The sequence below is a fragment of the Talpa occidentalis genome, unplaced genomic scaffold, assembly GCF_014898055.3.
Source record: "Talpa occidentalis isolate TD23 unplaced genomic scaffold, MPIMG_talOcc4v2.1 talOcc4.2, whole genome shotgun sequence".
Lineage (NCBI taxonomy): Eukaryota > Metazoa > Chordata > Mammalia > Eulipotyphla > Talpidae > Talpa > Talpa occidentalis.
Window position 1 is genome coordinate 17,702,654 of NW_023602073.1, and position 141,574 is coordinate 17,844,227.

Below are 141,574 nucleotides of genomic sequence, written 5' to 3' on the forward strand. Positions count from 1 at the left end.
TTACATCTCCAACTCTCCCTTTATCTCCAGAGCAACAACTAGTGGACACCACAAATGTATCAGGCCCCAAGCATAACTCTGGATTCCCTTTGGTGAATTCCACTTTATTTTCCCCATCTCCATGGCTCTAGTTTTCACCCCCTTTTCTCAAGCCAAAAACTAGAGGGAAGGCCTAATTATTCTGTTCATCATGCTGCCCACTTCCAACCCATTTGTAAATTCTGTCAACCCGTCTTCAAAATAGATTCTGAATAGGATCACCTCTCTCCACCTCCCCCACAAACTGTTGGCCTAAGTCATCATCATTTTTACCTGAAATAGAACCTGCTTCAACTCTTACCTCTATAACCAACTGTCCGTCCAATTGTCAGGGCAAGGTTCATAAAGACAAAAGAGATTATACCATTAAAGTCTGCCAGTGATTTCCCATTCAGTCAGGATAAAACTTAGGTCCAATTCACACCACCCTTGACATAAATACCCCTCGGCTACTTCCGCAGTCTAAATTCTTCCTCATTCACCTCCAGACAAAAAGGGCTTCTGTTGCTCCCTCATGCTCACCTTAATCCCTCCTTCTCACCTCAATGCTTTGTCCTTGCTGGGCCCACTGCCTGTTTCCCGGCTATCTGTTAAGTGTCACTCTGAGCTTCACTGGAGTTTCTGCTTAAACACCTTCCCTAATCATTTACCCTCTGAAACACTCCCAACCCTGCTTCACCACTTTCTGACCCTTCATTCAATGTTCCTTCAAAGGACTTACCACTACTTAAAATGACAAGCTTGTTTTCTTTATCATCTGTCTTCTTCAGAGAGGTGAGTATCCATGAAAGCAGAGCTTTTGTTGTGCTGGCAAACAAAGAAAAGTGTTCAGTACATATTAATTGTTCCATAAATAACAACTGAGGGATTAAGTTAAAAATATGCTCCAGACTGAAGGAAGTTTGGACTGACTTGGAGGCCAGGGCAGACAGGGTCCACTCACAGCAGAGAGATGACTGTGGACGTTTTCCAGACACTTGTGGGAATAGATAAAGACCCCTTGCAGTTGGGTCTTTACTATCTCAGCCTTTTTGAGAGTAGGTCAAATGAACTTTAGTAAATAAAATATGTCCATATGAAAATAAAAAATAAGAAAATAAAGTAGCATGAGAACTCCTGCAAAAAATATAATCAAAAAATAATAAAATGTGTCCATATGAGACAGACTTTGTAATAAGAAAGTTATAAACTATCCACTGTTTATCTGAACTTCTAATTTATCTTGATGTCCTGTATTTTATCTGGCCTGCTCCCTTTTATTCTCTCACTGAGGAAAATATTGAAAGTTCACCAGAAAACAGCTTAATTCAAATGAATATTTACTTCCTTCCCTCTTCTAAACCAAACTCATGTTTAACCATATATATGTTTGACAATAATACTTCCCTATTTAAATAAAGTTATACACTTAATATTTTAGTATATATATATATCCATTTTCATGTGGTACAAATAATATCTTTCTTTTTCTGTCTCACTATTGTTTGGTAAATTCATTCATGGAAGATCAAATTTATGAATGAAGAGTTAAAAAAAAAAGTACTGTACTTCTTGGTCAATGAATCTCCTCAAGAAACTTCCTTTTCTTCCTGCTCTTGGAATTTTCATTTTTTCCTTTCTGGTGTAAATGATCTAGTTTAGTCTTTGGTTTTATTCCATGATGACATTGGGTGTTGCTGGGCCTCCAGAGCCCAGAAAGATTATCTGCACCCTTGGTAGATGTTTTTCTTCACAAAATCCTTACCTACAGCTTTCTTTAATAATCACATTTTAATATTTTCCATAGACTATTTCACCTAATTTCTCAGGAAACTTGGGCTCCAGCATTTCTAGCACCAAGGGGACACCACCCCTTGCTGGTGACTATATCCAGTGATTCACATTCAGACACCTTAGTGTGTGTGGGCATGCATGAGAATCCACTGTAAGCTGTGATTTTGACTGCTCTGTTCCATATGGTTTTTTAAATATGTTTTATAAATATGGTGATTTATAAATATGGGACCTGTATCATACAGGCCTGAACACTTTTTGAATGTATCTGCAACTTATCTTAAAAAAAAAAAAGATTCAGCCTTTTTCTAAAGCTAAACTTTAAAGGAATGGTTTCAAGCCAGGGCACAGGTAGGCACAGGTAAGAATCACCTCGGGATTAATCACCTAGGGTAGAAGGGAAGTCTTAATACATACGATTCCCAGGTGGAACTCCCAGATGAGTATTTTAATTCAATTGGTCTGGGGTAGGGAAGATTTTGTTACATATTTTTAAATCTCTCACAGGGAAACCCCTGTCCTAGAGAATTAGAAAAGTCATTATCTATATGCCTTCACATTTTACCTCCTGCTAATGTCAGTTTCTGTTAAGAATTACAGGGATGCTGTACTTGAAGCTTGTCAAACAGAGGATGCTGGACTCAAGCCCCAGATATCTGATTCGGTGGGTCTGGGTGGGACTGAGAATTTGTCCCTAACTAGTTCCCTGGGAATTTGATGCTTCATTAAAGGCGTGACACCGAGTGCTCCTTGAACTGAACTCACCATGAAACTAGAGGGTGCAGATGAAAGCTGTCTCTCAGAGCCCAGCTTGTCTAACACCTCCGGGCTGGGGACTAACCCCATTTCTGTTTGAAACTCCAGCTCAGTCAGGTGATACTCCGACCTCAGAATCCTGACTGCTAACCCTTGCTAACAAGGGTCACCTCTGACCTTTATGTAAGTTGAGAAAAGGTGTTGCCACCGAGGCCTGCTCGCCAGTGCCCTGCACGGAGATTAATGGGATGGAAGCTACTGGCCCTTTTTGCAGAGTAGCATCCGTAGCAGTGCCCGGCTAGACAAACTGAGCCACAGGAGCGTGCGGGGACCCCTTCCACGCCACCCGGGGGTCACGGCCAGCGCGGGAAATTTATACCAGAAAGGAAAGAGGCGGGCAGGGAGCGCGCGCCCGGGGCTGGGCCTCGGCCAGCCATCAGCGGGAAGGAGCTGAAAGCTGGAAGCAGCAAGGCAGGAGTGGCATCGTGACAGCCATTATTTTAACTAAGAACTATTTCCGTCGACCTTGGGGAAGCGCCCTGATTCTCGAGCAATCAGCCCTGGGCCGCTCCTCTACCGGGGAGCCTGGAATCGAATCCGAGTTTACATTGCAGACGCCCCGCTGCACCCCGCACCCCCGCCCTGTTCTGCGCTTCCTCTCACGGTGCGTCTCCGGCGACTCTGGCGGAGAAGGTTTCACTTTTTAACCGAAGGATTCCCACATCCTGACGAGCAAAGAATAAAGTGGAACAGCGCTGGGAAACGGACATAAATGAGTTTTGAGGAAGCGCTTTTCGTGCAAGTCAGGATGGCCGAGCGGTCTAAGGCGCTGCGTTCAGGTCGCAGTCTCCCCTGGAGGCGTGGGTTCGAATCCCACTCCTGACAGCGCTTCTTTTGATAAAGATTAAATTTAGTCCCACCTATCTTTTCCCATATACCCATGGAGAAATGATCAGTAAAAAAATAAAAGTCTGAGCTTAGAAGACAATTTAAGATCTTCTAATTTTAATCTGTCTCATCTAGTCTGTCTCACTGCTGTGCACAAGACCTCCCATATTTTGGTGGATTCCTTTTTAATTTCCTTTCCTCAATCTCATTTCCTATCTCCACTGCTATAAGCAATTACTCGAAAGAACATCCTTTTCTTTCCTTTTATATGCTGTTAGAACATGTAATTTTCTTTTTAAAGATTTATTTATTTATGCATACCAGAGCTGGGGTAAAGGCCAGAGATGCAGGGGGTGAGAGGATCCACCAGAGACAGAGTGGGGAACAGAATAGGCAGACTGACTGAAATACACTGCTGAGGGGAGCAGCAGGGTGAAACAGGAGAGGTCTGCTGCACCATGTGGGTTGCTCCCTGGCCGGCAAGGGATCCAACTTGTGCTGCTGAGGCTGTGGATTGCTTAATAGTGCGGTGCTGAACCCCTTGCGCCACCAGGGAGGCCCAGAACATGTAATTTTTGAGTGCATGTATTTTTTAATTTACAAAAATAGCTTTATGGCATTTTTATTTTATCCATTTTATACCATGGTTTTGAGATTTAACTGTGTTGTGTGAGCATCTAGACCAATGACTTTTAATTGTTGCATAAAGGATGACTTCCAGATTGTGCCCAGTGTTGTGTATGAATTGGTATGTTTTGGAGAGATTTTCATCAACAAGACTACAAAAGAGCAAATGAGGTTTCCCAATATTGCCCCGAGGCTACATATTCAGTCCATTTGTGCCCAGCTCAAGATCCTCCTTGGCCCCTGACAACACAAGGGAAAGGAGGAAATGGTAAATGGTGCACCCCCTAATGTAACAAGAAAAGCACTTAGAGGCTCTGGAAGGATCCAACTGTTGAGCCCCCTGCTGTTTAGGCTACCTCCCCACTCTGCCACTTGCTAGCTGTATCACCTTCCAGGAAAGTAACTTTGTGCCTTGGCGCCTTCCTTTTCAAAATGGAGGAAACAATGGATAGGTGGGACCTTATCTCAAAGTACGTTGGGAAGATGTGTGAATCAGTATATATAAAATGCTTGGCCAGTAAAAACACCTGATAAATGCCTGGCAAATAATCCATGCCTACTAAGTGGTAATTTTTGTTATATTTAAGCACCTGCTGGTGGCAAATAGCCAGGGTCTGTGCTGGACTCTGGAGATGCAGCAGTGAACAAAACTGATACAGTGTCTAACGTGAGGAGCAGACAGGTGGTAGCAAAAACAGTTCGAGGTGTTATCCAAGATGAAACAGGACCCGGCTTCTCTTGTGGCTCCACCTCCCATAGGAGAATCTAGCAGCGCAATCAAGAGTCCAGTTAATCCACATCTTGTAAATTTAAGCTTTGGGTAACTCATGGTTTTGCTTGTTTGTTTGTTTCTAAAGAAGACTTTTAGATGTTTGGGGTGAGATGATGAAACAGTGTAATACTCTATATCTTCAGTAACCAGTACTGCTACCTCAGTGGTATCGGTCATGCAATCTGTGGAGAGCCACTTTTCTGGAAGCTTCCCTGTAATGGTATAAAAGGAGACTGATGGAGCAGGGCTGTGCAGGTTAAGGCAGATTTGGTAACAGGATGAAGTAGTGGTCTAGTCTGCACAGACCCAGCCTTCCTTGACATTTGAAAGAAATCTGTACTCTAGACCCAGAAAAAAGACATTCTTGAGCAGAAGAGTGAAAAACAAGGTCCAACTTTCCATACTTGCTTGATGTCTAAAGTGGAAACTTAAAAAGTGGGGGTTAAACTGCAGAATGGGTGGAGAAAATCCCCCCAAAAGTCAAGTTGCTTCCTGAACTAATCTTTAAAGCACTGAGACATTTTGTTTCCACAGATAAGCCAGGAGATCATCTTTCAACCTTGACCATGTACATAAAGAATGTGCTCTGAAGGTTAAAAATAAAATGTTCTGTATTGGATGGTTGGGAGCTAGGCCTTGGATAATGACAGGGCTGGGAATAGTTATAAGAATTTTCATGTCGCTGGTCTTGTATTTCTATGTAAAGGGGTCTAGCTAGGAGTCAAACTCTAGAAACTTCTTTCCTCCCTCCTGGAGATATCAGGAGAGGGCATTCCAGCCCTTCCTGAACTTCATCCTTCAGTCTGGATGCTGCCAGCTTCAAGACAATGTTAGTGGGTTTTCCAGTCTGCGATAAGCAGTCAGATAGAAGCTTCTTCCTGCCAGTTTTTCTGAACTCAAGGTGAAAATCATTGTTTTTGCTTTGTTTATCCTTCCAAAAAACTCAACACAAGTCCACCCTTTTAAATAGTTAATTATAGCTCATGTTATATGGTTGGATTTTAATGGCTGCTAAGAGTTGAGATGCTGTGGCCTTCTCAACAGCACATTTATCCATTATTCCAGACTGTGACCTTTCTAAAACCATTGCCTGTAGGTAGTGAGAATACATCCATTTGGGACTTCCCCAGGAAAGAATATTGAAAGACCAGAGACTGTAACATTGCTTGTACTTTAAATTGAGAGACTTTGCCTTCCACGCTCCCTGGTTTCTTTTATATATATTTTTTAAATATTGCATATGGAATTAAAATGTAAGAACATCAAGTAAAAAATAGGCCTTCTGAAAGAAAAGCAAATTCGTCTTTAGTTCCTTTTGTAGACAATAAGAGTCCTAATCCTCAGAACCATATAAAACACTCGTGAAACTTCATGGTGGAAATTCACCCCTAAGACCACCTATCCTCTTAGATGAGGGCGGGGGTGGGGGGCAAAATAAAAAAAAAATCACAAAAGGCCCCGCTGGGATTCGAACCCAGGATCTCCTGTTTACTAGACAGGCGCTTTAACCAGCTAAGCCACGGAGCCAGCACACAAGCTGGCATGGGATTCAACTAGGAAAAGGAATGATCTTTGCTTTTGCTCCATGCAATTTTTTTTTTTTTATTTTCTCTTTACTGAGGGTCAGAAATAGCCTGACTGTTTCTCTTGTCTCTGATAATGTACCTCAACTTCGCCCCCCACAAAGACAAAAAGAAAAACAAAACCCCGCTACCTTTGAGCGAGAGTGGAGTGAGGGAAATGTGGCGTCAATGGGAACCCCGGAGGCGTCTTCCCGAAAATCTGCACGGAAGGGCAGGAATTAAGCAGCTCTTGGTCTGATGTGATCTGGCGCCGGAGGAGAGAGACTGGGCAGGAAGGAACCGGCCACATTTACACAAGAAAATCTCCCAGGATCGTGTAACCAAAACACTTCCAGTCCCCAGGACTGGTCCCTGTGAAACCCGGCCAACACTGGCCCAGTACATGCAGGGTTAATCTGTGTACATCTCTCAATCATCTCCGCTTATCTTAGCCTATTTCTCTATTTACAGACCGAGGAACTTACAGCTGCAAGATAAGGACAAAGTGTTTTGCAGGAATCTAGCAAACTTTGCCCCTGACCATGGCTCCCTCCAGACATACATCTCTTTCACAACCCCTTCCCCAAATCACATACATCATTTCCCTGCTTTCTACAAGTAAAATTCCCTATAAAAGAGCCCTTAGTTCCTCCAGGAGGGTGGTGTATTTGACTATTATTACCTCCCACCGTCCTGGCGGGTGGTCTTCCAGATAGTAAATATTTTCTCTGTTTCAAACACTTGCAGTTTAGAGTTGGAATATATTGTAAAAGTTTCTGGAGGACACCCCCCTCTCCACACCCCCAATAGTAAGAGAACAAAACAACCTACAAGCTCTGCAAAATCTAATGCCTACCAGTAAAGCCAGCCTTTCACCCCCACTGATGACCAAGGAGCCAGATAAAAGATTTAATGGGCACCCTTTGCATTCCTTCAGTGCATCTTTAGAAAGGAAGAGGCCAAAAAATCCTGCACTGCCTTATCAGCTAGAGTTCAGGACAACTTAAAACTAGAAGCCTCTCCCATCAAGGTTACATTCTTAAAGTTAATGACTCATTGTCCTTACCAATATAAACTAAATTCAAACTTGTCTGTATAGGAACAGCTCTCACAGAGTAAAACATTGGGCGGCTTCATGGATTGGAATTCTCACTTTAACTTTCTAACAAACCTTTTGTCTAAGTAGCATTGAGACATTTTTCCAGTTAATAGCTGTTTGATTTCTGCTGGGCACCAAGTGTAGGAGCCTGCTATTGCCAGCAACACCTGCAGGAAGCAAGTTCTCTGTTGTTTATTTCAGGACTGTTCATTAAAATTCCAGTTATACTTCACCCCAATTCTTCCCATAAAATCGTGTTCCACCTGCCTACTTCTGCTTAGAACATTAACTTTCAAAGTTAACATTATAATGTTAACATTCCAGAGCTGTACCTTAAAACCAGACTTCATAATTAACAACTTGATTTTGGAAAGGGATAAAGGATCATCTCCCTCTCTTCTGCAGTTCCTTTTGGAGAGAAGCGTATGAGCTCACTTGCTCCCTTCCTCCCTCTCTTTCTTTTTCACCTTTACCAGTTTATCAAAGGATGTGATAAAGGACACGAATAAACAGTCAGATGAAGAGATACATAGATTGAGGTTGGGAATGTCCCCATGGCAGGTGTTTCCATCCTGGTGGAGCTGGGGTGCATGCCCTTCCCAGTGTGAACATGGAAACTCTCTGAATCCCCTAAGATGGAGTTTTATGGAGGTTTCTTCATATAGATACGATCAGTTATATAACTGATTATAATAGATTATAATCTATTCCTAGACCCCTTCTGGAGGATGGGAGAAAGGGCTGGAAAATTCTAGTCATGGAATGGCCTTTTTGGGGACCAGCCCTCTGCCACCAGGAGCTAACCTAGCTGTCATTTTAAGGGAACTAAAGATGTTGAGGGTCCTTTTAAGTTAGGAATATGCAAGGGTTTTAAGAGCTTTGTGTCAGGGGCCAGGTGAAAGATCAATATTAGAAACATTTGCTCCTAGTGTCCATATCACTTAGGAAATTATAAAGGTTTCAGGAACTCTGTGCCAGGAACCAGGTACAATTACATCAAAGACCAGTGTATATTTTCTAGGATCTCACTGCCTTTAAAATGGGGATTCATCAACTTAGAGTCCACAAATATGATCAGAGGCTGCCAGGTGCTAGGCTAGATACTAGGAACAGAGTGATGGAAAGAAAACAGATATAGTTTCTGCCATTGATGGAGCTGACATTGTATTGGCAGAGAGGGGCATTATACAAAGATAATGATAGGAATCAAGGAAAAAGCTAACAAAAATAATAAAAACAATAATACATAATAAATAAATAGACCCAGTAATGAGGAAAGATGCTTGGTACCATCAGCCTCCAGGGAAATGCAAACCAAAACCACAAGGAGGTAATGCTCACACCTACCAGGATGGCTCCTGTCAAAGGACGGACAATAACAAGAGTTTGAAATCCTTGCACACCGCTGGTGGGAATGTAAAGTGGTGCAGCCACTTTGGAAAACAGCCTGGCAGTTCTTCAAACATTCTAACATGAGTTACCATAAAACGTAGCAAGTCCATTTCCAGGTTTATACTGTCCCTAAACAATGGGGATATATTTTGAGAAATGTGTCCTTAGGTGAATTTGTCATCTAAATATAATAGGCTGTGATTACACAAACCTGTTCTAGATGGATATCCAGCTACACACTGAGGCTTTGTGGGATAGTGCCGTGGACCAGCACAGCAGTGAACGATGAGGCTGTCTCAGGGTTGAGAGACTGCGCAGGGTGGTCAGGGATTCAGCGAAAGAAATGACAAAGACACACTTCAAGAGTGTAAATCTGAGTGTAATTTTCTTTGAGTTGGTGACCAGTATATATATGTTTTCTAAAAGCATAGGAATGGCGAACATCATTGAAGAAATCAGCTTGCTTATAGGTTTAGCTTATCATTGACAGAGCAGTGATTTACATCTGGACCCAGGCACATTCCTAAGTAGTTAGGCTATTAATTTTTCTTTTTATTTTATGTGATTACTTTTTGTTTAAACTACTCACTACCACTAAATTACTATTAATTAGCACGGGTGAATTTTACTTTTCACAATGTAATATTTTTATCATTAAGATTAATACTAACAAGGCTAAGCATACAACAGAGAAATTATTAAGCTAACAGTTCTATTAATACACAGAGTTTAGTAACGTTTCATTTGAATTAGCCTAGTTATTAGATTTCGTATGTTCTTTTTTAATCAGCAAACCAATGACCTTTTTAGACAGAGAAAGAGAAAAGATTTTAGAAAGAGAAAAGATTTTAGAGAGACAGTTGTATTAGAATAAAGTTTGTGGGCCTTGAGAAGGTGAGATAAGGTTCCATGTGGTCAGCATTCCTGTAGTGGCTCCTGGTGGTCGTTATCTTTCAACAGGCTTCCGTCTTATCTATATCTTCAGGGAGTTTGCTGTTCTCCCCTTGCTTCAGGGAGTTTTGCTGTTCTCCCCCTGCATGCTGGTTCCTTGCCTAGCCGGACCTAGGGACCGTGGCGAAAGCCATTAGCCCTAAGGGTCACTGCAGGGGGAGGTGCTGCAGGATAGCCCACAGAGGCCACCATCATATGTATGGGCCTCTGGTATCTGAAACATTGTTAGGTGATTCTATATAAGAGAAATGAAAATATATGTCCACACAAAATTGTGCACATAAATATCCACAGCAGCTTTATTCACAATAGCTAAAACAACCCACATGTCCATCAGATAACTGGCTTTTCACTTGGCATAATGTTTCTAAGGTTTATCCACGCCGTAGCATGTGTCAGTACTTCATTTCTTTTCCATGCTGAATAATTTTCCATTGAATGGATGTACCACATCTCTTTATCCATTCATCTATCAATGAATATTTGGTTTTTCTCTACTTTTTGGCAATTATGAACAACACTTGTGTGAACATTTGTGTACAGGTCTTTGTGTGAATGTCTGTTTTCAGTTCTCCAGGAATGGATCTGCTGGGTTATAAGGCATCTCCATGTTTTCTGGGAACCTCCAAACTATTTTCCAAATCATGCATCACTTCATATTTGTGCTGGTAATGGGCAAAGTTTCCAATTTTTGCCAAATTTATTGTCTTTTTGATTTTGCCTATTCCAGTGAGTTTGAAATAAAACAATCCTTTTTAAAATTAAACGAGGATCCCTTACTAGTGCAAAGCCCTGCCATGGCTCCTGGGTACCTAAGGTCAGATGGTCCAGAGCCTGGTGGGACTTGGGGCCCCTGCAGAACTTCCTGCCCAGACCACCCTACACCCCACCAGAGAGCAGCACCACTATTAGAGGAGATTTCCACCTCACATGGTAATTACACAATAATTTATGATTTCATTTTGTTTCATATTTTTTTATGTTCTGTTTTCTGTGAGGACAGGGATCTTTGCCTTGGTTACTGCTGCATCGCAGCATTTAACATATAGTAGAGGCTTAATAAATACTTATTTAATAGAGCCTGGCTTGACTTACTCAAAGAATTTCTGTCTCACGCTACAGGACACATCAGGTAAAGTGTAAGGAGGAGTTTAGAGACAGGAATCTGCTGGAAAGATGCCAGACTGGTGGGGAATAGCTATGCTGTGGTCTGCCACCAGCCAAGATGAAGAACTTGGGCTTCCTCCAGAACCCACTGGGGAGCCATAGAAGGATTTAGAACAGGGGAGAGAGACTTTTGGAAGATCCCTCTAGCTACTATTTGGAGCATGGCCAAGAGGGTTAGCGCTAGGGTAAGAGACCAGGCAGATTGGGGTCTGGGTAAGGACGGTGACACTGCAGCGAACAACATTCATGAGGATGGGGAGAAGCCTGGCTCTCTGATGGTGAGTCCTGGAGGAAAGCAGGTGTGGGGCCTGATGCTGAGGGTGGTTTGGATGCAGTAAGGTGGAAAAGGAGCAGGGGTATAATGGACAATGAGAGAAGATTTCTTATCCTAACATTTATTCCATGGATCTGTTTTGATGACATGTCAAATTGAGAGTCATCACAAGAATTTCTATAATGTCATGGGAACGTCTGTATTTGTAAGTGTTCCCAACTTCTTTTGTTTTCTGTAAAAGAAACCTGTCCTTGGGAATATAATTCAAACAAAGGATTTTTGTGAAACTCTGAAGACTTTACAAATTATTACCTTAACAGCAAAAGTAACTTCCTCAATGAAACCTACATTTATGATTGGCTCTCTTACTTGAAATCTGTTGTCATGGTAATAACAATGCTAAAAGTCAACATTTCAGTCTTTCTAAATTGTATCAATATCTGAAGGATTCTCTGTCACATAGTAAGACAGTCATTGGCATTTATTTACATCCTATGACAGACATGATAAAAGTCTATGACTTTGCTAGTTTTCTTATTTTTATAAAAAGATTAAAAGCCTATGAACTTGTATAATTCAACTGAAATTCCACGAAATAAGTGCCTGTTTATTTAATATAAGATTAACCATCATGTTATTAGTGCGATTAGAATCAATATAATCTTGAACAGCACAGTCACACCTAGTATGACTTTGACCAAACTATGGCAGACATTCCACAAGATAACTGTTTTGTTTTTTCCTTTGGCTCTCTGCTGTCAAAATTTGCACAGAAATTCTGGAAAGTCAAAGATGTTCTTAGCTAGTTTCTTAATTACTGCTACTTCCCAGTGCCTAAAACAGAGCCTTCCTAGTGGTAGTTGTTAAAAATATTTGTGTTAGATAATAACATTCTGACTCCCAAAAAGTAGTATCCATAGGGCTTAGTGATTGATTGGACATATAGATTAAGGAGAAGGCGAAAACTGAGACAAGTCTTAGAAGATTTGTCTCAGGTGACAGTAGAAAGCTGGAGCAATCATTTCCAGAAATCTGGGTGTGAACCCTATCTTCTACTCAATTGCCAGGTTTTGTGTTGGCAACACTGCACTGACAAACAGGAGTTGTGGAATGGGCTGCACAAGTAGGATGCTGCTCAGTGAGCAAGAGCCTGGCCGTTTTATTGATGGAGTAATCATACAGCATCAGTTACATGTGATAGAAGGACAAAGAGAAAAAGGATGGCTGAAACTGAAAATGTTCTTATGTCATCTAGGACTTCAGGGGTGTGAGTCTGCTCCCCAGGTATTTCTTATCTGCTTGAGGACCAGGTGTTGTCATCAGAACCATCCCCCAGACCCCTGGCCATGGTTCCAATTTCATCCACTGATCAGTCTCTGGGGTGCACAGTCACACTTTAGTCAACGCTCCCCCCAAACCCCCCAGGGTGTTCCTGGTCATACCTCATGATGTATAGCCATTATCACAGGGTGATCAAGCGTCTTGCTCTTTCTTAATTTGAAAGGAGCCTTGTAAGGTCTGGTATATTACATTCTTTTAAGTCATATAACTGACCGGGCTGTTCTTGACCTTGTATTGGAGGGCAGACTGCACTTAACCAAAATGGTGGCTGAGCAGGCCATTTAAGCCTAACAGACCCACACCCACTGACCAGGAAGAACCCTGGTAAGGCCTCACATTACCTCTGTTCCACACTTTTGAAACTGGAGAAAGTGCATATGACTATGTCACAGAGAGCTGACAATAACACAAAGAAACATGGCAGACAGGCTTTCCAGATGCTGGGAAAGAAACCGAAGGAACAGTGCACTGAGACAGAGAAGAGCCCACCACTGTGATGGTTAGTTTGATGTGTCCCGTTGGCTAGGCTATAGCTCCCAACTAGTCAGTTAAACATGAATCTAGATGTTGTTATATGTGGAGGTATTTTGCATATGTGGTTAACATCTACAGTTACACATGACTGTAAGTCAGGAAGGTGGTGCTCAGTTAAGTGGGTGGGCCTTAGCCAATCAGTTGAAAGGTTTTAAGAGCAAAATGGAGGGTTTGTTGAAGAAATTGTCTCAAGATTGCAGCATCAATTTCTGCCTGGGAATTTCTAGACTGTAGGTTGCCCTAAAGATAGTCTCCACAATCATGTAAACCCACCCCAACTCCTCTATGTGTGTGTGTATACACACATATATATATATATACATACATATATATGCCTATATAAGTGAATATGTGTATATATATATTTTTATATGCACATGTATGTATATTCTCCTACTATTTCTGATTTTTCCTTCCTGGACTTAATTTCTGTGTCTCTGACTGATACAGTCATTGAAGAAAACACTGGAAGCTGGAAACTACAGAGTCTCAGAGGACTTGGTAGAAAATCCATAAACAAAGAGAATACACACCTCAGCTCATGTCAGGCTGTAAACACGGCAGAGAAATTTGAAGCTGCCAAGAGGAGCCTTCAAAGCCTGCAACATAGAGGGAGGTCTGCGAGGCTGTGGAAACAATTAAGTTCCGCTGAACTGATATGGTCATTTGAGTCTGAAGAACAAAGCAGGTACTTCCATTAATCACAAAACTGATTAATAGCAATGTACACACAAGGTCCTTAGCAACAGAGCCACTGGAGGGGACGTGGGGCCCTGGCAGGAGCTGCACCATCCCCACTATTAGGGGCTTCTTATAGGTCCCCTTAGACGGGGTGATCATTCTGTGTAAGACCACTGATGTCAGATGTCGTGGGGGATATGTCATGTGTATTTTGTTCTACTAAGATTAATAGGATTGTGTGTGGTTCACAGGTACATGATTCACCCTACAAAGCCCTCTACTTTCCGACACGGTGACTAATACGAAGAAAACAATGAGGAAATTGGCTGTCTTCCCAGAGTAGGGCAAATATTGGTGTCTGCCCATCTGGTGCCCAGATAAGATAGGATCACTTTTTATTTTGCTACAGAGGTCTTTGTAGATAAATATTGAAGAGAGAAAATGTGGACAGGGCCTCCAGCCAACTGCCCTGAAGCCCATTTTAGAGCTGCATGATGGAAGTTGTGACTTCCAGAGATGTCCTAGGATCTGGCCTCCCCATGCTGGGTATGTGATGAGGATAAAATAGAACCAAGAGAGTCCCCAGTTTGCTTTATTTCTGAAAATTTCTGAGTCTGTTTCCAAACTCCTCTTTAGAAATCTCCTTTTGCTTTTAATGGGGAGAGGGAGGTCTGTGAACTTGGATGGGATAATTTGTTACTGAAACTCTGCATTTCCTTCCATTATGAATGTCAGCAACAAAACAATCTTATTTCAGTAATTTTGACTTTATCAATACTGAAAATCAAATAGTTTCATCTCAAATTGCAGTCATTGCAATTTTCCTAACGTATCAATTATGCTTATTATGTTTATGCCTTGAAATTATAGTATTTATTAGCCCTCTTGTTGGATATTGTCATTTAGTGCATTAATAAAGGAGCATAAATATTATGTCATACATTTTGATAACATATTTCCATATAATTGACTTCTTTTGAAATCTTATATACTTTTCCTTTTATATTTTAAACAAATGATTTTGTGATGGAGCCCATAATCACCAAAGTTCCTTAGAGATACATAGTATAAAACTGGGAGGAATTCGAAACTAGATTTACCTTAATGTTTATGTAGAAACAGCAGGAAAATGTGTATTTTTCTTAAGGGCTGTTGTAACCTTGTGAACTGAAAACAAATATTCTCTAATCTCTGTGTGTATATTCTCAATGTCAGCCAGTTTTACTCTATCTCTTTCTTAGCCTTCAATTTAAAATGCTCACCAGACATGGTGATAATGATTCTTTAGAACACAGACGCTAAAACACACCATTAGGAAGCACTTGCTTCCTGCGAAAGCAAACAGGTAAGCACTCATATTTGTCAGCGCTGAAGATGTTCCTTTTAAAGGTGTAAAATTCTGTAAGTCCTCGGTAGGAGCAGCATGCAATGAGGGTGCTTAGCACGGAGTCTTGCTTAGAATACTTGAAATAAAGAAAGAATTAAAGACTCAAGGGGAGATAAGAAAAATTATGCCACCCTACAATGCCTTTCACTTTCCTGCACAGTGACTACTTGCTACGATCCTTGCAGGGGCCAATAAGGCACGAGGTCATCTCCCCAGGCCTACCCCTGGCCATTCAAGTACTGGCCTCTATATTTCTGGGGCTTCCCACGCCCACTCCTATCTCCAGGCGGTTACCCTGGAGATCGACCCTCATGACTCTTTCCCTGAGACACACATTTTTCTCTCCATCACCTTCCTTGCCAGGCTTTCCTGTTCTCTTTCCCAGGTTTGTGTGTATGTTTGTCCCCTCCAAGTGCTTATCACCATTATTTTATTTCTTTAGTGCTTATTATTGCCTCCTTCATAGCCATGTAATCTCCTTGCGAACAAAGATCACCTCTGTTTTCTTTACGGTAGTATTTGCAGCTCCTGTGACGGTAACGTTGGGCCAATGAATAAATTCATGGATGCAGAGTTGATCTGCGGGCAGGGAGGGTGCCCAGTTGCCTCCCACTGCCATTTTTCAGCGGGCAGAGGCAGCCCGAGAAAAGAGTAGACACCTAATGGCTGCTAGGGTGTCTACACTCGCTGAGCCTGGGCTACCCAGGAAATCGTGGCTTTGGGGTTCAAGCCCACACAGCAGAGGGGCCCCAGCCGCAGCCTGTTTTCTGATGAAGGCACGACTGCCGCCTAACCTCCCACGTGCGGGGCCAGTGGCGCAATGGATAACGCGTCTGACTACGGATCAGAAGATTCCAGGTTCGACTCCTGGCTGGCTCGGTGTGCGCGCTCGTCTTTTGCTTCTTTTCTGACAACTACCATGAATCTCAGTGGAATTAGAAAATTCGTTCAGGATACCTAGCAGTCTTAGGAGCAAGGGGGCGCCCCTTTGACCACAGCGAGGGTCTTGCGGTCCAGGTCCCGCCCAGCCTCGCCACTTCATGCCTACAGAGGATGGGTTTGAAGCAAAGGGGAAGAAATTCAGAAACTTGGTTATTCGGACTGAGCGATAATAATGTGGGATTCGTAAGGATTAAAGCCTTTCGGTCTCCATTCAGTCATTTCCAGAGTAAAGGATTAATGATCTGGCGTCAGGCCTGCGCCCAAGCGCGGCTCGGGTACAGCCATGGAGAGAACGGCACAGAGACGCATGCGCACTGCATGCAGCGCTGCAGGGACGTCGCTGAACCGGGGCGTGGTTATTAGCGCGAACTAGCAGTTCAGAGGCGCTTCTCGCATGGCGTTTCCGTAGTGTAGTGGTTATCACGTTCGCCTCACACGCGAAAGGTCCCCGGTTCGAAACCGGGCGGAAACATATATATTTTTCTTTCCTGCATTTTAATTCCTTGACCAAAAATACATATATTTTTTAATTTCCACACTTCCATAAAAACATCCCTCTCCTTTTCTTCTCGTGCTCGTCCCGGGCCGGGCGGCTGGGGTGGCGCTGCTCAGGGTGGGTCTGGGGCGGCCTCGGAGGAGGACCCACGTATCGCGAGGGGAGAGCTGGCCCGGCCCCGGCTCCGACGCGAGGCGGCCGGGCGCCCGCAGCCCCGGAAGCGCATCCTCGCCTCGCCGGGCCTTCCTGTTGCTCGCAGCGCCGGGCGCCGGGCTCCTCGCCACCCCGCGGTCCGCGCTGGCCCGGCGGGAGGGAGCGCAGGGCAGCCGCGCGGGAGGGAGGACGGCGGCGACGCTCGGGTGAGTGCGGCCGAGGCCTCAGTGTGCGTCTCTGGAAAATGGGGCGAGCCCCGCCGCCCCGCAGAGACGCGCGGCCCGGGGAGTGGCGCGGCGGTCAGCGGGGAGCCTGGGCCCGTCGCCCCCGCCGTCCCGCCCCCGGGATAACCGCGCGCGCGGCTTCCCGGGGACCCGATTGCGAAGCTCCGGGAAGGACGACCTCGCGAGGTGGGGCGCGGGCCGCCGGCCCTGCTGGGCTGAGAAGCCCCCGCCGCGGCGCCGGGGCAGAGGAAAGGCCGGAGGGGAGAGGGTTGAAAGGGATTAAACCCTCAGGGTTGTGGCCCGAAGAGGTCGCGGGGGCGGGCCGGGCGTTCTGGCCGGGGCTACCCCGCTTTCCACCCTGTCCCCCTCCCTCCTCTGTTTACAAGGAGTCACCTTCGGGAAGGCCCCACAGAAGGGACCCCGAAAGTCTGCGTCTTCCTCCACTTTGACCTTGTGCTCTCCCCGCCAAAAAGAAAAGGGGAAAAAAATCCCAAAGTTAAGAGGTGGACCGGCTGGTGGCCTTGAAGCTTGAGAAGCCACCACAGCACCAAGTTTAAATAAACTCAGGACTTGTGCCCTGGGCTTCGGCCATCCCACACGAGGCCTGCGAGGTTTCAATCCAAGGCTTTTGTGGGAGGGAAAAGTCCTGTTATTCCACCTCACAGCCTCAGGTGTCTGATTCTCTTCTTAGATATATTATGATTGCGCTTGCTCTTATTATTGCCACTGTTACTATTTCTAAGGGTTGCCAAGCCTTAGCCTCCGGGGCACTTTGCTCCAGATGAACTTAAATGATGGATGCTAATATTGAGTTTGAATGGAAAATAATCCTTACCTAATGAGCTGTTTTCTCTATCTTGTTTTTAAAAGTCTTCTCTGAAAGGCCTATGGTTTCCTTGTTAGCAGAATAATAGCTTGGGCATGTGCTCAGGAGCAATTTGTCTACGACGTTTTCTTTTAAAATCTGACGACCAGAGGGGAGAGCAAAGGATAGAAGGGGTCCACTGGACTGTAGTGGACAGTTACTAGAGTGTTAGTACCTTGGTGGTAGGCCTGTTGTGGCAGCGTACATTGGAAGAAGCGTGAATCTGCACGCCTAAAACAGTGTTATAAGCCAAAGTTACCTCAATTATAAAAAAGGAAAAAGAAAGATCCCTGTTTTCTAATAATTAATAAAATCACGTCTCCACCACTCAAATACCAGCAAGTGAATGGGGTGTGATCTCCTGGAGGGAGGCAAGGACCCCAGGGGCCTGGGAGAACTTTTGAGGATTGTCCTTTATATTTTCTGGGATGCCAGTGGGCCGGAAGTAAAATCAGCTGGGCCAGAGCATCCCCCCAGCCAAAGGGTTTCAGATCGCTGACTCTCTTCAAACCAAGAGCTTGCTGACAAGATGCAGCCACAGCCCTACCCTTCTAGACACTCTGCCCTTTCTCACTTTCCCTTAATGTTCCTTCCTCCAGCTCCCTCTCTTCACCCCAAATGGAAGCTCTGCTTCCCTGAGTGATATTTCCTTTGGACGGTAGAGAAGAATAGTCCCTGGAGACAGACACTGTGACCTTTTGTTTTGTTTTTTTATTATATTCTTTATTCTCCTTCCTAAGCTTGGTTGTTAGTAACCAAGGACTCCCGTTCTAACCCTGCAAGCATTATTTTGCCATAAGTAAGAGGCTGTTAGAGGGAGACCTTCTGACTTTGGGGTGTGTTAGAACCATCACCCCAGAAAACCAGTTTAGTAACAGTCAAGGGAGCAAAGGATGATGCTGAAGCGTGCGTGGCAGGTGTTGGTGGCATGTGTGGATGTGCATACTAGATGAGGTGGGGTTTGGTCCATGGGCACTGCAGACTTCCGGTGAGAGAGGGAAAATGGAAAAAAGACATTGAAAACTGGGCAAAACATGATTCTAATCCAAATGTGTCACAGGTCACTCAGGGTCTCTTCCCTCCTGTGTTGGTTTGCTAGGGCTTCCATAACAAACCACCACAGACTGCAAGTCTTAAGCAACAGAGGTTTATTTTGTCACAATTCTGGAGACTGCAGGTCCAAGATGTGGTATCCTCAGAGGCCTCTCTCCACGTCTTGCAGGCTCATGAGGGCCTTCCTCTGTTGTCAGAGTCCTGATCTCTTCTTTTGAGGAAAGTATTTATTGGACTAGGCCCCATCCATGTGACCTCAGCTCACCTTAATTACCTCTTTAAAGACCCCATCTTCAGCATTCACAAGTTCAAGGTACTGGGGATTAGGACTTCAATCTGTGAATGTGGTTGGAAAGGGACAAAATTCAGCCCATAACACTTATTTTTAAGGACAGTGATGGATGTATTAATGTCCATTATTGTTGACAGTTTCGGAAAATCCCTGAAGTGAACCTCAGAAAATTTTCACACACTAGCCTTTTCTCATCATATTCATCATTTGCATATTTCTACAGAGAGAATGCATTACTTGCTTTTAATTTCATTATTAACCTTTTTAAAAAAAAATCTATTTCTGCCAGTTAATTTAAACTTCATATATCTTTTTTTTTTTTTAAAGATTTATTTATTTATACATACAAGATCTGGGGTACAGGCCAGAGGTGTGGGGGGTAAGAGAATTCACCAGAGACAGAGAACAAAACAGGTAGATTGACGGAAATACATTGCTGAGGGGAGCAGCGGGCCAGTCAGGAGAGGTCTGCTGTGCCGTGTGGGTAGCTCCCTGGCCGGGATTGAACTCTGCTGCAGTGGTGGATAGCTTCATCAGCTACATCTTAACCCCTGCACCACCAGAGAGGTCCCCATATATCTTTTTCTAATGAAAAACAAAACAAACAAAAAACAACCCACAAGTCTTCCTTGTTAACAAGGGGTTTTTAAGGAGAGGAGAGAGCAGATGGCCCCTCTACCCTGGAGCTGCTGAGGAAGGGTTACCTTTTCCCCTTTTGAAGTAAGCAGTCTGGTTAAATTGGGCGCTTTTATAAGAATTTCAGTCAAGGTTTTTTCGAAGAAAAAAAACCTTTTTTGAAGAAGAGTGATCCAGAGGCTCCACTAACTTGTTCTGGTCTCAATTAATATAATTTGTCCTTAGAAGTTTTACTTTAACAAGGAGGAATTGTTAGATTCCTAAAACGTCAAAGATTGCCATGTCCTGGGAAAATAACCTCAGTATTTGTTTTGATGATTTCTTGTCCTGGTGATATCATCTAAAGTCTTAATCTCTGTATTCCCAAAACTTAGAGAATTACTTAAAAGATTTATCTACCAGTTAATAATTTTTCTTTGTTTTTACTTGCACAATGCGATATTTATAATACTAGACTTGTATATTTTATTATCTAAATATTACTTCTTTAATTCTCAAAATGTTGGGGTTTTGTGGGGTTTTTTTTTTTTTTACCTTAGTAGACTATTTTTTTAGAGCAGTTTTGGCTTATAGAAAAATTGAGCAGAAGCATAGAGAATTCCCATATTCTTCCTTTCCCCTGCCTCAGTTTCTCCTAACAGTTTTCATGTGTTACAATGGATGAACCAGTATTTATACATTATTATTAATTAAGGACCACTCTTTGTATGCAGTTCTGTAGGTTTTACCAATGCAAATGCCATATACCCAGCATCACTGTAGCATACAGAATAGTGTCATCACCCTAAAAACTCCCCTGTACTCCATCTCAAACAATTAATTGCTAAGTCAACCCACTATGAGGTGAGAATTCCCCTCCTCCACCCTTCTTAGCCTCATGGAAGTGAAATGACCTTTTATCCTGCTGGCTCTTTTCTGTTATTTGTGTCTCTGTCTCCTCCATTTACAGGTCTCTGGAGAGTCAGTCAGCTGGACTCCCGATAAGCTTCCTGAGGTGAGTTTCAAGAAAGTTGTCGGTATTCATATATCCAGCTAAAGCTTCCAGACAGTGGCCTGTTTTTCTTGTGTTTATCTTAACCGTCACTGACTGTGTTTTGGCCTCTGACATGTGGCCATCACAGCCCCCTGCTTGGTGTGGACTGAAGGGATCTAAGGTAAAGAAGACTGAGAACAGGAAACAGACTGTGACATTCTCACACCAGGAGCTAGGCTAAAAACAGTTTTGGAATGAGATGGACAATGAATGGTATAGAATGTCCATTCTCTAGGAAAGTGAGGTCTAGAACAACAGCCCTTTGGTTTCCTCTCATTCCTTGGTAACAAAAAGGCCTCTGGGAATACATGCAGAGGATCGAGGGTGTGTTTCACTTGTCCAAGTTTGCACGTTCCTCAGAGGAAAAGGGAGGATTATTGATAATAATCCTAGGGCAACAAGCATAAACCATCTTCCCTTGCTATAGACCAAGTGATTTTTATGCCGGAAAATATCTGTCAACATTGGCTCCTTTGTTATAAGAACGGCAGACTTTCTCCTGCCTGTTCCTTTCTGGACACACAGTTACCATACCCAACCTTGACCTAAGTGATCTCTGACATCCTCCTCAATTCTTTTCTTTAAAATTTCTTTGTCTTTATTATTTTCAGATTTGAATTAAAAAAACATTTTTTCTCTCTAAGAATTTTTCAAACATTCCTTTAGTGGTGCATTTGGAAGAGGAAACTGAACTCATTGTTAGGGAGAAAGGATGTCCTGAGCAAACTCCATATAGGCTGTGCGCTTACGGGGACCAACGCAAGTAAAGTTACTTTGGGCTGGTCAACCACGGGTGTGACTTGGAAACCATGTTGGGTGCCTGACTGTTACAGAGCAGCCCCAATATCAAACAGGTTACCTGACTGTGGGTCTTCACCCGTGCGCTTAAAGAGGACTTATTAATGCTAAACTGCAGGCACACACAAAAGGTTAATAAAAGGTTTATTTACAAGGGAAGGGGAATGGGAAAATGAATAACTCGGGAAGAAAAAGAGAGAGATAAGTTTATAAATGTATCGTACCCATTCCGCTGACCTGGAATCCCAATGACACAGCGTGGCCAAGAGGGCAACGCCTGGCCACATGGCCAGTTAAATACTCAAACTGAGAACCTAGTTGCTTAACTCTGCCTTCAGGTTCTCATAACCTTCCCTTTGGTGCTCATGGGATTTGTAGGTCCTAGTGTCTTGATGACATGGGGGTGGAGTCCACAAAGCCTGTATGGAATTTGCTCAGAACATCCTTTCCCCCTAGCAAAATGAAGCATGAATGTAATTCTAGGGAAGGATGTCTTCTGGAGTGCCAGTGGGTTGAGCTGGACCAGCAGAACTGCAGTGTGTCTTGGTAGCAAGAGAGACTTCTTGGCCCCTCAGTAATTCAGAATATGTAGAGGCAAGGGAAGAGTCATTGAGAGAAGAGAAACCTCCAGATAATTTCACATAAACTTTCCAGTGAATTGCTGTTCAATTTGAGAAAGGAACTGAATCTCCTGTCCAATTTTATTCCTGGCTTCCAATGTGCCTTCCCCGAGGGAAATAGTAGCCAACCAGGCACACTCGCACTTTTGTTCTTCTCTCTTCTTTATGCCAAGTCTCATTTCTCCCTCCATTCCACAAGCAGGAAGAGAGGAAGGAAGAAGTGCAAAGTTTCCAGCAATTTTGTTCATTATGAGAAATGGGGAGAAAAATAGACATCAAAACTAACTTGATGTTTTAGCACCATTTGCAGGTGGTTGTTTTGTTAGCTAAGGAACATAAAAATCTAATCTAAATTTAATTTATGACCATGTTTACCTACTACATCTAGAAAGTGAGGTCCCGGAGAGGAGGAAAAATCACAGCCAAGCCTCTGGGGCATTTTAGATCATTTTTCCCCTAAAATATAAAATTGTGTAGGACATGGGGTTACAAATTACCCCAAAAAAAACTTTTCAAGGATGGGCTAGAGAGTGTCAATAACTACTTTTTGCTAAAAGCTTTTAAAAAGTCAGGCAGTGCTTTGGAATGCTGGCCGTGGGCCCAGGTCAGATTACCCAGATTAAATCATTTTCTATTCTGAATCTGTGCTCTGAGCTACCCACTTTTCAAAAGTACTTTTTATTAATTCTTGAGCAAATGTATAAAATTTTTCGTGTAAAATATTGAGAATAACAGACACCAGCCATGTCTCTCCCCAGTTCAAGGACGTGATCACCACCCCAGCCCCTTATCTCTGGACTATCCCCGAATCCCACCTCTGTCCATTGGTCAAACCCCTCTGAGGGGGACTGGTGTCCTGATTTTTATTTTATTCCTTGCTTTAAAAAAAAGAATGTTTTACTCTCCTACACTGCTGGTGGGAATGCAAACTGGTCCAACCACAATGGAGGTTCCTCAAACTGCTAAAAATGGAGCTTCCATATGATCCAGCAATTCCACTCCTAGGTATCTACCCAAAGGACACAGAAACATTAATTCAAAAGGACACCTGCACTTCTGTTTATTGCAGCACTATTTACAATAGGTAAGCTATGGAAACAACCCAAATGCCCAAAAAATAGTTGACTGGATCAAGAAGATATGGTCTGTGTACACAATGGAATATTACTCAGCAGTCAAAAAGGATAAACTCGTGCCATTCACAGCAACATGGATGGTGCTGGAAGGAATTATGCTTAGCAAGATAAGCCGGAAAGAAAAAGAAAAATATCAGATGGTTTCGTTTATAGGAGGAATGTAGAGGAACCAAATAAGGGATCAGGAAAAATATATATAATAAAGAAAAAAATCAAAATCTACAGGCAACCAGAGACATTCTGTAGGGCAGGAGGAAAGAGAGGGATCAGGACAGGGGTAGGAAGAGCACAAGGAACTATGGTGATGGTGCACGGGTGAATTGGTGGTTGGAATTTCACAGGGAGATCATAACATTGTACAAAAATGAAGGATGATGTAATATATATTTTTTTAATTATGTGACTACAAATCTAAAAAAACCCAGTAATTTGCTAAAAAAAAAAAAAATTAAAAAAACGTTTTGCCACATACTTGTGCCCTAAACATGTCATCTAGCTTTACACTGGATCTACACTGTACATATTTTTATACTACAGTATGTTCTTGAGGTTCAGCCATGGTGGTTTTTTTTATTTTTTGCATGTAGCTGTAATCTGTTCATTTCTGCTGGTGAATATAGTCCCCTGATACTTACATAAAGCATTTATTCTACTAGCAAAGGACACTAGGTAGTTGCCAGTTTTTTTTCAAATTCCAGAGTTGCTATAAACATTCTTGTAGGGGTCTTCTGTCACACATCCAGGAAATCCTCTAGATAAACACCTGAAGTTGCTTTAAAAAATGTCACCTAAAGTCTCCTTAGAAAAGTGAATACACTTCTGTACACACTTCAGCAGTGTAGAAATGTTTCAATTATTCCACATCTGCCAAGCCCCTGATATTGTCAGATAATTTGGTTTTTACCAATTTGATGGTTATGAAATGTTTTATCCTGTGGTTATAGTGTACATTTCACATACTAATAATGGGGTTGAGCATATTTTTATGTGCTTATTCACCATTCATGCTACTTCTAGGAAGTTCTTATTAACAGTTTTGCACATTGTTTTAAATATTTCAGTTTGCCCTTTGCTCATAGATCTGTAGGAATTCTTCATATTTTCTGGAATCTAATCATTTGTCAGTTAACGTTATTATGAATATCTTTGCCCAGCTTATTCCTTTTCCCCTTTTTATGCTATCTATTTGCTATACCCAGGTTATTGATTTTCATGTAGTCAGATTGGAATTTTAATATAGTCAAATCTGTCAGTCTTTTCCCTTGATGGATGACATACTTTTTGTATCTTATTAAGGAACTCTTTCTAGAAGCAGCATTAGGGAAGACAGAAGCCCCCTCTGGACTAGTACAGCCCCTGCCAGGCACTACTGCGGCCATGCCGAAAAGGAAGGCAAAAGGAGATGCCAAGGGCGACAAAGCGAAGGTGAAGGATGAGCCTCAGAGGAGATCGGCTCGGCTGTCGGCTAAGCCTGCCCCTCCCAAACCAGAGCCCAGGCCTAAGAAGGCCCCTGCAAAGAAGGGGGAGAAAGCGCCCAAAGGGAGAAAGGGGAAAACAGAGAGTGGCAAGGATGCGAACAACCCTGCAAAAAACAGAGATGCCTCCACAGCCCAGTCACAGAAAGCAGAAGGCGCCGGAGACGCCAAGTGAAGTGTGCTTTTTGGATAGCTCCGTACTTATAGTGACTCTGCGGTTTGAAATACTATTTTTTTTTTAATCGAGTTTTATAAAATGTAGAATTTTTTTTTTTTTTAAGTTATATTGTTAGCACACAGAACACTTTGTTGTCGTCATTTGTGGAAAGGGCAAATACCACTAATAGAATGTCTCAGAAGCTGGATTGAAATGGGGGGAAAACAGGATTTTATATGGTTGTTGTTGGTTAGTCTTGGTTCCCAGAAGAGCTTCTCTGACAGTCACACATGTCAGCCCCTTTGGCTCAGAAGCCTTAGAGTGTAAGGAAGCAAACTCATGTCTTCTCTTTTCCCAATGCCATCAACATAGACTTGACTTCCTGAAACCAAGGCCCATTATGTGGTGTTGGGTCCCCTAAAATCAGCTGTGTCTGTGCCCTCAAGCTTTCCAGTGGTGACTTTGAGGTAGTGTTGTTCAAAAGAGCCAAGATTCCTGTTTGTAGTTTGTGAATCATCCCACTAAGGTACTTCAGTTTTTAGTTCATTTCCTCCACATCAGAGTTGACCTATGAGCAGCTCTTACATTCATGCAAAATGTCCACCCCTGCTGAAAACTTACCCTGTTCACAACAGCTGCAGCAGAAGACTTTGCTGACTTTTGGGGAAGGGGAGTTTGGAAGTTGTAAAATGTTAAGGATTGTCATTGAGATCCTGTTGGAAGTTACTGCTTCTGAAAAGTGTCTTCTAAAACTGGATACAAGTTGGTGGTGAGAGAGATCATTTCCTATCCAAAGTCCTGAAGAAATTCTTTATTGCCTTGTAAAAGTTCTGTAGTTTTGCTTTTCATGTTTGCCTTTTGTCTTCCCCAAACTGATTTTTGTGAAAAGTGTGAAATAGAGGTACAATATTTTTTTCCATATGGGTAAGTGATTATCCCAGCACCATTTTCTGAAGTTTCACTACCCAATGATTTGTAACACTGACATTTTCATAAACCAAGTGTGTGTGTCTATTTTGACGCATTGGTTAATCTCTTTTACTTGTGGCATTACTATAAAATCCTGAGTGCTACAACTTTAGAAAAAGGTTTGGATATCTCAGGATAAATCCCATCTCCCCTTCTAACATCATCACCAAATTTTTCCTCCTGGGGAGCATCTGAGCTGCTCTTAGCCATTTGCTCTTACATACAGCTTCTAGAATTACATAGTCAAATTCTAAATCAAACAAAAAACAAGTTGGAATTTCTATTGGATTTATATTGACTTTCTAGATTAATTACAATATTAAGGCCTCCATATTATAGCTCTCCATTTATTTAGGCTTTTTAAATGTCTTTCAATAAAGTTTTATAATTTTCTCCATAAATGCTGCCTTTTGTTAATATTTCCTCGGGACTTCGCAATTTCTGATGCTACTTTATGATATATTTTTAGTTATTACTTTTTTTTTAAGTTAGGTTGATTTCTGTTTCCAACAATCCTGCTAAACTCATTAATTCCTCTATCTGTATGTACTCTAGGGCTCTGTACATACACAACCAAATATTCTTTGTATACAGAGAAGCTCGTTTCTTCTCTCGTGTGTGTGTGTGTGTATGTGTGTGTGTGTGTGTGTGTGTGTGTTTATTATATGCATGGGCAATAGGCTGTAAAGTAGGGGTTGGGGGAGGTGGGAAGAACTTGAAGAAGGACCATTTAGGTGGTTTTCACAACTGAGTTGCTGGACTTTATACTGTATTGCCATTCTTCCTTTGCTCAACTGTTACCACCCCGTTTTATCCAGTAAATAAACTTTAAGTGTTTGCTCCAGCAGCACATACACTAAAATTGGAATGATACAGAGAAAACTGGCATGGCCCCAACACAAGGATGATGCACAAATTTGTAAAGCTTTCCATATTTTAATTAAAAAAAAAAAGTTCATCGTGCTTTCTCTTTGCCAAACAACATATCAGGATCAAAGATAAATATTGACTCTGGATTCAGCAAGTGCAATAGACAGAAAGCCACCACACAGTAGTTTGCTTAGTGTTGTGATGATACTGCAGGAGACCCTAACCTTGATGCCAGAGTGTGAAGGGGTGTTGGGATGACTTCTTGGGGCATTTTGACACCTAAACAGAAAAATAAAAAGAAATGGGACTTGGTCAAACAAAGAGTGAGAAAAAGATTTCTAGTAAGAGCAATAACCTTTGCAAGATAATAAGAAAGCATGGTATATAATAGATGTTCTGCACATTATTTGTTGAATCAAAAACAAACTGCACAGGGCCTCCCCAGTGGCGCAAGGGGTTAAAACGCAAACTGAGTCTATCTGCAGCCACTAAAGCACAAGTTCTATCTTGAGGCTGGCCAGGGAGCAACCCACATGGCGCAGCAGACCTCTCCTGACTGACCTGCTGCTCCACTCAGCAGTGTACTTCTATCAGCCTGCCTGTTCTGTTCCCCACTCTGTCTCTGGTGAATCCTCTCACCCTCCCCCCCATATCTCTGGCATGTACACACACACACACACGTGCACACATTCTTGTATGCATAAATAAACCTTAAAAAAAAAACAACCGCACAGCCAAACAAGTTACATTAGATTTTTTTTTACAATAAGATTTTTAAGTGCTTATTGTTTGTCAAACACTATCTCCCCAATGATTTATAAGAATAATTTTATTTCTGTGACACTAGAGTGAATATTACCATTTTCATTTTACATTTAGTGAAACTGAAGCAACAGAGAATTGCACTGAGATTATAGTGCTATTATAGTGAGAAATAAGACCCAGATCTATAACTCCAAGATCTAGAAGTATCCTCATTGAAAAGATCACTGGTATAAACCTTGAATGTAATCCATTCAAAAAAAAAATAATTTGGTGTTTCTGAGTAAATTAAAGAATTTCCCGGAGATATGATTAAGAAACAATGAGCTGCAAGTAATAATAATATTCTGCAAGCTAAACAGCTACAATTTCCAATGAAGGATTGTAATGAAAGGCAGCAAAATCCAGGGGGAAATTGGCCAAGTGAGTTTTTAAATTTTAGTATATCACTAGCAACATAAAATTAGAAGGGATATTGTTTCTCTAAAGGGATATTGATATCTAAGGGATATTGTTGGCATCTAAAAAGATGCCAATTTTTATTTATGTTGATTGTTAATGTTGAGACGGATTTCTGAAAGTTCCTATGGTTTCTCTGGACTCCCTTGTTCATTGTGCTTAAGGATACTACTTTGGGGGGCAGAAATATTCCTGAAATTGTTGTAGAGCATTTTATATCCAACCTGGCTGCCCAACTCCACCCTCAGGTCCCAGCCACCCTCCCTTTGGTGGTGATGGGATTTGTCTTTCCCAATGTCTTGATGGCTTTAGTCTGGAGTGGGGGTGGGGTCCACAAAGCCTGTATGGGATTAACTCAGGACATCATTTCCCCCTAACAAAATGAGCCGAAACCATAAATCAACCTTTAAACCTCCTTGTCCACTTTTCGGATCCGTGTGGCTTTTTCATTCCTATCCGCATATTCATAGATTAACATCCTGGTTTATAACTATTTTGAAAATTTGGGCGCCTGACGTGAAACAGCCTAACTGATGCACAGTTTTTCAAAATCAAAATTCTAACCCTCAAAATTGAGGCCTTGGTCCGGGAGCAGTTGGACCAATTCGTATCCGCCCTCGTCCCTCTCCTTTCAACTCTGCCTAAACAGAGGTCACAGTATGCTGCACCTCCCCCTGCTGTGACCTTTAGGGCTAATGGCTTTTACCACGGTCCCTGAGGTGTGGGCAAGGAACCATGCGCGCAGGGGGAGAACAGCAAACTCCCTAAGAAACAGGTAAGACGCATGCCTGACAAAGATAACGACTACCAGAAGCCACCACAAGAATGCAAAAGGGAGTGCTGACCACACAGAACCTTATCTCACTTTCTCAGACCTACAAACTTTATTCTACTATCTTTAAAAACTTTTCCCCTTTTTTCTGGTCTATGAAGGTCATTGGCTGCTGATTAAAAAATACATGTAATCTAATAACAAGGCTAAATCAAATGAAACATTTAACTAGACTCTGTGTAACAATAGAATCATTAGTTTAGTAATATTCTCTGTTATGTGCTTGATTTTAGTAACTTTGATCTTTATGAAAAGGTATTGCATTATAAAAATAAGTTCACTCATAATGTTAGGGGGAAATGATGTCCTGAGTTAATCCCATACAGGCTTTGTGGACCCCACCCCCACTCCAGACTAAAGCCATCAAGACATTGGGAAAGACAAATCCCATCACCACCAAAGGGAGGGTGGCTGGGACCTGAGGGTGGAGTTGGGCAGCCAGGTTGGATATAAAAACCAAACACGTGGGCCTTGGGGGCCTCTCGATCGCTCGCCTCCTGGCTTCACCGCTCCTGGCTGGCAGCCAACTCTCTGAGTGCCATTTTGGGATTCCTGATCGGCGGATCAGGTAGGACTCATTTAAAACTTTGTCTCCCACTTTTCTCCCTGAGCTGTACATTTCCTCATTTCCCCTTCCCTTGTAAATAAACCTTTTATTAACCTTTCGTGTGTGCCTGCAGTAGAGCATTGATAAGTCCTTTTAAGCGCGCGGGTGAGGACCCACAGTCAGGCACCCCGTTTTGTATCGGGGTTGTTCTACAACAGTAATAACTAATAATGATTAAAAATAAGTTAGTGGTAGCAAGTAGTTAGTAAAGTAAAAATGTAATTGTATAGAACAAAAGAGAAATTAATGGCCTGCCTACTTAGGAATGTGCTTAGGTCCAGATGTACTTTCCGACATAGATCACTGCCCTGTCAATGATAAGCTAGACCTATGAGCAAGCTGATTTCACTGATATACGTTGTTCCTATGCTCTTAGAAAACATATATATACTGGTCACCAACTCAAAGAAAATTACACTCAGATTTTCACTCTCTTGAAGTGTGTCTGTGTCATTCATTCGCCTAATCCTTGACCACTCTGCGCGATCTCTCAACCCTGAGACGGCCTCATCGTCTACTGCTGTGCTGGTCCGCGGCAAGTGGCGCCCAAACGTGGGTCCCGACTTCGAATTTTGCTGAGTTTTCCACCCAAATGGAGAGGTGAGTAGTGAAGAGATTGCGTTGGGTAAGCTACCTCCCTACTGGTGTGTGAGTGTGAATGTGAGCCCCTTAAACAATACCTTCTTTCAAAAAACAGTCAAGGATAGGATCCTCACTGGAGCGTCCGGAGCTCGCTGATAAAGGGTGATCAGTTTGAGACAGTGAGAAGTGTCTCTAAGCGTAAAAGTATACTCATGGTGCTGTGTGTGTGTGAGAGTGCGTAGCTACGACTCCACGGCCTTTTGGCTACGGAACCTGAGTGGGCTGCACCCGCGATTCCCGTGGAGGAACGTCATACGGCATAACGGTCATCTGCTCCTCGGAGTAGCCTGGTCCGGGATTTATACGGACAGACCTTAGCTAAGACGCCTCCATAAGCTCCCGCGAGGGACACGGGCCGGACAGCACAGTTGAAAGGATATTCTGGTTGATTGAACAAAAGCACCACGAACTAATGGGTCAATTACAGACCAAAAATAGAGATCTTTTTCTATCTATACTAAAAAATATGATTGAAGCATGTGGTATTAAAGTAAGTAAAAAAGCTTTACTGCAACTTTATGAATTCATATTACGGGTATGCCCATGGTTTCCAGAAGAAGGCAGTTTGTCACTAGAAACCTGGAAAAAGGTAGGAAGAGAAGTAAAAGAATTCTATGCCCTTCATGGACCATCTCAAGTCCCGACTCAGGCGCTGTCCTTGTGGGTACAGATTAGGGATCTGCTGGTTGATGCCACTGAGACAGAATTATGGGGAAGTCAACACAAGGATGAGGCTCAAGATGATCATACAATGAACAAAGACATAGAAAAAACCCCACTACTTGCTCAAGCCTCCGCACCCTTATTAGAAGAATCCCTCTCCCACTCGGAGAATGAGCTTAGTGATCATGAGTACACCGAAATGTTAGACAGATTAACTTTCAAAAATGAAGAGCCCTCTAGCCCAATTACTAATCTTTTTCCCGTTGTTACTAGACCTAAACCTGTATTACATAAAAATCTTGCTCATGATGGTACCCTTCGAGGACCACTAGGTGGCATTCTAGGATCAGCCAGAGAGGCCAGTAAGACGGGAGATTGTTCATTTGCCTTTGTCTTGGCCGGACCTCGGGCCTTGGCTCGCGCTGATAACAAAGGCCCTGCATGGGAGGCCATCCCTATAAAAACTCTTAAAGAATTACAGTCAGCTGTTCAGACAACAGGACATAGCTCCTCTTACACTTACCAAATTATTGATATGTTATCGGCCACTTGGATGACCCCTTATGATTGGCATAATCTTGCCAAGGCTGTTCTTCCTTCAGGAATGTATGTACTGTTTCGCATAGAATATGAGGACCAAGTACATGCCTTCCTCAAGGAACACGAGGATATGGTCAGGGCTGACAAAATTTCTTTTTCCATGTTCATGGGAACAGACAAATTTACTGAGGTACGAAGACAGGCTGCCCTCCCAAAAGATGTACTAGTTGAGATTAATAGAATGGCTGTTGCTGCATGGAAAAATCTACCTTCATCTGAGCATAAACCCACTAACCTCACTGATATACACCAACGCCAGGATGAAATGTACCAGGATTTTGTAGCTAGGTTGGAAACTGCCTTAGAAAAAGTACTCCCACCTTCCGGAGCTCGTGATTTGTTGATTAAACAACTCGCATGGGAAAATGCTAATTCCCTATGTAGAAAATTAATTAGACCCATAAGGAAAACTGGTACACTACAGGATTATATTAAAATTTGTTTAGGTGCTTCCCCTGCGGTAGTCCAAGGCATTGCCTATGCTGCTGCCATGAAAGGTCAACCTTTCGCTGCATTTGTACAGGCAATGGCTCATGGACGGCGTAACAAACAGGTTACATGCTTCAGTTGCTGCCAGCCAGGCCATACCTCTAAAAATTGTCCAAACAAAACCGAGGTAATTACTAATTATAAACGCGCTAATACTGCACCAAGTCCATGCCCTCGTTGCAAAAAAGGCAATCATTGGGCCAAAGAATGTCGTTCTAAATGGCATAAAGATGGTCATAAATTAACCCCTACTTCTAATCAGTCAGATGACCCAAAAAACTTCCAGAGGGGCAAGCCCTCAGCCCCGTAAAAGAAGGAGGGTCTCATCAACAACCCCCTCATTCCATACCTGTCACTTATTCCGATCCCATTCCCCAAGTGTTAGTTCATGACCTTCCTCGGGGCACCCCAGGTAGCACTGGTTTAAAAAAAAAAAGGGGGGGGACTTCCACCTTCTTAATCCCTCCCCTATAGGATGGACTTCTTTCAGCTTCTATCAAGGCAACTTACAAACATAAGGTACAAAATGATCTTATAAAAATCTTGGGGCACCTCTGGGAGCCTTTTCCCTGGTGTCCGTTTCAATCCTGCTGGTTGGCACAGGCAGGAGAGGCTGAGTTTCATATTATGACAGGAATGTATGTACAGGTTTGCCTCAAATCCTAGGTCCAGCTAATTAATTATACCTTTGGTATTACAAATTTGTCTCATGGCAGTTTTTCAAAAGGGAGTTTAAAATAAGTAAATATCAGGTTCTGGGCTACTGCCGCTTCAAGGGCTATGACTTAAGAAAAAAAAATCAGTTTTGCTGTCTGACAAATGGGCATCATTAGAAATTAGGTTGCAGGACTCGGTCTGTGGCTTGTGTTAAGTCTCTACTGTTCAGGTGTTTTCAGGGTCTCTTTCATCAGATGAGGAGAATGGCTTAAGCTCGCTAGAAGCTTGGAATAGGTGCCCTTTGCACAGGGACTGGATAGGGGACGCCGGTAGGATCCCACAAAATCCGGTACCCCTCACTTGTCTGTTTAGAGGGAGACAGATTAAGTTAGCATCGGTCACGCTGGTAAGGGAGTGATTAAGTCCAGTAGACCTTATGCGAGGAGACTGTTAATCACTTGCAGTTAGAGCTCCAAGTTTTGATAGAGGGACGCCTCTGGTAGAAAGAAGCTGGTGCTGCCTTTACTCCTGCCTTCTTGTTGTGGATGGGAGCTTCCTCATCAGCCTTGCAAAGGGGCACGCGTCTCTCCTACATCCTAAAGTTGAGACTAATTTTCAGGAGTAATTGTCTCCTATCTCACCTGTTGCTTCTCTTAGTAAGTCACTGAGACCCAAGTCTCGACATTTCTCCTGCATCCTAGAGTTAAGAGCCAGTCAAAAAACCATAAATATGGTCCTGGTCGGATGGGATGACCTCTGACTTTACTGCAGGAATGCCCCTGCTTTGTCTCTACCCTGCTAATGCGGGTACTTTTCTTTTATTGCTACAGAGACCATAAAATGCTCTATCTCAATTCCATGGGACATGCCCTTAAGCCACATTTTTAAGAAAACTAGCCCAATTTGGCCATAAATGGCATCTTTTCCAGCTAACCCTCCTTGGTCACAGTCAAAAAAAAAAAAAAAATGCTGGGGACTAATAATTAAAGGGGCCCACTACAGCTGGCTGGTAAAAAAGACTGCCTTTGATCTCAGCAAGCAGCTGCCTGGATTGTTTTTTCCAGTGTTGAGATCATTGGTATGTCTCTGCTGCCTTCCAGTTGTGGGGTAACTAGACTCTCCCTTTGTCCACCTTGAAAAACTGTTTTGGTTCATGCTAGGGAAAAAGTTCTATTTCCCTGTGTTTTTCTGATTTTAAAGTCAAGATTGTTAAAGGTAAAAACTGCTGAGTTACTTTGGACTTGCTAACGAGCTATAAAAGGTGATTTTTGGTTAAGTGACATCTTCTAAACTGCTTATTGGACCTGTAAAAGTTTAGTTTCTTATTAAGACTAATTTCTGATAAGAGTTTGAAAACAGGCAAACTGTAAAGGAAGATCTTATTCTTCCTCTTCTCCTGTCCTCCCCATACATGGTTCTGAAAAGAAAAAATGCCTTTTGTCTTAAAAATGTGCTTGGTCTCAGTGTGACAAAACTAAAACAATGTAAGGCCAATTAATAATACTTAAAAATACAAACTTAAAATGTTTTTCTTGTCTAAGAAAGTTAGTACAAACTGCTTGACTTTAAAATTGTTGTGGTTTTGGTTGGACCCTAGGTTTTAAGTAAGGGTTAAAATTGGATACTTGTTCTATGTACGAATTCTAACTTCTATGTCATTAAAAACCTGCTTGATATAAAAAAGATATTAAAAACTTGGTTAAATGAATGTGTCAAACAAAAAATTGTTACTAAAGAAGGGGAGTTTACTAAACTGTAGTTTCTCAGTGTCTTTGCAAATATTGGTAAAAATAACTATATCTTAAAATTAATGCACATGGCCAAAAGTTTTAAATGAAAATCAAGAGATCTCTTTGTTCTTGCTTTTTGCCTCCGGAGGATTAATTTTAAATGGCGCCTATATATATAAAAAAAATCCTAAATTTTGAAATCGCGATCTACAATTGTGGTAAAGAAAAAAAAACTAATTCAAAATTTAATGGTTTAAAAAGCATACATGCCTTAAGGTTTTAATGTTGGGTATTAATACTTCATGTTGTTTAAATGTGTTTACTCATGCTATACAAAGGGAATAATTAACCTGGCCTATGCAAACAAACAAAACTTACTTCTAGGCTTTTATCTAAACTTCTCTTGATAAGATCTTGTTCCAGAAAGACTGATCTACTTGTCTTTCCCCCTTGGAGAAAACAATATATTCTCCCATTAAATGACTATATTTCTTTACAAAATTCAAGGTAACATCTAAAGCCATATGGACAAGTTACTAAAAAATGTTTATGGTATTAAGTGTCTAATTTTTTTCTTGCTTTTGTCAATCTATCTAGTGCTTGCCTAAGAAAACTTGGTATATAAAATTGTTACAGTGGCAACTCTGCAGTTGACTTAAAATTCCAGTTCTAAGAAAAAAAAAACTAAAGCTAAACTAAGGCTTTTGCTAAGTTGAGTAATAAACTTTGTTAATCATTTACTGAAATTTCAGGTTTACATTTTGCTCCTTATTGCAAGGAAACTAAAGTTTAATGTCATCACAACAACAACCAAAAAAAATTTGAAAAATGTGTCTGTAAGTTGTGTAGTCTAAAGAGATGATAGTGTAACAGCTATTATGGTGTCTTACAATACAGAGATTGGAAACTAAGGTGTGATAATTCTGGATACAAGTAAAGTAAGGTGTGTTTGTGTTTTAAAAGGAAAAAAAAAACAAAGGGAAGTGTTAAAGGTCTGAGTGAGGGATTTTTTTTTTGACAGAAAATTTTGTGCTCTCAAGTGACTTGCCATAAAATATTTTGGTTAACTTAAATGTCAGTTGTGCACCTGTGTGGTACCAGGCTTTAGTTATTTTGTTATATAAAATTGTTTCTTGTTGTGAAAACAAACTGAGTCAATTTGGGTATATTGATACCTCATAGACAGTATTCTCATAACATTGTTTCACCTTTTCAACATAAATGTACACAAATAAAATTATTCTAAAATACATAAGACTTCTTAAAACCTAATAAGCCAGTTATTTCAGGCTAAATTTACTGAGGCTATAAAAAGGTATACTAATCTAGACCCTAAAAAGGACAAACAATTTAACGGTCTCGTCTCCTTCACTAGTCAGCCTTGCTCTGACATCAGGTGCAAACTCCAGAGATTAAGTCAAGGGCCTAAAATCCTTTTAATACTTTTAAACACGGCCTTCAAGGCCTACAGTAATATGGAGGGGCCAGCCCTAACCTCGGGCCAGGATGGGAGGACAGGCTTGACCGTCAGCTGCCTCTGACTATGAAGAACCCAGTGCAGGAGAAGATCTTCTCTGAAGAAACCCAGAGTTGAGAGATTCCCCTGTTTACTGTTTATATGGACAAGCCAATTCTTTTGACTGACCTACTGGTCAATTGTCCCCCTCACTAGTACAAATGTCCAGCCTGAGCCAGGACACTTTACAGCACTGCCTCGTCAATTTTCCTGGCACTTATTGCCATTTTTGGCATCTCAGTCCACACCTGTACAATCGGCACATTTTTGGGCTTATGTTCCCGAGCCACCTTTTCTGCACCCGGTCCCCTGGACGGAAAACTCTATTATAAAAGTTTATGTTAATGATACCAACCTTCTCGGTGGTTTGGCTGATTTTCACTCTGAACACATGGTTTCTTCCCCAATTGATTATGAGGGTATGTCTGATGACCCTCCGCTCTGTGTCTTTGCTGACTCTGTATCCCTCCCTGGCTGTATGATGCTACATTACGTTTCCATGCTCACTGATGCACCACCTCGCACTCCTCCTGAAGACCATCGAGCGAACAACAAAGACCGCATCGTCTGGGTATTGACGTTTATGGCTCTGGACCAACTAACGGCGGACAATGGTATCTGCACCTTCTCCTCACCATCCTTTACTCCTCCCTTTCCCAGCTGTGTTCAAAAATACCGGGATGTTGACCAATTTTGGGATTCCCTTATTTCTTACCCAGTTTGGCTTCCACTGTGGTTTTTCTCAAGCACTGCCTATATCCCCTCTCATGTCTCAGTTTACTGTGTATGATTTTTCATTTGCTGTTCCAGCCTTTCACTACAGAAAGTTTTCTGTTGGATGGGTGCCGCCCATGTATGTTTTTCATCATCACAATAAGACTTATTTTCAGCCTGAACTCTTTTGTCTCTTCGCGGCCTTTGATGCCCTACACTTCAAACAACCTGGACAGAATACCGCTGAAATTTCGGTGCGTGCCTGCGTTGGATACCCCTTCGCTCTACTTCTGGGAAACGCCTCAGCTACACGCATTCAATTACGTGGGACTTCTTACTCCATCCATTGTTCTGGCTGTGTTGTTACTAATTGTATTACCCCCTTTCTCGCTCCTCTGTATCCGGTTGTGATCTTACTCAAAAGACCCCCTTATGCTATGTTACCTGTTGATTTACATGATATGCCTTGGTATGATAATACTGCCATGCAAGTTTTGGATGAGGTACATGCTCTTCTTCACCCTAAACGTTTTATTGTTGCCCTTATTTTGGGCATTGCTGCCTTAATTTCCCTGGTTACTTCATTAGCTGCTTCCTCTGTTGCTTTAATTCAGGAATCTAAAACGGCTTCCTTTGTAAACGACCTTACCAGAAACGTGTCCATGGCACTCTCCACACAGAAGGAAATCGACTATAAGTTGGAAAGGAAATTAAACGCCTTAGAGGAAATTGTAATCGCTCTTGGCGATGAGGTTCAACTTCTCAAACAACAACTGTCTACTCGCTGCCATGTTCAGTTTCGTTTCATTTGTGTTACGCCTTTACGTTATAATTCTTCCCTGCATTGGAATCTTACCAAACATCACCCATTGGGCATCTGGCATGACAAAGACCTTTCTCATGACCTCTCGTCTCTACAGTCCGAAATTTCTGCTGTCAGTAAATCTCATCTTGACACTTCTGTTTCTTCCTTTGCCCATTCTCTGGCCTCCACTTTCCAATCTCTGACTCCCACTTACTGGTATCATCTTGTCCTCTCTTTCGCTGCTCTCTCTCTACTCGTTCTCCTCCTTTGTTTATTCTCCTCTGTATCCGCTCACTTCACAGGTCTATCTACCGCATCCAACGTGACATGCATGCTTACCAACTCCGTTCTAAAAACAAAGGAGGACCTGCTGCACCTCCCCCTGCAGTGACCTTCAGGGCTAATGGCTTTTGCCAAGGTCCCTGAGGTCCGGCGTGGGCAAGGAACCATGCGCGCAGGGGGAGAACAGCAAACTCCCTAAGAAACAGGTAAGACGCATGCCTGACAAAGATAACGACTACCAGAAGCCACCACAAGAATGCAAAAGGGAGTGCTGACCACACAGAACCTTATCTCACTTTCTCAGACCTACAAACTTTATTCTACTATCTTTAAAAACTTTTCCCCTTTTTTCTGGTCTATGAAGGTCATTGGCTGCTGATTAAAAAATACATGTAATCTAATAACAAGGCTAAATCAAATGAAACATTTAACTAGACTCTGTAACAATAGAATCATTAGTAATATTCTCTGTTATGTGCCTGATTTTAGTAACTTTGATCTTTATAAAAAGGTATTGCATTATAAAAATAAGTTCACTCATAATAATGATTAAAAATAAGTTAGTGGTAGCAAGTAGTTAGTAAAGTAAAAATGTAATTATATAGAACAAAAGAGAAATTAATGGCCTGCCTACTTAGGAATGTGCTTAGGTCCAGATGTACTTTCCGACATAGATCACTGCCCTGTCAATGATAAGCTAGACCTATGAGCAAGCTGATTTCACTGATATACGTTGTTCCTATGCTCTTAGAAAACATATATATACTGGTCACCAACTCAAAGAAAATTACACTCAGATTTTCACTCTCTTGAAGTGTGTCTGTGTCATTCATTCGCCTAATCCTTGACCACTCTGCGCGATCTCTCAACCCTGAGACGGCCTCATCGTCTACTGCTGTGCTGGTCCGCGGCAACAGTAAAATGTAAAATGTCCGCCACTGCTCCCCAAAACCCTCCAGCGGCTTCCGCACTGGATCATAAAAATGACCAAGCTCCCGCCCGCCCCTCCCCCCCCCTCAGCCGTTCCGGCTCTTCTAGGCGCTAGGAGGTCGCGCTGCTCGGAGTCGCCTCCAGCAGGTCGGTCTCGGAATCGCGCCCCCAATCCCCAGACCTCAAATGCTCTTCCTACAGTGCTCCTCCGACAGCTCGGACACCCAGCTGCGGCTTCAGGTAGCAGCTCTCCCCGCCAATCTCCCAGTAGATACTTGCCCGGGGGAGGGGATTGCCAGCCAGGGAGTCGCCTGGCTGTGGAGTTGCTTAACCCTTTGCTTCTCTAGGAGCCCTCTGGCCCCCCTGAATTTCAGCCCGGGGAGTCCTTCTCAAAATTATATGTGCACATATGAAGGTGTGGAGTCGTAGCCCCAAGTATATTCTTTGGGTGAACGATTTGCACACCAAAACAATTGGAAAAAAAATAAAAATAATAAGTGTCATGGAGAAATAATTGCCCATCGTTTGAAAACACAGATGAAATGAATAAATTCCTAGAAAAGTATAAAATGCCAAAATCGACATGAGGAAAAATAAATTTTTTAAAAAGAAAAAGAAAAACATGGCAAAAATGCATAAATACATAGAAAACCACATACTGTAAAAGTTATCAAACAATTTAAATAACTTGCAGTATTGTCATATGTGCTTCTTCATTAATGCAGTAAATGTTAAACATCAAGATCCATCTTGTGACTACTGTGATTTTGAAATGGTTAAGAGAGATGTTTGCACCAACTGCATAGTGAAACGAAGATGTGTGTTATTTTTCTTGAAAACAAAGACACTGGAACTCTCTTCCTACTGTAGTTTGTGGCTGGCATTTCTATAGGATGTATATGCTCAATTTCAGTCAGAGGTCAGAGATTTTAAATGTATGTTTTACCTCATCCAAGTTCACCAGTCCTGGCGTTCCAAACTGCTGTAAACAAGGCTTGACACCTAGAAAAACCCCCAAATGGAGAGATGAGTCATTTTTTTATAATAAATTTTATTTTTATATTCCCCATACAATTGCAACCCCCTTATTTTGACCCCAATCCCTCCCCTCCTGCCCCCTACCTCCCATAGAGTGTCTCTGGTTCATAGTTTTTTGTTGATTTTGATTTTCACTTTCTTATAGTTATTCTTTTTCCTGGTCCCTTATTTAAGTTTTCTAGATTCCTGCTATGAGTGAGACCATCCAGTATTTTTCTTTTTCTTTCTGGCTTATTTCGCTGAGCATGATCCCTTCCAGCGCCATCCATGTTGCTGCAAATTGCATGTGTTTATCTTTTTTGAATGCTGAGTAATATTCCATGGTATATATGTACCACATCTTCTTGATCCAGTCAGAGAGATGAGTCATTTTTAGGGTAACTTTTTTTTATACCTGATCATATATCTTTGGGATGACCATGCTGGAGTTAATCAAATGAAGTTTGGAGGGAGCATAAAGATGAAACCTGAGCTCAGTCCAGTAATTTAGTCACTTTGTCCACACTCTCTAGCTGTGGGATAGAGGAGGGGGTGTGGGGAGAAGGGGTGGCAAAGGGAGGGAATGGGGAGACTTCAGGGAGAATGGCAAATGTTTGCAGGCTTTCACTTGTGTGCTAAGGCGACAAAGCAGGCCCAAAATCCTTGTTTTCACCTGGGACTAAAGCTGTTCAGCTCACAGATCTGGAGAAAAAGCTCTTCCCTCTAAGGAATAAGTAGAAAAATAGCAAAAAGTGAAAAAGCTACGAGGTTTGTCTGTACGGTTTCTAAGTCACCCATCCCTCTAAGAAAAAGCAAGGGCCTTGGGTGAACCACTATATGTTCATTTGGGAATAGCATAGAATTGCAAGTCCAGCAGCACAGGTTTGGGTTAGAAGCCCAAAACCAATCCCCAGAAGGGGGTGGGGGTGGGAAGGAGAGGAAAGAAGAGGGGAGGGGAGGGGGTTCAAATATTTTCAGCAAATTCCCTGTTCCCCACCTTCTGAGGAGAGAACAGGAGAGGAGAGAACAGAAGAGAGGAGGGGAGGGGAGGGGAAAAGAAGGATGAGGTGATGAAGGGTGAGATAATAGTGAGATGTAAAGTCACAAGTGATCACAAAGTTAAAATAGGTCAGAATTTTTTTTTTATCAGTCATTTCAAACAAGATATCCTCATACATTCTGACTTTTTAGAAATCCTATGATTTGGCCCAGTTTGAGGATCAGATCCAGTTTTAAGAGGAGAGGAAAGCATTTTTTTTTTTCTCTGCAGTAATGTCACTTTTCACACTTGCAAGAAAAGACTCAAAGATGACTTTGTACAAAGGATTTAGCTCTAAGCTTGACTTTTGGTGGGGAGAATGTAAAATGTGCTCACACCTTGTTATAGTCCCAGCAGTCATGGTTTAAGCTAAGGTTAGATAAGCATAAGAAACAAAACAATGAGAGTATGATCAGAGGCAAAGTTAGCTCAGAAAGGGTCATCTTTCCCTAGCAAAGAGTTCAAGTTTACTGTTTGTCTTGAAAACTTTAGGCCTGGGGGAAATTCTCATCGGATTTGCATTTCCCAAACACCTCTGCGTCAGTTGGCCTGTGTGTGGCTGCATTGGGAGGTTATTGGAGGTGAAGGTTTCCTGACTGTAAAATATTCTGCTTTATGCAGACCTAGAAATCAGTCTGTCCACTTTACTGAAAAAGATAGCTAAAAAGACAATTTCCACAGTCCTCATGAGAGATGACAAGAGCCTGAATTTGGGTGGTAATAAGGGAGGAAAAAAGGAAAGATTTTCACCAAATTCCCTGTTCCCTACCTTCTTAAGTATTTAACAGGTAGACTTGGCAATGGATTGGATGTGCAGGAATGGGATGAGGGAAAGGAAGCAGTCTGAGAAGGCACCCATATTTCTAACTTTGGAATTCACATGGGTGGTTGTGTGAGTAATCAAACTAAGGGACACAGGAGAAGGAAGAGGAGAGAAGGGGCAGATGAGTACCAATTACTGTAAAGGGTCAGAAATTTTACCATACATGCAAGTTAAACTAGATTAGTGAAGCTGCCACATACAGTTTCATAAGACTTCCAGGACAATTTATTATTCCAGTAACAGCAAAAATCGGATTATAGACCTTTTCTCTCTGTTTCCTTGGCCTCAGTTCCCAGAGGGCAACACCATGACATCTGTGGATGCAGTGGGTTATGTTACAGCGGGGGAAACCCTAGTGCCAGGGATCCCAGATCTCTTATGAAGGGCAGTAAGCTTTAGCCTGTTGCTCTGGAAAGAAGCATTAACTCCCCTTCCAAGGGTGTTTGCTATCTACTATCCTTGAAAAAAACAATCTAGAACAAAGAGCATTCAGTGCCTCACTAGCAATATAAGTAAACATGTGAGAGATTCATGATGAGTTGTATTCACTAGTTGGGTTTTCAAGTGTTTGAAGAAATCCAGGAGACAGGTTTAGAGATCCAAAGAACAGTGTGAAATGGAAATAAAATTTAATTTTGTGCCATTTTGTAACCATTTAACATGTAAATTGCTTGCCTCCTGGAATTGGAGTCATGGTCTTGGCAAGTCTGTCAATCAATCAAATGCAAATAAGTGGATTTTTGTGGCACATCAGCACAGTCAGGCTGGGGTTTCAGCCCACTAATATCAAATACATACAATAAACAAAATGTACATGTTCAAGTAATTATCTCCTCTTTCTATCCCAAACTTCCCCCCAAGAGGGTGAAATGAAAGGGGGTCTTTTGACTGTCATATAATTTATACACAGACTGTCAAAGTCCTTCATCTGCTCAAGCCATGTAGCAGCTCAACTTTCGTGGTCTGGCAGTCTCTGAGACAACATTAGATCATTTTGGAGTTAATACTCCATTTATAGACCCCCTCCCACTGCTTATGTTTCAAAGTTACTCTGTTGTGCTTAAATTTAATGGAAGTTTCTATTCTTTTGTGAAAGCTCTGAGCATTTCATAGAAAATGTAGGGCTGTAAGAGCAATTTAATGGTGGCTAGCATGTTGCATATTTAAAAGTAGGCAGGGATTTGAAATCAGAGTGGACAGCATTTTGTTCCTGTTAGGTATGTATGCCTAAGACCAAATGTACCCTAAACTTCAAACTGCCGGTCATGGCCAAAATTCACAGCCAGTGGGGTCTGAGAGCTGAGGTTCAGCACAACCAGTTTACGTTCCCAGAGCTGAGCAAAATCGGGGTTGAGAAAGGATCACACCAAAGTAGGCAGCTGGACTTTTGTTGTTTTGCAAGAAATAACTTGACTCATCACCCGGTATCAATTGCCGAATGAACTTTTACTAATGCTGTAGATGAAATGTTTCGTGCTGTGCCTTCCGTTTTCTTACAGCTCCTAGATCACGCTATCTGTGATGTGCTCAGGATTTCTGCTCATTTTGAGAGGACAATTAGCCTGTGATTTGAGATTATCTTTCCCACTGTTACTGGGAGAAACATACAGGAATGGGAAAGAAAAACGCTAACGCCCGAACAGGGACTTGAACCCTGGACCCTCAGATTAAAAGTCTGATGCTCTACCGACTGAGCTATCCGGGCTCTTGTAAGCCCTGCCGGGTGTTCAACTATAGTCTATTTTTCTACAGTCCTGAACGCGAATAATTTTGTTTCATCTGTGATTATGGTTTAGTAATGTTCGTTCCAGAAATACAAATTAATATCCTAATTAGCATAGAAACTCAGCCACAACAAAAGTCTTCCTTAAGGCTGTGTTCTAGCCGTATTACACTGATTATGCCCCCCCATTCTTTGTAAGCATGCAATAAAAGTATTGCAATATTATATATATATATATATATATATATATATACTATCTATCTATACCTTGCTATACAGAATTTAGTTCAGTCAAGAACTCCAGGATGTTAGCCTTCAGTTCTATGCTTCTCAGACAAACAACGCAAATATTCGACATTTGGGACAAAGCAGTACTTTCCAAAGGCAGCCGAATCGATGATGGCAATTTTAAGGGACAATTAAGTCACCTTTTTGGCGGCATTTTCAACATCTGATCATGGGCCCAAGGACATAGGGAGCGGTTTGATTTTGTGTGGAGCCTAAGTTCTTTCAAGAAAAGGGAAAAATAAAGACAGACGCTTTAAAGGGAGATTGCCACTCACCCTTTTCTTGTCAGATGTCTGAGTAGTTATTTCCATATTTTGGTGTATCTAGGTTAAGTGCTTGATGAAGGTCGATGTCTGCAAGAATTCCTTCACTTGGAACGTCAATGAAAGTTGCCCCATTAACCATTTCAAAATTTTGCTAAATAAATAACAGGTAATTTTATTTTAGTATTCAGAAAATCTTAAAATTGCAAGAGGAAATATATGATTCAAAGAATTGGGGAGAGCGACGGAGAGTGGTATTTTAAGCTTGGGGATGTAGCTCAGTGGTAGAGCGCATGCTTCGCATGTATGAGGCCCCGGGTTCGATCCCCGGCATCTCCAAGACCTTTTACACCTATAATTAAGACCTTTTACACCTATAATTAGAAAACATTTTCATAATGTAGAATCTTTGTGCTTTGCATCCTCCTCGTCACTAATTTCCTATTATGTGTATTTTTAGACAACTACATATGGAGTAATTTATGTAAAGAAGGAAACAGCATTACTTTAAGGTATTTTGGGACATCTTTATCTGAAAGGAATGAAATTGGGACCATAGAAAAAAAGTAAGCTAATGGAGACCCGGCTGAATAGGAGCAACATGGAAAATAGCCCAGGACCCATTAATGAAATGCTATTTGTGGTATCTGGTTGCTCTTTAAAGCAGAAACAATTCTGGCCTGGGAACATGGAAAGGGGAGAAAGGGAGTTTGCGTCTTTGTTGCTGCATGATGATACAAAAACAAAACAAAAACAAAAAAAAACCTGGAGCAAATACTGGGAAAATCACAAAGTCCTATGGCATGGGAGAATTCATCTGCTTTGATTCACTATGCTGGTTGCAATAAGAAGAAAGAAAATATAAGTAAACGAATGAATAAAAAAGGAAGTGGATAACTAAACAAATAAAGAGAACAAATCACCATTAAAGTTTTGGAATCCCCACCGCGCGTGGTGGCCGGTTAGCTCAGTTGGTTAGAGCGTGGTGCTAATAACGCCAAGGTCGCGGGTTCGATCCCCGTACGGGCCACACCTGAACTATTTTTTTTTTCTTGCTTTACCTCAAGAACTATCACAAAACTTTTTTTCCAGAGAGAAAGAACGAATTGTCAGATTATCCTACAAGACATTCCTAAATCAGGGTGCTCAAAAAGATTTCCTCCTATAGGAGGAAAAAATCAGCAGGACACCGTGAGAGTTATCACATTCATAAGAAGGAAGAAGCGTTGCCAGTGGTCAAACAATGCCCCGAAGTAGAAGAATATAAATTTGTCTTTGAGTGAAATGTGAGGCCAGCGGGAGAGTGTAGCGCTCATTAACAAGGGTTCCTGACTGGGTATTTCATCATTCACACTTCAAAGAAGGAATCCCATCTTGAGAGGAGCGTTTTCTACTTACTTTGAGTCCTTAATAAGAAGAAAGAAAGAAAGGAAAGAAAAGAAAGAAGGAAGGAAAGAAAGAGAGAGAGAGAAGGAAAGGAAGAGAGAAAGAGAGAGAGAGAAAGCAAGCAAGCAAGCAAGCAAGCAAGCAAGCAAGCAAGCAAGCAAGCAAGCAAGCAAGCAAGCAAGAAAGAAAGAAAGAAAGAAAAAAGAAAAGAAAGAAGAAAGAAAGAAAGAAAGAAAGAAAGAAAGAAAGAAAGAAAGAAAGAAAGAAAGAAAGAAAGAAAGAAAGAAAGAAAGAAAGAAAGAAAGAAAGAAAGCCCGTTTCCAGAATCCATTCAATACCTCCCTGTCACTGACTTGGTGGTCCCAGTTGGCCGACGCCCGCTTCCCTCTGTCCATTAGCTGACGTCACGCCTCTTGAATTAGTCTCATTTTCTACCAAAGTCAACTTTCAGCAGCCTACTTATGTATCCCCCTCCTCCCCGTCCGTGTACAACTGATTTCCTTTCTTTATTCACGACCTCCCAGTTTCATACCCTTTTAATTTCCAACTTTTTTAAGGCGCTGAGATCAAGAGTACCCCGCCGCCCCCACCTCCCCTCGGGCCCCCGGAGCCTGCGAGCGGGCCCGGGCCAGCCTCAGCTGCAGGCGAGTTGGGGAATTTGTGAAAAATGCAGTGTGTTGGGCCTCGCTTCCAGCGACCTTGACGCCGTAGATTGGGAAAGAGCACAGGCTTTCTGCTCTTGTAATAAACACTATAGATGGGTCGGCTTTAGAAAAATTGGGTTACTGTCAGATGGGTAAGTTCTGAGAGCCATATTGACCTGGTTTTCAAAATTGGAAGAAAATTCTGTATGATCTCACTTTATATATAGAATCTAGAAAATCGAAATCTAGGGAACTTAGAACAGTGGTGGTTGTCACAGGTGGGTGTGGGAAATGGATGAAGATGGTCAAAAGATACAAACCTCCAGTAATACGACAAATTCTGGGAATGTAATGTATAGCCAGCAATAATGTATTGTGTATTTGAAAGTTGCTAAAAGAGGTCCTAAAAGTTTTCATCACAAGAAAAAAATTAACTCTGAAGGTGACGGATGTTAGCTAAACTTTGTGGTAATTATTCCCAATATATACATGTATCATATTATGATGTTATATACCTTAAACCAGTAGTTTTTTAGTTATAACTCATAGAACTGGAGGTGGGAGAACTAGCAAATGTAATACAATATGTAACTGGCTGTTAAAATTGTAAAACAAAATGTTCACACTAAAAAATTTAAAACTATGAAAATTTTAATATAAGTAAAAATAGGAAAGTAAGAAGGGACAAGGTAAGAGCAGTTATAATTGCCTAAAATTCACTAAATATTAATATGTTCGCAAGCAGGCTGTATGGCTCGTTGGTCTAGGGGTATGATTCTCGCTTAGGGTGCGAGAGGTCCCGGGTTCAAATCCCGGACGAGCCCTTCTTTTTCTCTTACTAACAGCTCTCAAGCTTTAAACTTCAGACAACAGAAATTTGTTAACTGCAACTACCAAACCGTCGTACTCTGCCTTCCTGTAAAATGTGGAGGCTGAATGTGCACCTGATCCCAGGAAGTAACTTGAAAACTCTTCCAATTAAAAAAAGAGACTAGTACTGTCCAATTTTGACTATTATTTAGTTTAGCATCAGCTCTAAATAACTCTTGCAAAAGCAGATGTTTCTGGCTCCTCTAGAAGTTCCTAGTCCACGGTTGTGAGATCACAAATAAATGTGTGGGAAGACGTTGGTCACATCTCAAATTCAGTGTTAACCATCATTCAACACATCAGAGAAATAAATTTCTGTGGGAAAAAAAAAACACTGAATTACAGAATCGGGTGTTGAAAACCTTTATATACATTTGTCGACTTTTCTTATTATAGCTTCAAGAATTACCCCCTCATGCAGGAGATCGCGGTATTGTTCCCTTATTGTGAGGGGGCACTTTTTCTCTCCTGTTGCTATGTAGTTTCATCCAGCAGTTATTTGTCTTGCATCTCTTATGTTCAGCGTACTTTTGCTTGCAGCAGGAAAACAAAAACAAAAACAAAAACAAAACAAAAAGCAGTGGTTGTCAAATCTTTTATATTAAATAAAATTGTAACACCCTTTCCCCCTTCTCTGTGTTTGTAAACCCTGTTTATGCAGGACAAAAAATGAACAAGCATACGGGGCATGAAAGGGAGGGAGAAAACCGCAGATTTTCTTCAAGGCCACATCGACACGAGGCCAAAAGGGCCAGAGTTGACGGGCGCTGGGACTGGGAGCCGAATGTCTTGCTTAAGGGTCTGCTTAAGGAAGACCCAGGTTTGTGTTTGGGCTCTAGGACGTGGGTTCCCCGGTGCTCCGAGTCATGTTGGGCACCAGGTCTGCAGCCCTGGGAGCCGGGGTCACTCTGAAGCATTCAGATTCCCTCGGGGCGGAGAATGTGTGGGGAGATCTGGTGAAAGTGGGCGGAATGCGTGCTAATAGTTGTAGATGTTCACATTGAGTTCTATGCCATCTTACCTATAAAAAAAATAAAATAAAATAAAATAAAATAAATAAGATTCAGAATCTCTTGGTGGCAGGCTCGAGGAGGAGAGTTTGTGTCTTCTCCTATCACTTTGGGAAAAGCGCTTTCACCCGTGCCCGGCTAGCTCAGTCGGTAGAGCATGAGACTCTTAATCTCAGGGTCGTGGGTTCGAGCCCCACGTTGGGCGCAGTTGCTTTTTTTTTTTTTTTTTTAAGCAGAACTTGATTTCTTCACACTCAGAATTTCCTGAACAAGGTCCCACCGGCTGCCATCAAACAAGAAGAATTCAAGAGCCCAACAAATATAGCATGAATTAAAGAATCCCTATAAACAGCTCGTTTACCCAGGCCCCCTTGAGCTGGGGCCTGCCCTTTAACTCTGGTAGAGTTTAGCATCATCGCCCCCTGGCGAGGATGCATTTCTCTTACCTATTAGAGTTTTTGTTTTGATGCTAGAGATATCTTGGCTTTTGATAGGGCACGGGTTCTGGATAAACTCTTGGGATGATTCTGAAACACGCCCCGCTTTTTCTCTCCCACTAAGAAAGCTTTTGGATGCAGGGAAAAGAGTGCAGAGATGAGTGGTGACATACATACACCCAAGGAGGTGTGAGCCATTCTCTAAGTCATACAGTGTTATAAGCCAACGTTACCGCTATAAAAAATTTAAAAGCATAAAGTGAAAAATCCCTATAGCCCACTCATTTAGTTCCTGCCTCTTCTAAAAAGTAAAAAATGCAAAACATAAAGTAAACCCCCAGACCCCCACTGTTATTAATTTTGTGTATATTCTTCTAGGATTTCTGTACACATATACAAGTCAATTACAAATGTATGCTTTTCTTGTTCCCCCTTTAAAGAAAAAATGATGCCCTGGTCTTCTATAACCACAGATGTTTTTCATATATTCCATTGTATGGATATCCCAAATTTATTTCCTCAACTTTCTACTGGTGGTGGTTAGGGTGTCTAAGCTATTGAAACATCCCCAATAACATTCTGGGCAGTTGTTTGGCTCAATTGCAGGGCATCTAAAGATAAAAACCCTTAGGAGTGCTGGGTTAAAGGAAATGCGCTTTTGTAATTTTGGCAGAATGTCAGACTGCAGCCCACAAAAATGGTATCAATTTATTTTTTCATAAGCAATGTCTGAGAATGTCTGTTTCTTTTTTTTCACATGACAAGCTTTTTTTGACCTTATAATTATACTGATACTGTGTTTGTGTCTTTTATTGAGGCAACATTGTTTGAAAATATCTGGTTCTTCATACTTGCACCAGTATTTTGTGAGGATATTTTCTCGGTTTTTACTTTTCTAACTAGGAGCATGAGCATATTTTCATGTATAAGTCATCTATATTATCCTTTAACGGAACATGTTAATAATCTGCTCTTAGAAGCTCAGAAAGCACAACACACACCCTATAGGTGCTTACATCTGCTTCCTTGTCTATTACAGCTCCAGTCCATGAGCTGTGTGTCTCATGTTGCAGCTTTAGTTATTTTTTTTTTAATTATTTGTATATTTTGGTCTCCGTGGCCAATTCTTAGAGAGAGCTAAGGACCCTGCTTTTGATTTGCAACCTAACAATCCAGAGCCACACAGCTCAGTCTGGTTCTGTACCTTGGAATGTAAGTATCCTTCTGGTTCTAGAGTCATTCCAAAACCAAGTATCAGGGCCTGATTTGCTGTTTATAGCCCTCTGAAATTACTGAAACTCCCAATCTTAACTGTTTACCCCGAGCCTCAGCTCCTTTCCTGCAAATACCCCACCAAAAGCTCTGCCTAGACTTTCAACTCCTGTTGCCTCTGACCACATTGTGGATCCCCCCCACATGACCCTGTGCTGTGTTTCAACTCTCTAGCACCTGTTCTCCTAAAGCTCTTCAGGGTCTCCTTCTGTGGCCCCACCTGACTGATAATTAGCGAAAAGAGCACAGAACACATGTTCTAGAAGAACTGGATTCCAAGCCTTAAGGTGTCCATACTTGGGTCAGTGAGACCCAGTGTGCATGCTCTGTTGTACATTTCCACAGCTGTACCCAATTTAGTGCTGCTGTCATAGTACCCTTCTCTGAGCCACTAGACCATAGCATACACTTTCATTTTCTATGGGGAAAAAATAAAAATAGTGTAAACCTAGTCTACAAAAAGTATGGCCTACCACACCCTGTACTCAAGTCCTGTGCTGGTATAAGGGCTGCTGGTGGGAAGAAAATAAACAACAAAAAAACAAGGACTGATTATCGGGCTCCCTGGTTACAGCTCAGGGAGGCTCCTTTCCATCAGCTTACCTATTGTATTCAGTGCTCTTCCCAGTTTTCTGGGAGCAAGCTCCCTAGTCCTGGATGAACTCAGGCCACAGGGGTGATAGCACTGAGACAACCAACCCCTAGGCCACCAGGGAGGCCGTTTTAATTTTAAAAGCATAGTTAGACTTCCTCTTATATTCCAGGGCAGTAGATTGAGAATAATGAGACCAATGATAGAATAATTCTGCAGGTCATTTGATTACTTTGACTAGAATTTTCTCTTGTACTAGGAGTGGAGCAGAGGCAAGACAGGGATGGCTAGGGGGTGGAGACCATCTGAAGCAATAGCTTTCATGTCACATATCTACAATTTATAAAACACACTAGAGGGCAAATGACCAGCCTTATGGTGGTTTGATAGGTCCCCACACCTGTTTTCAGAATCAGCTGGAGTCTACTATTCAAATCTGTCTTTTTCTATAAGACAAAATTTCACTTAGCAGATTTCTGAGCACTGTCCGTAATACAGGCCAGGTAGAGTTGATAGCAAGGTTGTCTGGCAGAATGTCAGACTGCTTTCCACAAAAATGGTATCAATTTATTTTTTCATAAGCAATGTCTGAGAATGTCTGTTTTGTTTTTTTTTTTCACATGACAAGCTTTTTTTGAGCTTATAATTATACTGATGTTGTGTTTGTGTCTTTTATTGAGGTAACATTGTTTGAAAATATCTGGTTCTTCATACTTGCAGAAGTTTGTTGCCTACACTTTCATGTGGTATATTTACATGACCAATCAGAGAGGTTCTGTTAACTTAAATGCCAAGCATTCTTAATGATACCTTCAAAGATGAACACCTTTAACTCCACAATAACACTTATTCTTTGGGCTGGTCAATTTTGATTTTTGGGGTCAGAGACTATCTTGTGAGTTTTGGTGTGTTCCCAGGACTTAGCATAGTACCTGGAATAGTGAACACTCAATATGTTTGTGTATATAAAATCATATTGCTTCCTTCCATTAATTTTAGTCTCAAAATGCCCAACAAGCTTTAGTTTTCATTCAATTATGACTACTGAGCATAATGTAAAACAAAAAAAAAAGTCAAGTAACTTTTAGACCTTGCTTACATATACATGATCATGGAATTGGTGAAAAATGTCTGTTTATTTTTATCAAAAGTGAATTGGATCAATCGCTTCCTTCAAAATTCCTCCCTAAAGAATTTCACCTTATCTTGGAGGCCTTTTTTTTATTCCAGCCAGATCTGATTTCTTATGTAGTCTACATTCCATGTATTTAGTTTTTTGTAGTATTGTTTGGGACCTGTGAATTAAGTTGTTACAGTTATATTTCACAAGGTGTATTTCCTGAACTTTCTACTCCAATTTAACCAAAAATGAGGCCGGGATGAAAGATTTCAAAGCAGCCCTGCTTGAGGCTGTGGGGATTGGGCAGAAGCAGCAAAGTCCAGTTAGTGCTTTCCAAATTTCACTTGCTATTCACAACAGCACTCCGTATTCTATTTATTATCATCATTGTAGGGTAAGTAAAGTATCAGGCTTTTTTGTCTTCCCACCATTAGCATTGATGATGGATCCTTGCCGTCCTGAATGCATGCCTGATGGTGGGCACCTGGAATAGGGTGTGGGCACATGTAGATGGGATTCACCTGAGCTAAGATTGGGCTAATAAGGGCGGCATCTCTGATACGCCAGCAGAAGCAGAACCAGAAGCAGACCACCAGAGAAAGCAGGAGAGACCAGACAGAGTGAAGACTTGCTCAGCAAGTCTTGCTCCCAGCAAGGCTGGGAGGCCTGCCAGTCTCCCGGCCCCCCAACACCCCTGCCTGGTATGTACCTGGTTAAATCCCAATAAAAGCCTGAAAAGTCACTGAGGGCTCCAGGACTCACTCCTCCTTTACCCCGTCTACTCGGATCATAGAGAACCTGCTCCGTGTCCTCCTGCCACTACAATCATACAGTTTTGTTAAGGGCACAAGTTAGAGGTCACACACTGGTGAGAGGCAGGACTCAAGAGAGGCCTAAGCGGCTCAAAAGCTACTTAAGTGGCTCGTTGTAGGGTAAGGTAAAAGGTTTCAGGCTTTTCTGCCCTTCCGCCATCAGGATAGATGAGGGAGCCCTGTGATCTTGGGTGCATGCCTGATGGCGGGCACCTGAAGTGGGTACACCTGCGCTAAAAGACTGATAATATAAGGGTGGTGCAGCAGAGTGCGGTGTGGTGGTAGTGCGGTGTTAAGGGTGGAGGAGTGGAGTGTACGAAGGGGTGTTGGAGCGACTACAAACCACGGCGAAGAGCATGTGGCTGCTAGAACCGTTCATATACCTGCTCGGAATGGGTTGGTTGCTTTACACTCGTGTTCTAAATAACCGGCCACGCTGCCGCGACTTCCACTACCGAAATTCATTACTTGCATTTAAATAGCGCTCAGCAGGGCCTACGTACAGGATCTGCAGTTTGCGGGAGCATTACATGCAGTAACTGTCAAAACCCATTTCACTGGAAGCCGCTGCACTCACTTCCGCAGGGCGATCTCCACCCGGGTCCTTCCCGCCCCGCCCGGCGCCGCGACCACCTCCCGGTCAGAACTCGGGCTTCCTTAACCCTGGCGGGGCCGCGAGCCTGCGGGGCAGAGGAGCGCGGTAAGCCTCCAGTGAACTGCTTCAGGCCCGTTACTTTGCAACGTCGGGTGCACCGCCACTCTCACGGGACGCCATCGCCCCGCCTCATCCATGGGGTCTTAGGACCCGCCCGGGGAGTTCAACCACCGCCTCGGTAACAGCGGTCGCCGGCACCTCCGGCCGCGCCTCGTGACGTCACGCGGGCGCCTAGTCGTCACGTGGCTGCGCCGGCCAACCGCGCTGGGAATGCGCTCGCAGTCGGCTTCCTGGCCGTGGCTTCCTTTGCCATCTCCCTCAAGACCCTGCGGAAAAGCAGCTTGCTATCAAACTATGGGAGAAGAAAGCGTGTCGGATGGGGGTGCGGGTGAAGAAGCTGGGGAAAGTGGGAGAGTGCGCGAATGGCTCCGCCCCGCAGGCCTAAACTGGGCGCGAGTGTACAGAAAGGATCTCGCGAGACTCTTGTGTGCGCCTTTAAACCCCATCCGCGTCGCTCAGTCTTGTTGCCTTGGTAACCAACCGCTAGTCGCTAGGCGCCTACCCGGGCCGCTGGCGTGGGAGTTCAGAAAATGGCAAAGAACTCAAAACTTGGGGAAGATGAGTATGAATGATTAGGGAAAGGTACAAATTGAGAGTCACATGTTATGTATCACTTAAAAAATAGTCTTAAATACTGACTTCAATATGTAAACTTACTGTATTTGCCAGGCTTTTTCCAGCCTTTAGATTAAAAATAAATCCCAAGCTTGGAAAAAGGCACACACACAAAGTGGCATATGTTTGCAACGTCATTTTAGACCGGACTGCTTACTAACAGGTCTGCCCAAGAATTATCTTCATTCTCTATGGTTTCTCACCCCCAGCACTACTGACATCTTGGACTGGACAATTCTTAAATGTGGGGTATTGCCCTGTGCATTGTAGGGTGTATAGTAGCATTCCTGACCTTTACTTTTTACGTCAGTAGCACTTCAATTGTGACAATCAAAAATGTCTCTTCACATTGTCAAGTATCTCCTGGGGGGACAAAATTGGCCCCCTGGGAAGTCCCTACCCTATCAGAAAGCACCTTTGGAAGGCAGCTCACCCTGTATCACCAGCACAATACCTTTGTTTTCACTTACTGTCTGTTGATTACAGTATTTTCAACTTTGTAAAGTTAACTTGTTAACTTGTAGATATCTGGTAGTTCAACAAATAAACTTTGGTAAAGATACAGATGTTTTCTACCCTCTAGAAAAGAAGTTTTATTGCACTGTAAGGCGTTTTCCATTTCTGTATCTCATTTAGCGGTGTTCAACTACAGCTCTGCTTCTTTCAGTGGCTACAAATATTCTATTAATCAGTTTTACCATCCTGATGGTTTTCCCGTCAACGAATTAAATAAACCTTATCAGAATTATTTATTTACATTGATATAGAAGTCATGCATTTTTGAAAAGTGTTACTTGACAAAATGGATAACACTAAATGCAGTAAATTGGATAAATTATTCAGTTAATTGGAGGTGGGGAGGAGAGAATATTTAATATTTAATTCATCAGATGGGCGCCTCAAAATTTGAGAAGGTTAATAACCAAATTGAGTGATTAGCAACTTGCTTTTAATTCTTATTCAGGAAAAGAAATCTTTCTTTGTGCCACAGATAAGTAACCCAAGTCTCAGTGTTTTACTTGCAGAGGGGATCATCTGTCCTGTGACTTCACTGTATCATCATGTAATGATAATGGAAAGGGAAACACAAAACATATCTCTAGCGTCAGATACCACCTCAGGTGGATTTAATTAACTAGGGAGAGTAATAGAAATTTTGAGCTTCAGACAGTCACAAGAAACTATATTACAACCTTACACCTAGCAAAATTAGGTTTTGCTAGTGTTTGAATATTTGACTTTACAGTTCACCTTGTGTTAATCACATCATAGATAAGTAAAAAAGAACTAACTTTAAAATATCTTGCATTAGCTTCCCATCGACAGGATTATGCTGGGTGAAAAAGTCTGGTTTATCTAGAGGGACTAATGTCAAAGAATATTTAATACCCTTTCGATGAGTTTACCCCTATGCTTGCTTTCTTCCTCCCCGGGCCCCCATTTCTTTAAGTGCCCTGCTAAAGTTTCACATTAAAGTGTTTCAAATCCTCTTTATAAGTGGAGGCAAGATAGGTTATTTAAATTAATTTATCACAATAAAAGACGTTGGCTACTAAGTCCTTATCAGTTCCTGGTACCTCCTTATCATTTAATTGTTCTTTTTCCAAATTAGTGGGTCCTCGCGTTTTCTGCTTGGTTCCTGGCACAGGGCCTTAGTCTAATGTCAGTTGTGAAGGGCTGCTGGGTTGACAAAAAGACGTGGGGGCAGTTAGGAGCGAGCTGTCCACTACACAGACGAATAAAACGGCGAGCGCAGAGGAGGGCCCAACGTCACGCAGAGATGGCATCGTCGGCAGACCGACCGAGCAGTGTGATTCCTTCGATAGCTCAGTTGGTAGAGCGGAGGACTGTAGTGGAAGCTCCCAGGCATCCTTAGGTCGCTGGTTCGAATCCGGCTCGAAGGAACCCGAATTTTTTTATTTTTCTGCCCACCCAGAAAACGTTTTACCTCAGTTACACTGTGCTTTAACGTGCTTCTACTTCAGGCCAATCTCATTGTGAGACTTTTTTTTTTTTTGAACATTATTATTATTATTCGTGAGAATCACTAATAGGCGCCATCAGATTTCAGCTCCACAGTTTACAGCTGTACAGCCGGGGCCACAGACAAGTCATGAGCCTTAAATGAAGCTCATTAGAGGCGTCCCACTTTGTTAGGGGTCTACAGACGTGTCTTGGCCCCATCAACAAGGACCCCGAACCGGTGGGGGGAGCGGAAGTTGAAGGGGGGCCCCAATAGCTGGAACCACGGCGACCCTGGCTGCTTGGTGGAGCACGAGCGCCATCTAGTGGGATTAGAATCATGTCGCTGGGAAGGATTGTTTCTCAGGTTAGACATTACACCGCGGCCCTCCTCTGGGCGTGGGCAGGGGTGGGGTTGTTGGGGTGAAATTCTGGACTGTTGCTAGTCCTTCTTGGTTTAATTATGTGACGGCAGCCCTTCTCCCTGCTTGGCCGCCTTGGAGGTGGTGGTTTTCAAAGCTCCCCGGGTGATTGTTATGTGCTGCAGGTTTGAGAGGCCCTGCTAGAAGAGAAACAAAAATCTTAGGGGGAAAAAAGACAAGGGGAAAAACGTGTAGAATTTTCCATCCAGGCTGGGAATTAATCCAAAAGGTAGAAAATTAATCCAAAAATCTTTCCCAGTGACAGCACTCTATGGCCACTAGAGGGTGCTCGTGCCCCACCAATTAGCAACAGGTCGCGGTGGTTCCTACTGCTGGGGGCCTCCTCTTTCCCCTCTACCCCGCCACCGGTTCGGGATCCGTGTTGATGGGGCCAAGACGTGTCTGTAGTCCCCTAACAAAGTGCGACGCCTCTAATGAGCCTCGTTTAAGGCTCTCTTAAAACAGAGGACATTTCCTAGCTTTGTGTCAATCTCATCAAGTATGTGAATTCCACCTCTATCCTGCCTCAGAATGCAGGAGAGCTCTCAACCAGAAGATTAGATCTAAGCACTATCAGCAGCAGCACCATTTCCGAAGATACAGTCCCAGGAGATTACAGGAGAAAGAGCAAATGTTTAAAAAAAAAAAAAAAAAGCCTCAAACACCCACATATTCTGTGGCTGTTCACCTGTGGCGGCCTTCAATAAGTTGGATGTGTGGGAAATAGATTGAGAATAAAAAATGTAATATGAGGACATAAATAATCGAAGTGTAGATTTGTAAATCCAGCTGGCAGAGACCCCTATTCAAATCTGCCAAATGTGAGAGAAATCCCAAAGAATCCAAACTTACTTAACGCAAGCTCCTTCTAAAGGTGAAAGGGAAGAAGGTAACCTCGGGTACGCGGCTCTTGAAAGTCTATCGTTAGTGTGAAATGGTCTCTATCTGGTCCTGGACGGTATTTTGGGGCGTTTGGTATTAAAGAATAAATGGTGATGGGTTGGAAGGGGGGGGAAAGAAAAAAAAAAAAAACCTTGGAGAATGCGGGCATCGATCCCGCTACCTCTCGCATGCTAAGCGAGCGCTCTACCATTTGAGCTAATTCCCCGCGCCGGCGTACCGCGGCTCCTGCCGTACCTACTTTAATTGGCAGACGTGGTTGGCAGGCACCGGCACCGCGGGGGGAGTTTGTGTCAGCCCCCAGCACCAGGTAGGACGGAGTCTCGTAGAAACCAAACACCCCTTAACCCCGCTCCCTGTCCCTCTATGCTGGATCCTGTCGTGAGCAGAACCGCAGAGCGCAGGCGGACAGAAGACCCTGTCTCCAAACTGGACAAAGGTTTAGCCAAAAATAGACATATCCACGGGAACCGAAATTGCATTTTGGCGGGGAAATCAAGTTTCTCGAGCAATGAGACGCGGCTTGGGCTTTACCAGTCGTTGCTGCTAATTCCTGCATCCCTAAATTTTCCACCAGTTGATTCTGCTGGCCCCAGAAACAAATGTTTCCCTTAGGATTTCCTCCAAGATTTGCTTCTGTCTGGGTAAAAAAAAAAATTCTCCGCTGGTGGACACATGGCCACGAGGGGGCGCGCCTCCTGTTAGTCTCTCCCCTCTGGCGTTTGTCATCCTGAGGTCGTTAAAGGTGTGCAAATTACCTTTCAAATAATAGGAAAGCAGATATTGTTGTGGCTGCGAGCTTGGATCCAGCATCTTTGTAAAAAGAGACAAAAGGCACCAGTTGCTTCTTTTTCTTCTGGGCCTATTGAGTACTGGAGACCAGGTACTGAGACAGGTGCTAGGTACTGCTCAGAGCTAGTCCTGAGGAGGGTTCCCAGGACAGCCTGCAGGAAAGACAGCTGAAGGGCCTCACCCCACATCTTCATCTTCATCTACTTCCTTGCCTCAAATCCCATCGTTAAAGTCTTCCCATACCCTTCTCTTCCCCCCCTCCCCCTCCGGTTTAATGTTATTTTCTAGTTTCAATGAAATTGAGACAAGGTGATTAAAATTTAGAAAAGGAAGCATCTTACTAAGAAAGTGACTTCATGTCCCTCTGTGGTGTCAGGCAGGCTGAGCAGGCCTTTCCAACATCCTGAGCATGACCTTAAAAACAAATCACCTTCCAGCCACCTCTCCCTCCATCTTAGATAAGACACTTCAAAACTCAGGTGTTTCAAGTGTGAGGAGAATTTCACCACTCATCTCTAAACCTGGCTCAGCATCATGCTGACCATCATCTGGAGACTTTCTCTTTATTCTTCCCTGCATAGAACTTATCCCGCAAGGGAAGTCACTGTGGCCTCCACTCATTCTTCTCTCCCTGTTACATTTCCCCCTGATTTCCTTAGAGGTGCAGTGTGGACTTGGAGTGGGAGAATGTAGCCTGCCCGCACAGCTCAGATCCACGAGTGAATTTTGGCAGGACTGATTGTAAATCGGTACTGTGGGTGTGTTTGAGGGCTTTCAACCTTTAGTTAGAGTTCTAGTTTCCAGTAACAACGGATTAGGTGTGATATATTCCAGCTGCTCAGTTACCGTGATAAAATGAAGATCCTGAATATGATCTTAAAATTCACTTTGAAGTTATACCAGGTGTTGAACTGTTCACTCAATTCTAAGCTCACTGATTTGAACTGAACTGTGTACCCCACACCCCATTCATATGTTGATGTGTGTAGGGTAAGGAAAAATGTCAGGCTTTTCTGCCCTCTTGCCATCAGGATAGATGATGGATCCTGTGGTCCTGAATGCATGCCTGATGGCGGGCACCTGGAATAGGGTGTGGGCAGATGTAGATATGATTCACCTGGGCTAAGACTGTGCTTTATAAGGGAGGCATCACAGGGATGCCAGTAGAAGCCGAAGCAGAAGCCGAAAGAGAAGCCAAGAAAGAAGCAGCAGAAGCCGAGAGAGAAGCAGAGAAGGCCGGAAAGCCCAGATAGAGTGAAGACTTGGTGGGGGCTGGGAGGCCTGCCAGCTTCCCAGCCCCCCAGCACCCCTGCCTGCCGTGTACCTGGTAACCCCAGTAAAAGACCTGCAAAAAACCACTGAGGGCTCCAGGACTCCTCCTTAACCTGGTCTGCTGGATCAGAAAACTTGCACTGTGGTCTTCCTGCCCTTACAATTTGCTAACTCCCAACATGACTTTATTTGGAGTAAGGAAGGACAGTGATGTGTGATTTACTGACATTTCAGTCAAGAACCTACCACATATACTATGGTGGTCAGGCCCGGCTCCATCATCTTGCCTAGATGTGTACTGGGCTACACCACACAGGTATACACTCTTGCGTGTTCACACAAGGAAGAATTGCTGATGACTCGTTTCTCAGAAGTATCCCCCATTGTAAAGTGACACATGTAATTAAGGGTAATGAGTTCATAAGAGTGGAGCCTGATCCTTTATGATTACTGTTCTTACAAGGGGAGACACTAGAAAGCCCCTCTCCATATTCCTGTCAGGAGACACTGATGAGTCCTGTTGGAAGAAAAGTTTGGAATTTAAAAAATAACATTGTTTTGCTTTAATAAGCACAGATATTTTATAGAGCAATCTACTTAATCTTTCCTTAAGTGTATTACCAGGATAAGCCTTTTCTCTTAAGATAGATTAGCATATGCAAGAGACTTCTGTCTCACCGGCTGCGCTCCTCAGCAGTGTATCTCAGTAGATTCTGCTCCCCATTCTGTCTCTGGTGAATCCTCTCCTCCCGCCCCACCTCTGGTCTACACCCCAGTTCTTGAGTGCATAAATAAATAAAAGTAAATCTTTTTTTTTAAAAAAAGATAGGTTAGCTTGGTCCCCATTTGTGTCTATTTCTGCCTTAGGCACAAAGAAACTGGACATGCAACAATCTCTTGATATTTGATGATTTGCTTGTTGAGAGGAAAATTTACACTTTCATTTTTAAAATGTGAGGGTTATTTTCACTTTAAATTGTGTCACTATAATTATGCAATAAAAAACAAACACACAAATAATTTATCCAACTAAGAAAACTTATACACACACACACACAAACAAAAACCACTCCACATGTTTCAGCATTAGGGTTAGGAATATACATGATTTCCCACTGATCTTTCAGAAAGGAGAATCGCAATGTTACCAAAATGCTTTGGATATTGCTCTGGTCACAACTCTAGGATACTCTGCAACCCAGTTGTTTGTATTTAGGGCGACCTTATCTTTGTCAAGCAAACCCAGGCACCTTGGAGAGAAAAAGAGGGAGGTAATCAGGCAGAACAGCAGCAGGAAATCCAGGCGATCCACCCTAGTTTTATTATGCCTACGGGGGAAATGACATGGGATACCCGTAAGGAGATATACAGAGTATTCTGACGTCTTACAATGTACAACCTAGTGAATTTTACATATTTATAAAAACAGATCATTAAATGGAAGACATTCAGTGTCTAGGAAGACTGCTTAAGGTTGACTGTAAGTCAACTCTGGAAAGTGGAACATAAATATTATCCTAATGGGAGCCATCGGGACAAACTTTTAGGAATTCTGAAATAGGTCCTGTGTAAATGTAATGGTGCAAGCCAAAGTTACTCCATAAAAGAAATACTCTCGAGAGGACAGTAGGAGAAGGTGGTCCTTCGATAGCTCAGTTGGTAGAGCGGAGGACTGTAGATCGCGTCATTAGACATCCTTAGGTCGCTGGTTCGAATCCGGCTCGAAGGACAAGCGTTTTGAAATCATGGACTAAAAAAATAAACCCACTCGTTTAATTTAGGTCTTGATCAAAATTAAAGGAATAACCCCTTTCTCTCAGCAAAAGGATCTCTGCCAAAAGATCCCAGTAAAGTTGTTATTTATCTTCCAACGTATTTATCTCCCCTTCTCACTGGTGTGAAGTAAGTACGGAATGAGCTAGTAACACGTCTGCTTTTAGTTAGGTCGAGAGAGGACATTTCCAGGAAATCTAACTTTTCGCTCCAGAAATTCACACTCCCCACCACCTTGTCCCCTCACCTCCACCCCAATCACCCGCTGGCTCCGGGATTCTCGCCCCTTCCTTGTTTCCCGCCTATGATTATCCTCACAATTTTGATTCTCACCTTCTCCTCTCCTGCGGGAGGCAGAGGTTGAACTGCCCTGTGCACCCCACAGCCAATCCCAGATGGCTGCCCCCAAGGTTTTCATTTTAATTTGTATGGAGATTCGGATGCCTTTGGGGTCCTCTGTTATTTTGGCAGTTTTTGCAGAAGTCTTTTATTAGGAATAATTTCAAACATTCCCCCAAAGTAGAAAATAATATTATGAACTTCATCGTACACTGATATCACCCAGATACAACTACCATTTTCGCACATTCACCACAAATATCCAGTCCACCCCCGCCTCTGATCTTGCTACACAAATCCAATATCGCGCCCCCTGGTGGACATGCCCTCTGGCGACAAGGTGGGACCCAGCACCCCCCGGACGGCGGCCGGGGGTTGGGTGGAGGGCTTCCCCGGGTGGTGGTGCTTTGAGAACTGGATCGCAGTGAATACACAGCCACCGGGTTGCCTCAGTGCCTCAGCCTGCACCCGGCGCTCCGGGCGTCTTCTGCTTTGCCCGGAGCAACAGCTGGTAGGAGGGAGCCGAGTTCCAGCCGACACTGCCAGTGTAGACCTTCCTGGATTCGAAGAAAGGCCCAGTTGCTACATTGATATAGGAGCTGAGTCGCCAGGGAAAGAGCTTTCGAAGTCAGTTTTCAATGGTTCTGCCCGTTGAAAAGGACAGGCAGGACGTGATTGGTGTGAGGTGTGTGGATTGCTTGCCCTTTTATTCTAGGGTGCTATCAGAGGGAAGAGCATTCCAGCGATGAAACTGCAACTTGAAGGCCTTGTAGTGGGAATCTTGTGCTCAGATTAGTTTACAGGTTAAAAACAAACAAACAAACAAAACAAACAAACAAACAAACTGGAGAGATCAGCTCTATGCAGTTTTTCAGACAAAGATCGACTCCACAATGTCATGTGACTGTGAGAGACGCCTGGTTCTGGGATCTCAAATGAGAATTTATACCTTAGTGCTAGTGATGAAAAAAATACTGAGCATTTTTCAAAACCCATTGCTGCCCTCTGTGAAAACTGGTGAATTTTCATTTGAGAAAGAATGTGAACTGAGATCCTAGAATTTGGTTGCTCTCACATCTGTGTGTCTGCGCTTCGAATGTGCAGTGAGGACACTTGATACATGGAAGATTTTGTGTGTCACACAAAAACTGCCTATTTCTCTAGATTTTCTCTATACGTTGGCTTTCCACATGTTCCCCGGATGAGGGTAGATCATTGAAAAGTAATGTATTAGAATATACATTCTTAATTTCTCTAGAAATGAACTCAATAGCTGAATGAAATATTGTATGCTGCAGATATTTCAGTTAGAAATCATTGGACAGGACTCTGAAGGAAAATTTGCTATTTCTTTTTTTCAAGACTACAGTTATGGAGAGCTTTGATTTTGAATAAGCAATGATCTTTTATAATAAATTCACTAGAAATTGTTCCACAAATACATCAGGAAAAGCCTACCCATTATTTCTCCATTGTTGTGCATTTCTGTCTTGGCGCCAGGAAGAGGAATGCCACTAGGGGGCGCTCGTTAACAACGCATGGCAGCATCCCTGTAATGAAAGTGCGCTTTTTTTTTTTTTTTTAAGTTGGGAACAGGTGGTGTTTCATTTATTGCCCCCCTATAACAAGAGCCACTCAGTGACTAAAGACACAAGCACAGACACCACCTCTCAATTTCTCTACATATTATTTTCCCTGTCCCTTCAAAGAAGAGGACAGTAGATTCCAATTCAAACTAGTCTAGATTCAGGAGAATCGTATCATTTATAGCTGACTTTCGAGAGAGGAGGCGCTAAGCATACCGGAATACTAAAGGTCAAAGCCCTAGCTACATTAAATCTAAGGCACTAGGACAAAGTATACTTGATGTTTGCATCTTTAAGACCTAAGCATACAGTAAAAAGCAGAAATCCTGAGTGTCCAAGGCAATTTTTTTTAAACACAGTTCTGTAATCACTGTCTACATCAGCTTTAGAACATCTCCAGCACCCTAGGAAACACCTTTGTATGTGCATATATGTTAAAAATACAGGCAAAACTTAAAACTGTTAGGATATTTAAGATGTCCCAAGGTAACACAAATCAGAGCCTTCGATAGCTCAGTTGGTAGAGCGGAGGACTGTAGGTGATTTGAGTAGACATCCTTAGGTCGCTGGTTCGAATCCGGCTCGAAGGACTAACCTTTTAAAAGGCTGACATCCTGCAGACCTGTGCCCCTTATAAAGTATACAAAAAAATTTCAACACAGTGAGCCACAGGTTGTCATTTGTTCTTGTAGGAGAACTCAGGCTTAAAATCAACAACCTTCAGGCACAAAGGTGCTTCAATGAAGTTCCTTGAAGTAGGTCAGCAGCAGAAAGAATGAATTTCCTGGAATTAGGTGAGGGTCCTGGGGATTGTAAATAACGGCAAGGACGACAGTGCTACGTTCCACTTTTTGTTTTGGAGGCTCGATGGCCCTTTAGGGGATCTCTGTTATGTAGGTACATTCATGAATAAACGTTTTATAGCAAAATTTCCATTTAAAAGTATTCAAAACTCTAAATTTTGAAAAATTTCAAATTTTAAACAATTGTAAGCACTTAAATATAAGTAAACCTTACAAGGTGAGTCAGCCCTCAACTGGCGTCGCACCCAGGAAGCTTATTTTCATCTCTGGAACACATAGACCTCACTCCATTCCCCAAACAGTTGACCCCAGACGGCCTCAACTCGACTTTCTGCATTCCCCAAGGCGTTCTACAGAGTCAGCGATACTTGAGGATCCACCTCGCCAGCTCGGTCTCCCCAGCTCGAGACACAGGTTAGTTAGCTCGGCCACTCTGAACCGGTGCTCCAGCTCTCGCGAGAAGAATGTCGGGGCTGAACGGGAAGCCCACTTCCGCCCTCAGCACTCGCCGGGACACGCCCACCCTGCCCAACTTGGGCCTTTCATTTGTCATCAGACCATAGGTCCCGCCCCCTCGCCGCGACGTCGCACACTGAGCGCGTCTTTCGGCGCGGCGCTGTACGGCTGTCGTGCTTCCCGTATCCGCAAGCATGGAGGCCGACGAGTCGGAAAAGGAGGCTGAAGGATTAGAGGAGGACGCCGTGGATCAGGAACCCCTGGAAGGGACAGACCAGAAGCCAGAGGTGGAGGAGGATCCGGAGGAATCCGAAGAGGCGGCTTGCAGCGGCAAGAAGCGGGTCGTGCCCGGTATTGTGTACCTGGGCCATCTCCCGCCTCGCTTTCGGCCTCTGCACGTACGGAACCTTCTCAGCGCCTACGGCGAGGTCGGACGCGTTTTTTTCCAGCCGGAGGGTGAGTGTGTAGCCCTGGCAGTGAGGGGAGGAGGGCGGCGCCGTTGCTGGCTGCCCGAGTCTCACAGGTTTCGGGCGCCGGATCCGGCGACCCGGGGCAGGCCCCCAGCAACTTTGATATCTCGGTTGTGCGCGTGTCTGTTAGGAGGCTTGGGGGGCGTGTGGGTAGCGCAGGACGCCCCGCTGCACTTTATTTACAGGATGGTTTTTGAATTTTAACTTCGCTTCCCCCCACCTGAATTTACTGGTTTGTTAAATGAGTACAGCCTGAATAAAGATCCCCATGACTTTTTCACAAAACTGAGCACATTTGTCATCGTGCCCCAGAGACAGTGTACGAGCACCCGCCCCCATCTCCCTTACAGGCACGAATTGGAGTTGGGAGGGAGGGGTCTGTGCAGGTTTTAAAGAGAATCTTCTGAGAAGACCTGATTTAGAAGTTGACATTTGAGGAGAGGGTTGAGTTAGACGTGGGGAAACAGTGGGCCTTGCATATCTCCCCATCCTGGCAAAGACCTTAAGGTGGGATCCTGGCTTGCCTGCAGGTTTGGAGAACTGGGCCAACAGGAGGTGCAGTTGAATGGGTGCTGCATCGTCCCCTTGACCACCTCTGTCTTTGTCACACAGATGGCTTCGTGAGGCGGAAGAAGAAGGCAGCGGCAGCCGCGGGTGGCAAAAAACGATCCAAGTACAGCAAGGACTACACCGAGGGCTGGGTGGAGTTCCGGGACAAGCGGGTAGCCAAGAGAGTTGCGGCCAGTCTGCACAACACACCCATGGGCTCCCGCAGGCGCAGCCCCTTCCGTTATGACCTGTGGAACCTCAAGGTGAGGGTATAGGTTTGTCTGCACACATTCCCAGTCTTAACCCAGGCTCCTCTTGACCTCTTGTTGGCGCCAATCCTTCCATCTCCTCCATCCCTGGCCTAACCAGATCTTTTCTTGCTTTCTTGTCTGCAGTACCTGCACCGGTTTACATGGTCCCACCTCAGTGAGCATCTTGCCTTTGAGCGCCAAGTACGCAGGCAGCGCCTGAGGGCTGAGGTTGCCCAGGCCAAACGTGAGACTGACTTTTATCTTCGAAGTGTGGAGCGTGGAAAGCGCTTCCTTGCTTCTGATGGGGACTCTACCCGCCCGAATGGCTCTTGGGCATTTGCCCAGCGTCCAACTGAGCAGGAACTGAGGGCCCGGAAGGCATCTCGACCAGGGGGACGTGAACGGGCTAAGCTGGCCAATGTCCAGGAGCAGGCCCGCTCCAACAGAGGTCTTCTTGCCAGGATCTTTGGAGCCCCACCACCCTCGGAGAAAGTAGATAAACCCTCACTGGTCGAAGACTCTTGAGGGTTAGGGAGGCTTCTTCCTTCTAAACCGGCCCTACTTCCTTTCTACTTGATGATGTCTATATAGACACACTATCCAGTCTGTTTCTCAGACCGGGAGACTTTGATGAGTACCCAGACATAGAACTTTGTGGATCTTTCCTCTTCAGCTCCTAAGCATGCCTAACTGAGGCACCTAATTCGTACTATGATTATGACTACCATGGATCCAGTTTTGTCTTATTTGATTCTTGACTGCCTGCCTCCTACCCAGTGGGGCTCTCTAAAAATCCCACTTCTTGGTCCCAGGAAGAGCCTTTAGTTCAAGCTAGAGTGATAATGGCTAGTCCAGACAACAATTGACCAATCACGGGTAAAAGCAGCAGCACATCCTTTTTATTTAGAAAAGATTTAATAGGGACAGGGACTCATAGCAAGGTCTGGGTTAGGAACCATCTTCCAAATGTATGTATAGAAAGAAAAAAAACTAATTTTTTAAATACTTTTTGCAGTTTTGTTAATAGAGATTGTGGGGGCAGGGGAGGCTGTTGAATAACTTTCTCAACACCTATCTCCTTGTGTCTCATTCATCATCTTCCTTTCATCTCTTAGTCTTAGAGGTCCCCTCTATCCCCCATTCAACATGTACTCTTTCTAAATTTCTTGGCCCATTTTATCAATCAGTATTTACCAAATTTCTATATGAGGACAGCGTGAAAGTAGATAATGTCACATGGCCCTTGGCATTAAGAGTCTTAAGACTGCTAAAACAAGACATTAAAAATAAGTACATAGTTTCAGAGATGAGTCCATTTTCATCAATTTTTGCAGATCATTCCTAAAGTCTCAAAGAGCCTGGGGGTTTCTTAAAATTGCGAATAGAGTTCCATGGACAGGGTGTTGGCTTCAAACCACTGTGAAGGGGTAAACAGATAGAGGAACTGAAAGCAGATGTCAGAATGAGTATACACAACTTCAGAGATTAAAACTCCTGTCAATATCCAGGTTGTTAAATTTACATGAAGTGGTGGAATGGTAATTTGGATTTTTTTTTTGCACTTTGTTTTTTTTCTTCATTGTCAGTATAAATAGCCATGTATTCTTTCTGATGAAGTGGATTCACCCACATCTTTGACTCTAACCTTGTTAGCATCTTGCTGGAGAAGATGCTAACATATTATTTAGGAGAGGAAAAATGCCCTGTAAAAATTATATTGTGCCTGGTGTAACGTTTTCCACAATCCATATATCTCTCACATCTAGCACCCAAATATTTCCTTGGTAATTTATTCCCTCATCTTAGGAACTTTCTACCTTTGTTTCTGTGTTTACTTCTTTTGAGTGTTTCACTAGATTGTTTCTTCAGGCCACATCTTCCATGTAAACCAGAAAAATCCACTGTCAGAATTTGACAAGCTGTTGTATTCATTTATTCAGAATTTTAAGTGCCTTTTCCCCACCTTTGCTAGATAAATACTAGGATCAAGAAGCTTCCCACCCCCTCACCCCATGCCAGGTGCTAACAGCTAGAAAGTAAAACATAGGACTAATTATTTCTTGAGTGGATGTCAGAAATTGTGTTTCCAGGTCAGCTGGTGTTAGGTGTTTAGAGAGCTCACACTTGCAGCCAGGTCAACTGAGTTAGTCACAGTGAGGAATGAAAAAAGTGAAAGGAAGAAAATGGGCTTCCTAGAACTCACTTTTATTCCCTCTAGAATTTAGGCCCTTTGAGGGCAGGAAATTGCTTTTCACTCAGAATTTTGCTTCCATATGAGCGCACTTAGTTTTCCTACGTGAATTAACTCATTTAATATACAGCCATGCAATATCGTATTATTCCACCTGCCATTAAAACCATGCTCAAGGTTATGACACAATTTGACACTTAGTACATAGGCCCAGGTTTTTCTTCCCAGTGTATATCTGATAAATGCTGATTGCTTGAAACTCATGAGTGAAAAGTCACTGCAAATTGAATAGATTTATCTAGTGCCAAGAATAGCAAATTGGGTGATTTAAATCTCAAACCTCTCCTATATAATCAGACTTGGTTATGAACCTGTTGCAGTGAACACAGAATTTATCTAGTTCTTCTAATAGAGAAGCTGGGACTGCCTTTGCTGGAAAGAGTAAATCAGTAGAAGGAACACACTGAATCCTTCTAAAGAGGGGATTTTAATAGGTGTGACCAGCTCATGGTGAACTAATTCCCATACACATCCAAAAGTCAGATTTAGAGCACTCTTCCTCGAGTCCTGTCCCTAGAGGTGGTTCTCTTAGTAGAGTTTCAAGGGAGAAACTTTGTGTAAGCATTTATGTAGCCAGTTGTTTGAGGTCCAGTGTTAATCTGTCCTGCGCAACTTGAGCCTGGCATCTGATTTGCAAGAGATGCGGTCATTTTCTTCCTCTTGGGTCAGTTGTGTCCAAAACCCCTACTGCCGCACAAAGTTGTATCTGAGACGCCCAGTAATACGAATGGAATGGAAAGAAAAGGGTAAAGTGGTTCTAGTCTCTTAATTTTTTATAATATAAACATCCTGAAGACTCCCCTGTACATCAGTATAAAGTGCCCCTCACCTCCTCACACTCAGGCATCAGGGCCTTAAGAAGGGCGCAGGATTTACAAAAGACCTACACAACACCCCAAGAGGAGGGGCCAGGACTGGCCTGGAAACTCATCAGAGGGTGAAAGGGGCGGGAAGGACAGGAAGAGGTTCTTGAGAAGCCTGACTTCTCACTGGCGAAAAGCAGCTTCTATGAATAGCAGCTTCCTGGTGCCGTGGGCCCCAGCATCAGAAGAACCCGCAGCATCCAAAGGCTCCTGAGAATAACCATGGAACCCACTCGAGTCACCACCCACTCCCCTCCCCTACCTGCAGCTTCACAACCTAGGATATGTCAGGCCAGAAATCACCTGTTCTCAGCCTCACTCCCCTTTGGAATTGTATGTTTCTGGCTTATTTTTAAGATTGATTTATTTATGCATACAAGAGCTGGGGTGCAGGCCGCAGATGCAGGAGGTAAGAAGATTCTCTAGAGACAGTGAGGAGCAGAACAGGCAGACTTACTAAAATACACTGCTGAGGGGAGCAGCAGGCAAGACAGGAGAGCTCTGCTGCGCCATGTGTCACCTCTCTGGCCCAGGGTTGAACTGGTGCTGCTGCAGTGGCTACAGATAGCTTCATACTGCTGCATCTCAACCCTTTGCACCACCAGGGAGGCTCATGGTTCTGGTTTAAACTCAATACCACTTAGGAATAGCTAATTCCAACATAAAGGTTCTCAGCAGAAAAAAACTATTCTAGAGCAATATGCTAAAACACCTCCCTTGCATTAAATTAAAAAAAAGAAAGTGCACTTTGGGACATTTTCCATGCACATAGAAATAGGGCAATAGATGGTGAAGCCATCGGATGCCTTTTGGTGGGCACAGTAGTGCCATTTGATGCTATACAATCTTTCAAACCAGTGCCTGGAATTTCACTGTGTGATCACACTGAACTTGTGATCACAGTTCACTGTGTAACTTGTTTTAACCTCTTGCTAACATGAGTGAATGGTTTCCAAATACTGCCATAGAAATGCTGTAAATAACGTATTGTATATATATATTAATGTGGATGATGTGAGTGTGTCTGCAAGATAGAACTTGAGGTTGGACTTGGCCAAGTGGAATTTGCATTATAATTATTAATAGAAATTGTAAATTGTCTTTCACATAGGTTGAAATAAGGGCATAGGGCAGGGAGCTTTTTCCAGTTTTGCCAACAGTAATTAGTGTTTTCTACCTCCTTCCCTGTCATTCAGTATTTTCAGTGAATGCCTTAGTAGTTTTTACCCACCATTCAGCGTTCCATTTCCCCTGAGTAAAGGTGGACTCTATGGGGTCTGCAGCCTCTAACATGGCACATGGGGTAACCATGTCCAGTTATGATGGGGTGCAGAAGGATGCCCTAAGCACAAAACAACTAAGGAATTCACAGGAAAAAAAACAATCTAGTTGAAAAATATAATTTTAAGAAAATAAATACCTTTAGCTAAAAATAGCTTTTGTATGTCATTATTTCTCAATTTTCTTTAGAACGCATAGATTTACAGAAAAACTGTGACTGATACTAAAAGAGTTCCCACTTAATTTGGATCAAATTTCCTCTCCTAGCATAGTACATTACTATGATACATCCATGCATGTACACACACAGACACACAAATCCACAACATTATACAAACAAAGCTGGTTGGTCTACTCTTGGCTAAGAATTCAGGGATCGCTGAAAGATCCAGTGTCCCTCAAGCCAGGGATGCTGATCTGCAGGCTCTACCTACCCTTACTCTGGGCAAAGTACTTGGACCACGATGGGGGATTCAGCTGCTTCTGACTTGGAATCGTGAATACGCTGCTAGAAATATTCAGTACACATTTTGTGAGGACAGAAGTTTTAAATTCATCTGGGTAAATGCTAAGGAGCAGGATGGTTGCATCATATGTTAACATTTTTGGCTTTATAAGGAATAGCCAAACTTCCAAAGAGTCTGTTCCATTTTGCACTCCCATAATATGACACAAGGATAGAATTAGATGGAAATCAAGCAGAATGAACCTATATACAGCAAGCTTGAAGATTTAAATGTGTGGGTATATTACTTTATATTGAGAAAGAAACCTTTAAAAACCAGTGTATGTTCCAGCAAAATTTCTGTGATGTACTAATTTACTGCTTTAAGAAAACACTGTAATGCACACTGTTCTATAGCCATGAGAATGCCACCTTTCAGAATCATTTACTAGTGGTGTTACTTTAGGGTCATCTAGAAACTGCAAAAGAGAATAGAGGGAAACAGCTACCTGTGGGTAGAGCAATCTCTGTTTAAATGAGTCATTTGTGAAGATTTATAGTCAAGACAACAATTTAGGTATTTCAACCTGGTGGTCCACAAGCCTACTCAGACCCATAGGTTGGTTGAATGTTCTGGCTGTCAATTAGGTACCAGTATCTCCACATTTCTTTGAGACACCGAGTTAGTAGTCTGCAAAGGTGATAATAATTTACATTAAAATTTACAAAGAAACCAAAGTATTTTAAAACATCGTTTCTTATTGCTGCAGTTATGACTTTTGGTGTATATGTTTTAGGAAGCAACTTAAAATAAGCAGCCTAAAGAATAACTTAATGGTGATAATTCCTCTCAACATGGTTCACAACTCAACAAAACACGTCATCTCTACCTTATAAGCAAATATTGTCATTTATTACTTAGTCTAAATACTTCTAATAAGCAGTGTAAGGGGCAGGACTGGACACGGTGCAGGTTCTCTGATCCCATGCAGACCGGGTAAAGGAGGAGTCAGAGTCCTCAGTAGTTTTGCAGGTTTTTTATTTGGGGTTCACCGGGCATATGGCAGGCAGGGGTGCTGGCTGGGGGGCTGGGAGGCTGGCAGGCCTCCCAGCCCCCAGCAAGTCTTCACTCTATCTGGGCTCTCTGGTGATCTCGGCTTCTGCTTCGGCTTCTACTGCTGCTACTGGTGCTGCTGGCGTCCCCCCGTGACGCCGCCCTTAAAAGCACAGTCCTAGCTCAGCTGAATCCCATCTTCCTATGCCCACACCCTATTCCAGGTGCCCGCCATCAGGCATGCATTCAGGACAAGGATCCATCATCTATCCTGATGGCGGAAGGGCAGAAAAGCCTGACATTCTCTTTACCCTACAAGCAGTAAGTCAAGTCACTTTCTGAGAGAAATAAGAAAGTCTAAGTGAACTTAATTTCTAAGTCCTAATGGATGATCCCCACCCCACCCCCACCCACCATGGTCCAGAGTAATTTCAAAACAATACTTGGTGAGTCAATAGGTATCAAATTCCAATTAGCCTTTCTCAGAATAAAATCTATATTCTAGGGAGAATAGTCCATTCAAAAATGTTTTAAAATCTTATTGAAGGGTGACATAATTGTTTGAAAACTGGGATGGCATCCGACTGAAATGACTTACATTTCATCACTTTTTAGCTGTTTCACATGTTACCCTTCTTTCTCATGGCCAGCTCCTGGAGAAAAAAGCTGTTCTGAATCAAGCTTGTATACTCTCTAAGAATTTACTACACTGGACAGATAAAATTCACCCTTATTATGCTATTTATACTTTTTCTCACAAACTCTGGCAGAAACATGTTGAGTTTCTTTGGTTCAGATACACTCTACTCTTCCAGTTATTTCTAAGATGTCTATCTATAAACCTGGACGTCCTGGTTTGGATCACTTCTCTTACAGCTCTGGATTTTTCATAGAACATAAACTGGGAGAGGTTGTCTGTCCAAGGCTAGTAATCCTTCCGTGACCCACACTGGAATTTAAAGTCTGGTCCTAAGACTTATTTCCTTTCTTGTTCTCTCACAAGCATGTTTCCAACACTCCAGATATACTATGTTTCGCATGTTTATCAGTCCTGGTCTGAACTCTTCAGTGTAATCCTGCTCAACATTCTCTTTTTTTGAAGTATCATCTGCCTGTCTCCATCTCTTGAACTTCTATCTAGCTTCAAATGTTCATATGAAGCATCAGCAACACTATAAAACCTACCTGACTATGCATTATCCTGTGTGTCTCTGTTTTTTTAAAGATTCATTTATTGGGGCATATATAAATAAATACATTTTTTTAAAAAGCTATCCCCAGCCACTGCAGCTAGTGTTCGAACACAGGCCAGGAATTTATTTATGCATACAAGAACTGGGGTGCAAGCCAGAGATGCAGGGGGATGAGAGGATTCACCAGAGACAGAGTGGGGAGCAGACCAGGAGGATTGACTGAAACACACTGCTGAGGGGAGCAGAGGGTGGACAGGAGGGGTCCGCTGCACCATGTGGGTAGCTCCCTGGCCTGGGTTCAAACACTAGCTGTAGTGGCTGCGGATAGCTTCATAGTGCTGAGACTTATGCTCTTGTGCCACCAGGGAGGCCTCTAAGTAAGTTTCTGAGTGGACTAGTCACACACACTCACACACTTCACGTTCTGATAATGCATATTGTCTCTGCCTATGTCACCTTGTTTACAAGTGCTTTGCCCTTTATCAAATATGAATTAAAATCACTCCATTGATACCTGCAATACCATGGAAATGTGCGTGTGTCTACGTGAGGAATGGTGAGCATGTATTTTTGGAAAGTACAGTAACCGCCCTAGCCTTGCCATCCGAGGGGCAATCATACCTCTCTTCACACATTACTCCTCTGACAGTCTCCTCGCTGTATTGTACCATCATCAGGGTCCTTTCCCGTCCTCTCCCCAGTGCTCATGCTACAACTTCAAAGCAGAGCTTTCAGCACATTTCCTTGCTTTCACTTCAAACAGCCGGCCTGAATAGCACATTATCTGAGAGTCAGGATGTGCTGCCATTGGCTGCCAGGAGGACACCGTTTATTTCCATGGAAACTGCCTTTTCACCTCGTGCAATCCAACTTAAGCACTGGCTTTGACAGGAACAACAGCTTCCACATTGTTGCTGACCTAGAGGGTGACACTCTCAGAAGGAGAGAGCAGTTCCCAGAAAGAATCACAAGGAAGGATTACAAGTGTGTGTTCACCCACGTGGGACCATGTGTCTGCAACTTTTATTTCTTGATGTTTCACTGTTGTAAATAACTTATTATATATCTTGGGTCTTTGAATATTAAAAGATCTTTGAAAGGTATTTTATAATTTTAAAACAAAGGTGTACACTGTTCTAAGTTATTTTAAATTCCTAAAACCTGTCAAACATGACAAAAGAATTCACCAAGGGCCTCCCTGGTGGCAAGGGGTTAAGTGTCAGCACTATGACACAATCCCCAGCTAGAGTTCCATCCCTGGCCAGGGAGGAGATCCACATGGTGTAGCAGACCTCTCCTGTCTCGCCCACTGTTCCCCTCAGCAGTGTATTTCAGTCAATCTGCCTACTCTGCTCCCCACTCTGTCTGGTGAATCCTCTCACGCCACCCCCCGCTCCCTGTATCTCTGGCCTGTACCCCAGTTCTTGTATGCATAAATAAATAAATCTTTTTTTAAAAAAAGAATTCACCAACATGTTATTAATGGATTCTCATATTCCCTGTTCAAGTATGAGTGTTTTGTCTTTCTTTTTTTTAACTCGTTCATTCGTCTGTCTTGCATTGGACAGATTTAGAATAAAGCATGCATTGATTTGACAAGAGAAATAAAACTAATTATCAAAAATAAACATGAAGATAGTTTAAATAGGGAAATTGGTAACAGCCTACTAAGAAATCACATGTGATTATGAGGACATTTAAAAAATTCTGAGTAGCTCAGTTTTTCAAGTGTCATATTTTTTTCTGGCCACTGGGGAAAGTAACTTCCTTACGTATTCTTACAAGGTTCTTCCAAAAAGTAACAGCATTTAATATTTAGGTTTTTATTCCCTTTTGCTGATACTGACACATCAAATAATAAAGATAACAAGAAAAGACTTCCTTTTACATAATGCTTAAGAATAAGCAGGGAAAAAAACCTACCCAAGTTACCAGAACTCTAATGAAATTTTGGAAAAACTGAGTAACAAATATTCAATCTTATAACTACACTGACGCAGGTATGATGATTATTTCAAGTTTACTGAGATACAAAGAAGTTAATAAATTGCTGACATTCATAAAACGTGTAGATGACAGGAGAGGGATTAAAAGAGGTCTGCCTCCAGACCCATGTTGTTATCTCTGTGTTTTTACATATTTGAAGGCTCATTTCCTGGCAGAGTAAGCAAAAACTGGCACAGCAGGAAAACAGTAACAGATGGAACAAAAAACATTTGCAATCACACTCAAGCAGGCTCCTTTGCAGTCATCATCCACCTGTGGATTCAAGTTTTCATTCACTCATGAACTCTGATACTGCCGGACTGAATTTCCTCCAACGTTTATATACATAGAATTTTCTATTAAGTTCTTGACCAACATTCTTTGCTGCCATGATTTTCATTTTTGCTCCTCCTCCCCCCCACCATTTTTTTTTAATTTTATATGTGAATTTTCCATCTTTTTAAAATATTTATTTATGCATACAAGAGCTTGGGTATAGACCAGAGGTGTGGCGGGTGAGAGGATTCAGCAGAGACAGAGTGGGGAATGTAACAGGCAGATTGACAGAAGTACACTGCTGAGGGGAGCAGCGGGGAGACAGGAGAGGTCTGCTGCACCATGTGGGTAGCTCCCTGGCCGGCCACTGGGATCGAACTCATGCTGCAGAGGCTGCGGACAGCTTCACAAGCTGTGTCTTAACCCCCTGCACCACCAGGGAAGCCCCACCATTTTTTTGTTTTAATCGTATATTTTTGTTTCGCTCCCCTGCATGTAAAGCTCCCATCTGCTGTGAATCTCAGCTCTGGGTTTTTGTCCCTGGTACTTAAGGTGCACTTATGTTGGGGGGAAAGGATGTCCTGAACAAACTCCACAACCAAGTTTTATGGACCCCAGCCTCGGCCCAGACCAAAGAGCTCCAAGACATCAAGGACTACAAATCCCATAACGTCATCACTGCCGAAGGGAGGGTTGCTGGGAACTGAGGGTGGAGTTAAGCAGCCAGGCTTGGTTTATAACCAGTCATGGGGGCCTTGGGGGTGCTTGTTTTTTTTCACAGTCCTTTAGTGGGCTGTTGGGGTTCTAGCTCAGCGGAACTGGTAGGACGCATTCACCAATTTATCTCTCTCTCTCTTACTGAGTTTTTCATTTCTTCATTTCCCCTTTTTGTAAACAAACCCTTTATTACCCCTTTTTGTTTGTGCCTACACTTGAGTCTCATAAGGCCCTTTAAAGCATGCGGGTGAGGACCCAGAGTCAGGCCAACCCATTTCACATTGGGGTTGCCCTGTAACACTTAAACCTTTTGAACTCCCTGCATGTATGTGTTTGCTTCAGTCTCCATAGGCAAGTGGCATAAACTCAACTTTGAGATTCATGATCCTTCCTTGAGAGATTAAGATCTCTCCCGAGAGTCTCTCATCCACGGGAAGTTAAGAATTATAATTGGGGCCTCCCTGGTGGTGAAAAGGATTAAGCACCACGCTGTGAAGCAATCCACAGCCTCTGCAGCACGAGTTCGATCCCCGGCTGGCCAGGTAGAAACCCACATGGCGAGGCAGAGCTCCTGCCTCTCCAGCTGCTCCCCTCAGCAGTGTATTTCAGTTAGTTTGCCTGTTCTGTTCCCCACTCTGTCTCTGTTTTTCTTTTAATTCATGACTACACATGTTTTGTGATGGAAAAGTCACATGCAGATTACTGTAACATGGTCAGGGGTACTGAGCAGAGAAACATTTTCTCTTTTTGGGATCTTTCTGGTATAAAATTAAATTAAACTGGGGTACAGGCCAGAGATGGGAGGGGTGAGAGGATTCACCAGAGACAGAGTGGGGAACAGAACAGGCAGATCGATGGAAATACACTGCTAAGAGGAGCAGCAGGTGAGTCAGGAGAGGTCTGCTGAGCCATGTGGGTTTCTCCTTGGCCGGCTAGTGATGCAGTGGCTGTGGACAGCTTCATAGGTTGTGTCTTAACCCCTTGCGCCACCAGGGAGGCCCTCATGTTACATATCGTTTATATTGTTCCTTTTGTACTATGTATCGCTAAAATAGTTTACAATCATAAAAATAAAAACTATTCTTAAAAATAATGAATTAATGCCAGGAATAAAAATATCTTACTTTGTCATTTGTTTATTTAGGGCCTGAATGAAATTTCATTAGATGATTCATCTAGTTAACAAGAACTATATAGAGTTGGTTACTGGTTGGTTGTTTTTTTTTTTTAAGATTTATTTATTTAGGTATACAAGAGCTGGGGGTGTAGGCCAGAGGTGTGTGGGGGTGGGGAGAAGGAGAGGTGAGAGAATTACCAGAGAGAGTGGGGAGCAGAACAGGCAGATCTACTGAAATATACTGCTGAGGGAGCAGCAGGTGAGACAGGAAAGGTCTGCTGCGTCATGTGGATCAGCTCCCTGGCCAGGAATCGAACTTATGACACTGCAGTGGCTGTTGATAGCTTGATAGTGCTGAGATTTAACCCCTGTGCCACCAGGGAGGCCCCTACTTGTTGGATTTTAAAAAGAAAAGATCCTAGTTTGACCCAATGAATTACAATGGCATCTAATGTAAAATCAGTTGATGGAATATGATCTCCTATACTCTAACTAAGGCTGATTAGTACATTATTTTCTATGTAAAATGTCTTGAGTTCATCACAAAAGTGTTTTTAATTTCAGATGTACATACATTTGTAGTGATATGATTTTAGCTTTACACATAGTAGGCCTGTAGGAGACATTTATATCATAAAAAGGCGACACACTCACTCTACTAATTGTATTCATTAGCACAGAATGATTTTATGTTAACTGGTTCCCACATCATTTTGATGAATGTACATTTATCACTCTTAGACTTGTTTTTCTGTCAGAAGTTACCCAGGTAACCAAGCAGCTTTGTTCTTTTGAGTTTGTTAATCCTGACGATTTCCCCCCCTCACTAGGTGTTGCTTTTTTTTTTTAACAGTTATTTATTTATGCATACAAGAATGGGGTACAGGCCAGAGGTGCAGGGGGTGAGAGGATTCAGAGACAGAGTGGGCAGCAGAACAGGCGGATCTACTGAAATACACTGCTGAGGGGAGCAGCTAGTAAAATAGGAGAGGTCTGCTGTGCCACGTGGGTAGCTCCCTGACTGGGGCGCAAATTCATATTGCAGTGGCTGGTGTTGGCTTGATAGCACTGTCCTTAACTGCGGAGCCACCAGGGAGGCCCTAGGTGGTGCTTTGACCCAAGGTCCCCAGGAACCAGGGAACGTTTCATACTTTTCCAATTAGGCAGTGATTTAACTAGACTCCCTGGGTCTTCAACTTCACCAAGCTCATTAAAAGTTTTCAGCCCCCACAAGACACCTCATTAAATGAGTCCCTGAACACTGGTTTTCTAAGTAATAATACCTCTCACCTGAGGCAAAGAGACCTGCGTTGCCATCAATCAACTGTCTGAGATGGTAACCACCCCAATTGATGTCAGGACATTAGAAATCAGAATAAATCTTAGATCACAACTTGACTTCCAGACATTTTGAAATGTAAAAGAATCATCTATGTTATCCACCTCCTTATATAAGCTAGATTTAGAGATGGCACTACACAATCTCCTTCAGGGGACTGGTAAAGTATATGTACAATTGCAGATATAAACCTATAAGAAATATTATATTGGGCCAGAAAAAAGTGATCAAAAGAACCAAATTTCATTAGGTTAATATGTGTTCAGGTCCTTTCCAACCCTAAACTTTTGTTGTGTTAAATTTCCTAAAATTTTCAAGCTCTCTTTGATGAGTTTGTACAATGATCATAAATCTGTGACCTTGATAAAGTATCTCTGGATTTAAATCACTACACCAGGTTAATGGTGGGTATAGAGGTCTATTTATTTCTTTTTTTAATTGTTTTTTTTTTTTTTAATGTAATGTTGGTTTACAACAATGAACATGATTCACAGGTACAGGCTTGTAACCGAAGACCAGAGTTCAGGCTTCTGGTCGCCACCAATTGCCAATAAAGTAGAGACAGGAATTGAATCTTTAAAGTACACTTTAATCAGACAGCCAGCAGTCTGGAAGATGGGGGGTTAACACCCTAAAGAACCCACCTTAACATTTCATTTCCAGCTGCCTTTTTATAGTGAGTTGAACAAAGACAGTTCAACAGTAAGCAGGCCTTCACCGTTGCCAGGAGACTGTGATGTCCAGTGCCCAGATCTCCTTCTCTCCCTCCTGGAAACCTGGTTTTACACTGGCCCCACTGAGCTGAGGCTGGTCTTCAGATAGCTCCAGCTCCACACACTCCTGCAGATGTGTCCTTGGGCTGGAAAATGAACTCAGAGCAGACAGGCCATAAACAATATGTGTGCGGATTTCGCACTATACCTGCTTAGTGTCTCACCAATCTCCTCCCCCTCCCTAGGCCCTATCAGGCTCACACATCTTCAGGCCTGTGTTACCACAGCACACCTGCCACCAGAGGACATAGTTCACTGTGTCCCTTCCCAGGTATCTTTTTCAACTTTGCTTCCTTAAACATAGTAGAAGCTTTTTGCTTTAAATTAGAAGTTAGTTGACTGGATTCTGAGAATCCTAAAGTTTTGCACATTTGTTCAACCTCAGTGGAGTTGTTGGTGTTTATTCTGACACTCAAGATCACAAACAGCCTGTTTGTTCCCCACTCTGTCTCTGGTTAATCCTCTCATCCCCCTGCACCTCTGGCCTGTCCCCCAGTTCTTATATGCATAAATAAATAAATCTTTAAAAAAAAACATGTTACGTTTCAGGTATGTATTGTTATAAACCAACATGTATATTATATATTATAACATGTAATATATTACATTAAGTTTTTCTTTTTTTTTTAAATATTTATTTATGCATATAAGAACTGGGGGACAGGCCAGAGCTGGGGGAGGGAGAGGATTCACCAGAGACAGATTGGGGAACAGAACAAGTAGATTGACTGAAATACACTGCTGAGGGGAGCAGTGGGTGAGTCAGGAGAGGTCTGCTGTGCCATGTGGGTTGCTCCCTGGCTGGGGATCGAACTCATGTTGCAGTGGCTGTGGATAGCTTCATAGGTTGCGTCTTCACCCCTTGCGCCACCAGAGAGGCCCCCTACATTAAGTTTTTCACCAAAAGTTCATACAATTGATGCTTTTAACCCAATTTACCACCCCCCCCCATCCTTCTCTTCTGGTTACTACTAATTTGTCCTTAAAATGGTAAAGTTTATTTTTTTTACTGAGTCCATCCATTTGTTTTGTTTCTCTGTACCATATATGAATGAAATCATATGGTGTTTGTCTTTCTCTGATTTATTTCACCTAGCAGCATGCCCTGTAGGGCCATTCATGTTTTGCAGGTGAAAAGATTTCATCCTTTTTTTTAAAATAGTTAAGTAGTTTTTTACTATATATGCACAATAGGTCTTCTTTAGCCAGTCATCTGTTAATTGGGCACTGAAGTTGTTTCCAGCTCTTGACTATTGTGAATAGTACAGCAATGGATATGGGGGTGCATATATCTCTTTGAATTAGTGTAGTCCAATTTTAAATATGGGATGAATTGATTAATATGGGATGCATGCCATATTTAGATGAAAATGTATCTAATGATTTATAAGTATCTAAAATGATACAGGTTTTTATCTATTTTTGCTTCATTCAAACCAAGAAGTCCTAGAAATTTTGTAATCAAAACACCTTTTCCTGGCCTCCCTCGTGGCCTAGGGTTAAGTCCCAGCACTGTCATAGCTAAGACTAAGTTTGATCCCCAGCCAGGGAGATAACCAACATATGGTGCTGCAGACCTCTCCTGTCCCCCTGCTGCTCCCCTTGTAACAGGGTGGTCCCCAGGAAAGGGGGAGGTTCCCTGCCCCACCCAAGGGAGGGTGGAGCTGAGCAGGAAGAGAAGCTGCAGAGGAGACTGAGGAAGGAAGCAGGATGGAGCCAGGAGACCTGGAGGAGGCGCATGGAGCCTAGAGACACGTGAAGAAACTGTGCTTGTCTTTTGGTCGTGGACTGGGTGACACAGATGTGGGTGAGACCCATGGGGAGGTGACAATGGAAGCTTTTATCTTGATGTTGATTTTGCTCTTTTCCTTCCGGGCTTGTCTGGTTGTTTCTGACCCTTTTCTGTGGGTCCCCACTGGAAGATGCTTTAGACTGTGGCAGGCTTTGGGGCCTTGTTCTGGGCCAATCCCATATAGATAGAGTTTTACCCACGAGGGGACGGATAACTTTGGGTGCTTCATTTAGAAACTAGACTCTTTGCCTTACCTGTTTTGTTTCCTAGTTGTATTAAAGTTCCTTCCCATTAAAAAGTCTCATGTTTTGTGTTGATGTGGCGGATGGCAGAACCCATTTAGAATAGGCAGGTTTGCGGGGTTTGGGCTGCCCCTCTCCCTGTCCTATAACACCCTCAGCAGTGTACTTTGGTCCTTCTGCCTGTTCTGCTCCCCACTCTGCCTCTGGTGAATCCTCTCACACTTCTTCCCAGTTCTTCTGGAAAAAAAGAAATCTTTTTCCAATCTTACTTTCTGGTATTTCCCCAGAAGACACAATATAACACTGACTGAGTAAATTAAAAGTGCTTAAATCCTAGGATTTTTGTTCCTAGTTAAATTTCTTAGTCTGTTGGAGACCCCTAAGGTGTTAAGTGCTGAAACAAGGAAATGACTGGAATCAGGGTCGTGGCTGGAAGACTGGGCCTGGCTCACAGACTGATCAGCATAATTTCTTGTGTCAGCGAAACTATGCCTGCGGGACAAACTAGAAGTAAGAACAGAACAACCTGATAATGCAGAACCTTGGCGGTGACTGTGCCAGATTTATGCTGAATACTAAGAAATAAAAGAATAATGCATTGTCTTGTAACTAACCCAAGGGGCAGTCTGTCCCAATAAATATGAGTTGCTCCAGGCACTCGGGGCGCTTGTGTTTGGACTGGGAAGCCCTATATCCCCTGGTCTCACTTCTCTTAAACTCTCTTTTTGTCTGTCAGTTCTTTGTTTTTGATGGTTCTTTCAGATCCCTCTCCTCAACCCTGCTCACCGGAGGTGGGCTTGGGCAAGTGGCACCCAAAGAGGGACCTGAAGGAGGTAAGCTCTGCCTGAGTGGAGGAACACGACAGCTGATTAAACAAATGAAGGTAGGCCTTGCCTGGGGTAGGGGAAGCTTTGGGATTCACAGGGTAGCAATGGGACAAAATGAAAGTAAAAAGTCTGAGTATTGTCAAGCTTCTTAAAACTTTGCTGAAAGGATCGGGTGTAAAAGTGCACACCTCCTTCTTCCAAGAGCTCTTTCGCTTTGTAGAAGCTCATTGTAATTGTTTACCCCAGCAGGGGACAGTAGATATAAAACAATGGAAGGAAATGGTTAAATGCTTGAGAGTTGCTCACTGTCAAGGGGTGACTTTTCCACTATCAGTTTGGTCATTGTGTAATTTGATCTCCCTGGCATTAAAACCTTTGCAGGGGAGAAGAGGGCTCATCCTCAGAGTCTAGTGAAGATGAGAAAGATAGTGAGCCAGAAGAAGGAGATGCCCAAGAGGAGAAAGAGAGTTTAAAAGAGTATAAACTTAAAAAAAAAATAAATAAAAGAGTATAAACTTAAAAGCCATAAGACAATAAAAGAAAGCTGCCTGATAACCCCTTTGCTTAATTATCCCATAAAAAAAAAAAAAAAAAAAAAAACAGGAAGAGGAGGCCTCATCTGTCCCTCCATCTTATTTGGAAAAAAAGGTGGCTCCTGTCCTAAAAGGGGTATGGGCAGTGTAATGATGTATTGCATTAAAGAAGATAGACAAAATGGTGATCTTGAGGCATATCTTAATTCAGTCACTATCACACAATTTGGACCAGGATCCAACCCACAACTCCCTCAAGGAGGAGTTCAGTATGATTATCATGCATCTATCATGTGCTGGCATCATGATAGAGGAATCAACCCTATTCCAAGACTCCAGCCATTAGCAATCCAGCTGCCCCCTGGGATGCCACCTATACAGTCAAAAAGAAAAAAGAGAATCTGTTTCCATCGACTGTACGGTCCTCTAAAACATCAGATCAAGACTTGATGCCTTGAAGCTGCTGCATGCTGACTTGGTGAACATCAACAAGCCCTCTGGACACTATAAACTCAATTTGTGTGACTCTATTTGTGTACAATTATACTAATACTATCTGGAAACAGGTTAAGCTGCATGTACAAGAAAATGTAAATACTTCTGAGCTAATGCAACAATTGCAACAAGGTATTCAGGCTACATTTGCCAAGCTTTTATCTGGTAGTGGGAGGATGTAAATGATTCCATGATAAAGGGACTGACAAAGTTAAACCCATTAAATTATGTAAAACCTTTGGGGGTCACCCTATTATTCTATTAATCCTTGTTTTTGCATGTCTGTTGCTTTCTCTAGTCCTCTACAAAAGCAAACCAGTGTTGGGAGCAGAAGCAACTGAGCGCAGCTGCCATATTCACTGTCAAGGCTGCATTAAAACATAAAAAAGGGGGAGATGTTGGAGATCCCTTAGGCATAAAGTGGGCCAGGGAGGACAAGCGGGCCTCCCTGGTGGCACAGCTGTTGAGCGCTGGGCTGAGAAGCTGCCTACAGCCTCTGCAGCACCGGTTCGATCCCTGGCCACGGGTGAGGGTCCCACATGGCGCGCAGACCTCTCCTGCCACGCCCACTGCTCCCCTCCGCAGTGTTCTCCGTCTGTCTGCCTGCTCTGCTCCCCGCTCTGGCTCTGGTGAATTCTCTCACCCTCCTGCGCTTCTGACTGTACCCAGTGCTTGTATAAATAAAATAAATAAATCTTTAAAAAAAAAAAAAAGTGCTGAGACAAGCAAAACACCAGGGTCATGGCTGGAAGACTGGGCCTGGCTCACAGACTGATCAGCGCAGGTCGGAAGATCGGCCCGTGAGCAGATCAGGCTGTTCTTGCTTGTGTCAGCGAAGCTACACCTGGGGGACAAACTACATTAGAAGCAAGAACAGAACAACCTGATAATGCAGAACCTTGGCGGTGACTGTGCCAGATTTATACTGAATACTAAGAAATAAAAGAATAATGCATGGTCTTGTAACTAACCCAGGGGCAGTCTGTCTCAATAAGTATGAGTTGCTCCAGGCACTCAGGATGCTAATGCTTGGACTGAGAAGTCCTTTATCCTGTGGTCCCGCTTCTCTTAAACTCTCTTTTTGTCTGTCAGTTCTTTGTTTTCCATGGTTCTTTTGGATCCCTCTCCTCAACCCTGCTCACTGGAGCTGGGCTCCAGCACTAGTCCATAGGGATTCAGTCCTTTGCCTTTAATTACAATGAAGTTATTGTTCATTTTTTCCCCTAAGTCGATTGTTCCTATTTCCACTATAAACTTGATTTTTTATACAAGATAGTAGTGAATGCTTTGCTTTTTTTAATCCATTACTAAACTTTAAAAAAATTTAATATTTGGAAGATTTGGCATTCAATATATTAATTTCCCTTTATTAAAACAACCTTAACAATTTCTCATGTCTCCTATATCAACGGTTCTCAAACTTGGATACTTATTAGAATATGTTCAGGAGCTAAAAAAATGTTTTCTAAGACCAGATCCTTTTGAAACCCACTGTATTAGATCATGTGAGACGATATTAAGCATTACTATTTTTTAAAAAAGATTTTTTTATGCATACAAGAGCTAGGGTGTAGGCCAGAGGTGTGGAGGGTGAGAGGATTTACCAGAGACAGAGTGGGGAACAGGACAGGCCGATTAACTGAAACACTGCTGAGGGGAGCAGTGGGAGAGACAGGAGAGGTCTGCTGTGCCATGTGGATCACCTCCCTGGCCAGCTGGGCATCAAACTCCATGCCTTGCTTCAGTGGCTGTGGACAGCTTCATAGTGCTTAACTCCTTGAGCCACCAGAGAGGACCTCAAGCATTGCTATATTTAAAATATTCCCAGCTAATTCTGTTGTGCAGGTTCTATTCTTTTCAATGTTAACAATGATATTTTGGTCCTTGGATTCTACTGTTTTCTATTCCATGGTAAAACTTGTTTAATAAGATTTTCTTGTTCCCTCATGTTTTCTTTACCAATTGAAATCTTTAGATTAATTTACAAACAATCCCATATGATCTTGTTAACTTCCGTAGTGCCAGATTTGATTGCTGAGATGAGGAGGGATTTTCCTTTTTATGCCACTTTTTTTATAAACAATTTTTGGGGGAATGTTTCCAATGTTTAAGACTGGTCCCATATTATCTTAAAATACAAGTCACCAGTCACTCTTGGTCTTCTTTCCTTTATGACGGTGGTGACTCACATATTAGGTGTTTACACAGAAAACAGTCATTAAGTTCTTATTTTTCTCTCTAAATGGTTTCCACCCCCAAATTTCCTATCCAGCACTAGTTTGGAGTCTTTACAAGTTAAGATTCAAATGTGGAGTCTTTATCATGTCCAATAGCTATACCCACATAGCAGAAGAGCCCCAGTAACTTAGTTAGAAGAACTGGAGGGCAAATAAGGCAAATGCAGAAAAATGGGGCCTCACCAAAATTCTACTTGTTTGATTTCAGTCTCTGAGCAGATTAAGTTGTTCATAACTATTTCATTGAATTGGATAGAAGAAAAACGAAACTGCCTCTGATATTATATCAATGGCTGTCAGCAATCTTTTTCCTGCAAAATGGTATTTAATCAAAATAACTAGGCATAAGCAGTGACAGAATCATATCACTGAACACAAAGAAAGAAAGAACAGTAAGAATAGGTTTAGTGCTAATCCAACAGAATAGAATTAAGATTCAAGAATTTTAAGAAAATTACTTTAAACATGTTGAAAAAAGAGACATGCTGGAAAAAATCAGACAAAAGTGTGTAGCATTTCCCCAGTGAAACAATTAAAACTAAAACAATTACCAAAGACTAAAAAATAGAATAACCAAAGTAAATATCTCATTAGTTTGACAGTACACTAGGCATAGTTCTGAAACACCTCAAGAGAGCAGAATCATAAGACTTAGTGGTAGCATTTTCAATCTGCTAAACACACACACAAAGAAAATATTAAGATCATCCAAAGATATACTATGTTATGTTAAAAAACCCAACAATAAATTAATACCTGACTTGCAAATAAAGAGCATGGAAGCCATAGATAATTTAGTGACATCTGTGAAAGGCTCAAGATAAAGAACTGCTAAACCAGAATTATTTTTTTATATACCAGTATTCTATAGACAGTGAAAATATCTATAAATGAAAACTCCAATTAAAAACAAAGATAACAATGATCTACAATGAGGAAAAGTTGCTTTTCAAAAACTTGTGACGACACAAGTGGATATTCATATGAAAAAAAATTAATTATTACTCTCACTTTTAATCTCATGAACATTAAAGGATAATAATGGAATATTATGCACAACTCTATACCCATTAATTTGATAACTTAGATGAAATGGATCAACTCCTTGAAAGACACACTTAACAAAACTCACACAAGGAGAAACGCCAATAATATGAATAGGCCAGTTTTGATTAAAGAAATTGAGTGAATAATTAATAACCACCAGAATTAGAAAACTCCAGACACAGATGTTTTGCTGTCAAATTCTATAAAATATTTAGGGAGGAATAATGCCAGTTTTCTACAGTGTCTTCCAGAAAATGGAAACAGAAGTAGCACTTACAATTCATTCCACAAGACCAACATTTTCTAATGCCAAACCAACCAAAACCATTATAAGGAAAACTACAGGCCAGTATCTCTCATGAGCATTGATGCCAAATCCTCAGCAAACTATTAGCAAACTGAATCCAATTGTGTATAAAAAGAATTATGCAAATGACCAAATGACATTTACTCCAGGTCTGCAAGACTGGCTCAAGGTCAATTTGAAGGTCAATTAATACAATTTATCACATCAACAAAGAAGAAAAATCACACGATCACTCCAAATACTGAACAAGCAGTGAGAAAATCCAATATTCATTCACAGTAAAAAAAGAAAAAACTCTCAGTAAACAAGGAATAGGTGAAAAGTTTCTCAACTTGATAGAGAATGTATAGCTAAGACCACATACATTGTGAAAAACAGGTGCTTTCCCCCTAAGATCAGGAATAAATAACAAGCCTTTCCCTTCTCACACTCCTTTTCAACACCACACTGGAAGGTCTAGATAATATCATAGGACAATTAAAGAAAAGAAAGGGCATTCAGAATGAGGATTCTAGGGTGTCAATATTTGTTACACTCTGTGATGGGATTAGTAGGAATAATCAAGTGATGTGGTGAAAGGACCTCTCATTCCATCTATAATCTGAGGAGTGTGTGTCAAGGGTATTGTTCTCCCAAAACAGACCATAAATGTTTCTCTTACAAAAGACAAACACTAAGGTCCACACACTAGGAAAAACAAACAAGTTTCTCTTAGCAATTGGTAACTTTGATGACTTTCCTAGCCCATGTTTATTACTGAGTGAAAATAAATTTCATAGTAACCAGTTTGCCAAGCCCCCCTTTTATGTCCTTGTTTCTAAGGCTGTAGATGAAGGGGTTCAGCATGGGGGTCACCACGGTGTACATCATAGCAGCTGCTATATCTGTCTCAGCTGAGTGCGAGGATGAAGGGTTGAAATACAGGAATATGATGGTGCCATAGAAGAGGCAAACAACAGCCAAGTGGGAGCCGCAGGTGGAGAAGGCCTTCCATTTTCCCTTTGTGGACGGGACTCTCAGGACAGCGCCAGTGATAAGAATATATGACACCAAGATGCAAATAAATGGAACGATCATTATTATTCCTGCTTCGATAAGGATCATCATCTGGTTGAGGTGGGTGTCAGAGCAGGAGAGTTTCAGCAGGAGGGTGACATCACAGAAGAAGTGGGGGATGGCGTTGTCCTCACAGAAGGAGAGTGGAGTCAGCAGCAGGGTGTGCAACAGGGCATTGAGGATGGCGATGACCCAGGACACGGCCACCATCACGGCGCAGAGCTGGTGGGTCATCTTTGTGGAGTAGTGTAAGGGGTGGCATATGGCCACAAAGCGGTCATAGGCCATGACAGCCAGGAGGAAATTGTCCATGTCGGCAAGGACGATGAGAAAATACAACTGTGTAAGGCAGCCAGAGAAGGAGATGGCCTGACTCTCTAGTATATGGTTGACCAGCATTTTCGGGACAGAGGTGGAAGAGAAACAAATGTCCACGAAGGACAGGTTGCTGAGGAAGAAGTACATGGGGGTGTGCAGGCGGGAGTCCACGCCAATGGCCAGGAGGATGAGCAGGTTCCCCAGGACAGTAGCCAGGTACATGCTGAGGAACAGGAGCATGAAGAGGAACTGCTGCTGTTGGGGCAGCCTGGAGAGCCCCTGGAGAAGGAACTCGGAGACACTGGACTGGTTTCCCCCTCCCATGGGTCTGGCCCAGGGGCAGAAAAGACACAAACTTTAGAAACCAAAAGCTAAGGGTTTGACCTCAATAACCCAAGTTCCAGTCACAGCTGTATTAACAAATCCTGTGTCGCAGTTGTTAAATCAGTACCTGCTCCTATTCCCCACACCCTCAACTTCCAATTCCCAGCCCCAGACAATGCTGATATCACTAGATTCAATTTTATTTTAAGATTTATTTTACTTATTTATGCATACATGAGCTGGGGTGCAGGCCAGAGGTGTGGGGTTGAGAGGATTCACCAGAGACAGAGTGGGGAGCAGAACAGGCAGACTGACTGAAACACACTGCTGAGGGGAGCAGCGGGCAAGACAAGAGAGGTCTGCTGCACCATGTGGGTAGCTTTCTTGCTGGGGATCGAACTTGTGTTGCAGAGGCTGCTGATAGCTTCACAGTGCTGAGACTTAACCCCTTGCATCACCAGGGAAGCCCTCACTAAACTCAATTTTAAAATTTTATCAAATAACAGAAACATAAGGTACATAGAAAGTCCTTCTTTTTCTACTGTGTACTTCTCCTGTAATAGTCACATTTAGCCCACTTTGTAGTAGCACATAGACAATAAAAACAGCTGATTGCTACTGAGTTTCTCTCAACCTCCAGCTGATGGATCCAGGACACTTACTATATTTTATTTGGTTCTAACCAAATAAAATAATTAAAATAACTTGTCTTCAGGCTACACCTGAAGACAAGGAAGATTTAACCAAGGGGGTTCCTCAAGGACCTCCACTCATCAGTAAAGAAATACTGACAGCTCCACTTTTGTCATCTCACCTGGAGGAGCTGGTGCTGCGACTATCAAGCCTTCACTTTGGAGGAACTGGGCAATGCTCTTATTTTTTACAAGGTTTGGAAAACCTTGAAAATGGAGGCAGGTGCTGAGCTCATGGAGAGCGAAGTGCACGACCTTAGCGCTCTGTGCAGGAGGGATGTTTGGGGGAGTCAGAGGCAGGTATTTACTGTAGCTTCCATGGCCGTTGAGACCAGATTCCCTGTGAGCCTCATTACAGACAAGCAGAAAGTAATCATCCCACCAATTTCCTGGTCCCTGTGGACCCAACAATGATGACAAAGTATATTCTCTGACTCCTGGGTCAGAGCTTGGGGACAGAGTCTGGGTGGAGACAAATCCCACAGAAAATTCCCTGAGACTTCGAATTGCATCACCTTGCTGATATGGGTTTATGTTTATGACATTACAGTAATTAAAAGACTTTTTTAAAATTTTCTTTGCTCAGGAACTGACTGGGGTAATTAGCATTATCTAAGTGGATTCCCTTTGTTCCCTCCCATCTGGTCGTTTATTATGTAGAGTTAGTGATTCATTTGCAGACAGTAAAGGTGGAGCTTAACATCAGAGTGGTCCTTCATTCTTTATAGCCTTTGGTGTAAAGGGTAACTAGTTTGTCTGGGCCAGGAGATAACCATATCAGAGAGAGCATAGCAGGCTATGATTCCCTGCCATGGTAGAGTTCTTTTTTTTATGATTTATTTATTTATGCATACAAGAACTGGGTACAGGCCAGGGGTGTGGGAGGTGAGAGGATTCACCAGAGACAGAGTGGGGAACAGAACAGACAGACTGACTGAAATACACTGCTGAGGGGAGCAGCAGGTGAGCCAAGAGAGGTCTGCTGCACCATGTGGGTAGCTCCTTGGCCAGGGGTTGAACTGGAACTTGTGCTGCAGTGGCTGCGGACAGCCTCGTAGTCCACATCTTAACCCCTTGCACCACCAGGGAGGCCCAGACTTCTTTCTGGTTGTATACCTGGCTTGCCAGGTAGGAAATAATAGGTAGGAATATTGATCATTAGGCAGGAAAATAGGATCATTCTCTGAGAATGATCCCCTAATCAATGATCACAGAAGTGTATGCTCCATCCCCCCAGTTTATACTCTAACACTTTCTGCCCAGTGAGGCTTCAAGATTGGATTAGGGAACCTGGACCTGCAATTGAGGGTCGGTGGGTCATGCTCAGTAAAATTTTGCCAGAATATGTAAATCCAAAAGCATTCAACTCTCCTCTGACCACCCATGGATGGAGAAGCAAAAGTCTATAGAGATGGGAAAAAACGCAACGACACAGAGTAGTAAAGACAGGAGAAAACAATGATGACTGCCCTTTTAGGACAATGCCTGGCCTACGTTATGGCCTCACTCACAGTTCTTAGTTACAAATAACAAAAACAAGTCTTCCTAGGGGCCTCCTTGCTGGCATAAGGGGTTAAGAGTCAGCACTGCAGCAGGGGTTAGATCCCCTGCCAGGGAGCTGACCCACATGGCACTGCAGACCTCTCCTGTCACACCTGCTGCTCCCCTCAGCAGTGTATTTCAGTAGATCTGCCTGTTTCTGCTTCCCACTCTATCTCTGGTGAATCCTCCCACCCTGCCCCCCATACCACTTGCTTGTACCCCAGCTCTTGTATGCATAAATAAATAAGTCTTTTTTAAAAAACAAGGGTGTCCCTGTGGTGCAAGGGGTTAAGCAATGCACTATGAAGCAATCTGCAGCCTCTGTAGCACGAGTTCAATCCCTGGCTGGCCAGAGAGCAACCCACATGGCGCAGCAGACCTCTCCTGTCTCGCCCGCTGCTCCCCTCAGCAGTGTATTTCAGTCAGTCTGCCTGTTCTGTTCCCCACTCTGTCTCTGGTGAATCTTCTCACCCCCGGCATCTCTGGCCTATACCCCAGTTCTTGTATGCATAAATAAATAAATCTTTAAAAAAAAATGAAGTCTTCCTGAGTTAAGCAGAAAAAGAATTCTTGAAAATGATAATGGCTACCTTTTGGAAACAGGAGACCAGGCTCAGAGGTCACATAGCAGCTATAAGGCTCACAGCATTCTGTAGAACTGTGTGATTAGTGAACCAACTCTCCGGCTACCTCCAAGCATAAATGTCACGTCACGACTTGAACACACATCACTGACAATGGTATGTCACCAAGTACCACTCCTGGCCCCAGACTCCATCCAGCTGCAACAGATGTGTGGTGTAGGTCTCCCCAGAAGGGCCAGATAGGTTTTTCTCAATACTCTCAAAGCAAGCAGTTCTTTTCCTGTGTCACCTTATATGGTGAACTCAAGTTTTGAACATCTGGTGACCCATACTAACCTGAAAGGGTAGATAGGTGGGGCTGACACCTGAAAGATGGACCAGATGGAGTATGGAAGACTCATGGAACATGCCAGTTGTCCCCGTTTGGGGCGCACCACCTCCAGCATGCCTCTTTGTGCCATTTCAGAGTAAAAATGCTGGAGTATTTACTGCAAAGCAGAACCTCACCTCCATACTGTAGCTCATAATTGCAGGTACTTCCAATGAAAGATGGCACTGCTGTTCCCCAAGAGTTTGTGCAGAAGCAGAACCCCCCTCCCCACCCTAAAACACACACACACACACCTGCGTAGAAAGTAGTCACTACCACTGGATAATTAAGGAAGGATCTGCAAGGGTAAGGATGACAAAGGAGAGTCAGAAGATTCAGTGTTTAAATGGTCCCACTGAAGATTGTATGCACGGCTCACAGAAGAGGTCCAGTCACAGGATCTGCCTGCCCTCCATGTGCCTGTCCACCTCTCCCTATGTTTGGGAGAGATTCCAGACACTGCAGAGGTGGGAATGTGGAAGTGCTAAACTAAAGGAGCCTGAGAAGTTTAATCATCAATATAAGTGATATTTCAATGCAACACTTTTTCAAAGCAAAAATTCTTGAAGGAAATATCAAAAATTTAATCACACTGTCAGTAAACTGGAAATGTGAAAATTAGTGTATAGAAACCTTGTTTCTATATGAAATGAAGCCAGGAGATTAGAAGTGTTCTGGGTATTGCAAACGATTCAAGAATTGGTTTTCATTACATAATGTGAAATTGTAACAGGGTGGTCCTCAAGAAAAGGGGACGTGCCATGTTCCCTGACCCACCCAAGGGAGGGTGGAGCTGAGCAGGGAGGAGACGAAGCTGGAGAGGAGACTGGAGAAGGAAGGAAGCAGGATGGAAGCCAGAAGGAGACCTGGAGGAGGCACATGGAGCAGAGAGACATGTGAAGAAGTTGCACTTGCTTCTTGGTCCTGGACTGGTTGAAACTGATGTGGGTGAGAGACTCGTGGGGAGGTTAACAATGGCAGATTTTATCTTTATTTTGATTTTGCTCTTTTCCTCCCAGACTTGTCTGGCTGTTTCTGACCCTTTTCTATGCCCCTCCCCCACCTCCCCTGAAGGTGCTTTAGACTTGTGGCAGGCTTTCTGGCCTCAGAGGCCCTGGTTTGGGCCAATCCTGTTTGGCTGGGCATTTACTCACCAGGGCATGGGTAACTTCAGGTGCTTGATTTGAAAACTCTATTCTCCATTCTTCCCCTTTTCTGTGCTGCACACAAATTGTATTTGTTTCTTTCCATTATGCATTAGAGTATGTTTTGTCTTGATGTAGCAGATGGGAGAAACTGTTTAGAGCAGGCAAGTTTGGGGGTTCTGGGGTGCCCCTCTCCCTGTCCTGCAATAAAATGAGTGGTGAGTCTGTGGTATGACTCAGTTGAAAAATTTTTGGAAACTCTGGAAAAACTGATTATGAAGGAACATTATGGATGAAATTTTCCTATTCTGAAAAACAAATGTCTGAAAGTCTTTCATCCATATAGAAGCTAAGTCAGTGACAGTTTTCAAAGCTTATTACAACAGGTGAAAGCTCTTGCTTGGTGGCATGTTGCAGGCTACTAATTAAAACCCTTTGTGGACTGGAACAGTGAGAACTCAAGGCCTTCAAGTGTCTCAGTCAGCACACACTCTGTATGGGTAAGCTGCAGGGACAAGAGATTGTGTTCCTCCTTTTTTTCCCCCCCAACAAATAAAAAGGGAGTATGTGAGTATGCACAAAGTGAGGAAAAAATGTATTATAAAATGCTAATTGGAAATCCACTTAAGAGGTTAAAAAAAAGCACATTTTCAAATAATGTGTTTTGAGACCTGGAACATTCAAATATCAAGAGTTCAGGCTGATAAAGAGGAACCTACTAGGTAAACAGAGAAAAGTCACTAGGATGTGAGATATTCTGAAAGCCAAGCCGTGGAAACTTTTCAAGGAGCAAATATTCCATGTAGGACAGATAAGAGCACAGCTGAGAACTAACCACTGGAATGAGCAAAAGGGAGGTCACTGCTGGTTCCTATTCAGAATGGTTTCTATGGGCTAGTGGGGAAACACTGACCTGTAATGAATTTGATGGAGGATAAGGGTAGAGAATCCGGAAAGGAGGCACCACTAGGTCAGAAACCTGGCTCACACAATGCCAAGAGCTGGGTGTGGAGGTAGAAGTGATTGACGTAGCCATTAAACCAATGATAGGAGCTAAAACTCCTTAGGTGCCAATCCACAGACCCAAGCAAAGTGTCAGCTGCTGTTAGTGTCTTAGGGCGCAGACCAGAGGTAAACATGTGGAGATTGGGGGCCATTGTAGATTCTCTGGTCCCTTTCAAGTTCTACATAGTTACCCAAAATCAGCAGCAAACAAACCACTCCACACAGGAGTGAGCCCCTCCCAAAGAGAAGAAGACTGTATCAGCTCACTCTCTGCACTGGCATAGGGCAGCAGCCCTTCTGCCCACCCGTGCCTATGCGGGTGTTTCTTTTCACCAATCTTTTCCCTCCTGCCTGCCTGTGACCTATACCATGCCAGGCCTCCTCTGCCTTGACCTCCCTCAGTGGAGGCAGCTTCCTCAAGGCCGCCTCCCTGCGACCACGCAGGCCTTTCAGCAAACCTGTCCCTTTCAGGGCAGCCCTTTCTGCCTGCTTGTGTCTATGCAAGTGTCCTTTATTCTTCTCTCCCTTTTATAATAAACTCGCCCTTCTGGATATAACTGACGTCTCTGTCTAGTGGAGAAACTGGGCTGGGAAACTTGCAGGTGCTGCTGAAAGGGGAGCTCTGGTAAAACTAACCTTTGGCTGAAGCCAAAGACTGTTATAGGTGGCACCCCCTGAAGGTGGGTTCTGGTGAGGGTAAATTACCCCTAGGAAATTGTGAAACAAGTATCAGGCAGGGTCATAAGAGACTGATAAAAATGTGACTGCAGAAGCAGCCCCCAGCATTCAGTGATCAGGGCTGAGTGTTCTGGATTTCAGTGTTTGGGGAATCTTCAGGGATTCTGGGGTCAGCAATTTCAGGCCCCACTGTGCCAGTCTTCCTGAAGGCTGGTTCAGGATTCTGCAGGATGTGGACAGGCCTCCAGCAGCCAACCTCAGACAGGAAAAGTTCTGAGGCTTTGCAAGTAGCCGAGCAACTGAAACTGTTCCAGATTTTGCTGGCTACTAATTTATAGCCTGGCAGGGAAGGTGAAGACCCGGAGCAGACTCCTCGTTGAGCTGCATGAGTCTGGCCACTGGTTGGGTTGGTTGGCCTCTGCGGCTGCTGTTTTGAGTGCGGGGACATCTCGGCAACACTGGGAGCATCTCCTGTTGTGTCTTCTGCTATCTTTGTGAGTTGGATCCTGGTCCTCAGTAGCAGGAAGATGCCATCTTGGGAGCGTGGCCTACTGTTCGGGAGAGGAGCTCCATATCCTCAGTGGCTGGGAGTCGCCATCTTTAGGACTTGAAAACACTGGACATTGCTTCAGATGAGGTAAATGGCAATTTGTGGCCTCAGTAACTCTTTGTTTTTCCCTGGTTTGTTAAATAAGTTCCAGTATTGTTCTCTGAGCCTGAGTGTGGTCTTGTATTTACACGCTCGTGCACGCGTGGAAAACTCAGATGGTGACCGGTAAACTATCTGGGCAGTGTCCTTGGCCAGTTTTAGTGCCCCTTCCCCCTGTATCAAAACCTTTCCCAGAGTGAACCCAAGGACCCCACTCTCCAAACCCAACAACTCTAAAAACAACTTCAGATTCAAGAGGGAATAGAAAAAAAAAAATGGAGATAATATGTATTGTTAATATTTCAGAAGCTGTGCTGTCAAGAGGGTCAACGAAGTGGGCAATAGGTAGAAAGAGATGAGAGGGGTTCAAGAAACTTCTACCTTTTTTTTTTAAGATTTATTTATTTATGCATACAAGAACTGGGGTATAGGCCAGAGGTGAAGGGGGGTGAGAGGATTCGCCAGAGACAGAGTGGGGAACAGAACCGGCAGACAGAGGAAATACACTGCTGAGGGGAGAAGTGGGGAGACGGGAGAGGTCTGCTGCACCATGTGGGTAGCTCCCTGGCCAGGGAGCAAACTCATGCTGCAGTGGCTGTGGATAGCTTCATAGTGCTGAGACTTAACCCCTTGCACCACCAGGAGGCCCTCAAGAAGCTGCTTTAAGACTGATTCTGTAACAGCATGTTCATATGCTTATGGAATAGATCCAGAAAAGATGGAGAAACTAGTGTTTCAGGAGAAAGGGGAGAACTGTGGAAGTGCTATACTTGAATAGATGAGGAGGCAGATTCTGCTGCATGAGGGAGGGTTATCCCTGCAGAGAAGCCAAGACCATTTATAACAGAACATTTAAGATAATACAAAGATGAGGAGAGAGTCCTAGGAACCAAAATAGTGAGACTAACAGGAGCAGTGGAATAGAATATACATTGTAGCTTTTCTGGAAAAGTCCTATCTTATACATATTGTCTAGGCATAATTACTTATAGTTCTTCCTTTCATTCTTAAAAAGGTCATGGATTTGACAGTGGATCATGCAGTCATCCTAACTAGACAGGATAAAGAAAGTCCAGAATAAATGAATTAAGACAAAAAAAAATGTTTGAAGACTAAATGCAACAGAAGTCCATAGCAATGGTTAGGCAAAGAACTTATAGCAAATTAGCAGCTTCAAGTGAACAGTCCAGATAAACCCAAAAGATCAGAAATCATATCGGTGGGGTTCATTAGGAAAAAAATGATGACGAAGCAGAGGCTTTAAGAGCACACACCTACCATAATGGCTAAAATGAAAAAGAATGACAAAACTAAGTGTTGACAAAGCATCAGAAAACATGAACTCTCATGCACTGTTGATGGGAACCCAAAATGGTACAGTCATTTTGGAAGTTATAATATAGAACATACAATCAGACCGCATTGGAGAAATGAATACGACCAGATCAAAAAGGCTTTTGCAAAAATGTTTATAGAAGTTTTATTCCTAATCTACTCATGGGTTCATCAGTAGAAGAATGGATATACAAACTGTGGTGTATTGATACAAAGAAATACTACCTAGCAGTAATAAATGTATGGATTTATGGAAAACTGATATATGGAAAACTCAGATTAATCTCACACATGTTAGGGTTCTGGGGATTGGGGTGAGGATTGATCGGAAAGAGAGCATGTGGAAATTTTCTAGGGTAATGGTTATATTTTACATCTTTATAGGGATTTGGGTTACATACATGCATACATTTGTTGAAACTCATCAAATGGCATATTAAGATCTACACATTTTGTTGTAAATAAATTTATCCTTAAAAGCAAAAAACAAACAAATATTGAACTCAAGTTAATGATATCATGTATTTGAAGAAAACATGTTGAAGTCTGCATCATACTTTGAAATTCACAAAAATAAGATGACTCAATAAATGAATATATGGACAGATGCAGGATAAATCTAGTAGAGTAAAATGATAACTGTACAGCCCAGGTGGGTTTCTACAAGTGGTGAATATAGGGGTGCTCTCCATATAATCTGTCTGTGTGAAAAAAAGCAGTTATATCTGTTGAATGAAATAAGCTCTTGGGAGTTTCAAAGTCAAGGAATGAACGCAGATTTGAGTATTTTAGAATACAGGGTATATGGGAACTTCTGGCAGGTAATTAGTGCAAAGTAGGCACATTCATCTGTCCCTAGAAAGGGAGAGCATCAGGTAGGAGCAGGGGTGGAAGCAGAGATTAGAAAAATGACTATAGGATTTCTTTTTCTTTGCTAGGAGAACAAGCTAACCAGTGTGTTATTTTGCCTTGGATAAAACTTTCATTCAGAAAGGTTGCAGCAGCACGCTAGTGTGTTTGTGAATGAATGAACTTCCAAACCTGAGTGGTGAACCGGTGGTCTCGATTATCTTCTAACTATTCCTTTACAGTGACAAGTATTTCAAAGAGGTTTTTCTGATCCGGGGTGAAGAGAACACAGTGTCATGTAAGTAAAGAGATGGGCTAATTTTTACCCATATTTCAAACTAACATATTTGGGGAATAGAAACAAAATCTCCCAGAGCCTACACCAGTACCTTGCAGCTCTCACTAGGTTGGATGGGGTCTGGCTTGGGTGTGTTCTGGGAGGGCATGGGACGATCCACTCCTCAGGCATAAAGAGGGGACTTCGCAGAGGTGGGACCCAGGGTGCAACGGTGGCCCCAGGTGCTGGCAGTAACAGACTTTTGCCTTGATCGCTGTAAATTAGGCAGGAGCACCTTCCTTCCCAGCCCACTTCCCTCCGTCTCCTCCACACTCGCACATATTGACTTGTATTATGCAGTAGGTTGTTGTATTTTTGTCCCTGAATCTCTCAGAGCCCCCACCCCTGCCCCCAAGAGTGTGACAGTGAGTGAGGGACACAGGATTTGGGCCTGAGCTCAGGAAGGCTAGAGATGGGATGGAAGGGGCGTGGGGGGTCAGGACATGGCTCATTTGGGATTATAGCTTGGATAATTCTCTTGGTCCCATACACAGTTTGGTTGATTCCTTGCCTTTTGGTTTCTGTTTCACCCCTTGTCAGGTCAGAGCTCAGCATGTTAATGTATACAGTGTTCATTATCGTTTTAAAAATCACATTTTGTCAATAGAAATGCTTTTATTATTAACGGCTCCAAATTAGAACCTCATTGTCCCAGCTGCTCCTTGCTGAATCCCACAGCCCCACCAAGCCCTGTTTGGAAACCTGACCGTGGTTGGGAAATTATAGTCCTGGAGATGCTGGAGTTATATGGAAATTGGGGAGCCCCCAATTTCCTTCAAGTTAAATATATATAGATATATTTAACATAGTGCACAATTTCACAGTAGGTATATTAAAGTGTTACTGTGCATATCCTATGTCCCATTTTCTCCTTCCCATATCTGTCCAAGAAAACTATTTTCACACGAGTAAAGAAACCATTAAGAATGTATTTGCAATGTTTATTAGTAATTGTTAAAAAAAAAAGAATCTAAATGTCTACAAGTGGAACCTTTAGATACACTGAAATATTATGTAGCAGATAAGAATAAAGTATATTTATGTGTCATACTGGCAAGGAAAGAGCTCTAAGACATATTTTTACCTTAAAAAAAAAAATCATTCTACAGGGCCTCCCTGGTGGTGCAGCGGTTAAAGACAGCGCTATTAAGTTCTCAGCCACTGCAGCACGAGTTCACTGGCCAGGAGCAACCCATCGGGCCCAGCAGACCTCTTCTGTCTCCTACAATGCTTCCCTCAGCAGTCTATTTCAGTAGATCTGCCTGTTCCGCTCCCCACTCTCTCTGGTGAATCCTCTCACCACCCGCACCTCTGGCCTACACCCCAGTTCTTGTATGCATAAATAGATAGATCTCTTTTTTTTTTTTAAATCATTCTACAAATATATTATTGGTATTAAAAGAGGATGGACACTGTTTCTGTAGGTGCCTACATAATGCAAGTCAGCAGAAAAAGTCACAAAAGGATATACAAACACATAAATTAATGCCACCTCTTCAGAGGAGCTTGGGGCTTAGAGGTGCTGTGCCAAAGGTGGGGTTTAGCTTTATTCATACTAATAAAATGGATTTATTTGTAATCTAATTCAAAAAATAAAACTCATTTAAAAGTGAAGCTTATAGAAAAATACAAAAAAGAAATGCAAATAAGAAAATTTTCATATTTCAACCTCTGAGAGTGATCACTAATAACTTTATAGTGTTTTTCCTTCCAGAGCTCTCTCCATGCAAATATTTTTACACAATTCAAAATATATGCATAATATTGTGTCTTTAAAAAAATTACTATTACCTGAGAGAAATGCTATACTGTCAAAAAATTAACAAGGATGTAAAACAATACTTCATTAAAAAAATAGAAAGTACTCATAAAATGCTCATAAGTTAAAAATTAAAATTAGTGTCACATATATTCATACCTATTCCCAGATCATTAAAATATTCCTTTACATAATTCATTCATTGAATAGTATTCCCTTGAATGAGTAACAGAAATTATATAATTCTAGTTATAAAATAGTACTGGTATTTTAATATTTATATATTACAAAATTAATAGTTTTATGTTATATGTCATAAAATACTGTACTATTTTCAATATTACAAAAATAATTTGATAATGAAATAAATGTCCTTTTTAGGGACTATTTCCCTAAACTAGATGCCTAGGAATTAAATTATATAAAGTCATATGAATTGTTTTAAGGCTCTTGGAACAGAATGAAAAATTCAAGAAAGGGTAAGAAAATTTTCTAGTAAAAACATAGCTTAAGTTTATACTCAGATTATTCCTACTACTCATAATCAACTAAAAAATCCAGACAAAATTTATGAGGCAACTCTTTTCAGGCATTGGATAATAAGCAAAGCAAAATGATATCCCTCTTGAAGGAAATTGGGGGAGGAATTGGCATTGGAGAGCCCCAATTTCCATTTAACTCCAGCCTCTCCCAAACAGGGCTTGGTGGGATTCAGCAACGAGCAACTGGAGCAACGAGGTTCTAATTTGGCACCGTTGAGGCATCTGTAATCCTTGGAGCAGGACATCAGAAAGATGTGAGCTGCACATAGAGGGTCCCCAGCATGTGAAGTTCTTGTGGTTGAGGGTTACTACCCTCAAGTAAGAGGCTTGCCACAGAGGGACTGCTGTTTGGTCGAGAGATCAGAAATATTTAAGGTCAATAAGCCCCCCAGAAGAGGTGCTGGATTCAGTAGAGTTTTGGCTGTGAAATTCAGAATTCCATACAAAGCCTTCTCCCCAATTTCAGATATGTGAATACAGTTTTTTTTTTCAAGATTTATTTATTTATGCATACAAGAACTGGGGTACAGGCCAGAGGTATGGGGGCGGGGTGAGAGGATTCACCAGACACAGGGTAAGGAGAATACGTAGATAGAGTTAAATACACTGCTGAGGGGAGCAGTGGGTGAGACAGGAGAGGTCTGATGCGCCACATGGGTAGCTCCCTGGCTGTTTTTACGTTACCTTCCTTGCCCCACTCCACCAAATGATCAGACAAGGTGGGAACATGTAAAATTGGAGCCATGAGTGTGTTCAGATTTTCCTTAATTCTGAGGATGTCTGTTACTTACATAAACAAGAGATGATTTGCTAGTACTGAGTTTTGGCCCCTGTTAAACTATTATTCCTCCCTGGGGTATTTATAATGCAGCCGGAGGCGCCAAAAGGATCCAACATCTATAGCAGAACGTCCACGATGTACCTTCTGGGATTCTGTTCATTCTGCCTGAGCATCAATAACCTCTAAGACTTAGAGATAGGACAGTTATCACCAGCACTCAGCCTAAGGGTCACATCAATCTCTATTGTCAGCGTTACTGAGGAAAAATGTACAAATAAGATTATTTATGTTTAAGGTGGGTGTTGTGACTGGACAGAGTGTGCACTGTGAGGATTCCTCAAAGGCAAGTGTAGGGGAAATGCTTTTGCTTACAACAGTGGAAACAAAAGTGGAGTTTTTCAGGACAAATGTTTATTTAAGAATTAAGGGACAACAAAAACATTAAAGCATAGGAATACATTGACTGGATACAAGTGTTTCGTTTGGTCTGAAATCTTGAGTTACTCTAACTACTTACCTGAGGTAGATTTAGGTTGGCACTGTTTCAAGAGAACCTTCATCCGTCCCAGAAGTTACCTTCTAGTTTTGGTTACAGGCTCCCCAGTAGACCTCCCCAACCTCAGGTTGCGCTACGTATGAAGCATCAACACCTTTTCCTCTGTGGTTAAAAGTCCTCAAAGACCAGATTAAAAGACCTGTTTCGTACCCCCAGAGTTCTCTGCTTGAGGGATGGTCCATCCTTAATTTATTCAACGACTAGAGACAATTACCAGTAAGGTTAGTTGAAAGAGGATAAGTCATAGCCTTGCCAGTGATAACAACTCTGCCTCCTACTCCAAATTCTAATGACTAACATGTAGCCATAAGGACTAATTTTCATCACCACCATGCCATACACCCAATACTATTTTAAGTATTACAACACTCAAACATATACTAGTGATAGGCATGATTTTCACCAAAGAGAAACAAAAAAAATCCATCTTGTATGTTTTATCACACTGGGCCACTTTTCATGGCCTAAGAGCTATTTATGAAAATCACTAAAAATGTAACAGCAAATAAACTTCCTGGATCTGTTTTTAAAAGAAAAACCACTCTAGAACTGACTCCTTATGATCACTAAGAGCTCTATCCACTGACTCTAAGGTGACACAGCGGCCACTTAGGAGCAAAGCTTAGAGTCACCGGCGAGGTAGCAGCCAGCCACCTCCTTGAGTCTAAATGCCAGTGTCCCTGGGAGGTCTCGAGCGCTTTCGGAGACCAATCAGAAGTCTCAGACTAGCAATAAAATATTTATTCACCGATCTACAGTCCCAAATAATGCAGGAATCTTAAGTATTTATATTAAATGTCTTTATTCCAAGGGAAGAAAGAAATAAACCCTCACAAGTGTCTAGTTATAAATCACTGGGTTAATGATAGTAGTTCCAGGAAATGTTAATGGTAATCGTAATTATCTTGTTAACTAGGAGAAAAGTGCTTCTGCTTAAACCTCTGATGAATCTGCCAACTACCTGTCCCTTCAGGCATTTAGAATCCTGCACTCCAAGCAAAGTATGTACCTTATGTTGTGATGACTGCAGGTCTGGTGATAAAAAGTCTATTTCTTTTTCTATGGCAGAACTGAATAAATGAAAGGCTTATCATTATGGGGGTTTATCTGCAATACGCAGCAGGATAATGGAGTCAGGATAACTACAGAAAACATCTTCCTCTGAGGAACACCATTAAGTGTTTGACTCTGTGCTGCTCAGGCTTAAATCTTTGTCTCCCTTTAATCATTTGCCTGGAGCTTATGAAGGTGTAATACCATTGAAAGAGACATGATAAATTAAATCACAAAAATATGGATATGGGTCACATCCTAACTGTTCTGGAATTTGCATTTCTGAACTGAAATGAATACCTGAAGCTGAAATTTCAAAGGCTAGTGGCCCTCTGAGATATTTTAGGGAAAAGGAAACTTCCAAGGTTAGGCCTTCACTCACGCTAATAAGCAAAAAGCTGAAATTCTGTTTCTTGATGAGGCTGACCTGCCAAAGGGAAACTCTTGGGAGAGTTTGGATCTAGGATAACTACTCCCCAGTTGCTCAGTACTTTTCACTACCAGCGGAAGTTCCCATGCTTCTACCAGTACACTAGTTCCCACTCTAGCCAAACATAAAAAACAAAATCATCAGAGGCAAAGTCAGTATACATTCCTTCCCCCACAGTCACACATGCCACACCTTCTGTCACAAGGTTGCAGTCCTTTCCTTTATTGGATTTCCAAATTTTAAAAAGTGAAAGTAAAGCAATCATTAAGTGGTTCAGATAAAAGAAAAGAATCTTTACCTGAGTTACCCATCAGGCCTACTCTGACCTGCCCCAGAGCGCCTCCCAGAACAAGCGTCTGGGTATGGAAAAAACTGCTGACATACTGAGTCCATTAAAAGTCATCTCTACCATGTGAGTCCACGAACTATGAGAACAGTTCTTCTCATACCTATTATATGTACAAAGTCCATAATTCAATCTCTCACGAGAGCAAAGTTCTCTGCAGAGGAGGTTCTTGTGGGGATCCAATAAGGTAGGAGTTTCTAAGCAAGGTTTTTCAGACCCCAGGTATTAGAGTGAATGGGTATTTTACCTACGTGAATTCCCTTCTGTGCCACTACAAGAGCTGATCATGGATAGAAGTTTTTGTCTTTCAGAGGCTTTGCAAGGTCGTTACTCAAACCTAAGAAGGCTCTCCATGTCTCTGCCACATTCAAGACAAATATACAAATCTTCCCAATATGGCTTCACTGATGGATAAGGAAGTTATAGTTCTTTTGGAAGTTTCTTCCCACACTTTTGCTGGGGTTTCTCCCCAGTGTGGGTTTTCTGAAGTTCCATGAGATATGTATACTGTCTGAAGCGTTGCAGACACTGAGAGCATTTTAAAAAGTCATCCTCTGGTGTGAATTCTCTTGGAATGAGAAGGGGTAAACACTGCTAGAAAATTCGCTCACATTCACTGCATTTTGTGAGGCTTCCTATCTGTATGAATCCTCCTGTGATGAAATTCGTGTTTTGACTATACCAGGTTTTTCCAAAACCCAGGTGTTGGTAAGGTTTCTCACGGGGGAGACTGCTATGCTGTCTGTTAGGCAGCTCACTGAGCAAGCACTGCTCACACTTCTGACTGCAGATTCCCTGGTCCCCACTGAAGTCTGAAGAAATCTGAGATTTGACTTGAGTTCTTCATCTTAGTGAGTTCTTTGACATGTAAATGCATTTTTAATGGTATTTTAATGTCTTGTCTGGTCAAGACATTTGTGAGGCCTCTGATGCATGAGGAGGGCTGAGTTGGAGACCTTTCTCACCCACGTTACAGATATATGGTTTTTCACCAAGGTGCATTGTCTGATGTTGAAGAAGGGGTGAGCTCTGGTGGAAGCTTTTATCACACACACTGTATTTATAATGTAGCTCCTCTGTCTGAGTTCTCATTTTCTGTTGGGCCACAAAGTCCATGCCTAGGAGGAAGCCGTTCTCACACGTAGACCACTGATGTGGTTTCTCTTCCATGTGGATTCTCTGATGCACAATAAGGTCTGAACTACAGCTGAAACTTTTCTCATATTCAAGGCATTTAAAAGTGTGAGTGTGAGTTGCTTGGTGCCTGATTAGATTAGCACTCCGAGTAAAACTTCTCATGCATTCCAAGCATTTATACGGCTTCTCGCCCGTGTGGACCCTCTGGTGCACAATAAGGTCCGATTTTTGGCCAAAGCATTTCTCACAGGCACCACACTTGTACGGCTTCTCCCCAGTATGAACTCTCTTATGAACAATGAAGGCTGAACGGTGTCGGTAACTTTTCTCACACTTGTTACATTTGTAGGGTCTCTCACCGGTGTGAGTTCTCTGGTGACTGATAAGATCTGATTTCCCACTAAAAGCTTTTTCACACTCCAGACACTTAAATGGTTTCTCACCTGTGTGAGTTCTTCGGTGCCTTATGAGGTTTGTGCTTCGACTGAAGCATTTATCACACTCACTACACAGGTACGGCTTCTCGCCCGTATGGCTTCGCTGGTGGACAAGCAAGTCAGAGCTCTGACCAAAGTTCTTGCCACAAATGTCACACGTGTAGAACTTTTTACCTGCGTGAGTTCTCTGGTGTCCTGAAAGGGCCAAGTGGTGCCAAAAGCTCTTCTCGCATTTGCTACATTTATAAGGTTTCTCATAGTTGTGGATCCTCTGGTGTGAAATAAGATCTGCGCTTTGGATGAAAGTTTTCTCACACATATCACATCTATAAGGTTTCTCCCCAGTGTGGGTTCGCTCACACATAATAAGAGCTAAGTTTTCACGGAAGTTTTGTTCACGGTCAAGGCACTGGTATATTTGATCATCTATTCGAGTGATCTCACGCATGTGAATAAAAATCTTTTTACCCTTCTGAGGGCATACATGATAGATCTTCCTTTTCTGAGTTCTCTGATTATATCTTTCTTCTGAAGTGTACATTTTCTATGGCTCTGTCCTAGGGAGTTTTCCACTGGTCCTCTTGACCATCATCTTCTTCACAATCATTTTCTTGATAAGACCTTAAGACACACATCTGTGTTAGGCCCTTCAGTCACGAGCAGTTTGTCTCTACAAGGTTTCACCATCATACACACTAATTCCAATACACTAATTCGTATTTCCAGCCCTGTGAGACAAAGCAGAAATATTGTTTATATTCCTATGATTAAGAATCCTTTAAATTAAAATTGCTGCAGAAGAGAAAAAATTCTGCATCAGAAATCCTAAGTTTTCTAGTTTTGCAGACATTGAAACCAGTTTGTATTTTTGCCTGTTTACTAATATAAAACCAATAACAGCACATGAGGGAAAAGTACCAGGAAGAACCGTTTTTTTAATCAACCTGGGTAGTTTCAAAACCAGCGCTCTTCCTCTTCCCCTTGCTTGAGCTGAGTAGTAAGACCAGGTCTAATCATTCATATGCTGCTCATGAAGAAAATAAAACAAAAAGACCTGTGAACATCTATGTAGCCCTTTCTGTAGAAAAGTCTAGAAGGAAATGGTTCATGATCATCAGAATCTCCAGTGACTAGAGAGAGAAGAAAGTCCTTTGAGTCTGTCATTTTAGTTAGGTGATGTTAGGCAAGTTAGTCTGTACCTATTTCCTCATCTGTAAAATGAATTAATAATAAAAATCACCCTGTACTATTCTTCTTTCTCACACTCTGTAAATAAGCCATGGATAAATCTGATGGCTTCATTCTCAAAACTGGAATGCAACCACTTCTTCACCACTTATGCTACTACACCTGGTCTTAACCATTCTCATTTCTCACCTAGATTATTGTAGTAACTTCCCAAATGGTGCCCTATAATGGGCTGAATTGGGGGCCCTGGAAATCATATATTAGAGCCCTAACACCCCCCTAACCCCCCATCATCTCAGAACATTGCTATATTTGAAGATAAGGACTTGTAAAGAGTCAAGTTAAAATGAAGCCATTGGGAGGACCCTAATCCAATCTGACTGGTGTCTGAACGAGAGGAGACTAGGACTCAGAGAGACTAGGGGTGCAAGTGCAAGGCCATGGAGGGAAGACCATGTCAGAGCACAGAGAGAAGGTGGTCATTTACAAGTCAGGAGAGTGATCTCAGAAGAAACCAAAACTGCCACTGCGATCTTGGAGCTCATGTCCCTCAACTGTGAGAAAATCAACTTCTTCAAGCCACCCAGCTGGCAGTTCACTTGTTGGAGTGGTCCCAGCAAACTAATATACTGTCCTTCTCTCACTAGCCTCCCTTCACCCTTATTCTCAACCTTGCAGCGAGTGTAATCCTTTTAAAACAAAACCCACATTATGTTGTTCTTCTCGTCCCTTCAATGGCTTCTTTCTTAGCCTTCACAATGGCCAAGTGGCCACATGTGAGTTGTCTTCCAACCTAGCCACTACTGCCCTGACCTCTTACACTGTTCTCTTTGCAGGTGCAGTCCTGCCACAATGGCGTCCTATCTGCTCCTCATCTGCTCAGTCTCTCCTCAGGGCCTGTGCCACACAGCCTCCAGGTATGTGCAAACTCTCTCAATTATTTCAACAGTTTTTTCGACATTATTTCTCATGGAGGCCTTTCCTGACCACATGATTGGATGCGATCCCTACTGCCCCTCCTGCTTTATTTTCCTCCAAGGCACATCCCACTTTCCAACACACTATATAGCTCATTTATATCTTGACTGACTACTGCTAGAGGTTGACTTCATTTGCTGCTCTTTCCCGTGTATATACAGCAGTGCCCGATGCACAGATGGTGCTCAACACACACTAAGCAGGACTGATCCTTACTGAGATTCCACTTGTGTCCTTACCTGCTCCTCCAGTGAGATGCGGTCTAGGGGAGTGGAGGTGCACTTCAAAAGATTGAAAAAAGTGTCACTTACCTAGAATCTAGATGGAAAATAAGCAGCATTTACTTCCTGGTCCTGAGAATTTGATTTCTCAAGGGAGGTAACATTCTGTAAAACACAAGGACAAAAATAATCATAAATGAGAGGATTTAGCACAACATCATTTCATTCAAGAACCTCAAAGTGGGTAAACTACAGTGTTCTTACAAAGAACAGACGACTTTAAAAGAAGAACTATAAAGACTTATGATAAGAAAAGTTAGAGAGGGTAGGAGTGGTTGTAGAAATGCAAATTTCACAATACATCCTTTAAAAGCAATATGAAAAGAAGAAAAACAAATGCACTACCTAAAATCTATCACCAGCAAGCCCCAGCTATCGCCCACATTCTAGCTGCGAGCTATCACTATCAAGGAAAACAAGGAGGTGTGGGGTAAAGAGAGGAGGAAAGCTGGTGATGGATAAACCAAGCTAACAAAGAGAAAACCCACTCACGGTAAGTATTACAAAAACCTATAAACAGCTCTGATGAGAGCAGGATACAGGAGGGTCTCAGTATGCACACAGGAACCAAAGAGGCAGTCCTGGAAAGGCAATTCTTCAGGAAAGAAGAGTAAAAGGGAAGGGAGAAGAACCCTTTGGACTACCCAAATGCCCAAAAATAGATGACTGGATCAAGAAGATGTGGTACATATATATCATGGAATATTACTCAGCATTCAAAAAAGATAAACACATGCAATTTGCAGCAACATGGTTGGTGCTGGAAGGGATCATGCTCAGCGAAATAAGCCAGAAAGAAAAAGAAAAATACCGGATGGTCTCACTCATAGCAGGAATCTAGAAAACTTAAATAAGGGACCAGGATAATGAATAACTATAAGAAAGTGAAAATCAAAATCAACAAAAACTATGAACCAGAGACACTCTATGGGTGGTAGGGGGCAGGAGGGGAGGGATTGGGGTCAAAATAAGGGGGTTGCAATTGTATGGGGAATATAAAAATAAAATTTATTATAAAAAAAATAAAGTATGCATGTTCCACAATAGAAAAAAAAACCAAAAAACGCACAACCTGTCTCCCCACCAGTTCTAAGAATGCCATCCCATTTAAAAAAAAAAAAAAAAAAAACCCAACACAACAAAAAACTTCACTACAATGACAAAGGTGGTAAAGAGCTGCTGAGCTAGCAATCTTGTTAAACATTTTATGGTCCAATAAATTAGGAAAAAATCAATTAAAAATTGGGAGAAGTAGGAAGGGACAAAGTAAAATTACCTCACTGATCACACGATTAATGTCAGGGAGGAGTTAAAGAATACTACTAAAAACTGAAAATCAGATCACTCAAGGTTAAATAAGAAAATGGGGCTGAAGACATTTAAAAAGATCTAGCTCAAAGGTAGCCAATAAAACAAAAATTAAACATTCTGAAAAAATTGTATTGAAAGAGCAATGAAAACACATACAGGAAAAAACAGGGTAGCTATAAATGAAAATGACAATGCTGAAACTAAACATAAAATCAGTAAATGTAAAACAGTAACCAGGGCCTCCCTAGGTGGTGCAGTGGATTAAGTGCAGCGCTGTGAAGCTGTCCACAGCCTCTGCAGTGCAGGTTTGATTCCTGGCCAGCCAGGGAATCAGTGACAAAATTCTGTCACCTATTAGGTCATAAAGAAGCATCAGCAAGTTGCATAAAAGGGCATCAACAACACTGCAGTGAAACAAAATATTTGAAAGTTATTAAAATAGCAATAACAAAAGCCCCCCCCCTGCCAAATTGGAGGGGGCGGGACATTGAAACAACTCTTCAGTGAATGGAGAAAAAAATTGCCACAATAGGTACATACCTAAATGTAATCAAAAGGAAACATGAGAAAAAAAATTAAAAGAATTTCTTTGATAACTGAAATTATATTATATAAACTATAATTTTTTTTAAAGCCATCAAAGAAATATTTGGTCTTAAATAGTTTTTCTCAATAAAACTGAAAGAATTAAACTTCACAGACCAAAGCTAAGAAAAACAAAAAATTAAGAAAATACGGATAAAAGTGAAAATAATAAAGAGAAAAGCAATATATCTAATTTTAAGTCAAAATCCTTGTTTTGAAACACTTAAAACACTAGCTAGCTTGATAGAATAAAGGGAGAAAGCACACATTCATGATACAAGAAAGAATATAATAAATTCAGGAGAATACAATAACCACCAAATAAATAAGCACCAAAACCAGAGGGGAAAAAATCCTGTATACATAAATACAAAAACCAATGAAATTGTGTTTCTCTGGGAGCACAATTTATCAAAATCAACTCCATCAGACAGAAAGTTTTAAATCATTCATTTGTACAAATAAAGTTACTGAGGCACTATCCTACACAAGAATGTATTAATGATCTAAATGATTTAAGAAGGGAATTCTAAATCTAATACTTCATAAATGTTCTCCAGGGAATAAAAAAAAAAATGGAAAAACTTTATTCTTTTGTGAAAAAAGTGTAACATTGATAACTACTCCCAATAGGGTATTAAAAATTTTTTACAGTCCAGTATCAGTATCAATGTGAAAAGGGCTAATAAAACCCAACAACCACATTAAAAGATATACCATAACCAAGTGGGAATTATTTAAGGAACATGTAATTGGTATAAATAGATTAGGAAATCCCTGGTGGCACAAGGAGTTAAGACATAACCTATGAAGCGAAACGCAGCCACTGCAGCACGAATTGGATCCCCGGCCGGCCAGGGAGCAACCCACATGGTGCAGCAGACCTCTCCTGACTTGCCCACTGCTCCCCTCAGCAGTGTACTTCAGTCAATCTGCCTGTTCTGTTCCCCACTCTGTCTCTGGTGAATCCTCTCACCCTCCCACACCTCTGGTCTGTTCTTGTATGCATAAATAAATCTTAAAAAAATAAATAGATTAGGAAATCCATTAATATAATGCTGCATATTAAAAATATGGAGAAAATCGTATCATTATCTCCACAGATGCTGAAAGAACTTACAACAGACGTTAACATCTGTTCCTGATGAAAATACTCCATAAAATAGCAACTAGTGTTTACTTCCTTTTAACATAACAAAACACGCATTCCTTAATCTACTACAGTAAGTACATAAGAAAAACTAGTCATTTCCACTGAGATCAGGAACATTAAGAATGACCATCTCTCCTACTATTAAATACCAGCCTGGAAGTATCAGCCAGTGTTATTAGAAAAGAGGCATCAATTAGAGGCATAATAATAGGGAAAAAAGTAAAATTACCTCTGAAGATATACTGACAGCATTACTAGAAAACCCTACAGACAGACAATGCTATAACTTGTTTTGATTCAAACAATAAAGGAATTCAGTAAGGTAGTAGGATATAAAATTCACACACAGAAATCAATAGCTCTTTTCTATTCACAAATAACAAAGAGTACATAATGACAGAGAATACCCCTTGCATAGTAACACCAAAAAAATATAAAATACTTAGAAATAAATCAACCAGTAATAATGTAAGATGATGAAGAAAAGTTTCAAGTACTAAAAGACCCCAAAGTAGAAGCTTCCTCTCCTCCCACTGGGAAAAGAGAGCATCAGAGATGTGACTGGGGACCCAGGGCAGAGCTGGAGACCACAAAAGCAGACAAGAGGAGCTGGGCCAACCAACTACCGAAGTCTGTCCCCACTGGGGAACTTCTCCACTGACGTGGCGGGGGGGAGCAGGGTTCCCATTGCCAGAATTATAAGACTCAGCAGCAGCATCACGTGACATCACCGGAATGGATGGCCCAATCGGTGTGAATGAGGATGCACGGAGAGGCCATACTAATCTGGACAAAACAGGACAGTCATGTATACCACAGGAAGCTCCAAAATCAAGGCGTCCGGAGACCCACTCCACATACCTGACACAACAGGTTCCTGAACTGCTCCACCTTGCTACCTGCCTCACAGTTGCTCCTGGGGATTTGAGCAGCATGGTCTGCCTCCGTCCAGGAGCCCAGGTCCTCAAGCAGGAAAAGGACAAGATTCCAGGAAAAAGACAAGGCCCATGGGCTGACCATCAATCCACGTCTTACAGCAAGGGAGGAGGGAGAGTGATTGGAGCAGGAGAGAGAAACATGGGGAAGCTGGGTGTTGGTGTGTGGGTGGATTATTGGTGGGAGGGCCACACCTAAGGGGAACAATAATAAGGTGACCCATTATGTAAGAAAATAAACAAACACATAACAAATAACTAAGTAAATAAAAGACCCCAAAGTAGAAGGAACAAATGGAAGCCTACCTTTTGTTTTAGATGGACTGACTCACTATCATGAAGATGTTGGATTTATGAATTATTGCAATCTCAATAAAGATAACAACAAGCTTCTTCATGGAACTAGGCCAAAGATTGGCAAACTGAACCCCAGGCCAATTCTGATTTGGGGGGGCATTTTTATGAAATCTTACTGAAAAATGGTCACACTGTTCTTTAATGTATTGCTTATTTCACAAAGTGAATAAATGTAAAAGAGACCCTAAGTCCCCAAGTCCAAACTACACACTTTCTGGCCTGTTACAGAAAAATTCCCAATGCCTTAGCTACAAGATTATTATTCAAGTTCACGTGGAAAAACCAACATGCAACAACAACCAGGAAACAAAAGATGGAGGGACCACTAACCCAAGAGACATTAAAATACACTAGAAAGCCTCTAATATTAAAAGAATGTCGTTCTGGTACATGAACACATAAAAATTCAAGTGGAACAGAATAGAAAATTCAGAAACAGACATAGGCATATATATTATTTGTGTAAGATAAAAGAGATACCTTACATCAATAAGAATATGGATTCTTATTGTGTCACTAGTTTATCACTATCATTGTCTTTCCATATTCTGCTAACTCCAGCTTTGTGCAGTGGCAGTCCCTTCAGCCTGGCGCCTGAGTCCTTGGGGCTTGCTGTCCCTCCCAACCCCCCCTTTGCGTGCTTCCTTATTTTCTGGTACAAAATGTTCTAGGCTCACCTTGTACTAAGTCTTGGAATCAACCATTTCTCGAGGGAGCCCTGATTCCTTTTAGTGGAGAATGTTGTTTAGAAACTAAGACCTGAGCATTTTGTATGTTCGTTGTTTCTGTGACCACTCAGCATTCATTCTAGAAAAGAAAAAAACCTCTTTCATACTTACACACGCTTCTGTTTTATCTGTATAAAATACTTTAAAATCGATGGCTCTGATCCTGGTTAAACACCAGCGTTCACTCCAGCCTTTCCCTTGTCTACTTTTTTTTTTTTTTAAAGATTTATTTATTTATGTAAGAACTAGGGTACAGGCCAGATGTGTGGAAGGGTGAGAGGATTCACCAGAGACAGAGTGGGGAGCAGAACAGAACAGAACAGGCAGCCTGACTGAAATACACTGCTGAGGGGAGCAGCAGGCGAGACAGGAGAGGTCTGCCTCACCATGTGGGCATCTCTGCTGCCGGCGGGGATTGAACCGTCACTGTAGAGGCCGCGGACAGCTTCACAGCGTGGCACTCAACTGCCTGCACCACCAGGGAGGCCCATCCCTTGTCTACATTTTTTAACTCCCTTCTCTGACAGGAATCTGGGGGCCATTACCCATAGTATATTTACAAACTTGATTAATCCTAGGATATGTTAAATAATTTATTTTTGCCACCTTAGCGGGGAGACCCTACCAATTAAATTCAATAATTGTTTATAGTTTCTTTTATCTTTAGCTTGAGTTTATATAATCCAGTACTATATTAAAGAGTTATTTGAGTTATATTTTTCCTCTCCTGGCTGGTTGTGTTACTCAAAACAGCCTCATTTGGTTTTGTTTGTATTCCACTTCACATTTTCTCCCCATCTTGTCTAGTTATTTAGTTTTTTTTTTTTAAATATGTGAAATGTAGCCATTCTAAAAGTAAAAATATATGTGTGTGACAGAAATATATACTCAGCAAGGGTGACTCTCCCTCCTCTCACCCTTTCATGAAATTCCATTTTCCTGTCGCTTTGGTTCCATTTCCACCTACTTTGTGATGATGACCAAACTTACTACCTTCCTTTTTTATCGTTTCTGAAACTCTTTTTGGCCAAATGAAATGATGCCAGGCATTTTTTTTTTATTTGTACTTCTTCTTACACCAAATATAGCATACATTTTTATATTTTGCAGTTTAAAATCTGCAATTTTTCCTGGAATTCATACCACATCAGTTCATAAAGGTTTTCCTTGTTCTCTCTTACAGCTGCCTACTGCTCTTTAGATGAGGCTATATCAAGTTCATTTAATCACTTCCTTACATGTGTGCATGTAAATTGTTTTAAATACAGACTCTGCTACAAGGGGCATGCATGTGTATTTTCATCTTGTTGAAGACCTGTCTTCAGAGTCAGTTTCCAGAAAGGGGGTTGCTGAGCCACATGTAAATGCATATCTAGTTTTGTTAGTTATTGCCAGATTCCCCTCCAGATCTGGAATCCCTCCAGCAACACGGAGAAGGTCTATTTCCTCTCAGTGGTGACAACAAATGTGTCGTCATGCCTTGTAACATATGCCAATTTTAATGTATGCTAGTATGTATGGTATGAAGCAATATTCCATATTTTTCTATGATTTAATTATCTTAAAAAGACTTTACAAGAATACTTTTAGGTTCACAACAAAATTGTGTGGAGAGTGTACACAGTTGCCATGTGCTGCCTACCAGTCCTCCTCCCGTCAGCCCCAACATCTAGCACCTGTGTGGTTCATCCGTTACAACTGATGAGAAACACCAGTGGATACCGATGAATGTATAGGAGTCATTCTTTCTATTGTACATCCTATACGTTTTAGCAAAATGACATGTATTCGCCATTTTTTTTTTTTGTATTTTTCAGAAACCAGATAGAACTGATTTAATAAAAGGGAAATACCTGACTTATGTAAAGAGTTTTGGTAAAGCTGAATCCAGATTTCTAGAGGATGTTAGAGCTTTCACAAAGCTCTGCTTTTCTCAACATGGCTTCATATTAGGTAGGCTGCCTACAAATGGTGTCTAAGAGCCCTTAATTGCACCAAGATTGTGTCCTACCATCTTAGCATCCCAAGAAAAAATACAGAAATTTTTTCTGGCAAACATCCTAGGCAGGACTTTCATTAGTTTCACACGTGCCCATTTTCATTGTGGGTGCAAGGTAGGGGTAGGGGTGGTTATGGGTCTGTGATTGTGTTTGTCCAGGACTAGATCAGGTGCCCACCACCAGATCCAGGGGTCATGGTCCGTCTCACCCAAACCATGAGTTCGGTTCATTCCCATCCCTGACCTATTTGAAGTTGATTTTGGTATATAGTGTAGAGTAGAAATCAAATTTTACTAATTTTCATATGACTACCCTCATGTTCTAGCATCATTTATCTAAAAATACCTCTTCTCCTTTCCAAGACTTAGTACAAGGTGAGCCTCGAACATCTTGTGCCAGGAAGTAAGGAAGCACGCAAAAGGAGGGTGGGGGGCGGCAACAAGCCCCAAGGACCCAGGTGGCAGGCTCAAGGGACCACCACTGCACAAAGCTGGAATAAGCAGAATATGGAAAGACAATGATAGTGACAAACTAGTGACACAGTAAGAATCCATATTCATTAAAAAATAAGTGAAGAGGGAGTAAAACCAAAGTTTTTTTTCCTTCTATGAAAGACACCAAGAAGTGGAATTTAAAAAAACCACCATGTCTGATCAAAAGAAGAGTCTTGTTTCAGGCAAAAGTCCAATGCATGAAAAGTTTATGAAAATGAGAATATTTACACAATCTTAAAATATCTTCCCACTAGGTATTATTACACTTGATCTTATGCAAAAGGCCAAGAAGGGATCCCAAGTGTATTAATAATTACAAAGACAAAAAGTAACTTCACAGTATAAACACATGAAGAATACTACCTTTACCAAGTGATCAAAGTTAACAAAGTAACAAGATACATCAACTCTCCTCAATGATGGAAAATGATGAACACTCTTCTGTGTTATCTCCCCAAACACATGACCTGACTCTAATTGTAAAACAGCAGATAAACCCAAATTAAGGAGAATTCCACCAGGTAAATGGCTTAAACTTTTTTTAATGTAAAGGTTAAGAAAGACAGTCTGGGCATATGGTCCACAATAAAGACGACATGACAATGAAGTGAAATGGTGATGGTGGATGCCACCTTGGACAGCGAAAAACAGTCTTTTCCCAAAAAGGACATTAGTGGAACAATTGGTTAAATGTGAATAAGGTCTGGAGGTTCCATAACAGTACTGTATGAAAATTTCCTGGCTTCGGTGACTGTAATGGTAATACAAGAACATATCCTCTGTTAGGGGGAAAAAACCTGAATATTTAGGACAGGCCTTCTTGACTGGAATTCTGGAGAAAATGCAGCTCTACAGAAAATGATTTGAACAACTATTTTTTCTGTTTTCCTAAGGATGGCGTGTAACAAGTAGCACTGTACATGAAGAGAAGTCAATTCACTACATACCTTAGGACTTCAGGGCTTGATTCTCTTAAGACTTTAGGGCTTAGCCTGTCTTAGGGTTTAATTCTCTCTTAGTTCACAAAGCTTGATGTCTATAACTTACTCTCTAAAGATTCAGAAAAATGTACATATGTGTCTGTTTATAAAGAGACAAGTAGACAAAATTACAGCGAAAACACAGTAAAATGATAACATTTAGGGGCTCCACGGGCAAAAATTTTTACGGCATCCCTTGTCACTTTTTTATAAGTCTGAAATTATTTCAAAACGAAAAGGTATTTTATTTTGTTTTTTACAGAACATGGTAGCTGGGAGTTGGTATACTGTGTGAGTTAAAACTGAATGTTTAAGTTCCGGAATCAGATTTTGACTCAAATTCCCACTGAGCTCCTTAGTAGCTGTAAGAAGTTGGGTAAGTGACAGCTCCCTCCAGGTTCTATTTTCTCTTTGATGAAAAGTAGGTAAGATACTATTACATGCTTCAAGGAGTTGCCATGAGAGCTGAGACACTCAGTAAAAGACTCAGCTCAGCACCTGGGTCTCAACAGACACTCAATAAATGGTAAATTCTACTATTAACTCCATCATCACATGCACAACGACCCTTACATGTAGCGATCCCCTCCTCTGTGTCTGTCTATTCCATAAAATCTTGTTAAAAATCCACTTAAAATAATCAGTAAATAATAACTCAGTTAATGATTAATATAAAGATTATACAAAAACTAGAAAAACACTTACAGAGAAATGCTGGGAGGAGAAGGAAGAGTCAGGAATCACAACTAAGTAAAGCTATACAGACAAACAGCTAGGATAAGATGATGGGTTTATGGAAGTTCTGTCCTTGAAAGTATGTATTTACTATTAAGGTCAAAAGGAGAATAGAACAGAAATAAAGGATTCTGAGCTTGGTCAGAGCTTGGTAAATGAGTCAGAACAGTCCCTAAAGTTATCAGCCCAGTGTATTTTAATTGTCCTGAATAAACTATGGGGCACCAGGAAGATACAATTTAAAAAATAAGGAAATTGGGGCCTCCCTGGTGGTGTAAGGAGTTAAGATGCAACCTATGAAGCTGTCCGCAGCCTCTGCAGCCAGAGCTCGATCCCCTGGCCGGCCAGGGAGCAACCCACATGGCACAGCAGACTTCTCCTGACTCGCCCGCTGCTCCCCTCAGCAGTGTACTTCAGTCACTCTGCCTGTTCTGTTCCCCACTCTGTCTCTGGTAAATCCTCTCACCCCCCACACCTCTGGCCTATACCCCAGTTCTTGTATGCATAAATAAATAAATCTTTAAAAAAAAATAAGGAAACTATTTTCTTATCATATCTTAGATGCCAGCACCTAGAAAATAAAACAGTCTGGTAGTCAAAAGTTAAAGTAGATCATGACATCCCCTAGTTGAAAATGCTGTAATTATTTCCTATCACATTCAGAATAAAACCCAAAGTTCTTACCACCCTACATAATGTGGCACCCCCACCTAGCTTCATTCTCACAGGCCACCTGAGAATGTCTGCACTTGCCCCTTCTGCCTAAAATGCTCTTCTTCCAGGTGATTGGCTCCTTTATTTGATTCACATCTCTACCTGAAATTTACTTCCCCAAGAAAAGGCACAGGGACTACTTTATCTGAGAGACAGATGTCCCCTTATCCTGTTTTATTTCTCTCCGTAACACTTATCATCATCCAACTTTGGGCATATTTTATATTTTCTAATTTTATATTCTCTTCCTGAGAACATGACTTCTATTAGGTTCTTAGTCAGAACTTAGTCTTTTGTTCACTGCAATATCCCCAGGATACTGAATACATTTGCTGAATGAATGAAGGGCCAGTGATCATCCCTGGAGACCCAGTAGCAACAAAACAGGTCAAGCCAGTATTCCTGGATGCTCATCTGTCAAACCTAAATAGATCCCTGGAGTCTTAGCTCCAAGGTACCCTCCTGTAAGAGACTTCTCTCACACCTCATCCTAAGAAAGAGACTGGTTCTCTCTTTCATATGCAGGGTCAGAATGCACAGAATTATGAGGCAGGTAATAAAAGTCCAAGCAGATAGACTGACTATAAAATTTCAAAGCTCAAGGTTGCATAAAAAATACATGGGACGGGCAAAGTCAATAAAGCATTATCTAAAAAAAATACTTACTATATCAGGCCCTAGGCTAGAGATTATTGTTTATTTTCTACTGAGCAAATGAATTATCTCATGTTATCTTTTCAAGAACTCTGTAAAGTAGGTATTGGTATCAATGTTTGCACCTTACAGATAAGAAAACCAGAGGCCTAGAGCAGTTAAGTAACTACCCAAGAACTCACAGCTACTATGTAGCATGTAGCAGAGCCAGGATTTAGATCTCCCTGCTATTGATTCCAAAACCTAATACTGGGCACTGTGCCTTCTTTGGGCTGCCAATCAGTCAGGAAGCAATTACTTCAGGCCTATTGTGAATATGCCCGTTGGAAAAGAGTAGGAAATACACTTAAATTGGCAGGGTAAGACCCAGTTTCATCACTGTTATTTTAGGAACCTTTTCCCATGGATTTTATTCTCTTCCTTCTTGGCTTCTTGCTCTCCCCCAGTTCACCACATTTACACAGAAACACACAGCAGTCTGATATATAGCCACTACCATAACAATGAAGACTCAAGGCTGTGTTTCTTTTGGCTCCAAAAGATCTCTAGTCCATAATTATTGACAACATTCAATTCTTCCCTCTCCTAGAGAAGAAATCAATAGTGTAGACCATGACTTGGTGAAATGTATAATTTTTATGGAACTGGATAGACATCTAAATACTGGCTCCATTTACTTACCAATCTAGCCAACATCCTTCAACTAACCCCACCTTGGCTTACATTCTATTTCTCCTGCGAGCAGTACCTGCCACTAGTAGCCATCAGTTCTTTCCCGACCAGCTCTATACAAAACACCAAGAATCCTTCTGGATAACGACTAATGTTAACTTCTTAATAAAGTCCTGAGTTCTATTTTTCTTATTTATGGTAATTTTTTTCTTCTCCTGCTAATTGTTGTTTTTTCCCTCGCGTGATTACCAGGACCCATTCTTCTACCACTATAAATAAATCCCAAGATGTGCAAGATAAATGTACATAATACAAAGTTATATATGATGCAGGCTTCCAAAAAATGGTATGTAATAATTAAACAAATCCAATTTTTTAGCATATAGATGGAACTGCAACACAACTAACCTCTAACGATGGGGGAAGAGGGAGTCCATCAACGTCCTTGGGTTTCTCCCCCCCGTATGGTAGCTCTACATAGCTTAGGAAAGTGCCCGGCAGTATTTATTATCCCTGGGAAAGCCCACACGAAGCTACTGTCTTTCAACTTTTCACTGACCACCTTTCAGTCCGCAGTCCACCGTCAGGGGGACTCAGACCCCGCTCAGTGGCACAGAGCCGGGCTGCTCCCCCAGCTGAGAGGGTGGGGGGGGGCGGTCTCCGGTCCCGCGCGCCCCTCCCCCCACCCCGAAGCCGACCCCCCACCCCCGGGCCCGGCGGGCCCGCTCACCCCCGCAGCCGCGGGCGCCGCCCCTCGGCCTGGGACAGCACTTCCGGTTACTCTCCGGACACTCGGATCCCGGGTTCCCAGCGGTCGCAGGCACAGCCGCGATGGACCTAAGGGCTCACCTTCGGGGAAAAGAAGGAAAGCGAATCGGGGGGGGTCAACGAGGGTCAAGAGCAGCCCTCCGAGCTGCTCGGCGAGGGGAGCTGGGGCCGGGCCGGCCAGCGGGCGCCTCACGGGCCGACCAGGCCGGCTACGCGAGCCCTTTCAGCCCGGCTGGGAAGCGGCCGGCGCAGCCCCGCCCCCTCCAGTCACGTGAGCGCCCAGCTCCGGCGACCTCGGAGCTCCACCCCGCTCCTTTGGGCCAATAGGAGCCCAGTCTTTGGAACGGGGCGGGGCCCGAGGGCGCCTGCGCTCAGAGGCCGCGGGTGCTTCGGGAGGAGCAGGTGGGACGCTGGGGGCTTCGCAGACGCCCAGTAGGGCTGGGGCGGAGGGGGGTCGCTGAGAGGTATCGCCTGCAGCTCCGCTTTGTGTCCTGCGGTTTCTGCGATTTCTGTTCTGTTTCCTCAAGGCTATTCAAAGAGGACTCAGGCCAGGAGTAGCGTCACCCAAATGGGTGCAGCCGACCCTCAGAAATAACACCCTGAAGGATCTCCATGGAAAAAGTGGTGGACCCCGAAACACAACGGAAGATGTGGCCGGCGAGAGGGATGAAACGCTTTAAAGGGTGGTTAGTGGTGACCTTGTGTGAGTGGAGGCTGCAAAAGAGGATAGGACTGCTCCAATATCTGGAGGATCCCGCACCTTTCTGATCGTTTCCAGCCTGGATCAGTTAAAAGTAGTCATCTGTGTTTAGGTTGGAGCAGAAATGAATGATATATTTGATATATGCATACGTATATCATATATATATGTGTGTATGTAAATATATATGTTAAGCTATTGATAAAGATCTGTTCTCCCTGCTCATTTGTTCAAAGAAAAGATATTTTGAAAGTCCTCATACGTCCAAGAGAAAGGAGGAATACTGCTGGGATTATGAAGTTACTGGCTTTGTTCTGCTGTCACCCTGCTGTGAGTCTGTGGAATAGGTGAGCCTATTGACGTGATCAATGGATTTGAGAGAGAGCTTTTTTGATATGTTTCATAGAAACATTGGGATTGCCTTTGAAAAGTTTTTGAATCGTCATTAGACACTACATTGTCTTTTTTCAAACAAATATTTTTCCAAAGCAACTTTCACACTAAAGAGTCAGGCACTTTCTATTGTTAGGCTTCATAATAGACAAACCATCTAAGAGACTGGACATAGTAGAAATTCAAGTGGAACTTCCTAGAACACTTAAATAATAGTTGGCATCAGGGAAGGTTTAAAGGAATTATAATTAATGCACAGGCTTATGATTAAACTGAGTCACTTAAGTTTCAATTTCTAGTAAAAATAAAAGGGTAGGAGGGGAATGATAAAGACTTTGTGAGTTAAGCATGCGACTTCAGGAAATCTAGAGTTTCTACTTTTTAAAGATAAAATTAAGTGCTTGAAGGGTTTTAAGCAGTGGTGTCACATAAGAAATTTGTATTTTCAAAGAAAACTTTGTAATACAGAATATAGATTAAAATACAATTAACAGACATTAGGAAAACAAGCAGAGAAGCTGCATAATATCAATGAATCATCACAGTGAGGTGAGCTAAGAGAAGCAACAAGAACTCTCATACATTACTACTTGGAGTGTGAATTGATACGATAAGTTTGAAAAGATGTGTAGCAATGTCTAGCTAAACAGACTTGTTCTTTATCAACAATTTCACCTATTTTTTTAATTTCACCTATTTTTATATACTCTATAGAAATGTATGTTTACATATACCAGTATACATTTTCAAAAATGTTTAGAATAGTAGTATTTTGCAGTAGTTGAAAACCAGATGCAACTGAAATATTCGTTAGTGGTTGTATGGTTAGATAAGCTGAAGTATTCATACATGGAAATCTGTATAGCAATGAAAATTATTCAGAAAAATCCAACAACGTGGATATAATTTAAAAGCAAAGTGAAATGTTTATATGAAAGATCCAGACCTACCTAATCACATCCTGTAAGATTTCATGTGTATATAAGTCCCAAACAGGCAAATTAAATTTAGGGATAAATATTGATAAGTAGGAATAATTTAAGTAGGAAGTGGTTAAGGGGAAGAGCTTCACGAATCAAGCCTTGTTAGAGATTCTGCAGATCTCTCAAACCTTGGCATCTTGTTTGAGCTGGCCATGTAATTTTCCCCAGTTAAGTTTGTCGATTTCTCTTTCTGGCGAGCGCAATCTCTTGCGCCCTCTGGTGTATGTCTATAGTACTGCATGTTCTTGGGACTTGAGCAAGCTGTCAGGCTCTGTTCCGAGGGACCCCCAAGCATTCAAAGTGTGGTGATTCCATGTCAGAAACCAATTCCTTAGATAACTTCCTTGGAAAAAGCCAGAATGAGTGACATAGAGTCCATTCATCTCTTTCCTTTCCAAGAAAGAAGTTGTGAGTTAGGGCATCTCCTGATCTAGCTGAGCTGTGTCAGCTTGGAAGGAGGTCTATAGTGGGTAAAACACAGTAACACAGTGACTTTACTTGTCCATTTCAATGTGACTATTCTTGGATTTGCACTTCTTAACTGGTTTTTGGAGTTCTCATAAAAGCTTCTTGGACCATATAGAAAGATGCTCACTTGGTATCTCTCTCGGGATCTATGGTTTATTTCTTGATAATTAAAAAAATTTTTTTTAAAGATTTGTTTTTGTTTTTTATGCATTCAAGAACTGAGGTGTAGGCTAGAGGTGTAAGGGGTGAGAGGATTCACCAGAGACAGAGTGGGGAGCAGAACAGGCATATCTATTGAAACACACTGCTGAGGGGAGCAGTGGGGAAACAGGAGAGGTCTGCTTCTCCAAGTGAGTTAGCTCCCTGGATGGAGCTCGGAGCTCAAACTCATGCTGCAATGGCTGACAATAGCTTGATTGTGCTGAGACTTTAACCCCTGTGCCACCAGGAAGACCCAAAATTCTTTTTTATTGAGTGGCATTACACATGGTTTTTATTTAGTCAGAGTATGACAGCAACATCACCGTGCAAGAACTTATTTCTTTTTTCTCTCCTGCTACCCCACCCACCAATCTCCCATCCACACCTTAATTCATCCTTTACTACACTCAAAACTTAGAAGGGTCAGAGTATTAGTTAACAAGATGGTGGGTAAAGGGTATAAATTCAGGGTAAGGAAAAGGAGATGAAACATTTTTCCCTAGCACCAATCCAAGTTTGCTATGACTCAACATGACTCAAAGAGATCTTTATGTCAAATTTGAGTTTTGGAGTGTTACATAGAGCTCAGCATTTTAATTTGGGATTAAGGCTGTGTCACTTGGGATATGCCATGAAATTGCCTGTATCTTCATGTGAAAGCAGAGAAAGAAAGCATTTCAGCGAGTAAAAATAAACTGGTGATGAATACCTAGATACATTTTTTTGTATCTTTATATCTTGGGTTGGTTTCACTCATATAACAGAGCTTAGTTCGGGCTAATTTATAAAGTTATATGGCTACTCTTAATTAGTTTTTTAGTATGATGACCTAATCCTCAACAAATGATATTGCAGGGATCTGAGAGGCGGTGCCCCATTGGATATTCTAAGCACAAATACAGATACAAAATGTTCATAACATCATGAAGTCACTTGACATTTTCAATATGTGAATATGGATGTAAATAGTATATGATTTCTATCAACAATTACAAATAAATTACAAATAAAAGCATTCTGTCTGTAAGCCATGAATTGCATCTGTCCTAATTTCTTGCACCTTTGGAGTAATGTCTTTTTCTGATCAGTAGCTCCCACTTCTCTGTCTTTCACATGCCACAATGTAAAATCTGCTTAAAGCCAGAACAGAAAGCAGATTATTCCTTGCCTACTATCAGCTGTTCCTTATTTGTATCCATGGTATCTATTTTGAGATGCAAATATATCTCACATGTATTTTCCCCTCATCTCCTTATTCTAGTTTAAGTTGTGGTGGGCAGCAATGCAGAAAGAGTTTAATCACACTTCCCCCAAAAATATCTATGCCAAGAACTTAAAAGGGTTTGAAGCGGATAGAACATGTAGAAGAGGTTTTAGGAGAAGCATATTGGACCAGACTTTGAAAAGGGTGTGTAGGAACTTTGCTATATTATGAAAAAGGATTCATTTTTTTAAATCTCAATTTTATTTATTTGTTTTTGGGGGTTAACAATGGTATATGATTCAGGAAGATAGGGTCATACCTCTCCAGATGTTCATCACCATGCCCCACTACCCCAGAGAATGCATATCCCTTTACCATAGACCATTGGGCCCCCGCCACACTTTGTTCCTGTCGCTACATCCCCACTCCATTATCCTCAGTTCTGCAGTCATATTTCTAGACTTTGCTTTCATTTAGTTTCATCAGTTCCTTGGTATTGTTTCTCTATATTCCACCTATGAATAAAATCATCTGGTATTTGTTTTTCCCTCCCTCTGCCTTATCTCCTTTAGCATAAAAGAAAGAAAAATTATACCCCCAAATATGGAGGAGGAGAAGACCATCAGCTACTTCAGAGGGTTTTGACATGCAGATCCTTTGACGTTGACCAAGTTAAGAGTTCACCAAGGAGAGAGTTCATCAGGAAAGATATTCCTAACATTAGGAAAATTCTTGTGTTGTGATTGGCATGGATGCTACAGAATTCCAGCTGAAGAAACCAGTTGGGTAGAAACAAGAGCAGGTTTAGCATTCCCTCCTGCCCTCCTTTTCCTTGGACCTGCATTAGAGCCTATGAAGTTGGCATACACCTGAGTGAATAAGATGATAACACATGGCTGAAGTTTACCGATGTCTTTAGAATCAGAACTCGGAGTCAGGATATTTCTCTGAGTCATATGGTAGTCTGTACACACTCGAGGGTTTGGATTGTAGCTCATGCCGGCTGCCCTTCCTTACTCACAAGGAGTCCTAGGTTTTGAAGGAAAAAAACAAAATCATACAGGAATGAAAGGATCCAGCATGGACCTTGCACAGTGGAGATGAGGAGAGACCGTGGCTGTGTGGACCAGGCATGGAAGGAGAAACTCCTCTATATGGCAAGATGAACAGCTTTTTAAATGAGGGATCCTGAAGTACTCATCAAGGGAAGTAGTGACTTCCTTGAAAATCTAGAGGTGACCATGTGAACATATTTGAACATGTCATGGGCTGAATGGTGTTCCAACATTCATATGTTGAGACTCTAGCCCTAGAAACATCAAATGTGACTGTATTTGGAGACAGGGCCTTTAGAGAAGAGATCAAGTTAAAATGAAACCATTAAAGTGGATCCTAATCCAATCTGACTGGTGTCCTTATAGGAAGAGAGATTATATTACCCCAATTAAGAAAATTAGTTAAAATTAAAGAAAAATTAGTTAAAATTAAAAAAAGAGATTAGGGCACAAACATAGGGACACCAGACATGTCAAAGAAAGACCATCTGGGGACACACTAAGAGGTGAGCATCTGTAAGTCAAGGAGAGGGCCCTGAGGAGAAACCAAACTGGCCAATGCCTTGATCTTAGACTCCCCAGCCTCCAGAATTGTGAGAAAAAATTCTGTTCTTTAAGCTTCCCATGTCTGTGGTATTTTATTATGGCAACCCTAGTACAGAGCAGAAGGATTACGTCAACAATTTAGGAGGATGTATTTAACTGTAAGAATGAGGAGGTTTGAGAAAATAGCATCTGGGTCTTTGTATAACCTGTCAGCTCCTGAGGTGAAGGATTCCCCAGTTGCCTCTGAATCCCCGAGCTCAGCAAAAGGCCTGGCACAGAACATGTTTGCAAAAGTTATGAGCAGAATGATGGAATGAAAAGAGGGATCCCAGGGACTGTGCAGAAATTATCTAGTATTGGAAATAATCTGGTATCAGGATGCTTTGCACTTTTAAAAAGAACACAAAAGCACCAATTTGAAGGAATTAATGCACTCCTATGTTCACTGCAATACTGTTTATAATAACCAAGTTATGGAAACAACCTAAGTGCCCAATGGCAGATGAGTGGATAAAGAATATGCATATATGTGTATATATATACACACACACACATCAATACACAGTATATATGTGTATGTATAGTATATGTACATATATATGTATATACACATAGAATACTACTAGGCTATAACAAAGGATGAAGTCTTGCTATTAGTAACAACATGGATGGTACTGAAGGGGATTATGCTAAGAAAAATAAGACAGGAGAGGGACAAACACCAGATGATTTCACTCTTATGTGGAATGTAAAAAAGAAAGCGAAGGGACAGACCAAAACAAAGGAAACCTTTGAAATCTGACTGCAGAATTGAGGGTCCCAGAAGAGTATGAAAGGAGGCATAGGGAGTAAAGCCTGGAGGGGGCCCACTGGACTATGGTGGAGGATTATTGGGGCTCTCGTGGAGGGCGTGGTGTGGAAACATGCGTTTGCAGAGGTGTCAGCTTATACACTATGTATTTTATTTTGTGGTCATTTCTTTTGCCATGCAGAAGCTTTGATGTAGTCCTGATTGTTTATATTCTCTGTTGTTTTCCTTGCTGTTGGAGATTAATTAATTCACAAAGAAGTAAGGTCTATTTTTAACATTTTGAGAGCCCGCCATACTGTTTCCCATTGTTTTGGCACAATTAGTTGTTTTTCATAGCAAATTAAAGCCTTGTTATTATTATGAAAATATGTTCATTTCTCATATACCCTAAGTGTACCTCAGGACTTGCATGGATCTGGACACTACACGTTAGGATGGGATGACCTAAGGTATTTATGGGGATTTGAGGGACTCAGAGGCAAGGTTGCTTTGGGAGTGCTGAACCCAGGTGCCAGGCAAATGAAGGTTGTGAATGAATGTCTACTGATTGCCCATGATTTTATAAATATTTGCTTCGTGAGTAAATGTGGTGGTGTGGGGAAGAATGGTGGAGAGTATAGAAAGCACACTTTTTTGGGAATCCACAAAATCTGCTTTAAAGGTCTGTCTTTGCCACTTAGTGGTGGATTTAATTCTGCTGAGTCTCATTTTCATAAGTGAAATGGGGAGGATGTGTAGAGTTATGGGAAACAAAAGGTTTATTTGGGCTAAATGGAATCTTCATAGAAATTTTGGTACATACAGGTCAAACATGGAGCCATAAAATCAGTGATATTATGCGGGCCATATGGCAACATAGGTGGAGATGTAGATTTAAATTAAGACAGGTAAGTGTAGATGGTAGACACGTTTGGGAGCTATTCACTCACTCTACAACTATTGTGTAAGAGTCTACTCACTAAGCATTGGGAGACTTTGGACTGTTTAAAAAAAAATGTTATCTCTGAGACAACGAATATCCTAACCAATAGAAGACAAGAGGAAAGATACTGGCCCAAGGTCAGGCACAATAGTACGGTGGATGCACCACGTTTTTCTCATGCGGAAGCTTTTCAAAGCGCGGGGCTAAGAGGAATCCGGATATTTGGGTATATTTTGAAGGACAAATAACGCTGAATCAAAAAAAGAAGAAAGCCGGACAGTAACTCAGCAGGGAAAGAAAGGAGACGATTCCTTTAGAACAGTACCAAGCACGTGCCTCCATCGCCTTCTTAGCGCAGTGGGCAGCGCGTCAGTCTCATAATCTGAAGGTCCTGAGTTCGAGCCTCAGAGAGGGCAGCGTTTTCTTTTTTAATTTCAAAAGCCTCCTTTCCGCTTTTTGTGTTGACCGCGGACTCCAGCAACTGTTGAAGATAATTCCCCTCATCTGGGAGAGCTGCCATATTTGCAGATTGGGATATAGTTTCTTCTGTGCGAAAATATCAAGAAGGTGAAATTGGGTCAGGGCCAGCGCTTTCCCGCCTCCACCATTCCCGTCCCCATTCGACACGTGCTCCGGGCCCCCCTATTCAACACCGTTTTTCCTAGAGGTTCGGGGCACGTCCTCCTTGAGGCTTCCTCATTCTCCCACTAGGTGGCGGTAGAACCCTGCAGTCCTGAGACCAGACACCCCAAACCAGGTGTCCCAAACAGCCGGGCAGGGCGGGCGGAGTGCGCGTCTCTCACCTGGCGGTGCCGGGGGAGCTTTGCCCGCCCTGGCTGAGCGTCTCCTTCCCTCGGAGCGACACCTCAGTGCAGATGGGGAAATCCCTTTTGGGGAGAGGGCCTGGGGGTGGTCTGTTTATAGAAGAACACGCACATCTCGGGCATCTTTGAAGTGTAGTAATTGCATCTTTCTGATTGCCACTGTGGTTCCACGTACGAAGAAACAGGACGGTAGCAAAGGTGTGTCCAGGCAGAGGGGCTGAAGAGCTGCACTAAAATCAGAATAAATAAAGGAATAAAATCCTTTATTCCGTCAATAAGTCGGTACGTGGCTATATCGCTGTTCAGTTCCTGGGGACCGTGGGTTTTCTTGGGGGTGCAGCCTCCCCGTGGACCAAGCCTGCTCCGACACACTTCCCAAAATGGATCCCTAGGAGCCCTGGTTTTCCCTACGAGAGGCAAGTCCAGCCAGGCTGAAGCCTGCGCACGAGGAATCAGGCCTTATCTCTGGAGAGTGTCTCACCCTCCTCGGACGGCGGGACCGTGGAGCTCCCTGGGGGTCTGTCTCAGGCTGCAGGGCCCGCCTCGGAATTCCAGGTGAGTCTTTCTGTGCCCAAGGTGTGGGTGCACTCAGCTTGTTTCATGGAGAAGAAACGAAATGCCTAGTTGTCTAAAGTGTCTTTTTCAAATAGAAACATGGGAGTGGTTTTCCAATTTAGATAAAATGTGGCGGGGGCTGGGGAAGAGAGGGATCATATACTGTCTTTGGGGAGAAATGGCTGGAGAACACGATGGGAATTATGCTGGAAGTCTCGTGCAGAGGTAGCTGAGAGGGCCACTGGCATCTGCTTTGACAGCAGGTGAAGAGCAAGTGGTGGTGATTCTGTCGTTCGTCAATTTCTTCGAGCGTCGCCCAAAAACTAAGGGGATAAGGTAGAAAGAAGGTAAAGACACTCGCAGAGTAAAGGGTGCTGAGGTTGCATTTTCAATGCCAAAGCAGATGGTATTTGAATTTTCCTTCTGCAGAACTGTGTTTTAACTGAAATTTTGGCTTTAAAGCAGATTGAGGATCGTAACTTCTGCTTAGGTCTGAGATAAACTCGAAGGGGAGACTTCCTTCGGTGAGTGAAATAACAGTCCCCTTTAATTATCCAGTTATATAAAGAAAGCGGCCCATCGCTTGGCCGGTTAGCTCAGTTGGTTAGAGCGTGGTGCTAATAACGCCAAGGTCGCGGGTTCGATCCCCGTACGGGCCACGTGGCTGGTTAGTTTTGTTAAAAATTTGATACAACCCCCCCCCCCCCAGAGAATAGAAGCCTGTAGTAATCGCATTTGCGCCCTTTTAATCTTGCTTTCTTTTTAATCTTGTGTCAGGGAGTATCAGTTGATGAAGGGAATTTAATAGTCCTGAGATTTCATAAGGAAACCGCGATTAGCGAGTAACTTGAAAAACAAAAAGAAAGGGAAACACAGGTAAAAAGGCCAGGGTTTTTCATCTTTTCACATTTCCCAAGTTGTCCAAATATTTCTCAGTCCTCACTAGCTCTTGCAATGGATTTTTTTTTAAGTTACGCCCTCTTCCTGAAGCACTGCCTTTTGTATGAGCAGGGTTAGTTAAGATTTTTAGAACAACTTGGGCTCTTTGTGTCTGCCTCTTCATTCCTATTTTCCCGTTTTCACACTTGCCTCCAGAGATATTGGATTTGAATAGATGTCCCATACAGAAGCTCACCCTAGCATTACTCTTTGTCCAACAGATTGTTAGATCCCAAAACAGCCTCTGGGATACATCTGACTCCTCTCCCAGTTTTCTGAGGTGGGGTTGCATACCTCCCAGAGAGCCAAGCACACACCTATTTTGTGATGTTGGCCAAGTTGTTGCTCAGCCATCTTTCTGATTAGATTGTAAGCCTCTTGGGGGCAGAATGCTTATGCCTGAGTACTTTCAAAAGTCTGCATGAATGATGGAAGAGTGAGAGAAACATGTACAGGTTTGAAAAACAGAGTGTGACTTTGGGTCAAATGGACCTCACAGATCTTTGGGATCCATGTGTGTGATGGTCAGATGAGAGGTAGGCTATACAATCTTTGGTGATTGGTCCGGCTTCTCTGAGTATATCCCTAAGGTTTATTCATGGTGGCTCCATACATCTCCGGGATGGAGATAGCAGTGCAAGGATCAGGATGGAGCATGCCCAGTAGGTCCAAAGTCAGAAAAAATCTGGAAGGTTGAGTTTCGCTGAGGCTGAGATGGAAGAGAGCCACTCCACTGATCTATGGTGGATAAAACAGTGAGCCAAGTGCACCTCACACCAAGGTATCTGTAGCATTGAAGTGATTGATTTGGGGATTGTAAAAATTCAAGTGATCAGACAATTTAAAATTAATGTCCACAAAATCAATATTTATGAAATCTTTAGCTGCAAGCAGACATAGAGAACTGTCATTTGCCTTTTAAAATAATCACACAGGGAAGGAAAGTGACAGGTTGGTTACTTCACTGGCTCCATCCTCAGTATACAGAACTCCTACTGCAGTTACTTCTGAACTCTCATTCTCACAATCTTAAAACAGAGTTCAGAGGCAGAGAAATGGAAACTTCTTTTGTGTGTGGGAACTTAATAGATTGAAGAGAACCCTCTTCATTGTTACCAGTCATTGGTAAGAGAATTAAGACAACTAGGTTTAACTTTTTCCTGTGAGGTTGTGATCCCACGTCCCCTGAAAAAGATGGTTGTGGAAAGAAGTTTTGGAGCTGGATGAGATTTTTTGTTGTTGTTAGAAAGGGGAATGGAAGGAATGGTGATCATTGTTTAGGGGACAATGCTATATCCCATTTAGGAAATGAAGGGAAATTATTTAGTAAATTACTGGACTCATTTCAGCCCCATACAACAGGTCATAAACAGTCCATTTGTAAGAAATCCATCTGTAATAGAAAAAACTAAAATTGAAGCTCCAAATGAGTGATAGTGATAAGGATAATGATGCTATTAATAGTATGTGAAGATATAATGGTTTTTTAATCAAAATGCCAGATCCAGTGGTAAAGGGGAAGAAAACGACTTGAGCTCCAGAACCTCAGATTATAAGAATGACATACTGCCAACGACATTGAGAGGAATCCCTTCTGAACTGCTCACGTTAAAAGTAAACTATCAAATTTTATTCTCAACGTGCAGTTGCCATATCAATTTTCAGCATTTAACGAACACAAACGTTCCTTGAAAATCAGCCCATGTTAAGCCAGTACTGCAGCAGAACCATTCCATACCCAGGAACGGTGGAGTCCACGTCCTTATGTCTGCCTGAAGCCCCTGGTTTAAGCTAAACTTATTCAACCCCTCTCACTCACGCTGTTGCGGCGCCCAGAAGTCTAGAAAAACGATTGCGTCCTTGCTAGGGAATATAGAAATCTTCCTCAACTCCTTATTTGATAGCGTTTGCTAATTTTACGTAGCAAGCCACCAAAACGCAACTGCCCTCTCTGAGGCTCGAACTCAGGACCTTCAGATTATGAGACTGACGCGCTGCCTACTGCGCTAAGAAGGCAGGTGGCAACCTATATTTATCTTTAAAATAAAGTATCAAATACCATCTTCCCAAAGGCTTTAACAGTCCCCAACTTTCAAAGAACGCAATTATAATCAACACCACTTGAAAATCTCTCCAAATGAGTCAATGCTGCATCAGAAGTCGCTTGCACCCAGGAGCGATGGAAACCATGCCTTTCCAGTATTCACCCAACCATAGGATCTTCTGGACTTTTGGACTAGAAATACTGTTTTTTGCTGCTCTTGTGTTCCAGTGATGTGTTTTTTCCTACCCTCAGAGATAATCAGTTAATTTTAACAGCTTCCACGGTCGTCTTTGTTGATAAACATAGGAGGTGCCCACTTCATGTCAGGTCACTGGTTGAGTGAATGAATGAACAGCTTCCACTTTCCTACCATCATGCTTCTCTGTCTAAATGTGCCATCTAGAAATGTTTTAATTTCATGAGAACAGAAACAGCTATTTTTCTTAGTGCCTATTTCAATATACATTATATATAATATTATATATGTGTTATAACACAAGGTGGGGGGACCTAATTTACTCATTAGCTACTACAAAAGAGCAAACACATAAACACTGTATGGTGAGGAAATTAACTAAACATAAGATCGAAGCCTTCAGGAAGCAATCAGGTGTTAGTCAACATATAATTTTAGGGACTAAAGGTATAATAGTGATATTTCCGGTCCTTTGAAGTGTTAGAGCCCTAGAAGGACCCCTAACCCTCCCCACCCCGAGTTTCCCCCGGCGATGCTCTGGGAAATGGGGGTGGGATGCTTTGCCATCGTGCAGTTCCCGTCCACCACCAGGTGATCTCCCCAGTGGCTCAGCTGCGTTGGTTGAGGCTGGTCTGACCGAGTGTCCTTCACTTCTGGTGAGCACAGTGTAACCCGGTGGTTTTTCAACTTTATCTGCGACAGAACCACGATGCCTGCCCCTGCGCAGATACTGCGGATGCTGCTCCTGCCTGGTGACTGCGCTTTGAGAACAGCTCTTAGCCTCTCTTAGCTGGATCACCCCAGAACGCGCGAATCTTCGGCGCACCTGGGGTGGGGTTCGCAAGATAGATTCTTCCGCTGAGGTACAGAACACAGATAGGACTTGAAACGCTACAAGCGTCTCAGGGGGTGATAAACGATTAATTTCACTTTAGATGCTTAAGAGAGAAGTTAATTCTTTATATTTGCAGTGGATGCCTTAAGGCCTTAGGGATGCCGAGTTCCTAACACATTTTACATAGAAGAAGAAACTTGGGGTTTTCTTGGGGTCCATTTATCTATAAAAAACAATTCTTGAGTTGGTGACTTCAGTACACTTTTCCTCCTGTACCGCAGTCCCCTTTATCAGTGTTGATGAAGACAGCTGGACATTCGCCCTTTCCTTTACAGGTGTAGAGGTAGACAGTTTACCTCGAAGGGCAAATACTGTAAGTTTCAAGAAAACTTCAGGGGTTATCATTCCTTCTTTGTATATCTTTATATACACGGTACTTTCACAGACGACTCAACATTCTTCAATCTCACATTACAGGGATTTGGGGGGGGGGAACACATCCTATGAACATGTACCGGGCAAATATAACAATTTTAAAAAAAGAAATAAAAGAAAATGCTTGGGGTTCTAGAAAGACCAGCTAATTCTATAAAATCTCTTACTGTCCATTAATTACATCGCCCAACACAGGAAAGACCCCAATACACCGGGTAAACATACACACACACACACCCCTTCCAGATAAAGCTTCTTCCCCATTCTCCATCTTTAACCTACTTAGATATCTATCTATATCTATCTATATCTATCTATATATCTGTAGATCTACATAGATCTATCTATATATAGATATATTTTATATAGATATATTTATATTTTATAGATATTTTACATATAGATATATTTATATATTATATATATTTAGATATATTTTATCTAAATTTATATTTATAGAGATTTATATATAGATTTATATATAGATATATTCATATATTTATAAATATATATTTATATAGAGATAGCTATCTATATATATTTAAACCTAGCTTAACCCATTATAGCGACCACACAAAATCTCAGAGATTAATCCCGCATCTGTTCCGGTTGCTAGATGGTTTTCGCGCCGGGCCCCAGGGAGGATGCCGGAGGGAAGAAGAACCGCTGGCCTCCGCCCCCGCCCCCGCCCCCCCCTCCGCAGACCACAGAGTGGCCGAAAGGCGGTCCCGCGCCGCCCGCCCCTCCCCCGGGGTTTGCGTCCTCGGCTTCTCGCCCGTCCGTTAGACGAGAACGCGAGGGCGGGGGAGGACGGGAACGGCTTTGGGCACCCCCACGAGAGGGGGTTCATGGCCCTTCCCCTCCCCCCCCCCCCTCGGCGTCTCCCCGGCGTCTGCACTGTTCCCGGCCCCCCTGAAAGTGTCCGCCTTGGTTTCCGCGAGCAGAGCGCCCTCGGCGCGGGCGGGGCCCGGGGTCTGCGGCTGGGCCGGTCGGTCTTCGCGCGGGAGGTACCGCTGCGGGGCTGACGGGGGTCCCCTGGGCCACCCAGCCCGCGGCAGGCGCCGGCTACGTCTGCGTAGATCAGGCGACGAGTGACCGGAAGTGGGTCGGGAGCGCTCCAGTGGCGCAATCGGTTAGCGCGCGGTACTTATACGGCAGTATGTGTGCGAGAGATGCCGAGGTTGTGAGTTCGATCCTCACCTGGAGCATTGTTTTCCAACGCGACTCATCCATCCGGGAGACCCTTCACCCCCTGCTTTCCCGCCCACATGACCTTCCCTCCCCATCAGGAACCTGGGTTAGGTCTTCCGAAAAATGGACGGATGTCGAGTTCCCGACACATTTTACATAGAAGAAACTTAGGGTTTTCTTGGGGTCTATTTAGGGTCGTGGTGGAGGAACACTTTTAGGGTCCTGGTGGGGGCTATCACCGAGATGTCGAATGACCTACATTTGTGAAAGACGCTAGCTAGCTGTCCGCCTTGCCCCAAGTCACATATGAAGTCAGTGGCAGAAACAACTAAAGATTGGATCTGACTTTTGCACTACATCCGCTAGGACATAAAATACTGATATTAATGGTTTTACGTGGTATATATTATATGCTATGTGAATATTTATTACATAATGAGCACCACTTATTTATATGTTTTTAAAAAGATTTATTTATTCATGCATACAAGAACTGGAGTACAGGCCAGAGGTGCAGGGGTGGGGTGGGGTGGGGAGAGGATTCCCCAGAGACAGAGTGGGGAATAGAACAGGCGGATTGACTAAAATATACTGCTGAGGGGAGCAGCGAGGGAGTCAGGAGAGGTCTGCTACACCATATTTATATTTTTTAATGTTAAGAGGGACTGAACTCATTCTGTCCTGACAAACAGTAATCATGAATTCAACCTATATTTTTCTTGTAACTTGAATAAGCTTGGGCAACTCACAGGGAACTTCTGTGAGTCCTCAGTCTCCCTATCTGTTAAATGAGAGACTTGTTCTCTGATGACATAGGGCCCTTTTAGCACCAATGTCCTTTAGCGGGATCCACAGAAATGTTGTGAAATTGGTATCTTAGGAGAAGAACTAATCCTGGTCCCTACGCCTAGGCCCAGGCCATTGACCTGAATCAGTATTTGAGTAGAAAGAAAGAATGGATTTCCCAATTGTTTCTCCTGCCTTAGTAATCTCCCCCCACCCATATGTAAGTCCCTGTCCAAGTCCTTTAGAAATCTCCTCATCAAGGCCTTCCCCTTTTACCTACTGTGCTCCTCATGCCAACCAGAGACCAGGGATCCTAGAAAAACAATCTCTCAACCCTCAGAGGAGCATCAAGTGGAAGTTCCCTGAGCAATTACTGTGGCCCAGTACCTGCACAGGCCCACATAAGCCCACAAATTTATTTACTATAGTGGCAGCAGCATCATGACCGTCTCCATTTGCCATGTGAAGGAACTTAAAGAGGGGTCATTACCCTGGCAGGAAAGGGAGAAGCACCTGCAAACAGAGTCTTGCAGAGCAGCCCTGTGCTTGGAACCCTGTGATCTCTATCTTCCTGGCCCCTTCTCCTGACCTCTGTCAGTTCATTTCCTCCACAGTAACCACCGTATGGTCTCTGATAATACTATAGCTCATTCTGTTTGTTTATTTTATTTTATTTTATTTTATTTTATTTATTTTAGGTTCACACCTCCTCAGATGGCAAATGGCAAGAGTTCATCTTTTTAAAATGTCTGAATATTATTCCATCTTGTAATGTACCACATCATCTTAATTTACTCATCTGTCCTAGCTATTTGATTACAATGTCTTGAGGCTGGAAATGTATCACAGTTTAAAAAAAAATAACATTCCTCAGGCAATATTGCATTGAGAGGGAGTAAAGTAATATAAGTTTACAAATGGATCATGACACTTGGGTAGGATTTATGAAAACATTTTTTTTCCTAGGAACAGGAAAGGAGGGGGCAAGAGAGAGAATCTTTTTCCTTTTACTTCTCTTGTTTTCTTTATGCTTAGCATGCTGATTAAGTAAAGGAAAAAGAACAATAACTGTGCAAGCAAGAATATAAACACCACATGATAAGGATGGTGGAGGGGGACTCTGTCTTTCCCACTTACTGGAACTCTTGAACCATCCATAGATTGCCTATTACCAGAACTCTTCTTAAAACAACAAATATCTATTCTTATAATATTTGATTAATTTGCTACTTTAATACATGAAAGCAAAGGAAATCCCCCCACACTAACACACCCTTCACTCATGAAGAAATCAGTGTAGAAAGTGATTTCCCTCTTGACACTGAACTCACCAGCACTTAGCCACATTGACATCCCTGCTCAGCAGCACAAAGGGGCTGAAACTGGCATAACCAGAGGTCAGAAATATTTGAAGATATAAAATTGAGTAATTTTGGGCCTTGAATAAGCCAATGTAGAAGGAGAAAATGAAATCTGCCCAATAAAAGAAAAGGAAGCAGGTCATGAGCATGAGAACACTCTGAGTAGCTTTCATCTCTGGACTGGGAGTTCCTTGTAGCCTGGAGGTCTGAAGATAAAGGACACACTTATGATGCTGATACAGGCGAAAGGCCATGTACCCGCTGCTCCAGCCCATCAGACTCTGAAAGACAACATCCCGCAGAGTCATCAGAGTGAGGAAAAGCAACCTCACTATTGGCTCAGGCACGAGCATATTACAATGTCCAAAATCAGGTCTAAGTGCAGAACTGTTGGTGTCCTGGCTGGCTGTGATATAGAAGAGCAGGTTAGAGCTGATGAGGAAATTGAAGACCCAGAAGAGCAGGAGACAGGGAAGCACTTGCCTTGCAGACCTTGGCTTGAGCTTTCTCCAGGAGGTGGTCCTGGGACTGATAGTGATGGCCTGGACCACGCTGAGGAGACAGGTGGTGCAGATGGAGAGGCCCCGGGCCACTCTCCCCAGGAAAATCACAGTTTTACAACCAGCATTACCTAGGAAATTTCTGAGGTGAAAAAATATGATTATATCTATGCTTCCTTTGGTACAAATAATGATTGTATTCACAAAAGCCAAATGGATCAGGATAAAAACTATGGGTTTCTTCTCAGGACCCATGACAAAAGTATATAAATGTCCCAATAATATAAAGAAGTTGCCCACAATTCCATGTCCAATAAAACAAAGGAAGAGTAATCCCAGGATGAAGGTACACCAAGTCATCTGACTTCATGAACAAAACAGGAAAAAGTTTTGCGAAACAAAAATAAGTAAAAATGACATGTCAGGCCTGTGACTTTTTCTGTGTCCACTATAGTGATAAGCATAGTTTCCATGCTGAAATATGTAAATGTAAATGGTACTGTCCCTTGATATCATTCTTTGCTCTTTCTTCTTTTCCTCCTGCTTTTATTGATTACATTTAAATATCACACCCAGAGATCACTCATAAGTGCCACATTTGTGCCTCTGCCTACCTTTGCAAAGGTCCTTCTAGCTACCCTTCATTTGTAAAGTTTACATGACTTTATATTTCTCAGGCAGTAGTTAAGGCAAGGCAATAGCACTCAGTAGCTTTTAAACTATAAAACTGAGTTTCAGCTCAGACGCTTCCTTCTCCTTCACTACCCACACCCTGTAAATTACCTCACAGTAATGGTTAATGTTGGTGCCCCACTCACCTTTCTACAGTCCATACACACTGTATGTACACAAAGTATCCTCATATATTTTGAATGTGAGGCTAAAAACAGTGATCGTGTCAACAAAAAATTGTACTAAGCTAAGTGAGAGCAGTTTCACAGAGGAGCTTAGGTGACTTACCTCTGCCCTCCAAATGGTATAGAAAAGTGCAAGCCCCTGCATCCAGAAGGTTCTAACTCTTTGAAAAATTTGCATTCTTGATCATCCAGGTGGGTTGGGTCTGAGTGATGTTTTTCTCCTGTCTTTCCTAGTCTCATCCTCCACTTTGCCTGCCAGCACTTCTCAAATCATCAGAAAAGCTTCCCCATCTCTGCATCTGGTACTATGGACATCAGTCCAGTCTGATTCTGTCCTTACAGTTTTGCTAAATTTAGTGACTTTTTTCAATCAGAGGAACCCACCTCGTAGGTCAAGTCTTCCTAATGAAGGAAGCTTAAAGTAGAAAACTTTAGGTGGAAGTTTCACAAGGTCAGAAACTTGAGGTGGGGGTAGAAATGATGAATGTCCTTCAGCCTGCCATAGGAGACTGTGGGCACAGGCTGTGGTGGGGACTCTGCAGGCACAGGCAGCTGTGGAGTGATAGGGGCTAGGAGGGAGAAAGATTGGGTGAGACACTGAGCTAGTACAGCAGAAAATCTGTACACACATATTGTTTATGACTGTCTGCTCTAGTTCAATTTCCAGCCTCAGCACACTGGGACCAGCCTGAGGCCAGGAGGGCGATAAGGAGCTCCATGTCTTTACTTTATTGTCATTCACTGGTGACAGGTAGCCTGAACTCCAGTCTTTCCAGTCATTACAAAGAAACCAAAGGCCTTACAGGTGAGTGCCCCCAGACCTGAAAACTAATAGATTTCAGAGTAGATAAAACTCCACTAAGGAACACAATGTGAAGGCAGCTGTCACTCTGACAAAACCCAGGACTTGTCCCAGACTGCCCACCTGTGACCTGCCCAGGCATCTCTTTTCATAAACCTGCCCTTTAAAGAGTCAGCCTTTGCCTGACTATGAAAAAGAAAAAGCCTATGCCAAGGTCTTTTTCTTAGCAACTCACCTTGTGCCACTGAATGGAAACTGTACCCAAATCTTTCTAAGAGGGAACCCAAAACCCCACTCACTGAACCCCAGCATCTGAACCGCACCACTAAGATCTCTCATTGGGATGTGCAACCACTTTACAAACTGTATAATTTTTTTCTCTTCCTTCCCCTTCTCTACCATAATGAAAGCAGCTCTGGGAGCTGCAACCTGTCCTTTTGCCTCACTTCTACATTCATGTGTGGTTTTCCATGGCAGTCATTAACCTATTTTCCGCCACAGTTTGGCCTCCTCTCCTTCTCACTAATATTTTTTTAATTCACCGTCAACTGCTCCAGCAGCATGAACTCCTGCTACCGCTCCTGCCCTCAGCCTCCCCTCTCCCAGAGCTCGCTGCTGCCCCCTCACCCATCACCTTCGATTGGGCAGTGAGTTCCCTGCGGGCCTCGAATCCTGTTGTCCTGGCCTGTTTCCTTCGGGACACAGCCCCGGGAGAGGCTCCCATCTCCCCCTAGTACCTGAGTGACCTAGCGCTGTGCTGTTGGGGATGGGGCGCTCCCCGACCGGAGCAAGCTGCAATTCTACAGTCTCACGTTAGGCGGCGCTGCAGCCTCGTTTCAGGGACAGCAGAAGGTGTGGCAGGGCTGGGAGCGCTGGGAAGCCTTTAACTGGAAAGGAGGGAGGGAGGAGCCGGTGGCTCCAATTGGTCCTGGAATGCGGAGGAGTGACAGGAGCAAGGGATGCGGAACAGAGGGACCCTTCCCACCCAGACAGGAAAAAACGTTAAAAACCCTACTGCTTTTCTGCTCTGCGCTGCTCTCCTACTTGGCTGATACTGCCGCTGCCTCTCGCGTGTTCGTCCTGTGGCTTCCTAAAAAACCTTGTCGCTGGCGGTTTCTGGTGCCTCGTGAAATTCTTTTTTCCAGGGGCACCGAATACCCTCCAGTGTCGTGGTCCCCAACAGTACCTGCAGTTAAATACTCCCCAACAGTACCTGCAGTTAAATACTCACAACATTTTTGTGACTCGATCATTAAATGAAGCGGTGCTTGTGGTTGCAAAGCTGCATGTTCATCACAGAGATGAGTTTACAAGCCAGTCTGGTGAGAGATTTGAGTTGATGCATGTTTTCAAGAATGTAAAAATTAAATGACTTTGGAAGTCAGTCCACATTGGATGACACATTCAGTAGAGACTCTACTATCTCCTTCACTATGTGGATGATTTTAGTTCAAAACCTCCATTGATTCAAAGAGTGACAAGGACAGTCACTAAAGAGGCTTATAAAGTATGTTCAATTTCCACTTCCCACATCTCTGTATTTATTTATCTCTGTCCCTCTCTGTTTGATGAGGAAAAAATATCAGATTTTGGATGAGGATTGTGTCTTTGCTTTCTGATAAGCTTCAAAGCTGTGTAGTTCAGCTATACATTGATACCTGTTCTGGGGCATGTTGTGATGTGAAATTATTTGTATTTAAAAGAAAAAACTTTCAATAGCTTCTTACTGTCAGCATTTCAGGATAAAAAAATATGGTGTGTATGACTGTAATTCACTCAGGGTTTTCCATAGGAAATGGAGGGGAGAATATTCCAGATGCCTGAGTAGTGTCATTACATTTGGGAAATACAACTGCAGGGGCCTCCCTGGTGGCACAAGGGGTTAAGATGCAACCTATGAAGCTGTCCGCATCGTCTGCAGCATGAGTTTGATACCCTGGCCCGCCAGTGAGCAACCCACATGGCGCAGCAGACCTCTCCTGACTTGCCTGCTGCTCCCCTCAGCAGTGTACTTTGGGCAATCTGCCTGTTCTGTGCCCCACTTTGTCTGGTGAATCCTCTCACCCCTCACACCTCTGGCCTGTACCCCAGCTCTTGTATACATAAACAATTGCAGTGTTCAAAGAATAAGCCATAGCATCCTGGGGTTCAACTCCTTGCCACCCCATTGCTATCCGGATGTTTTTGAGCATATTGCTTGGGCTCTCTAGTCAAATTTTACTAATCTGTAAGTCAGGGGTGATATATAAACTACAAAGGTTCATTAGGAGAAGGAAATGAGCTGATATATATGCATATAATTTAAAAAGAGCCATGAAATATATACACACATATATTTGGGGGTCGGGAAAAGATAACATCAGAAAAAAACTACATAATAAGAGAACAAACATATTCTATGCCAAAAGACTATAGGATACCAGAAATGGTAAAAGCCCACAGCTGAAGGAATGCTGGGGACTGCAGAGAGTAAGAGCTTCCACACACCTGGTGGAACACCTTGGCTTCTGCTGCCCCTTTGCTTCCCTCACCTGAGTGCAGGGGGCAGCTCGGGCACACACTGCAAACACATCCCCATGACAGCTCCTCATGTAGCAGAGAGAGCAGATGACTTTGGGGCAGGCTGTGCTCCCTGGTCCTGCCACCTTCCTCCCCCTGAGTGACAGAGGACCCCCGAACCCCATGCCTGGCCTGTGGCCCTGCCCCAGCAGCCTCCCTTCCAAAGCAAAGGCAGGCCCTCCAGGGCTCAGGACACTCACCTGGGCAGCGGAGCAGCAGGGATCCAGCAGGGGCTGGCACAGCAGCAGCAGCAGCAGCAGGCCCTTTAGAGGCCCAGTCTCAGCCTCTCTCTCCCTGTTGTCAAGATGTCAGCTTCACACGTGGGGCCTGGCTTGGGCACAGGGTCTCTGTGCACAACACCCATCTCTGGGGCTCAGCTCTCCCTCCCTGGTGCTTCCTAATTGCTCAGCCCACAAACACCCTCATCCCAGTGACAGCAAAATTGCGGTGGTGAGTGAGGGGGGTGGAGGGAAGAGGGCAGTTCCCCAAGCACAGCTGGGGGAGAATCCAGGTTCCTGGAATCATGACCGCCTCCTGCACCCCTACCCGCTAGAATGGGCCCACCACCCCCCAACACACAGGCAAATCTCAGGAACAATCCACAAGGAACATTTGAGCGTCAGAGTGGCTACTTTCACAGCATTTGTAATGCTCTCAGGTTTGGGGGGCTCCTGGATTAGATGTACCTTGGTTCTTGACTACGGTGTGAGAAGAATTCACAGCCACATCTTTACCAAAAGCAAAAGCAGAGTTTATTTACAGACAGAATAAAAGGACACCCAGTGAGGGGTGGGTAGAGTGTTTGGTAAGAGCAATTGTAAGGGAATTGTGGGGGCTCCAGTCTCAAATGGGAAGCAGGAACTGTTCACTTTGTGCCATCTGGGGTGCACTGTGCAGGAGCTCCTCTGCTCCAGGCAGAGGTTTCTAAGTCATTCCCCTTCTCTTTGCTACTGGTATGTATATTACCAGCCCTGGCAGCAGGTTGGGCAAGGAGAGCATGGGACCTGAGTGACCCAGGTGTCAAACAGCATCTCCCTTCCCTTGGGACAGGGAGCGCTTTGGGGTTTTGGTGGGAGACTGCTTGTTTTGTTTGGGGGGAGTTGCCTTATGGTCCGGAAACTGGCCAATTTCAAGGAAATGCCTCCCTCTGGGTGCTTCTTGCCCTCTTTAGAATTTATCACCTGCCTGTAGGTTGGGGTTTGGGCTGCTTTTCTCCCCTCTGGTGTCCCCTGGATCTGCCTGGGTTTTATCAGTTCTGGCAAGTATTTCTTGGGGTCCCTGGTAGAGTTGGCCATTTCATTCTCCTTTGGCATCACCTCCTGCCCTAGATGTGTAACAGAAACTCTGCTCTGTGTTGACACTAAGAGATCATTGAGTGTTCGTGTCAGAATTCAGGTTACCTTTAACATGCAATGTCCAGAGGTGGCAGAAGGGGCTGTCAGGGTGCTGTCCTTGTCAATGTATTGCTTTAGTTCTTGTTATAGGCATATGAAACAATTCATGGACTCATTGATGTTCACTTGTCATTCCTGCTCTGCTTTGTAAATGCATTTGTTATTTTCAATTTACTGAGAAGTAGTATCACTGGCTGTGGAAGATCATGTCCTGCAGTCACAGTACAGACCTAGCTTGGGGTGACATGTGTACAGCCCAGACCCTGGGAATTGTTCTGGGACCCAATAACCATTTGCAGACATGGCTCCTTTCTCACCTGTCATTAAACAGTAAGAGTCAAGCAAAGGAGGGCAGCTGATTTTGACATTCATCACTGCCCAGCAATGCAGACTCAATGAAATATACCTCTCTGATCCCTCCCCACCTCCTTCCCTTCTGATTGTCCAACCCCATCGATGATGTTTAAGATGAACTGATGTGTGTGACTGAATCTAGGGTTTAGTTAACATAGGATTATAACCTAAAATATAAAACAAATAATGTATCCATGAGTATATGCTGATGTAAATAAAACACTGAAAAAAAACCAAATAAATTAGTAAATGAGAAAAAGATGCAACCCCAGCAGACACATGATTTGAGTCTGGTGAGATCCTACCTGAACACTTGGCTAACCCAGAGACCTGCCAAGCTGAAACTATGGATTAATAAACTGTTATTTTGAGGCTCTAAATCTGTGGTAGTTTGCTTTGTAGCAATAGAACACTAATATAATCAACTACCTGGACATAATATTTCCTTGATTGATTCAAACATATGAATCTATTTCCTCTAGAGAAAGAATCATCATCATGTGCTTTCACTCTCATATATATTCATAAGAGTGAAGAATAAATGGTGGTTTGTTACGATGGCTCAATTAGTTTAG

At 42.6% G+C, this 141,574-nt stretch overlaps 6 protein-coding genes, 1 long non-coding RNA gene and 18 other non-coding genes across 27 annotated transcripts; 17 read left to right on the forward strand and 8 right to left on the reverse strand.

The window, feature by feature from the left end:
• The first annotated feature begins 3,370 nt into the window (after positions 1–3,370).
• On the forward strand, positions 3,371–3,453 carry TRNAL-CAG (transfer RNA leucine (anticodon CAG)). Its single transcript has one exon. It is a non-coding gene; the product is annotated as a tRNA-Leu (tRNA).
• A 2,855-nt stretch (positions 3,454–6,308) lies between these two features.
• On the reverse strand, positions 6,309–6,382 carry TRNAT-AGU (transfer RNA threonine (anticodon AGU)). The gene has a single exon. It is a non-coding gene; the product is annotated as a tRNA-Thr (tRNA).
• A 9,667-nt stretch (positions 6,383–16,049) lies between these two features.
• On the forward strand, positions 16,050–16,122 carry TRNAR-ACG (transfer RNA arginine (anticodon ACG)). Its single transcript has one exon. It is a non-coding gene; the product is annotated as a tRNA-Arg (tRNA).
• Positions 16,123–16,584: 462 nt separating this feature from the next.
• Positions 16,585–16,657, forward strand: TRNAV-CAC (transfer RNA valine (anticodon CAC)). The gene has a single exon. It is a non-coding gene; the product is annotated as a tRNA-Val (tRNA).
• A 316-nt stretch (positions 16,658–16,973) lies between these two features.
• HMGN4 (high mobility group nucleosomal binding domain 4) lies at positions 16,974–26,513 on the forward strand. The gene is made up of 3 exons (XM_037519147.2): positions 16,974–17,040; positions 20,854–20,898; positions 24,788–26,513. Exon 3 carries the CDS (start codon positions 24,869–24,871, stop codon positions 25,139–25,141), a length of 273 nt encoding a protein of 90 aa, XP_037375044.1. The 5' UTR covers positions 16,974–17,040; positions 20,854–20,898; positions 24,788–24,868; the 3' UTR covers positions 25,142–26,513.
• A 411-nt stretch (positions 26,514–26,924) lies between these two features.
• LOC119253589 (U6 spliceosomal RNA) lies at positions 26,925–27,031 on the forward strand. The gene has a single exon (XR_005127127.1). It is a non-coding gene; the product is annotated as a U6 spliceosomal RNA (small nuclear RNA).
• LOC119251878 (uncharacterized) lies at positions 27,023–44,010 on the reverse strand. Its single transcript, XR_005126628.2, has 3 exons — positions 43,816–44,010; positions 39,597–39,652; positions 27,023–27,241 (listed from the first exon to the last, which is right to left on the reverse strand). It is a non-coding gene; the product is annotated as an uncharacterized LOC119251878 (long non-coding RNA).
• On the forward strand, positions 29,230–38,704 carry LOC129146258 (endogenous retrovirus group K member 5 Gag polyprotein-like). 2 transcript variants are annotated; one of them, XM_054698001.1, is made up of 2 exons: positions 29,230–29,583; positions 30,063–38,704. In XM_054698001.1, exon 2 carries the CDS (start codon positions 36,531–36,533, stop codon positions 37,827–37,829), a length of 1,299 nt encoding a protein of 432 aa, XP_054553976.1. In that variant the 5' UTR covers positions 29,230–29,583; positions 30,063–36,530; the 3' UTR covers positions 37,830–38,704. The 2 variants fall into 2 exon arrangements, with proteins under 2 accessions (XP_054553976.1, XP_054553975.1); XM_054698000.1 differs by having other exon boundaries at positions 29,413–29,583; positions 30,063–38,689.
• TRNAK-UUU (transfer RNA lysine (anticodon UUU)) lies at positions 43,162–43,234 on the reverse strand. The gene has a single exon. It is a non-coding gene; the product is annotated as a tRNA-Lys (tRNA).
• A 60-nt stretch (positions 44,011–44,070) lies between the features above and the next one.
• On the forward strand, positions 44,071–44,142 carry TRNAA-CGC (transfer RNA alanine (anticodon CGC)). The gene has a single exon. It is a non-coding gene; the product is annotated as a tRNA-Ala (tRNA).
• Positions 44,143–44,759: 617 nt separating this feature from the next.
• On the forward strand, positions 44,760–44,833 carry TRNAI-AAU (transfer RNA isoleucine (anticodon AAU)). Its single transcript has one exon. It is a non-coding gene; the product is annotated as a tRNA-Ile (tRNA).
• A 1,752-nt stretch (positions 44,834–46,585) lies between these two features.
• On the forward strand, positions 46,586–46,657 carry TRNAP-AGG (transfer RNA proline (anticodon AGG)). Its single transcript has one exon. It is a non-coding gene; the product is annotated as a tRNA-Pro (tRNA).
• A 1,188-nt stretch (positions 46,658–47,845) lies between these two features.
• TRNAK-CUU (transfer RNA lysine (anticodon CUU)) lies at positions 47,846–47,918 on the forward strand. The gene has a single exon. It is a non-coding gene; the product is annotated as a tRNA-Lys (tRNA).
• A 7,174-nt stretch (positions 47,919–55,092) lies between these two features.
• On the forward strand, positions 55,093–55,180 carry TRNAY-GUA (transfer RNA tyrosine (anticodon GUA)). Its single transcript is given in 2 exon segments — positions 55,093–55,129; positions 55,145–55,180. It is a non-coding gene; the product is annotated as a tRNA-Tyr (tRNA).
• A 1,515-nt stretch (positions 55,181–56,695) lies between these two features.
• TRNAA-AGC (transfer RNA alanine (anticodon AGC)) lies at positions 56,696–56,768 on the reverse strand. The gene has a single exon. It is a non-coding gene; the product is annotated as a tRNA-Ala (tRNA).
• Positions 56,769–60,265: 3,497 nt separating this feature from the next.
• On the forward strand, positions 60,266–60,353 carry TRNAY-GUA (transfer RNA tyrosine (anticodon GUA)). The gene is given in 2 exon segments: positions 60,266–60,302; positions 60,318–60,353. It is a non-coding gene; the product is annotated as a tRNA-Tyr (tRNA).
• Positions 60,354–62,824: 2,471 nt separating this feature from the next.
• Positions 62,825–62,912, forward strand: TRNAY-GUA (transfer RNA tyrosine (anticodon GUA)). Its single transcript is given in 2 exon segments — positions 62,825–62,861; positions 62,877–62,912. It is a non-coding gene; the product is annotated as a tRNA-Tyr (tRNA).
• Positions 62,913–63,730: 818 nt separating this feature from the next.
• ABT1 (activator of basal transcription 1) lies at positions 63,731–70,757 on the forward strand. Its single transcript, XM_037519108.2, has 3 exons — positions 63,731–64,037; positions 64,664–64,863; positions 64,996–70,757. Exons 1-3 carry the CDS (start codon positions 63,776–63,778, stop codon positions 65,374–65,376), a joined length of 843 nt encoding a protein of 280 aa, XP_037375005.1. The 5' UTR covers positions 63,731–63,775; the 3' UTR covers positions 65,377–70,757.
• Positions 70,758–86,350: 15,593 nt separating this feature from the next.
• On the reverse strand, positions 86,351–87,324 carry LOC119251814 (olfactory receptor 1361-like). Its single transcript, XM_037519095.1, has one exon. The coding sequence runs from the start codon at positions 87,322–87,324 to the stop codon at positions 86,380–86,382; it is 945 nt and encodes a 314-aa protein (XP_037374992.1). The 3' UTR covers positions 86,351–86,379.
• Positions 87,325–99,327: 12,003 nt separating this feature from the next.
• On the reverse strand, positions 99,328–118,296 carry ZNF322 (zinc finger protein 322). 2 transcript variants are annotated; one of them, XM_037519081.2, is made up of 3 exons: positions 118,166–118,296; positions 106,029–106,103; positions 99,328–104,279 (listed from the first exon to the last, which is right to left on the reverse strand). In XM_037519081.2, exon 3 carries the CDS (start codon positions 104,090–104,092, stop codon positions 102,884–102,886), a length of 1,209 nt encoding a protein of 402 aa, XP_037374978.1. In that variant the 5' UTR covers positions 104,093–104,279; positions 106,029–106,103; positions 118,166–118,296; the 3' UTR covers positions 99,328–102,883. The 2 variants fall into 2 exon arrangements, with proteins under 2 accessions (XP_037374978.1, XP_037374979.1); XM_037519082.2 differs by having other exon boundaries at positions 118,047–118,296.
• Positions 118,297–125,710: 7,414 nt separating this feature from the next.
• TRNAM-CAU (transfer RNA methionine (anticodon CAU)) lies at positions 125,711–125,783 on the forward strand. Its single transcript has one exon. It is a non-coding gene; the product is annotated as a tRNA-Met (tRNA).
• Positions 125,784–127,331: 1,548 nt separating this feature from the next.
• On the forward strand, positions 127,332–127,405 carry TRNAI-AAU (transfer RNA isoleucine (anticodon AAU)). The gene has a single exon. It is a non-coding gene; the product is annotated as a tRNA-Ile (tRNA).
• A 2,223-nt stretch (positions 127,406–129,628) lies between these two features.
• Positions 129,629–129,701, reverse strand: TRNAM-CAU (transfer RNA methionine (anticodon CAU)). Its single transcript has one exon. It is a non-coding gene; the product is annotated as a tRNA-Met (tRNA).
• A 2,608-nt stretch (positions 129,702–132,309) lies between these two features.
• On the forward strand, positions 132,310–132,403 carry TRNAI-UAU (transfer RNA isoleucine (anticodon UAU)). The gene is made up of 2 exons: positions 132,310–132,347; positions 132,368–132,403. It is a non-coding gene; the product is annotated as a tRNA-Ile (tRNA).
• A 2,096-nt stretch (positions 132,404–134,499) lies between these two features.
• Positions 134,500–135,393, reverse strand: LOC119253537 (putative vomeronasal receptor-like protein 4). The gene has a single exon (XM_037521047.1). The coding sequence runs from the start codon at positions 135,391–135,393 to the stop codon at positions 134,500–134,502; it is 894 nt and encodes a 297-aa protein (XP_037376944.1).
• Positions 135,394–141,574: the final 6,181 nt, after the last annotated feature.

Bases quoted from the DNA above. Each gene is read 5' to 3' on its own strand.
- HMGN4 (XM_037519147.2), top strand. From the start codon at position 24,869: ATGCCGAAAAGGAAGGCAAAAGGAGATGCCAAGGGCGACAAAGCGAAG.
- LOC129146258 (XM_054698000.1), top strand. From the start codon at position 30,677: ATGGGTCAATTACAGACCAAAAATAGAGATCTTTTTCTATCTATACTA.
- ABT1 (XM_037519108.2), top strand. From the start codon at position 63,776: ATGGAGGCCGACGAGTCGGAAAAGGAGGCTGAAGGATTAGAGGAGGAC. The intron at 64,038-64,663 runs GTGAGTGTGTAG...TTTGTCACACAG, and splicing joins CGTTTTTTTCCAGCCGGAGG to ATGGCTTCGTGAGGCGGAAG. The intron at 64,864-64,995 runs GTGAGGGTATAG...TCTTGTCTGCAG, and splicing joins ATGACCTGTGGAACCTCAAG to TACCTGCACCGGTTTACATG.
- LOC119251814 (XM_037519095.1), bottom strand. From the start codon at position 87,324: ATGGGAGGGGGAAACCAGTCCAGTGTCTCCGAGTTCCTTCTCCAGGGG.
- ZNF322 (XM_037519081.2), bottom strand. From the start codon at position 104,092: ATGTACACTTCAGAAGAAAGATATAATCAGAGAACTCAGAAAAGGAAG.
- LOC119253537 (XM_037521047.1), bottom strand. From the start codon at position 135,393: ATGACTTGGTGTACCTTCATCCTGGGATTACTCTTCCTTTGTTTTATT.